This window comes from Stegastes partitus, unplaced genomic scaffold (genome assembly GCF_000690725.1).
Source record: "Stegastes partitus isolate 25-593 unplaced genomic scaffold, Stegastes_partitus-1.0.2 Scaffold172, whole genome shotgun sequence".
Classification (NCBI taxonomy): domain Eukaryota; kingdom Metazoa; phylum Chordata; class Actinopteri; family Pomacentridae; genus Stegastes; species Stegastes partitus.
The window spans coordinates 239,276-383,454 of record NW_007577903.1 but is presented as its reverse complement, the minus strand read 5'-3'; positions in this window follow the sequence as shown (position 1 = coordinate 383,454).

The window sequence follows — 144,179 nt, the reverse complement described above, 5'->3', positions numbered from 1 at the left end:
ACCAAAGAGATGCTCTGCCGCCCTTGCTGTCCTGTGTTGTCTGAATCCCCGAAGTCAGATCATCACACTGAGTGACTACGGATATCAATTCCCAAGTGGAACGACCATCAGCCACCTCCTCTACATGGATCAGTGAGTCAATGTCTTACTCATTTCTGGCATACAGCTTGATGTCACCAGGATCTACAGCAGTGACATTGGATTGCCATTCAGGCTGGACAGATGTGGTTGGATGATATCAAAGAGGGGTAAGATGATCACCACTGAGGGGTTGAACTTCCAGGGAACAACAAAGCAGAGGTTCAGGACAGCTACAAATACCTTAGGTAATACCTTAGAGGACAGCACAGGAAAATGGAAATCATGGAAAATGGGGTAACTTAGCTGGCAGCCAGATGGGAAAAGAGGGTGAGGGAATGCAGGTGGAGTAGGTGTGTGGTGTGGTCGGACTGGCATCTCGACAGCAGCAGGACCAGGTTGAATTTTCTGAGTCATGAATCCAGACAGAACCAGGTTGAATATGGCAAAGCTGGAGCTTGGCAGAAGATGGACGGAGCAGGCAGGCAGGTTGGCAGGAATGGTCACGGACTGAAGCAGATGAAAAAGCGAATTAGAACAAGAAAACCAAACAAGACTCAAAAAAGCTTAACAATGGCCAACAATGGAATTGACTAACTGGGTTTATACAACAGTCTGCATGCCACATGCACACACCTCACTGACACCCACCTGAGGGAAAAAATAAGAAGAAGGGAAAGGGAGGAAAACAGGGAAAAGCTGAGTTGGAGGTGTGAGGTGTAACAAAGTCATTATCCAGGGTAAAACAACAACAATCCAGGAATCCATCAGCAAGATGACCACCTGTGATTAACTTCTCTGTGAATAGTCAGGCAACGGAAACCAGATAATGAGAAGAAACAAGAGGAAGAAGGACCGTCATGGAAAGACAAGCCCTGCATGGCACGTAGCACCGTCAGAAAGTGGATGATATCAAAAAGACATACTGGTGGCCGGAAAATGCTGGTCTGAGAGACAGTTGGAGCCAGTGACCATGGCAGCACAAGAACAGGTGCTGAGCACAAGCTCAGTAGAGGCCCAGGGTCAACCACACCAGATGTAGACTACGCAAAGAGGTCCCTCAGACAGTACAGCAAATAACAGCAGGTTATAAGATGAAGGTGGGCACAGCATATATGGAGTGCCATAACCAAGTAGTTAGCATAGTGTACAGAAACATCTGCACCGGGTATGGGCTGGAAGACCCAATATCAAAAACGACATAGCCAAGATCCTGTTGGACTTTTAAATCCAGACTGATAAACTAGTGGTGGCCAATTAGGCCTGTGGTAGAAAGCCTGGGCTTGAAGGAGACAAGACAACATGTCATCAACAATGACCTCAGGCTGGTAATTATCTCAAAACATATGGTTTATCAAATAAAATGTGTATTAATTATTCTGGCTTGCAAGGGGACAGGGTTTTGACAATGATGAGAGTCAAGGATCAACGGTAAGAAAACCCACCATGCTGTTTGTTCGCTTGCTCGTCTGTATTGAGTGAGGGAAAAGTGTGCATTGACCCCCCACTGGAGCCCCAAGGTATTACTAGCAGTTCGATGCACATCTCAATCCTATAGGCAGTTCCTTGTATCTCTAGCGGCCATTATTTAAGACATTACCAGTGGATCGGTGTTAAATCAAACCATACATAAATGGATCTCCGTCACTATTTACCATCTGCCACACAATTACCCACTACAGTCTTTCCCCACAGACAACACTCTGCACAGAAAGAAAGACCCTCCAAATATATTGCTGTAGCAGGAGAAGGGAAAAAAATCTAATGTGAGTGATTACAATTAAATGACATGGTAGGACATTAAAATTCAAACTGTTACTACTCAGACACATCTTGTTTAGACATCCTGAGTTTCCAACTTCTGACCTTTTAAATGCAAAAGGTTATGACACAGAAAACTATAGTTTTAATGTTTTTGTGTTCGATTCGTCTATAAGCTTTTGAATGTCATGACACCTTTTCTCTTTCCTTTGCATCTCTCAGTGTGTTGGTGCTGGTGTTTGATCAAACAAAATAAAGTTAAAAACACTTTGATAATTTATGTCTGACATGATTCTTACAAAAATACAAAACAAAACAAAAAAATCACACCAAATAAACAACATCAATTATCTGGTAAGAAATCCTTAAATTCCATCCAATTACATTTACAGCTCTTTCCTTTATATAAAACAATTAATTAAGATGTGTCTCCATCTGTCAAAAGCGGACTTCAAACAAATACCTTGCAGACACTGCTCAGGGCAGGCTTTACAAACAGATCTGACTGCTTGCTGTATAACACATCAGGATGGTAACATACACTCCAGCTTCAGCAAGTAGCCTATGGCATAGGTCATGAAAAAGCACATAGCCACTTGCCTCCAAAGTTCCCACAATAATTTGTATATAGGGTTTATTGACTCAAGAGCACATATTTGATAACCGACAATGAATACTTCTTGAATATAAGTATCTGCAAAAATGAAAGTATCCCAAAATCTATTCAGTCTTAACTCGTCACGGGTTTTAATTCAACTGACAGCAAGTAAGGGGCTACGAGTCTGGACCAAAGATCTCTAATTGCATTTCTGTTAGAAATGGATAAAGCTCTCATTAGCTTTGTTAAAGCCTGTACAACCACTGATCAGTGTTTTTTTTATTTTTTATATGTGCATATGTGTATATAATTTGTTTGGCTTTGCCAGGGTTATACCAACAGGCAATGCTGCTGAGTTTATGGTCCAGTTTAAGGGCCGTCATTTAGAGGTTACTTGCAAAGGTTATGAGTGCGGGCCTTCAGCCAGCTGGGCTGTTTGACTGTAATCACTGTGGAATCCTCATAAATCTAAACACATTTAGGAACGACTGAGACCTCGTGGAGAACGGACATCAGCTAATGACAGATAGCAGGACAGAATGGAAGAAATAATAGGCTGAAGGTAGAGGAGATGTTTTTATCACTTTGTTTGTTTCACTTCTTCTTTGCATTACATCATATTAATCACAAATATTAACAGTGACATAAAATACTGACATTTACATGTCTGTTCAGCTTAATGTATTTGCATAATTCATAAATTGCTTTAATTCTTCAATCAAGCCTATCTATATATGAGCATATCTGTCTCGCACACATGCACTTTGTACCAACTGGCATGTGATGTAGCCTATTCCTCCCAGACTTCCTGTTAGTCTGTTACTAGCCAGTCAAGGCATCTGCCAATTGCTTGTTCAATCCGACCAACACTAGTGAGGGCCAGCATTGGAACAATGTTGGCTGGCTGATCAAAGTACTTCTGGGGAAATGCCACCAAGGCTAATTGGTATCGTCAGTGTCTAGGTCCCAGCTGGGATCAAACGGGGCAGACGGGAGAGGCCTGATAACCAAGATAAAGCAGCTAAGTACACTGTTGGTGTGTGAAACATAATGATATGGTATTTAGAGATTCAATTTCTCTATATTGGCATGAATGACAGCCGTGAAAAAGCGGTATGGACTAATCTATTGCTGATAATTTCCGATTTATATCTGGTGGGATATTACTGCCATGGTTGATTACTGTGGAATAGAGTGACTGACAACAACACACAGATCAAAGGATTTGTATGACTTGTGCAAAGGCTTAAGGTTTAACTGATGTTAAATTGCATATATTTTTTTCTGCCGCTGCATACACTAATTGCTTTGTAAACATGACCTGTGTTCTAAATCAGCACCTGAAAGAGAGAGATGGCTGTCCTGATTGCCTTTAGGTTGAAGACACTGACTAATGCACATTCTTTGGACACTCCTAATATTTTGTTTTCACCGTATTTCTAAAAAACAAGCCAAAAAAAAAGCACCAGTGTCACTGATGATTACACCAGACACTAGCTGGTGACAAACACAGAGAGCCACAGACTTTGACCAACAAGTGTTCAATGTTATTTATTTGTTTTACTGGGTCATAAAAAAAGACTTTTAATAATAATTACTGTACCAACACAATACATCTTTACTGGCTTTTATTTGTGCCCTTTTCATGCAGACTAGAATGCTGGAGCCTTAAGTCTGCAGTCTGAGAACAGTACATTCTCCCCCAGCACCAATGGGTTACTAATTATGATTTCGATGTGAGTTCATTTCTCCCAGGCTGTTTGTTTAACAAATATCAGAATGTGTCTCTATTATCCTGAAGCCACACCCTGCACTGCTTTCTTTGTTTGTTTCGGGTTTACATCTGACATTGAGACATGCCGTAATATCACTGCAAGCATCCATACAAAGCTTTTCAAACAGACTAAATCCTACCTCGACATGCCTTTGGCCCACATACAAATTCCCTTGAATGCCTTAGTCAGAGTGTGCACACTGGAAGGAACCTTTACATAAATCCATCATCTGGCTAGAACAGGGACCCAGACGTTCGTTTTTGTACAACGTCTCCCCAGAGGATATGACATCAACAAGCCCCTTTGTTTCAGTGACCTATGGCACAGATATCCCCCCACATCCAAGTGAGAATTTATAAGTTTACATAAAAATCACACGTTTTTTTAAACAAGCCTCTCCCTTCCACTGTCACAGCAATATATAATCTTCACCTAAACATTTGAACTTCTACTTCAGAGGGAAGAAACTGCGCCAGAGTGGCCCATTTTGTTTTATTAGTGTGTCAAAACATGTATTGATTGAGAGTATGATTGAAAGCACTGTATATAGCCTCAGAAAGCAAAAGATAAATTGAGGCAGACCGGGGGTGTGTGGGTATGCGTGTCTGTGTACAAAAGATTTAAAGCAAATCAGAACATTATGTTTTTTCCATAAGGCACTTGTGAATGCTTCCGAACATAGGTTCCAAAAATGTGTACCTCCAAAAAAAAAAGTTAAAAAAATATATAGCAAAACAAATCCTTTTGAAAAAAAATGTCTCCCCAAGAAAAACCCATACTCATTTATAGCCCAGAGGGACATTTTCACAACCTTGCCACCAACGATGAAATTTTCACTCCATATTTTGCCAAGAAACTGTTAGTTGTAGAGACAAGAAGGAGGTAGGAGCAGGGACAGAGAAGTGGATTGATTACTCTGAAGGTAACACAAACATCTGTAGCTTTCATAGAGGGTGCTGATTTTAATTCTTTTTTATTTCTATTTAATTTTCTTGTCTTCCCAGCACTCATCAGCAGGTGCTGGATTGGATCTTTGTCAGGGGAGTGCCCAAGGATGTCGACAGACGCTCATTACAGAAAAACAGAGCATACCTCCATGAGTCCACCTCACTGATCTCTGTGTTTCAGAAGTGCCGCGGCTGTGTTCCCGCCACAGGGCATGCCTCAGGTACAGGAGGAGGAAGCTTAGCTGCAGGTACAGCACAGCGCACACAGGCCTTTGTTGCATAATTTGCCAATCGTTCGGCCCCTCACAGCCTATCATCCCTGGTATTGCTCACAGTTCTGGGGCCACTCAGGCTAGGATAACTTAACATAAACGAGGTACATAAAGCGCGCACACACAGACACAAATTTAAAAGTTTTATAAAATCAAAAACAACATTACAAACTCCCAACAGGTTGTACACAAAGTTATCTCCTCACCCGGAAATAATGTGCCTGTGTGTGTGCAGAAACTCCCTCACACAACCTGCTGCACAAGTTAAAGGGTGACTTAGCAGATTGTTCACAAGGCTTTCTGTCTATGAAAGGTTATAATAGATACATGATAAAACACCATCATTTGTCTATAAATGTATTTACATCAGAATGTAAAGCCTGAAGTTGGCTTCTTCCTGTATTTAATAAAGCAGAAGGGTTGCATCATGACAGTTGGGTACAACAGTGACAAAAAAATGTTCTGCAGGCCCACACCATATCCCACATAGATCACCATTATAAAACAGATGGCTGGAAAAATGTTGACATGACACCTACAACTAGCAACAACAAGTTTTATCTTATCTTATCTGAGTTGGATTTGACTCCCTCATACAGAATTTTTTATTTCCCAGAGATTTTGTAAAATCTCCTCAGAGCCTAGAAACAGGAGTTTTATTTTCATGAGGTCATTACAATGCAAAGTGTAGAGCCTAATGTGTGGGTAGTGGGCTGTGCAACATGGAAACCAGACAACATTTTTGGCTGTTTGACAATTTTTATTCAAGGGAATAGGAGGTGTCTTTATGTCAGTAGTCCAGTTCTGCTAAAATACATCCATGGATTGAAGTCTTTGCTCACATGCTTCTTCAGTCCTGGTAACCAGCAGCTGGTTGGTAACCACACAGATAGATGTGCATGCATTAAAGTTACTCTAGAATCTCCTCTCCTTTTAACGATATTAAGGGTGCAACTTGGACTCCAAGTATTTTACTCTCATGTTTGCCTGTCTGCAGGTTAGTCAGGTCTATGTTGTGGTGGTCCTCCAATAAAGTACATCTAGCTAGTCAATTATTTAAAAAAAAAACATTTATAAACCAGTTCTGCTCGAAATTGAAAAGATTTTTCCTCACTGACCTCATGATACACAACATTAATTATAGCCAATTAAACTCTGTGAGTGACATTTTAATTGCGCCCCACACATTTGTTACACTCTTTTAGTCAAGCGGGTGGAAAATATTGCTCTTGTCTACCATCGCTACTGCAACTAATGCAATTTTAATTAAAGTTTTTCTTTCCACAGAACTGCTTTGTCCTTGAGGTAACAAGTTCAGGCATGTACTGTAGGTATCGCATTAAGCTGCCAAGACAGTAACAAATAACTCTGCGGTGATTGTGACTTGATGTGAAACTATTTCTGGTATCCAGTTAAGTGCAATTGCAAACAAGTAGCAAACCACAAAATAGGGTGATCACTTATGTTAGTCAGTTTATATTGCATGACACACCCAACGCTGCTTTTATTTTCTCCTTCTGATGTGCCGTGGAGAGGATTCAGTTGCATATCAGAGTAAAAAATGGTGTTTAAATTGTTAATTTATTGAAAAGGTTCCATGTGAAATCTGGATGGAGCACACTGAGGAAGGAATGTGTTTCCCTCAGCTCATAACTGCTTCGTCACAGCTATCACATCTCTATGTGAATACAGGATAGCTTTATCTCAGTGGATATAAGGTATCATGAAACAGATGTCATTCACTAAGCTTACTGTAAATCTCAGAATGTCCAAACATCAGGGCCTTCAGTGATTTAACAGTCCATTCCGTACCATCATGATTCATTTCACATGTGGGCCAGTACAGACCAGACAGCTCTCCAGTGGACAGCTGTATCACCCTAAATACAGAACATATTTTTGACCTTTTTTTTTTTCTTTTTTTTTTTAAAGGCTGGGCACAGTTTGGGGATGCTGTGTCCTATTGATCTATGACTAAATTACTCAAATAAAAATAAGCAGGAATGGGCACAGGTCACCAAACCATCTGAAAAGCAGAATGTGGAAGTATTTTGGGTTCTATACACCATAGATGGCAAAAGGGTGATGATAATGCTGTTTGTCAACTTTATAAAGAACAGCAGTCTTTATTTACAAGAGTGAAGTTTAATATATTTCCATGTGGAGCCACACTGTGGGGATACAGTTTTGGGTGCTGATTTGTCTTGTGTCTCGTCAACTGGTTTGTCACTTTAATTAGAAATCGATCCATTTTTTAATTGATAGTGGGCTACATGATAGCTAGTGTTTGCCTGTGCAATAGTTGAATTTATAAAGTTATCATAAGTGTGAGCAGTATGTCTAAATTAGCGACAGTTTTAAGTCAGTGCAGAGGCAGACTCTCAACAAAAAGCAGTCTGGTAGTTTTGTTGTCAAGTTGGCACAATTTTCAACACCAAAATTAAACTGATGTTTATGACATTAATCAACAAATCATCAATTTACAAAACCCATAATCTGTTCACTTGCCTTATTTGTGTAAAGACATTCAGTTATTTTTCCAAGATTTTTCTTTCAATGTTTGTGTCTACAGAAAGAAAACAAAAATCTGAATCAGTCCAATGACAACTTTACATGTAATCTGACCTCTCCCTCCATCCGTCGTTGTTTTTTTCTTTTTTTTTTTTAGTTCAGAGTCATGTTCACCTGTTTGCTTAGATTGTAGAGTGTTTATATAAGTATATAAGTTATTTTTTATTGCTGGTTTGGTTATCAGCTATGTCATACCCCATGGGCTCATCATTACCTGAACTAGGTGTTACGAGGGGGGGAAGTCTGAGAACCCAGGTGCAGACACAGACCAGGCAGGCAGGTGGAGTAAACAAAGTGATTTATTTAATAGGAGAAAACTGAAACCAACATGAAGTGCGGAAACTAACAGAAGGGGGGAAACGGGGTACTAAATTCAGGAAAGGGGCAAAACTACAAAAACCTAAGAAAAACTCAAAATTCACACCAGAAGGAAAAACAAGGGAAAACTAATGCGGATAAACTAACTAAACCAACAAAATGGGGATACTCACAGGACAGGGTACTAAAACATAAGGAGGGGGCAGACAGGCTCAGGGAATGGAGGCTGGAAACAGGTTGGGGTTGAGAGGCAGGAGAACGCTGGCTGGGGGAATGCAGGCTGGGGAGTGGAGTGGTACCGGCTCAGGAGAAGGCAGGAAGACAGGCAGGCAGGAGACAGAGTGGGGATTGGCAGAACATGGAGGATGAAGGTTTACGGTCTGGCAGGGTGTAGTAGAATGAATTAGTTTTTAAAAGGAGCTGAGGTGATTAGTTCAGGTGAGCTCATAGTAACAACTGTCTGTGGTTGTACTGATGAGTGTGACTTGAATACTGACAGACAGAGAGAGAGAGACAGAGGCAGGAGCTGAGGCTCAGGCTGGGTGAGAGGGAGAGAAAAAGGGAGCCAGACAGGGGCTGAAGCAGGGATTCTTACACTAGAAAGGTTAGTGAATAACAAAATCAAAGTTTTTGCAGGGACTGTATGCATTCATACATCTTATTAAGGTGCCTTTAAGTCTGAATGCTGCAGGGACACTGTGATGAGAAGTGAGGAGAAATAAGAAAACACAGGGCCTGGTAGTCACCCCTCTGACAGAACCAGGCTCAGGGAAGGTGGCCATCTGCCTTGACCGGTTGAGTGACAGTGGGGATGAGGCGGGTGGGGAAAACAGGATAGCAGATGGAGAGCAAGCAATAGAACTGAACAATAAATATGAATGTAAATATTTTGGTAGAACTGGAGTTCAAGGCAATGCCATCTAGAATAGCTATCAGGTTCAATAGTGTGTTTCTGAGGTGCGTAGGGCCAAATACAATAACCTCAGTTTTGTCTGAATTTAAATGAAGGAAATTCCAGGTCATCCAGGCCTTTATGTCCTTCAGACATGCCTGGAGTCTGACCAACTGATTGGTTTCATTTGGCTTCATAGATAAATATGGCTGGGTGTCATCTATCAACAGTGGAAATTTGTGCAGTGCTTTCTAATAATATTGCCTACGGGGTGCATGTACGAGGTAAATAATGTTGGTCCTAACACAGAGCCCTGTGGAACTCCATAACTAACTCTACTGTGGGTGGAAGAATCATCATTAGCATGAACAGACTGGAATCTGTCTGATATATGTGATTTAAACCAATTTAGTGCAGTTCCTTTAAGCCCAATTAAACATCCCCCTCTGTGTAATAAGATGCTGTGATCCACTGTATCAAATGTAGCACTGAGATCCAGTAGAACGAGTATAGATACTAGTCCACTGTCTGAAGCTATAAGAAGATCACTAGTGACCTTCATCAGTGCTGTGTAGACCTGTACTTTGATGAATTCTAAAACCTAATTGAAACACTTTGGACAAACCATTTCTATGCAGATAATCACATAATTGGCTTGCAGCAACTTTTTCAAGAATTTTAGAAATAAAAGGGAGGTTGGATATGGGCCTATAGTTTGTTAAAACGCCTTGATCTAGAGTAGGCTTTCTGAGGAGTGGTTTTATTATAACTACTTTAAAAGCCTGTGGTATGTGGCCTGTTAACATAGAGAAGTTGATAGTATTTAGTAATGCAGTATTACATAATAAGGTATGCTCACAGTCTCAGAACCAGAGCAGGTATTCCTAAAATACTTGCTCTTTAAGAACTGATCAAGGATCAGTGGCATAACCACAGAGGACAAACTTCACTACAAAATGAATTGGTCTCAGAGGAGCAGAAAATAACTCAGGTTATATTAAGTAATTCAACCTTTATTTGTGCAGAAAAGGCTTTGCTGAGTGAGCATATTTTTTTCGCTGTGAGGTAATGCTTCACATTTACCCACATAAATTTGCACCTGGGAGCTGCTTGATACAACTACAGCGTTCTAGGCTTTGACCGAGATAGGGAGTTGAAAGTTGCAACAAATGCAACCTTACTGAAAAAAATCTTCTAAAAAATTCCCAAATTGCTCTTAAAATCTTCCTCAATGGTTACGCCACATGTATCAGCTTTATTAAGTATGAATGCAGTAGAAGTATGAATAACCCCTAAATGATCAGAAAAACACTTTGTACCAAGATAAAAAAAAAAAAGGGCAGTTTAGGTTGCTGGTAATAAGCTGCAGAACATTGTTTAATCATTGTTCCGTCAAAACTGCTCTTGCATATATGAATGATGCTCAAGGACTATTCAGATGTTCTTGAAATTTTCAGTTTTATTCACTGCGGATTTAGTCATTTCATCTCCAGTGTGATTTTTGAACCTTTTTTGAGATTCCAGTGGACTTCCACCTACACATCACTAAAGTGATGGGAAATAGGTCCAGATCCTCATTCTAGCAAAGATCTGGGCAGCGAGGCAGCTTGTCCTCCAACAAAAGCAAGTGAGTATTTGACTTGTATTCACAATATGGACAGAAACTTTATTCCTAATAACTTGTGGATTCTGGCAATTATTCAAAACATATATTTGTGTTTCTTAAGGATTGTTATAAACCTGGTTCCTCGGCCTGAGGTTGGCTGCATGATTAACAAATGATACTCTTACATCTATAGCAGCGTTGGGGCACATGCAGGTTGTCCTGCTGGCTGTCAGTCGACCCTTTGAGGGTAATTGCCAGAATAAGTCCACATGTCAAAGTGTATAGATCAGACTTGGGCTTAGGGCCTAAGTAAAGTTTTCATAGTTTGATAACTGTTTGCTAATGAGTTTGCCATGTCAAATGAAAAGGTGATGTCATTACACAATGACACAGCTTGTTTGTTCTTCCTCGAAGTATCCCAAAAATAAGTAGAATAACCAAAATACTTTGGGAGGTGTCTAGAAATAGATTACTTTAAATTAGGGACGCACAATTTATTGGTGAACACATCGGTTTGAAGTGCAGCTGAAAGTATGATTTGCTTGAAAGCATTTACTAACGATGAACCAATATGGATGGATCAATAAAGTTTTATCTATCTATCTATCTATCTATCTATCTGTCCTTGCATTGAAGATTCAGTGTGTGTGTACCTTCTTCAACAAATCCAAATAACTACTAGGTGTTGTCATATCACTAGTTAACATGAACAAACCAGCACAAATCCACTTTGAAGGCATATTTCTTGTGAGGAGGCCAATTTAAAAAAAAAAAAAAAAGTGATTGCATTTTTGTAGCACATCACAATAATGATCATTGTACTTAAAGAAATCTTGCACTTCTTCCCTGTCCTTAAAGAAGCTCTCTTGTATCCCTGGATCAGGTTTAGGTAATTCTAAATCATTTCAGACCCCTTTCTAAGCTGTGAGTTTTGCTTTAAAATTGTTGAAGAGACATTCTCCATACAAGTGATTTCTTTTCTGAACAAAAAATAACACAAAGAGAATAAGATGGTAAAAATAAATCAGTAAGTAAATGATTAAATACCTCACCACTGGTCTGTAGTAAGTCTCCTTGGCCACAGACTTTGACACAGTGAACCACATCATCAGCCACATAAAAAACTACACTGGCATCAGTGGTGTGACTTTTATTTACTATTTACATGCTCCTCTGGGGGCAAATCATGCCGAGACATAATATTGATTTTCTTTTGTGTGTGGATCATACGTAATATGTGCCCACATGCCACACTTTACTTTTGCTGCTGCTCTTCATATAATATTCCATGTCAACATCCACCTTTAGGTCTTCATTCTACAAAGCTGTCAGCATTACCCCCTAGTCCCTGTTCCACAGTCACATAATCTATTCCATATGAGCCGAGTGAATGAAATCCTTTTGACCTGACGTATAAAGTTCAATCACTCAGGTTTAAACAATAAGTAAATTAAATTCAGTTAGCTGTGGATGAGATAAGATGGAGGGTGGTTTTCATTATTCAGGGTAATGTTACAGAGACCTATATTCATACTGAAATGCACAACCATACAGTTGGAGCTGCACACAAGCTCATACATGTGCACTAACTGAATCACAGGCAGGAGCTGTATCGTGTACAATCAGGCATCTGATTTCTAAAAAAAAAAAACTTTCAAAGACCAAGACAAGAGCTGTGAGAGGCCGCCTATGTGGAGGAAATCAAAGCCAGGTAATCCAACTTGCATAGTAACAGCTGAGGTGAAACGAGTTCTACTGATATGCTCTGATCCTATAAAGTGAAGGATATCTTGCCACCCACAGAGTCAATGGATTTAGAATGTCAGTCTTATTGCAAAAGGGATATCACTCTCTGTGAAAGCCTAACATCTCAAGGATTCTATATCAGACCATCCCTGTCGGAGTTTGGACAAACCCATTTGTGCTCATTTAAAGCTCAAAGCCCATGTTTTACACAAACAAATAAAGACCAGACCAACAACTACTTCAGCAGCAAAACCTCTTGCAACAGCCAATTGACTTTATGCATCCCCTTGCATGTGTCTGCTGTATTTCTGCCTGTTAAGATGGGATCGTTGCTGCTGGATACCGCTTTAAAGTTCTTAAAGCCAGAAACAGGCTTTCACATATTGGAGCACCACCACATCTACCACAGGCACTGTGTGAAGCCACAGGATCTTTAAGGCAAAGGTATACCAGCATTAAATACCTTTCAATTAGCTTAATTCACTTACTATGTATTGCAGCTGTACATTAGTCAGATGTTTATATGGCTCTAAAAAAAAGCACAAGAAAGCTCGGAACAATGATGCAAGTTATGCTTTATTCTAAGTTGCTGCTCACGACCACAGAACCTGCAATTCATCTTGTTATGTCTCAAAACTGATGTATGAATATGAATTAAAATGTAACTTTTTCAACCAACTTGGAAATATATAATACACATTTCTTTTGAAATATAATTTAAAATGAATATCTTATGAAACAGTAATAAACAGTAAACAGAAGAACTACAGCATTCAGTTCAATTCAATTTTATTTGTATAGCACAGTTTACAACATATGCTTAACAAGATATGAGTCATAGAAGTATGTATTATAGAATACAGGTTTCTGGTGTAAACTATGTTTTGGATCAAGACATATTGTAAGATCGTCAAGAGCTCCTGGAGCATAGAACAGGTAAACACAGTTGCACGGCACAACAATGTTCAGGCAGAAAGGCAGGTTTATTTCCAGGCAGAATTTGGTACAATTTTGGTCAATCAAGCAGAGGTATCCCAAGACGAGAGGCAAAAAGGCGAGGTCGAAGGCAGAAAATGAGATTGTACACAAAACAGACTATGACGTGACGATGTAAAGCTGGGATGAGGACCGTGATGTACAACGCACTGGCAACAAGACTGTTAGACACACAGGGTAAAGTACAAGAGGTAATGAGGGAAGATGGGAAACAGGTGAGGAGAGCAATCAGGGGGAAGGTGTGAGGAGGTGGGGTAAGGGCGTGAATAGAGACAACAGGTTAGTGATTACCAAAATAAAACAGGAAAAACAAGACATGCAATGTGCAAACATAAAACGGAAACTTGACACGTTAATGACCACTTTTATCCTGATATGATGTCATATTAATATAATATAGTGAAATACCAACATATAATATGTACTATGATTGGCAAAGTATATGAATCTCTAGAATTTGCAGCTAAAGACGAAAGATAAGAATAGAGTTAGATGGGATAACAATCAGATGCGAGTGGGAGCCCTGTTTTATTTAAAGTCTGGTCTACACAACACACTTGTGAAATTATTTCATGGCAGAAACAAAAGAGATTTGAGGACCTCAGAAAAATGTATTGTTCTGGTTGGAAAACCATCTCTAAAGAGTTTGGACTCCACCAATCCACAGTCACATTTGTCACAACTACATGGCGTGAAATGAAAAGCCAAAAGCAAAAAAATGGATTATGATAACAAACCAAGGAACACGCCGTTTAATGATACCAGGGAGAGGAGAAAGTCACAGCTCTCCAACAAGAACACCACTGTCTGTCTGCAGTTTGCTCGAGATCATGTGGACAACCTAGATGACTTGTAGGAAATGTTTAGTAGATGAATGAAATTAAAATTAAAAAAAATCTTGGTTTAAATGAGAAGAATTAGGTTTGGTTGAAGGCATCAGTGCATAAGGACCTTATCCTGTCTGTGAGACATGGTGGTGGTAGCATCATCGTCTGAGTCTGTTTTTCTGCATCTGGTCCTGGATAAAACAATGAATTCTAAATCTCAAAGAGAAAATTGACATGCAGCAAGACGGCGACCTTGTGCACGCAAATTGTTTTACTAAACAAAAAATGAAGAAGAAATGTAATTATTTGGAATGGCAAAATCAAAGTACTAGTTTAATCCAATAGAAATGTTGTGGAAGCAAGCAGTTCATGTGATGTCATCCCCGAGCTGAGGTTGTTCTGTAGATTTTAGTTCTCCTTTAGCTCCGTTTTTAATTGCCACTTACTCCTGAGGAAATATCTGTCTCTGCAAAATGCTTTAATATTTCTACCAGCAAGTCACTAACTGGGCCTGTCTGTCATTTGGTGCTAAGTAGGTCATGTTCATTGGCATTTTACAGCTTTTTTTTTTTTTACTGAAAATTGCTTCCTGCTTCAGCCAAAAATGACATGACACAGTAAACGTTAAAATAATATAAAAACAATAAAGTTGTGGCAAGCTAAGCAATGAGCTGAAACTCACTATTAATTACGTAAGGTTGAAGGAAGCTGAAGACTGCCTTAAGGAGGGGGTCATTTGCAGCTTTATTTACTAAAGTCTGGTAATGGAGAGACAGATGACATGAAGTCAGGGAGGACATGGATAACACATCTGAATGGGAGATAGGCACTTCACAGTGGCGTTTTAACCTCCAAATCACAGGATTGTTTGAAAATGAATAGGTTTCGTGTAAGCATCTGCAAAGCACATTTTAAATGCAACTGAAAAGTCACAAAGGCTAAGAATGCCCTTGCATTATTTTTTGATTGCAACAACAAGGGAATAGTTGGAGGACCTTGATCCATGCCCTTGTGATGGCATCCATGTGAACCTTCAGTTGTTTACTCAGTAGATATAACTGTGAACAAAAGCGTACATAGATTTGTGAAGAGCATGCATATCATGGCAGACGTGAGTTCCCAATGAACCTATAACTCTTCATTTTTAATGACAGAGTTATATGTGTACGCATGTGCAGACACACACACACACACACACATGCAAATAACAGTTTTGGTGATGTATACGTTGTGTTTATCAAATTTCTTTAGTAGCATGACCTCTTAACTTCTCATTAGACATTACGGTTGACTACAGCTGCTGACTTCTCTGAACCAATTGAAATAGAGCACATTTAATATATTTATCTGACTCTATCACAAACACTGCCATGGAAAAGGCTGAGGAGCTCAGCATGAATGTGAAAAAAGCAACAAGTAAACAAGTAAAGAACAAGTACAAAATGTCACTTGGAGGCATTTCAAAGCAGCTACAGATCCCAAAACCACCTGTCTAAAAAATTGTTTGTGAGTATGAAGTGCATGGCTTCGTGGTAGAATCACAAAAATGTAGGTCTGAAATAAATTAGAAGTTGCTGGAACACAGGTGTCAGTGTCCAAAGTCAAGCATGTTCTATCTCATTATGGGCTGAGAGGCTGCCAAGCAAGAATGAAGCCCTTCTGCTGTAGCACCTTTAGGCTCGGCTAAAGCTTGCTGCTGATCACATCAAAAGACCTTCTCGAGGAAAGAGCTGTGGTCAGATGAAACAAAAACGGAGCTATTTGTCCACAACGAGCAGAAATATGTTTTAAGGAGAGTAAATGATGCCGTAAATCCAAAAACACTACACAAATGGAACGCCGTACCAGTGGAACTGGTGCTTTAAAAAAATGACATGGGATAATGATAAAGAAGGATTACCTCCACATTCTTCAGGAAAGCCTCAAAGCATCAGCAAGATTTTGAGTATTGGACGCAGCTGGACAACAGGACAGTGATCCCAAACACACACAAAAAAAAGTGTAAAGAAATGGCTAAATCGGGGCAAAGTTAAGGTTTTAGATTGGCCTGTCCAAAGCCCTGAGTTCAATAAAAATCAAGAACCTCTGGACTGTGCTGAAGAAGCAAGTCTCTGTCAGAAAGCCCACAGATTTGGTTAGACTGTATCAATTCTGGCAAGAGCAGTGTTCAAGGATACAAGCGTGAAAGTTGCCAGAAGCTTGTGAATGGCTTTCAAAAGTACCCAGTTGAAGTAAAAAGGAGTATTAGCATTGCTCTATGTTTATTTTTGACTTAGCAGATTTTGTCATATTTCCAGAAAACTTATAATAAATCTATGAAAAAAACAAAAACAAATGCATGATTGTTTTTTGTGACAAAAGCGCATGTGTTTCAGTGATTCAATCATAGAAAATAAAGGGTTATAGGACTCACTGGAAACTCAGGACTGCCGGGATATACATGGGCTTGACAAGTGTATGTACATTTTTGTTCTGAACTGTATGTAAGAACGTTTAGGGGGCAGTGTCTTGTTAAAAAATGCTCTTATGCCAGTTAATATAGGTAGAGGTTAGTGTTACCGTCAGAAAACCAACTCCTCCTTCCACTAAGATCTTTCTCAGCTTCTCTAGACATTTAAAACCCTAAAGCTCTGGTCATATCTCATTTTCTACATCCCTCAGGCTCAAGTACCATTTACAACACCAGCAAAACCTATTCCTCTGCCCCATCTTATCATGTTAAAGTTTGTCCCAAACATTTAGCCAAAGTCATTGTCTGCATGCTGCCTTGGCAGGCTGCCTGGGACTCTCTTTTTATATTCTACAGTGGAGACACGTATACACATCCCTGTGACAATGTGAATAATGAGAACATGTACTTGGGAGGAGAGGAACAAATAGCGAACCAGTGAAGATAGAAAACAGGATAAAGTAAAGATGACCTCCTGATGGTTTAGAGGTTTCTCAGTACATACAGTTTGTTCTCACAGCATGTACACAAGGCAGAAGATATATATTTAGGTTTTCCTTGGACCATGTACCTTTCATCCACTCCCTGAGTCATTCTTCTCTAATACAGACTGACCATGAGAGAAATTACACTTACTGTTATAAAGGACATAGTATAGATTTTGTGTAGGTTGGAGGGTATTGTTTCTGCTTGTGTTAGTGTTATTTTAGCGATGTAAGTACAAGGTCTTTTCAGAATTCTCAACAAAAGGATTCCTCTGGCTGATTGACAGGCCCACACTGTCTCATTACCATTTAACACAGAGATAAGAACAGATAAAAACAACATCAAAAAGCCTGCATCAGGAGTAATTAATCAGACCGCACAAACACACACGCCTACACTGAGACAAACCTTGTTCAAACTCATTTTAAACAAGCCTTTTATGTTTTGCCCTAATTGGTCAGCACAACTGGTAATGTGAGCCACCCTTGGACACATGGGAAGACAGTGCCTTTCTTAGCTAGCGTGCCAGTGTGGATACAGGAATAGCTGTCCCCATAATCAGCAGGTCATGCTTTAAGGTATCACATAATAGAAGACCTTCTCTCAGTTGGCTGCAATCAGTGCTTATGTGAATGTTTATTTTTGTGGCAGGACAAAATATAATATTTCACCTACATCTCATCGACGACATCCCATCTACCGTCTCATTTCGAAGGGCTGATTGGGAGAATTTTCCCCTTGAAGGAACTGATCCATGAATTCGATATCCTTTTTGTGTCTTGGCAGTGTAAAGGCCAAGCACATGCAGATGCTACAACCAATCCCTCATGATGGCAGATAAGTGGGACTCATCCTTGAACACCGGATTGGCCTAAGAATAACTTATCGATTCCACAGTTTTTCTGGAGCATCGCAGGCCACCACATGCTTTGTGCTGAGTACACAGCAGTGGTTTTGCAGTGGCCACAACAGCAAGGCAATCTGCCATTGTGTTTGTCCTCTAAGCTTGTACTATTACTAGGGAGCAGAATGGCAAACAGCAGAGCTTCACAGCTCAGCTTCCACTGATAGGTGAGGGATAAGGGATTCAGAGTGAAAAGTGTCTCATTTCCCTGTTTAGCCCAACAAGCAGCAAATGCTCTGTAACAAGCACATGTTACATTGCCAGGACGCTTCACTGAGGGCTTCCTCAGTCTATAACAAGCCTTGTTAACATATTTTTGTTAAGTCTATGTGTTTTCAAATTAGTCTTTAAACAATTTGAGCTGGGCAACCTTGTCATCTTCATTGTCCACCCAACCCCAAACAAACATTTGACTGCTGTTAGCTGCAGGGGAAGCTTACAACACCCCCATATTCTGCCCAGTTACTATGTTTACATGGGTTGGGGAAGGGATGGAAATTGTGGCTCTCTGCTGTGTACTTAAGGGAATGCCACCCAAGCCAAACAGAAATGTTGATACCCCTGGTCACAGAAGGGTAAATACACGGAGGGAAATCTATTTGGAGTGATGGCGTAAAGATAACAAGGAAGGAGAAAACATGATTGGGCTGACTGCCGTATGCATAAACAGCTGGATAATCATTTAAACAGCTTATTTGATAAATGTGGAATATGTCATAAGAATAAAAAGAAGGGGATCGGAAGGAATAGATAAAACTGTCCTTGACAGTTGCTTAACAAGCAGTTGCAGCTGCGGCCTTTTTTGTTCTCACTCTCTTTTTATACCTTAATCTTCACTCTTACACCTCCACTCACACAAGTTGTATTTTTGCACATACAGTATCTCAATATTCTTCTCCGTCTTGACAGCAAAAGTGTTTTCCCAGTTAGCTTTTTTTTTTCTCTCACATACACTGTACTCACTCCTTTTTTATTTATCCACCTATCACCTTCTCTTTTGCAGTTTTCATGAGCTAAGAATGACACGGTTTTATGTTGCTCCAGTAGTAAACTGAAATGTCTTCATTTTTGTGGTTTTTGAATATTTTTTCTTTAATACTTTTATTCTTTCTTACTTGAGTTCCTACAAACACAAGCAAGCCTGATGAAAAAAAACATTCCGACCACTGACTTTGACTTTGTAAATGCATAGACTGATGTGGATCAGATGTTGGTATCCAGATACCACATTCAGATCGGGATCAGGTGTTAATACCAGATGCAAATGACGCGATTTCATATTTTTCCTTGATTAGGTTCAAAAAGGATCATGGCTTGGGTTAACATTGACCATTTTTCTGGGTTTTCCACATTACAATGTTCCATTTCATTCTTTTTCAATGTAGTAACTCCACTGGACATTTTACATGCATTTACAGTATTCCCATGACTACAAGAAGTCACTAATGTTATCAAGGATATGTTATGTTTAACAGTGATCAAAATGGATGGTAATAGGCTTACTGAGCCTACTACTGTAGAAGGTGGAGGAGGTTCCTAATGAATAAATGTGAGTGATATGCACTGAAAACAAACCATTTAATGGACTAATAATGTCTGACCTGAATGTGTACTTTGAATAATGAACAAAAGCCTGTCTTTAATCATGATCAGGTATTTCTGAATACCATAACAGGCTCTGAAAATGTATGGAATGCTACGCTAATGCTATACAAAAAATAAAGGAAGTAAAATCTGAATACAAACAGCCTAAGGTATAAAGGGTAAAGGAACTCTTTCATTCAATTCATTTAGAAGAGGAGTAAAGAACAGTTTACTAAGCTGGGATGCTAAATTGTCACTACTTTTCAAACAATAATGTAACATTTTAAAGCTTTGATATATTAAATAATATCCTATATTCAAGATGCCAATGCCTTCAGTGATTTTACAAATTAGTCACTGTAATTTCTTTCTCAGATGAATCATCACCTCGCCTCCACCTTAACCTTTTCCAACTCACTGTTCTTTCCCTTTTTAAAATGTCCAGCCATATTCTCCTTATCTAATTCTCTCTTAGTGCCATGTTAATTAGTCTAGACTGAAATATGAACTATAAGTTGCCAATCTGTATATTTGCGTGTGTGTGTGTTTGTGCGTATGTGTGTGTGTGTGTGTGTGTGCGTATGTGTGTGTCTTCATGTATTCTGTTTACTGTACGTTATATAGTTTACAGGGTTCATACATAGTTTACTGAATAAATGGATGGCATCACGACAGAGCTGCATTTAGTTCTTGCAAATGTCCTGACACTAAACTAAGGCAGTGAGCACGTAAACATTAACCCTGCAAAATGTTAGCATGTCAGCATTATCGCTGTGTGCATGTTGAGATGCTGACATTAGGAATTAGCTCATACTGGAGATCAGAAATAGAAAGAATAGAAATAGAAAGCGAAAGAAATGAGTTAGATTTTTTTTAGCAGCGGTTATGTGAGTGAGACCGAAGTTAGATTTAATGACCATCTACTCAGCTGACATCCTCTACTTAAGTGGAAGTACAGTACATACTCATTCATGTGTCAAACTATGTTGTTGACAGCAGCCAACAACAACAAGAGGCGTAATTGTGAAAAGGGCCTGTGTCGCGTTCTGTTTCTATTTGCATTTTTTTCCCCCTTTTCCTCCAAGCCTCAAAAGTCATCACGATTAATGCACAATAACCATTAAAGCGATCGAGCTGAGGTTGGGTGGGGGCGGGATTAACCATCATGTACATTTAAATCAAAGGTTGCCACTCAGCAATGCTATCAATTCACATAGTCATCCAGCCGACCTCATTCGGCTCTGTTCAGAGTCTAAGAGGAAACATACTGTGGGGGACAAAGGCAGCAAAACTTGTTTCTCGCTACCTCCGAGAGGAGCGGGAGTTAATTAAAGCGCGAGACACCTCGCTGAATATCTTTAGCACTGTTTCCAAGCAGGCTTTCCAACGCCCAAGAGTAAAAGAAGGGATGGAGAGAGACTTTGAGTAGGTGAAACAGAGAGAGAAATGAGTCGGAGGGCAGCAAACGCAGCACTATTTCAGCATGTAGATCTGACTAGACAGGCTGAAGCTGCAAATTGCTTTTAGCACTCAATTTCTCACCTTAATTAAAAGAGGGGAGAGCTCTAGTTACAGGCTACCTCACTCTGAGCATCTGCTTTCCATGACAAAAGTAGGACAGAGGTGGGGTGGATATGTTTTGTCTACTTTCTGCCAGCAGTCATTTGCCGATAAACCCCTGAGTGGTGTTGAGTCAGGTCAAACACTGATGCTTAACCTGTGGTGTGAAGCCTCAGTGGGTTGAATGGCAATTAATTGTGCTTTCACCAGCTCATCCTGTGAATAACACCATCCTGCACTTTTCAGTTTCTCACCTTTTTATTTGTTTACTAAAACCAACAGTCACATTAAAACAGCAGTCACCAGTTCTCACCTGGTTAATGAAACTGGTTTTGTCCTTTCAGGTCTGACTAAAAGTTTTTTTGTCCATACTGATTTCTTCTGGTTTCATATGATTGGTAATAATGAACACTATAGGAGGAGGTATTTCTATTCATACTTCTTTTTTTTTCTTTACCTAATCCCACTCTTTAGTTTGAATACATTTAACATGTCATTTTATCCAGTACTGAATGTTGCACTGACAGTGTTAGACGAATGAGTGTATTCATAATTCAGGTTGTTAGCGCCTTTGTGATTTGTTATCTTACAAGTTTTAAATGCTAAGACTGCAATGCATGTACAACAGATACGAGTCGAGCATTAAGAAGTTTGCATAGAGAAAGGCTTGTGTTTAGACGGGCCTCAACAGAGCTCATAAAAATTCTCGAGACCACTAAATTTGTCTGACTGTGTTTGGTAGATGGTTGCTTAGGTGAGAAAAAAGCCACTCCACGAAAAACTACAGGCTGAAAATGGACTCACATTGCTCTGTGACACACTGTGTCCGCGGTGCACGTGTGCATTACACAGTCTTATTTTATACACTCCTTTTCTCTGCCCTCTCAAGTACGTGCCACTGATAACCATCAATACCACCTCTTATCTTGTTTTCTCTTGTGTGTGAGAAAATAAATTAGAGTGGCATTTTTCATTTATGCCATTTGTGTGCCATTTTAAGAAATCAGTTTGAGAAATGAGATGAAGGTTAATATTTAAAGCAAAAAAATCTAACATTTCTTAATTAGTAGTTAACTTTTGACACCTGTTTTGTTACCTTCAGTGAAGTTCCTCTCCAGTCCTTGAAGACAACCCTAAAAGCTCATGAATATGTGTATCAAAATTACATTTTAAGAAGTTTAAAAAAAACATTCCTGCTTTATAATGATCCGACTGTAGCTCTACACTGTTGTTTTTTCTAGAATGAAGATCTATAACGTTCCTGCCTCTATCTCCACCTATCCTTCTTCTGCTCACTGACATTTCAGTGCATATACTCACTTATGAGTTTACTCAAACACTGCAAAACCAGTCTGCATTATGTCGAACTATGGCAGGCTGGTATATTGGATATGTGTGTTTAAACCAGAAACTGGTTCTGAAGAACAATAATTTTCCAAAAAGTTCCACACTGCAAGCTGTCAGATTGATTACTTAGGCTATGCATGAAACCCTGTACGTCTGAACCGAAGTTTTTCATATCGTAATTGGTACACTTCTGTTTAGAGATGGTCAGCCATGGCATTGACTCTTTATTTCTTTCATGATATGTCTTCTAGCATATAAAAAAAGTCATGTTGTCAAGGTCAAAAACTTCACCAGTGGTCTGTAAATGTGGAAATCCAGTTTGTGTCACAGGGAAACGGTGCTGCTTCTTAAATTGTTTGTTTTCAGCCATCGTCTCCCACATGGATAGTGATGTCCCCTCCAAAGCTTTCAGTTATTGCTGCTGGTTTTACTTTTTGCCCCTTGCATTATGTGGACACATTGCATTGATTTCTTAGGACGTGCAAACCAACAAAGAAATACATAACATGCAAGTAGTTAGAATGCAACTGCAAAGTTGAAACAAGGATATTATTAACACAGTTTGTCTTCATTTTGTCACCTAGGTATATTTAACTAAATCTGTTTTAGGCTGTCTGATCCTCTGTATTGTTGTGTGTCTTGCCTTATACGCTAAACCTTTGATGTTATTTCTGTCAGCATGTTACTTTTGTTAAAACTAAATGCTGTTGGATTGTGTATTAAAGAATCTGAACTTTACATTGAAGGTATGAGCTGTCTGTTGTGAGCTATGAGCTGGTCTCCATTCAGCCTTTGGTGGAATCCTCACATCTCGTAAAATACTTGAAGATGTTGCTCAGGTGTAACAGCATCTGAGGAAATGTTCAAATCACCATTACTGATAGAATCATGACCATAATCTCATAATTCCCTGATAGTTCGGACAATTTTTACTCTGCCCATAATCAGCACTCCTAATCAGACCAAGTCAGTGCCTGACCCTGTGCATGATGGGAGAAGAGGAACGTTTCCTGTCAGCAGTTGAGAAATGGCATAGATGAATGTCAAAGAAAAACATTCAAATATCTGAAATGAGTTTACATAAGTGATTGCCCTGTTGATGGAGAGGTAGTTGAGGGGGTTGGGGGTCCTGAGGCAAGACAAAGGGAGTTAGAAATGGTCAGCTGGAGTTCTGTTTTATTTGATGAGATTCATTTTGATGGGCCAAGTTGACATTTCCTCTTTGTAAAGACAGCTAAGGAGAGATCAACAAATTGCTCTTTGTTGGCTGAGGCTAGTATAGAATTCTGATTAGAGGAAATTGCACATCACATCTGCCCTCGTCTGGGGCAAAATGTGCGTAAAACCAAAATTTACCAGCTTAAAGGTTGCCTCAACAGTGTGTCTGTGACATGTGTCATGAAAAAAAAAGGGGGGAAAAAATTGGGAATGTGAATATATGCCTTTGTGAAGGAGCACTTACATTGAGTGTGTGCATGTACTGTACAATCTCCTGCCAGCTGTCACAGCCCCACTGGGTTCTGGGAAGAGGGGAAACATTCCACTCATGTTCTTAGCTAATCAAGCTGTTTGTTCTTGTCTCGTTTTTCCAAGTAAATTGGACAATCAAACTCTTTAAACCTTGACCTTAGGCTATTTTTTTGCTGGGTGGAGGAAGAGGGGAATTTGTAGTTCGCGGTCGGACTGACAGGTTGACATGTGTCCTACGTGGAGTCTGTTTGAAGGCTGCAGTTAAGCCGAGGGAGATGAGGGAGAAAGAGAAGGTTGAAGGGCAGTAGAGCTTTTGGCAGCTGGCTTGGCAAAAAGTCTACTGACGTTACAGTTTTTATAGTAAAGGTCTCGAGGCCCACTTTCTAGTTTAAGCTTGGTCAAAAAACCAAATACAGGGTTCTGTACTGTGCACACTTACTCTATGTGTAGCCATGCCTCTTAAGATTTGAAGCTTGAACTTGTTTCACTTCTGTAAATATGTAAAACATTAATGTATTCCTTTGACAGCTGCATACTACATGCTGTACATACTGTAAGTACGTCCCTGCATGCTCACACAGACACACAGAGGATACAGTACTGGATGGAGAGTCACCGTCCTTCAGCTCAATTATCATTTGAAAGAAAGGTTACACTACTGCTTGGAGTAATGCATCACTTTTAGTGGGAAGACAGGCTGCCATTGACCTCCTGACTGTAACTCGATTTTAATATGTAGCCCGGCATTAATGGTGCATGTCTGTATAGAAACACATGTTAGGTGTATCACTTCATCGATGCATCACAAAACACAATGAAAAACGTTCAGAGCACCGACAATTCCAGTATGGTCAACCAGGCAGGCGCTGCTTTAAAAACGTTTTTAATAAAGGAAAACCCATTGTTTTTTGGGTTCTTTAAATCTCAAAAACTCTCAATATACCTAAAATGTATATATTTGACAAATAAGCCTTATACAGTATATGCAAATCAGTATCGCATCAATATGCTGATGCTGTGCTATAGATTTAACTTGTTGTTTTTTTTTACTTCGTCATGGACTTTGTGTCTTTTTGAATTCTAATTTTCAGTCTTGGTTTGCTAGTTGTCCTTATTTGACATCTTGCTTTGATTGCAGAATTGTCAAAATGTAGAAATGTAGCCAGGACAAGTGAAGCACAGCAGACAAGAAGGAACAGATGAGAATAAAAGATGACTGTATAGATAGTGACATACAAAGCGGAAAAGCAGGGCTTTAAAATAAGGATACACGGAGGCAGAAGAGGCTGGAGAACAAGTCAGGCAGCCAGGTAGGTCAGGACAAACAGAACAGAGACAAAGAAAGTGGGGTGAATGGATGCTGCCATACAAACACACCAAAGGAAAAGGAGCCAAAATAGAGATGAGCAGGAGGAGAATAGACAGGGGGGGAAAAAATATTAATAAAAACATAAATATAAATAAATAAAATATAGTGGTACTTTAGGTCAATGGGTAAATTACGAAGTAAATAAAAGTTTTTGAAAAAGAGCTAGAAGTCATGGAGTAGGCAAATAACATCGCTGAAAAATTCAGAAAGTCATGCAAATACTGTAGAAAGCTGGAGCAGGGAATAAAAAAAAAGCAGTACACCTTATGTACAGCAGAATATTGAAAAGACATAAAGGAGCAGTTGGAACAAAAATGGTGGGAAAATCTTTTCTTTTCATTTCTTTTTTTTTGTCTTGCTCTTTTTTTTTTGGTTTGACCTAGCCAGGTGTAATTCTCCTGTTCACTAAACCCACAAACTCAGATTCTGTGCAGAAATATGTCGGTGTCCATTTGTGAAAATGGGTTTTGGGAAATGTAAATAATTTGCTGTGTATGACTTTTTATATCAGCTACTTTTCACCATAGCTCTTGCACTAATTCTTATCAGAATCTAAATTTGAAAGGTTTCATTGCCAAGTAGTTTTTCACATACAAGGAATTTAACACGGTGTTTTGGCGTAACAGTAAACAACACCATATAGATTTTCTAAAAAGTGTTGCAAGTCGGCAGCTACAAGTCAAATTAGCGTGTCAAGTGTGTTAGTGTATCAAGTGATTATGAGTCACAAAAAGTAATAGAAATACTTCCAGTGTGGAGAAATGTGTAAATTAATTCCCAGAGAATGTGTGAGGTTACATATAGTCTGCAATGTAAACAACTTGAAATGTACAAAAGAATCAAAACAATCCTGTTTAAAAGCTGTGTGTTAATGCAACGAACAGAGTCAAGACGTGTTGCGGTGAGAGATGGGCAGTGTCACTCCAGGTCTCTGAGGCCCACTTCTGTTAAAAAAAAAGAAAGAAAGAAAAAAAACCTTTTCCTGTGTTATGAGGATCTGGTTCTGATGAATCAAACCTCGTGCCAGAAGGGAGAGGCTCAAACTGTTTGTCCAGTTTAGGAGGGATCGGCAACTATCTTCCCAGCACTCTGTAGGGTTCTGAGGGGTCCTGGAGGGTCAGGAGATTACAGCTGATCATCATCAGCTCCAACTTCAACCGTTCTCACTAAAGCTGATGTAGGACGTCACAGCTTCTGTGTACTCATCCAGTCCTGAATATATCCGAGTCAGTACAGTCCTAACATGCCTGAAGATCCTCTATGGCCTCTCTAGTGCTCTGCTTTGATGTTTACACAACAGGTTTAGAGAGTGTTTATTTCTGTCTGTATGTGGGAATCAGATGAACCATGATGTGGTCAGAATGTCCCAGTGTAGTGCAAAGGACAGCGTGGTAGGCCCTGTACGAGGGATTCAAACTGTTCTTCTCTCTGGTGGGACATTTAATAAACTGTCTTTATTTACGGTGTTCAAAGGTGAGGTTACCTTTATTACAGTCACCAAAGACAATAACTAAAGAGTCTGGGTATGTCCAATCCATACACAGCATCGTGCATGTTGGCCTGAAATGGAATGTAAACACCATCCAGTATGAATGAAGCAAACTCACACAGGGAGTAGAAAGGTTTGCAGTTGTTTAAAAAAACTAAAAAATAAAAAAAGGATGAGTCCAGATTTTAAAAGCAGTCTTCCCTAATCATTGTCACATCATTACGGTCGACACTGTTGGTGTAAAAGCTGATTCTATGTCTTTGTGAAGCACAAAACAGACGTCGAAAGTCTCTGTTCTTACCAGTAGTAGTTAAAGTTTGCACATTTTTTTTGCACAGTGGACACACTTTGGAGAGAATCATCCAAACACTTAAGTGCACAGGCACATTCACCTCTTCCCAGATGTTTCACTGCCTTAGCAAAGGTGAGCACAGCTTTGACCAGAACATCTGCTGCAATGGCAAAAGTTGGAAATAAATACACTGGTGTTGTTTCCCTGAAGTTTAGCAGCTCTCTTCTTGTGAAAAAGCTTTGGGTACGATAACAAAACACAAAGCTACACAACAAAACAAGAGCGAACAGAGCACAGCGATACAGAGAGGCAGCCATCCACAGTGCCACCCTGGAAATATGGAGAATGCTTTGTTTGAAGGGGGGGATAAAGCATTACAATGTGTTTATGCTTCTCTTACTCTGTCTCAGCATAGATATGGTGATAGGATGCCTGTAAATATCACTAGTTATTAGAGCTAACATTATGGCTGTATCATTCAAGAGTAGCAGCCTTATGATCCTTTTACATGTGATCATGGTTATTAAGAGAATCCATAAAAATGGGCAGAAATAAAAACCTTATACTTCAGTGTATTTAAACTTTATTTGTCAATGTAAGTAACATGTCCAGTGATTCTGATGATTAGAGAGAGAGAGAGAGAGAAAAAAAGCCAAAAACAAAAAAAGCCAATTTCATAGTATTAGCTTTTAATCGAGACCAAGACCACGAGTGCACTCAGAATGGTTCAAGAACGATTTACTTCAGGTATCTTACTTTGGGGTAATTCGACTGCATTGGTAAGGGGTGTAAAGAGCCTCATCATGACAGTCATGGCAGGGTGGAAAGATTCTCCTATGTTTCATCCAACTCAGACTTCATTATCTAAAAAGAGTTTGAAAATTGAACATGCTGCTCCAGTGCAGAGTTACTTATCATTCTTAAGTGATTCATTTTCGCCTTGTGTTGCTCAACTGTCTCATTGTATGTTTTAAACAGTTGTTTCCTTTCTTTTCTAATTTTCTCCCATTTTCCTCGCTGTTCTTTATGGGTCATACTCTCCGTTCACACTCAGCGGCCTCCTGTCTCAGTTTCTTTCCTATAGTGACAGGATATTAGACCTGCTTGAGTCTGCTGTGGTCTGCTGGGAGCTAATAGATTGCCAGCTCTTTAGCCAAAGTCCCTGCAATGGTTTTGTCACTCTGCCCAGCCTGCAGCAGGGCTGGAGGGGTGGACGGGCACACAGGGTCCTGGGAGAGAATGGAGGTCTGGCTGGAGGGCACAGAGCAAAAAGGGGGAGGGAAGGTGAGGGTGGAGGTGGGGGCATTGGAACTGAAACATGAGTTTGGCTGGGCAGAGTGGACAGCAGCCAGAGTAGCAACCTGCATCAGAGGTGACCCTGCCTCCACCCGCTGCCACCGCCAGCTACAACCCCAAATCATCCACTGGAGGGACTGACGTGCTCCTCTGTGGCACTGGAGCATTCCACTGTTCATTCAGCTGGCATGGAAAATAGTGGCATGGAAGCTGCCAGAATCCTATTTTTGGATTTATTTCATTTCAACATTGGATGGCAATTGGTGGAGCTGGTAAAAAGAACATCTCGGCCTGTGTTTGTCGAGCAGCTCAAAGTCACCAGAAGGAATCACACTGAATGTTAACAACTAAAAACACTTAATTTGAGTGGTATTTGTGAAGTTTCCAAAACTGACTAACAGCAATGAGATGAACAGCAGCTGGGAAAGAAGTTGCCATTGCTGTCTAAATGCATTGAGAGTCACAGACATCATGTTGCTGGTTTTTTTTAGGTCTGTCTGTGCTGTTCAGTGGATATCCACGAAAACTGCACAGTCATGATTCCCAGAGGATAATAACACTTAACACTTCTCCCAAATCTGCATCTGGCTCTATTATGTGTAGCTTTAAAACAAAAAGTCATCACAGCTATTGGATAGACAATTTGGAGATTTGGCGTACAGATTCAGGGTTTTCTGTATCACATAATCATTTGGTTCAATTAAACTCGATCAAATCTGGTTAACCATCCTGACTCTGACAACGTCTTCTTGCATCGTCAACAAAATTAGAATTTGTTTTGGTTTATGATCAAAGCATACTTTAAAAAAATGATCTGCATGTTAGCAGGCTGACAATAGCATTTAGCCACTGTGTGTAAATACAGCCTCGAAGCTAGCCTGGCTGTAAATTGTGCGCTATATACCTCTTCCTCATTTAAGCAGTGCCTGTGTAGACGTTTGCTTAAATGAGGAAGAGATGTCCGCCCCATCCAATCATGTTATTTTAAAATTCCCCTTTTTGTGCTGCATGTTGAAACAGTGACATTGCAAACTCAGTTTCTGTCATCCAGTGTTGGGAAACCGTAAAAAAAAAATATATCAGTAACAAAGGGTGATTGATGAGATTTGCATGACGAGAGCTTCTTTTCCCATAACTACACTCTAAAGCACCCTCAAGACATGTACTCCTTTCCATTAATCTCATTGCAACTTAACATGGTTGCTTTATGTCTGGATGAGAACCCTGCTCACTTTTCAGTAAATAGTGTCGTTACTAGGTTAGGCCTTGTATCACTTTTAACAAACAACATGCCATCACTTTAATGGATAGACATGCACAAGTGACAGTGTTCTGAGTTGTGTGAAGGGATTTAGGGAATATTTTTTCTACATTTAATTCCATTCATTTAGCATCAATATTTGAGCAAAAACATCACAGAGAGCAAAACACACAGTTTGCTGGGAAAAAAAACAAACAAAACAAAACAAAAAACACATTTCTCATTCACTTTGGCCAAGAATTCCTGATGTGGAAATGTCCATAACAACTGGGATGAAGACAGAGTCTGTAGCAGGTCAGATAATGTGACTCACCAGGAATAAATATAATCCAGGTTTTGACAAAACAATAACAGAAGCAGGAAATCAGTTTGTTCCTTCCAGCTGTTGGTCGGAGTCTGTCTCCTGAGTTTATTACATTCAAGCAGTGTCACAGCAGGATCTTCATGAGTTTGTCTAAGTTCCATATATTTACCCAAGTGCAACAAAAGCATTAACATTGTTAATTGTAATGATACATTTTACCCGAGACATCCTAGAGACAGGATGGATGAGGATCTAACTTTAAATGACATTGTGCATTTTTCTTGACATCAGAGAGGTGAGCTGTCGCACACAGAATCACAGTTTATAATACACTATTAAATCATTTGTTATCTAGTGGCCATCCTCAGGTCCTAAATACTGAGCTCCATCACAGCTGTCAGAATATTTCTACTTGTATTTTGCTCTCAGTAAAGTGCTAGTTTGAAATAAATTATTGTTAGGAGGTACTTGGACAGTCTGTATGCTTTTAGTTTGTATTTAGTCTTTTGTTATTAACTGTATTATAATGTTTTATACATCACTTGATGTATTGCATGTATCTCACACACTGAGTGCACACTGTGGCTCTCTCTATGAGTATGATGGGTATGTCTGAATGAAGCTGTGAGGAACATCAACGTCAAACACTGCTGTTACTTTAACAGGCTGATGAAGCAACAGTGTTATGAATGACGTGTCTGAAAAGGGTGAAAAAGTCATGGGAAAATAAATGAGTATGGTCATTATCTCAAGAGCTGTACAAACATTCAACTCATGTCAAAACTTACCTTTAATAAGATTGTTCTCATCAACATAAATCTTTCCCATGGATAAATGGATAAAGTGGCTGTTATCAGTCAACCAGCAATAGCCGGCAATAACTAAGTGAATAAAAAGACTGTAATCTCTCAATTAAAAAAAAAAGTTTTCAGACCATTTGTTGTGGTGCTCTTGTTGGAGATATGCCGAGATATTTCAAATTATGGGAAACTGAACAGATTATATGTATTACTATGTAGACCTCTGGGATAAAATTGTGGCAAAGAATATAGTAGAACGAGGGTCAAAGATCATTTTAACAGCTTTGATTGTTCCCAGGAGCCCAGTGGCCTACATGATTTTAAAATGGAAGAAATTTGGAACCACCAGGAATCATTCTACAGCTGGGCATCAAGGCAAATTGAGTAACTAAGCAAGACTTTTTGGTCAGAGGGGGATAAATTGCTCAAATCCAGGGAGTCTTTGGAGGGCTACCCAAGAGGGCTTAAAGCTGTAATTGCTGCCAAAGGGCCTTCTGCACATTATTGAACTGAGAGACTGCATACTTAATAAAAAATAAATAAATTATAAAAAAGTTTTTGATTTGAAACAGTTTGTCCAAGTACATGTTTTCACTTTGTCATTATGAGTTGACTAAGCGGGGGTTGATGAGGAAATGCTAATTTTATTATTATTCATTTAAAATGTCATCTACAACATGGTGAAAAAGTGAAGGGGTGTGAATACTTTCTGAAGATATTATATCAACGGGGAACTGCATACATCCTTGTATGGAGGGCCAAACCTGTCATAAATAAAAATAAATAAATGAATCAATGAGGAAATAAATAATGAAATATATGTCTTTTTTTTTTTTTTACATGTTTCTGTCATTTATCCATTTATTCAGCAATTTTTTAACCTACTTTATTTTATCCCCACATTTATATTTATTTCCACAGTGATTTCTTATTTTTACACTTTTTTTTAAATTTTCACATTTATTTTTTTCATGTTCATTTATTTTATTTCCACATTTGTCTACTTATGCATTTATTTTTGCTTTTCCACTTTCCCTAATGTGCACATATTTATTTTCCCACTCTCACATTTTTTTACTTTTCTTCACCTATTTTTCCCTCAAGTGTATGCTAACGAGGTAGGCGTGTCTAACCTTGGCCTAAAGCATGATTGGTCAGCTATGAGAATCACTTTCAACCAATCAGCTCTCAGGCTCTGCCCTATGCCTGTGTCACAGAGTTAACTCCTCTCCCTCTGTCAGGAGCTCATCATGGAGTAATGGCTTTCCGTCTGGAGGTAACTAATGAGCTTATAGGCAAATTGCTGACTTAACTCAGAATCATGACCTAAAAGAGATCTGTTTGTGTAGAGTGTGCAACAATGAATTTTTAAAATATAAACTAAATAAATTGAAAACTGAATGCAACTTTTAATTAATAAATTTTTATTGAACTGTATTTGTTTGCTGCCTGTCTTATGACTTGAAAGGAAGCGTTCTGTGCCTGGCTGCCGTCGTGTCACGGTTGCCTAGAGACATATACCACACACAACACCTGCGCTTTTTAAAAATGTCCACTACTTCCGATACTAGACCACGCCCCCAAAAGTACTTGCAAAAGTACAGACGTGAGTGGGACGAGGCACATCCTTGGCTGGACAGCGTCAGTGGAGATGATTACAAGGCAAATTGTAAAATGTGTCGGCGAGTGTTTTCAGTGACGCACGGTGGGAGCAACACAAGAACGCAGAAGACCCAAGTGTTAGTTCTTCATTCCCCAATCATCTCCTGGGACTGATATGGTATAGCACATTATGTCATGATTGAGTCCTATCTGGTTGTGCTTTTGCCAGAAGATGTCAGTACATGGGCGTAGAAAAAATACATGTGGAAATAAAAAAATAAATATGAAAAAAAAGAGAGAAATAAGTGTGAAAATAGTAAATCATTGTGGAAATAAAAATAAAGTAGGTAAAAAAAAAATTCATGAATAAATGGATAAATGAAAGGACATTTTTTTAAAAATGACATATTTAATTATTTATTTCCTAATTTATTTATTTATTTATTTATTTTTTAATTATGACAGGTTTGGCTCTCCAAATCCCTGTATCCCAATTAGCGATACAGGAAATACAGGATCTCTTCTGCAATACCCGTTTAGTGCATATGTTCAAGTTTTGTATTTTTTATCAATCTTCAGGATGTGGAAAGGATGAGGAATGTGAAAGACATGTACTTGTGACAAACGCATGTCAGGTGCAAATTCCTACTTTGTTTTCGGCTTGAGGCCTTTGAGGCCCTATGCTGTGTCCTTTAACGTCAATGTGAGGGAAGATACTATCTTCCCACCTGCCCTTCTCATCAACCAAACAAGCCTGCTCACCGCTCAGAGCACTGCTGCAGCGACCCAGGTTACCTTAGAGGCTCACAACACTTAATGAAATAAATACCATCTGCCTCAGAGTGGCTACGACCTATGACCTGTCAAATAAGCAGGAGGATGGTGGTGTGTTGGATCTCGGTCTTTATGTGAACTCTCTGGGCGGCCACACTTCCTTATAATAAACAATCGGAATTCCACATTCTCACACAGCTGATAGCATCTCTGGGCTTTTATCTCAATCACATCTGTCTTTGTTCCTCTTGATGTTGAAACATGCAGGAGATAGCGGAGTGTCAGACACTAAATGTGTTCCTCATCTGTCATCAGGCCACAACATGCTCTGATGGTCTAACACCAGTGCTCTGCTCTGCACTGTTAACCGCCACATGTATATCACATGTACAGATAACGGAATTGTAACACTGTGTTTCCTTCCGCTCAATATGATTAGTGTGATGCTAAGTATTTGTAAAAAGTAAAAAAAAAAAAGAAAAAAAAACTAACAAAAAAACCCCAAAACAACACACACACACACACACACTACATCTCCCTCTGAAACCATGGGCATCAGTCCACTGCTGTGGCAGTCTCTACCCCTTGTTTTAGTTATTCAGCCAGATTTTTAAAATCCAAATGCAAGGATTTGCTCCGATTCAGCAACATGTGATTTTCACAGATTACAGCGTTGTGCAGCGGTTTAACAAAATGCAAAGGAATAGGTTTGGTGTCAGAAATCCTTTAAAGTCTTTCTCTGCTTCTGTTGTGTTGTAAAGTAGCAAAAACAGAAATTTTAGTCTACTGTTGACTTCGAAGGGCATTGTTTATACAAGGTAGCTAGAAATTAGTGAATGGGTCATCGCTATTTCCAAATAAAGAAAGAAAGAAACTAGTGTTTTTTTTATTTAATTCATTGGCAAAACCTATTATTAACACACTAGCCCAATTTATAATCCCCCTTCACTTTCATGTGTAGGTACCTGATACTTCATGGCCTATAAATATGGCATTAATGCCTATGCTAAAATGGGTTTTGCAACGTATGCTCCTTATCTTTTAGCTTGTCACAATACTATTCTGCTAACTAGGTTTGGACATTGAGAACCAGTTCCAATTTAGAGCCAGTTTCAAAATTTAAATTCCAGAGGAATTCTGCTTATTGAACACATGACATTCTCGCTAGTTTTAAGGATCCAGAGAACACAAAGGCGCCCTGGCATTTTGTGCTGTCTGAAACACCTATTGTATATCTACTGCTATTGATCTGCACCATCAGTCATGTGATGCACCATCAGTCATGTGATGTGAATGCCTGTGTATTTTAACAGACTGTCATTAGTAGAAAAAATTAATGCACTCAAATGTTTAACAGAAATAGTTTTTAATTGGATTTTTAAGTGATTTGGAGTGTTTTTTAACATCAATGCCAGAATCTTGTTTTCTTGACTGTTCTTGGGTGGCACGGTGGGGTGGTTTAACCTTCTTTCTGCGTGGAGTTTGCATGTTCTCCCCATGGAGCGTGGGTTCTGTCCAGGTTCTCCAGCTTTCTCCCACAGTCCGATAACATGTTGAGATTAATTGGTGATTCTAAATTGTCCGTAGGTGTGAATGTGAGTGCACTTGGTTGTCTGTCTCTAAGTGTAGCCCTGTAAAGGACTGGCTACATGTCCAGAATGTACCCTGTCTCCACCCTAAGTCAGCTGGGATAGGCTCCAGGCCCCTGAGGCCCTGCTGAAGATTAAGCGGTGTATAGATAATTGATACATGGAATGTTCTTCAAGCCCTTCAAACCCTTTTGTGACCATCAACAATGTATTTAGGTTTTGTGCTGCTCTGAGACGTGCCTTTGTTTTGCACATTGTGATGTGGAGCAACAGTGTCTGTCAATGCCACACTTAAAAATTCATATTGAGTCAGCATATTTTGTGTTTTGAGGATACTTTATGATCTACCTTTTTATTGTGAACATATAACATATTCAAACATTAAAAGCACAGTCTTGTCAACAATTTGATTGTATTCAGTTACCTTCACAGTCCCTTTCATTACAAATGAGAGGGTTCTTCCAGCTTGTGTAATTTGTCCACATACTTTTGCCCACGTAGTGTAATTTACTGTGTTTAAGCTAAACAGAAGCACACATCAAATTAATAAATCTCTAAATGCTAACTATGACAATCAGTCATACATCTAATATGAAATACCACAGACTGTTTGCTGGGCATTGGGATCCAGTATGCTGCTGCTGCTAAGTACGTCTCTAAATCTGATCAGTCTTCATGATGCTTTTTAGCTTCTATTGATGTCACCATAACAGCATCAGTGGGAGGGAGAAGCAATCAGCTCTTATTGTCTACTTAATTAAGCTTCATTTGACAGAGATGATGATTTGTAATCAACGCCTCAACCTGCGACAATGTGCCAAGCGAGGAGCTGCAATTACAAATCCCATTCTCTCCATTTTATCAAATGCCATAGCCATCTCTGAATCGTCCGACTGTTGATGTATGATGACGTTTACTTTTCTATCGTATGGTGTCGATTAATGCACCAGCATCACTTCAACTTTTCAACTTTTCCACCACATTTCAGAGGGAAATATTCTGCATTTTAGTCCACTACATTGATCTGATAGCTGAAGTTAGCAGTTTTCTAATTAATGTTTTACAAAATGTTTTTTAAAACATTGTTTCCCAACTCCAGCCCCCCTGCGACCCTAGTGAGGATTAAGCGGTGTACAGATAATGTATGGATGGATGTTTCCCAACCTTTTAGGCCGTCTTGTCACAATTCCAATTCCTAAGAGTCATTGTATTTGCATAACTGAGCCACCAAGTGGTAAAATAGATGGCAAAAAAAGAAGATTAAAAACAAGTTTTTAAAAATGAATATGACATTGTGTAGCAGAACGTCCTTCTTCTTTTCCCCTGCATCCCCTCAGATTTAACATGGGACTCTACGGAAGGCCACAGCCCCTAACTTATACAACCCCTTTCTTTTTCCTGTAAAGCAAAGAGGAAGACACAGAGTCCATAGTAGAGGAGGGGACGGTGTAAGTCCAACACAGGACTTTCACCAAGAACACTGGGGCTTGATGTCCTGTGCAGGACCCTCATTTCTGAACTTTAGTTTTCTATTTACTTGATGTTTGATTAAGTTTAAGCACCAAAATAACATAGTTTAAGAAAATAGCACGATGAACATGTGTGAAGCTTCTCCTCCTTTTTCCTTGTTACCAGGGTGATTAGTCCCACTAGTCAAATATATGATTGGTTGGCTTAAAATGCAGTGAATGGAACAGTTGAAATGGTTTACAATAAATGCCAAGGATACGTTGAATTATAACATATTTGTGATTAGTAAAAACAAAATAAAAAATGTAGTACTGAAAAAAACCTACTTGAGAGTGCAGTTTAGATATTTGGAAAGGCATTTTTGGAAACAGGGTTCCAGGCCTTCCAGGTCACTGCCCTGTCCAGGTCCACACTTCTTTAGTACTTTACTAACCTTAGGTTCCAAAACGCTTTAGAGTGTGTTTCTCATTCATCCATTCTCACACATTTGCACACCAATGGTGGCCGAGCTGCCATGCCAGACCCTAGCCTGCCACTGGGAGAAGCTTTGGGTTGTGTGTCCTGCCCTGGGACACTTCAGCATGTGGAAAGGCTGGAGACTGAATTAATTATTTTTTCTCCTATCACTCGAGATCGGAGCATTTACACAAATATTAGGAAGTCCACTGGCTTCAAACTAGCATGAAAGAGTGAGTTTTAGAATGGTTATTTTGTTATGTTTACATACATGTGGGTTATGTAGCAAACCACAGTTATATGGGGTAAACTACAATTTATTATTAAAATTGCATTGCCAAATATAATCTAGAAATTGATTAGAAAAAAATCAGGTTAATTAAATACTTGCATTGATCAGCCTTATAATCAAAACTCATGAACTCTGATTTCATTGACCTTTTGTTCCCAAACAAAGAATGGTAGAACCAATAATAATTTAAACCGTCATTAACTGCTACAAACAAACGATAAGACGGCAGTGATGTAACAAACAACAGATGATAAATGAATAAATACAGGTAAACAAACCAACTCATTAACAGTGACCACTGGAGGCAGTTGGTAAAGCGATGATCAAAAATCACTGGGGAACTGAGAAAGGCTCAGTGGAATTCACTTAACCTCCAGATGTTCTTCTCCTTCGTACGCTACAGTTACTGCAATTATATCAGTTGTTAAGTACTTACACACAGACGTATGAGATTCATCATGTAATAATGTCATGACAATATACTGATCAAATGGATGATTTCTCCTTACAATAATATTTTTACTTTTGATGCTTGAAGTACATTTTCAAGATGATGCTTATACCTACAGAGGACGTAGCGCCTAGACCTTTGCTACGATGGTAAATAATCTGAATACTTCCAGTGCTGTGGAGAGGTCAGTCTCTTGACTGTGTTCGCCCACTTTTTGGGCTGTTGACTGCTTTGTTCTGATACAATGACATCATGGTACACCACTCACTCAGTTACAAGCCAGTGAGCAAGAGTCATCTCTGAAAAAGGTTTGTTAGCAGAGTGGTTTTATACAGTCTCTGTTGCTTGTCTTGTCTTCTGGGAAATGACAGCAAAGGTCCGCACAAACCAGTCAGGGGTGCATCTGTGATGCTCTGTGGTCTGCACATCTGCGTCTGCCCCTTCACAGAATGGCCTACTTGACTGTGCATGGCGCCATATGGGAGCCCTGTTTGAAGCCACAAGCACAAAACCACACAATTAATTCTGAATTACGCCAGACAATCTGCTGCAGGACATCCCTAATGAAAATGACGTGGATGGGTTCTGGGTGCACAGGCAGGGCTGAGGCCTTTGGGCAGTGAAACATACACGTCATGGAATGAACACACTGATTCGCACAGGCATGCACAGACAGACACTCGGATGCCTGCACACAGTTCAGCAGCCATTCAGCCCGTGCTTTCAGAGAGCGTCTGCATGACTGCCCTAAATTTGCCTGATGTGGGCCTGAAATTGAATCTAATGTAGCGCTCCCTGGAGACACTGAGGAGCACACGAGTAAACTATTTAAAAAAGGAGCTTTGGACTGCATAATTCAACCCAAATAAAGGAGGAAGATGAGAACAGAATGGTAACCGAAGACAAGTGTCTGTTGACTCGTAGTGTAGCTCGTTTATCACAATCACAGCGTGTGGAAAGTCTAGTGGGAGTGTTGTGTGTCCACGTGTGTTTGTGTTTGTGAATATTCAGCCGGCTAAATCAGTGGGAGACGTAGCAGCTTTTTAAGAGAACAGGAGAGGTGTTGTGTTCGTTATTATTTTGAAGGTTATTTTTGACACCACTCTGCTGTAGAAAGACAAGTTTAAGCATATTTAATGGCAGCTTTTTATGCTGCCTGCACATGCAGTATACATCAGTTTACATAATCTGCATTCATTTCAAAAACCTTCAGCAAACACGGCCATTACAACTAATAAGCTCCTTACTTCCACTGCCCATACCGCGCTTGTTGAAACAGTTTGTGTGTGAGCTCACAGCTTCTGTCTCCCTGCGACATGGCTGTGCAGCAGTTCTTTGCAGTTAGATGGATCTGACAGGAATACACAGCAGCAGCCCTGTATATGGGAGCAGCTAGTGTACCATGCTTTAATTCCCCATCTCATTTCTCATGCACAAATCAGACAGGCTCCAGTGCTCTCGCAGCTTGTCTTCATCTGCAGCCTGTGACTTTGGTTATTGCAGCCTCCCTTCAGTACTCGGCCCTTGCAGACCTTCAATTATTTATAAAGGTTTTTTTTTTTTCTTTTTTTTTTTTTTTTTCTTTTTTGGAAAAGCTGAACATGGTGGCAAGAGAGCTAGAGGACGCTGCCATGCCTCTGCTCCTCCTTGTATATTTCCTGCCCTAATAAAGGCATTCTGCTGCAGGAGCAATTGCAAGTGACATTGAGAGGAAATAACTTTGCAGCATTAAAGGAGATATGTTTTCATTTTAGGGGAGATTAAATTAATCTACTGTTATTGAGTGCCTTAATACAGTCAGCGAGCAAAGTCCCTCAATGCAACCTAATTATATGAAGGGGGGTGGGGTGGGGGGGTGTTGGGTGGTGAATGAAGATGAATGAATGGTACTTTGACAAACTTAGGTTTGATGTGCTCTCATTTTGTCTCATCTGGATGTGATGGAGTTGCTTGATAAGAAAGGTCACAGTGGTGTGTCATTTTTATTAAAAGTTGGTTCAAAGGACACTTGTAATGATGATCCACTCCGTTCAGTGGATTACAATCTCTTTGATGAGTTAAATGCCTAACATATGTGCAGGCCCCTTACATGTGTTCCCACCAGCTGTGCTGCTATCGCATGCCTTGGTAGTTCACTGCTATGACCCTCTGTCTATTTCCCAGTGGGGCACACTGAGCAGAACTACCTCTGACACTCACTATAAACCCCTATAGAAGGTTTGATGCCATGACACACCTCTGTAGGGGGATATGGGGTACGATCACCACTGACTTGTTGCAGTCAAACAGAAAGATATCTCTTTGAGTTTAGGGCAAACATCTGCTAGACACCATAAAATTACATCTTTCAGAACCCACCAGGGTTGATTTATGTCCACCAGCCAGCATCAGGGTCAGAGTTGAGGCCAGGTAACAGCTGGCCACTGTGAAAAGATTGAGGATGGATCAAGGTTGCAAGAGGAGGTGATACAGTGATAACAGCACTGGCACTTAGGCAATACAACTTTGTGGATAATATTGAGTGCAGTGGACAGTCCTATTAGGAATAAGATATGTATTCTGAAATTATGAAATGATGCCAACATCCCTCTGTGAGATGGAGGATGATATAAAACACGTGCTGACACACTTAGTGTGGCTTGGAGGTAATCTGTTTAGAAATGGACTGTTACACATCATGGCTCATCATGTCACATCTGCCCAATAAGAGCCACTATGCTGGAAAACAGTGCATTTTTATTTTAAGTCTAACATCCATGATTTTCAGCTACAACACCAAATCAAACAAGTCCATAGACTGACAGTCTGTGCACTTTAACCATGGCAATCTCTCCCTGTCTCTGAGTGAGGACTTTCTTTTTCTTTGTAAGTGCAGAAACTAAGCTCCACCCCCTACCTAACATACAGTAGGTGATAATGGCCTAGTGAGCATAGCAGAAGGTGGAGAAGTTCTCTGCTGTCTCATATGTATAGGAATAAGCAATGGTAATAATAGTCTTGTAATGGATTAGCAAAATCTGACACAGGCTGATGACGTCCGACATAATGTCTTACATATGGAAAGTGATTGTAAAATTTGATTTTACTTTGGCTCTCTGTACGTGGAGGTAAAACTGAAACTAAGCACATCCATAATAGTGATTTTCCTTTGTTTTCTCTCAAATAAATTCGCTTTAAAGTTAAGTTGACAATCACTCCATCCAATCTGCAAAAGTTTCTGAAAGTTTTAATGACAATATTAATGTTATCTTTAAAGGGTAACTGCTCCAGTAAATCTACCCATAAGAGTTTGTTTATAGGTGTTGAAAAGTATTTCTGTGTGTGCAATAAAACATGTATGAACCCTTCTGTGCTAACAAACAAACAAAAACTTCAAGCGATGTTACTTGAGTCAGCATTGTTTGAGTCTGAAGACTCCAAGCTTGAAAATGATAAATAAACAAATAAAAGAAATAATAAAAAATAAACAAGTAGGGGTCCTCGGACCCTAATAAATCTAAGGTTGTAGGGTTAGAAAGCCGAGGTTATACCAACCTGATCCACTACTTAGTGTCTTTACTCAAGAAGTGTACCAAAGTACAATTTTGAGACACTTGAATGTGGGGAACAAAATCTACAGAATTTTGCATGACTATATTTAGTTATGTAGTAGATTCAGATTAGAAATGTAATCAACACATACATTCTGATGTATTATTACAGATTAAAGTATGCAACAATAAAAAAGTTATTCAATTTATCTCTACCTTTAACAGGCGCATGTACATTAACACATTCATAATCATCATTTTAACAAATAAAGTTTAAAATGTAGGAGTTTTTCGACTTCTGCTGTGGGTATTGCCAGCTTTACTTAAGTTAAATGTCTGTGCACTTCTTCCACAACTACCCTCATGAATGTCTGACAATGTTTTAGGAGTGCAGTACTGAACTGATAGAATTGTGGTGTATTGCCAAAAACCACCCTGTCCTTCCAGGAGAAGCTGGAAAACACTGCTGTGGAGAGGAACATTTGGAAAACCCTGCTTAGCCTGCTGCCACTGCAACCCAACCCTGGATAAGCAGGAAAAAAGGATCATCAAATCAAATTCAACTCGTCCATTCATTTGTAATTGCTCTAACTTTAGCACTCAGTTGTAATGGCAGAGAACATACTATAGTTATGTTCCTTATCTAAACGTATTCTGTAAAGGTATAAAATTAAATCAATTTCTTCTGGTAGTTGCTAAAATTTAATTGCTTTGTATGGTGTAACCTGTGTTTTTGCTGCAAAACCTTTCTGATAGTCTGAATTTATATGTGTCTTGCCCCCTAAAGTTTCTTTTTGCTGTGTTTTCAGAACTCCTAAATCACACTGGTAAGTTACTGTATGACAAAAACAATAGTGAAACCTACTAATATAACTGAAGACTTCAATTATGTTTTAACTGTACTGCTGAATATTGACGGCAGGTAATCACAGCTTTAGTTTTGTTCTTCATCTTCAAACTAATATATATATAGAGAGAAAGAGAGAGATTTTTTTTTTTTTTAAGTTAGTATCAGTTTTGACAGGAATGTACCAGTAAATCTATATTAGCACTACAAGAGAAAGAATAAATGCAACAGATGACTGACAGATGCAATCTGTGATGGTTATCGCTGCAAGTCAGTACTGAGAGAATCATTTCTTTGAATAATACCCAGTGGAAAGCAACACTAAATAGAACTATCAAGGGGCAGGAAATAATCCATCTGTGTCATCATCCAGGTCCCCATGCAGGACATAATCTAGGCTAAATGCAACTATAATCCAATTAATCTGTCATAGCACAGGCCTGCTGATCATATTGTTACTTTCTGCTGACACGTCCCATTTCCCTCTTGGCAAAATAATGAGGGAGGATAACTTAATTTGGACAACAGAGAGCAATAATGAAAGGCAGCAAAGATGGAGATGGGAGAAAGAGCGGAAAAGCGTGGAAGTCTATAGCTTTATAATGAGTTGCATTTACTTTCTCCGTCTGTTTACTTACTGTCATCTCAATGACAGGCAAGCATGGCTCACATGTCAAACACGGTCACACATCATTGTACAGATGTGGCTTTATGCTGGTAATGTCATTTACATCATGGCTGCCATACAGAAAGGTGATTGGGGAAGAGTTTTAACAGCAGCTCCTGACAGTATACAGTGCAGCTGATAATGACAGTGCTGATAAATTTCTGATGAATGTCATTGACTGCAATAGTTAACTCTGTTATGCACAAACATTAGATGCGTTTTTTAACCCGGATGGGAAGCTTCATAACTCATGATCAGTCTGACTGAGCGCTCATTTTTCTCTATGTTTCTGAATAAAATGTTGATATTTTGAAAGAAGAAAAAAATCTCTACCTTTACCTTTAACTAACTTCACACTCATTCTCACTTAATGATAAATATTGTGTATCTCATTGATGGTGTTAATAAAATGTTAATAAAAAATGTTTCGCTGTAGTTAAGGAGCAGGATCTCAAACACTCCACTTCCTGCAGTAGGCCTACAAATGCAGCCTCCCCTCCTCTTCTTCGGCCTCTCTTTTTCCTCTCGCCTCCTCTTGAGGATTTTCAACGAACCCCTCCCCACACCATAGCTGCTACCCCTACCTCTATCAACACTATACTTATTCTCACTTCATAAACAGCCATGCCCGTCATTGACGATGTGGTCCTTGCTAGTAAATAGATTCTGTGCTGTTCTGTCATTCTCGTATCTAGTAAGGTGTAACATACCTGTTGACAGCAGAAAAGGGACAGGCATCATCATCTGATCAAATATGAAGGGTGTTTTACATTCTCTTGTCTTCTTTTAGTGATTTTTTTTTCTGTCTGACATTTTTATGTTGGCAGAAATTAAATGGGGGAAAAAAACAAATGAAAAAAACTCTCCATGCTCTGTTCTTTTGAGAGAGAATGTCACATAACCAAAGCAAACTACAGAAAACTATGACTTTTTGTCTGCTTTCTCTGTGATTCCTCTTTTATCTCAGCTTGTTTAGCCAATGATACAACCTTATCACTAGACATCAATAACATGAAGGATTCTCCAATACCTGACATTACATTTAACGACAGATTTCTTTTTGCAAATGTTGCTTTCTCTAAATCTATGTGCATGTTTACTCTGGTAGGGTTAACGGTAAGGAAATACATCCTTGTAGACTGCTTAGACTATCACCCACATTTTGACAGTGTTTACAAGCTAAACTGAAATTGGTTTTGCAAAATGAAGCTCTGAGTAAATGTAATAACAACATGCAAACATATTCCTCAAATCACTAAGGAATGTGTTGATATACCTGCCATCAGCAGTTACACCACATGGACGTATTGTAAGGACACTGGAATGGAACCTTCCCAAACAGTGTCTTCACAACCTCGTATTTGCAGTGAAATGTCAGAGCTAATCAGGTGCCATGCTTTATAAAGTCAAATGTCAAAGCTGAGTCTGCATTGAACCCTCAGAGGCAAGTATAATATGCTAACATCAGCATGATTTAGAGAATTTCGTACCAGTTTGTGGGTCTTTATTGAACAACTTTGAATATAGGTAGCCACCATTTTAAATGGCTGACATTCAAGACTGATACGTAGCTTCAGTGATTCGGATGCTGGTATTGACTGTGATTACTGTCCTGGCCTCCACCTGTCAGGGCCTCCACCCTGGGCTCCACCTAGTGGCAGTACCTTCCCCCTCTTCCTCCTCTCTCTCTCTCCCTCCTCTCCTGCTCTCAGGTGCATGTTGACAAGGCGTGTGAACCAGGTGCGGGCAGATCAGAACTGATCTGCAATCATCTGATTCTCCCCAGCTGCAGCGGGAAATGGTTCATTCAGCCAGTATCAACTCCACTCCATAAAAGATGCCAGCAAACCACTAACCGCCTGATCGTAAACCTACATTATGTTAGTTGCCCTGGCTCAGTCTGCTTTATTGTTACCTCTGTTCCAACCCGATACTAACCTGTATTTTTGCTTTGTCGCAGCTCCACCACTCTCCGCCACGTTCTGCCACGCTCCGCCATGCTCCAATTCCTCATTCGCCGTCTGATTCTTCAGTTGGATTTCATCTCAAGCCCAACTCTACTGTTTCTACCTGGGTTTCTCCACCCTTTCCTCCCCGGCCACACCATGCTGCATCGGCCCCACCGGCTCCCTTTTCCCAAACCTTGTCTGAACCTGTTTGTAAGCTCCCAGTCTCTCGGTAGATCAGTCAGTAGTACTAATGGTGATGGTGGTGCACATAGATGCAGCGGCCCCTTCAGGAGACAACGAAAGTGAATGTTTTGAGTGTCTTGTCTATCCCAGATGTTCATTCCGCAAAACTTGTGGCCGGGAGACTTTGCTGGGCGTCAGGACAGTGAACGGAAATGCGGCGATCGGTTGTGATTTAGACATACTACACCAACACGGAGTCCGATCGGAGATTAGGCCGGCAGTTACCCAAGAGAGAAGGAAGCGCAAATGGTACAAACGTGCACAAAAGAAGGAAAGAGAGCCGGGATCTGTGCTAGGTTAAAGGTTAACCCCTCCAGACCAACAGACGAGCTATGTTTGCTGAGAGACACCGGCAGAGAGTGGAGGGACTGCTGTGTGTTTGCTTTAACAGAAACATGGCCATACAGCTGGAGGGGACGACATTATTCTGGGCAGACAGGCTGAGGAGCCCAGGCAGTTAGCTCTGGGCAGCATCTTCACCATCGTCACACCATCATGTGTGTCTTCGTGTCCTTGAAGATCTACCAGGACCTGAAGAGGTTCACCATGTTCAACGTGATGGCATGGACGCAGCGGCCCCTTCAGGAGACAGCGACAGTGAACATTTACTGTCTTGCCTATTTCCTACATGCGTTCCGCAAAGCTTACTAATTAAATGATCCTGAAGAAACGCTCTCTGATCTTGCCTGTGCTACTGTGTATGTACAGCAAAATGACAATAAACTTGATTTGATAATGCCAAATTTCTGTGCTTTGAATATCTTATGTAGTTTTGTTCATCTTATTGCTTTAGTATTACAAAAGTATAGTCTGTTCCCCACCTGTCTGTTAGAGGGCGCTCTAGCATACTCTTAATCTGAGTACTTCCGGTTTCTGTATTATTACATTTTTGTAAAATAACTAGATTTTTGATTGCATGCTTTGGTCTGCCATGTCTTTGTCCTCGACTGAGTCTCTGAACCTGATTCGTGACAATTATGGTATGGAACAAACTAATACAAAGCAGTCAAGTTATGTTAACAGCGAATATACTGTTATAGTTCAGGTTCTCCACAAAGTGCAATTACAAAAATGAACAAAATGAGGAGGATGCGAAAAGGATGGATAATTGGTTCCCTGGTTACCACAAATTTTGGCATAGAAACCATTAAAGCCATTCTCAGTTTGTTAGATGGTCATCAGAGCATTCAAAGCCTGCTTAGTGCAGGAGAGGAAAAGATGGATAAATTTGTCTTCTAAATGCAAATCCTCGCAATAGGCCAGACACTGCAAAAAAACAGAACTTGTAATGATGCAGATTTACACACATTAATGTAATTAATACTCAAAGGAGAGCACCTTTCGCTTCGTGCAGAGTGAGTTTTTTATGTATTTATTTTTTATGTCCTATCGTGCTGCAGCCTAACAAAGATGAGTTGGAATTGCAGCTTTGATGGGGATGAAGCTGCATTCCCCCACTACAGCACTGTATTTATTATGTATATGTAAGAGTGTAAACAACCAGTCCTTTGAGCTCACGTCATGTTGTGCTCGATTGTAAACTATTAATAAAACATGCCGCAGCCAACATCTGCATTCATGCCATGCAAAATAATCAGATTATCAATGTTCAAACATTTAAAGTGAGCTGCCCAAGCCTGTGCACCAACCACCTGTTTTCTTACCTTTTATATTGTTGTTTTCCATACGTGTTTCATCCTCTGTTAATTTTCAGGCTCACAGCATGTCCAATTGCTTTTTTCTTCTTCTTCTTCTTTTTCAAGTGGGCTGGATTCAATATTCCTTACTTGCCAGGGTTAATCATGGTTTTCCTCAGGACTTTTGAATTAGAAGTATTTTCAATTTTAGCCAAATTGCTTTCAATACTGTCCAACAGCTATTTCTACTTTGATTAGTCTTGAGGAGTTTACAGACCCCCCCGACATAAAACATTTTGATCCAGAAAGTCTTAGAAATGTATGAAATGCAGACACTAACATTAGAAAGAAGGGAAGTTGTTGGACTGTGTGTGGTGTGCTTGCAAAGAGTGCATCACAGTCATTCACATGCAATATGTGCGAACAATAACTGGAGTCCATGTGGCTGTCAACAGTGATGTGCACATTTTCTGTGCCCACTAGAAGGTACACATTTGAGTTTGAGCAAATAGAAAACATCACATTCTGTGTGAGTTGGTTCCAGCCTTCCTGTGGGAGCTCATCACTGGTGATAAGCGATGGGTTTGTGGTTTCAATTGAGAGAAGAAACAACAGTTCTGACAGTAGAAAAGCCTGCAGTTTCCAAAACTAGACAAGGTACATCAGGTTGGAAGTGCAACAGGAGTATGCTTGTTGTTTTCTTCACTAACAACATGGTTGTGAATTAATCTACAGCTTGGACTACGAGTTGGCCTGTCAAGACAGAGTTCTGCTGTAACATTCTAAAGTGTCAGCTCAAATGACCTGAACTATGGCATGATGGTATGTGGGTGTTCCTGTGTGTATATTTACCATCACTCCACACCCATCCAACTCACTGGATTGTGCTCCCTGTGACTTCCTCTTGTTTTTCAAAATTATATTCGAATTGAAGACACACTATTGTAACACAGTGGAGAAGATTCAGCACAGCAAAGCTGCAGACGCACTGGAAACGGTGTATAACTGCACGACAGGACAGCTTCAGTGGGAATGGTGGTCAGATTTAAATGAGGTGCAGTGTTTGATTTTTTAGCAAAACAATCTCAGAACTTTGATAACCCCTCATGTGTATTAAGACACCAACAGACCCCATTTATTTAAAATTTAAAAAATAAAAACAGCCACATAAATTGAGTTGGATTTTAGCTTTGCTACCCTGAACTTTTCTAACTCCTAACCATGAGGGAAATGAAAGATTTTATACATGGTCATAATAAATATAAAAACATCTTCAACACTTTCATTGTGCAGCTGAATAGATGCTGAAGCAGACTGCAACAGTGGAGGCAGTTCAAGATGTGGCCTCATCCTGAAATCCAAGTAAAGAGCAGCATTCAACAGGTCAAACAGTGAATGCAGAATGCGTGAAGACATTCTTAATGCTACAAGTGGATGTCAGTGCAAGGTGGCTCCAACGACTGTGACAAGATACAGGAGTAATTACCCTCAGTAGAACACCTTTTCACTACTGCACACTGTCATGGGAGGATATGCTGAAAAAAGAGCATCTCACACTTTTCTATGTTTTTTTTTTTTTTCATTGACAGCAAAATTAATTTGTTTTACTAAATATGTCACCATAAAAATATAATAATAATAAATTAATGTGATAGAAAAACTTCACACAGTGAGAATACACATGTGATCTAAAACACTCTCCGCAGTTCTGTGTTTAAAACCCAGGTACTGACGTGAGAAATCCATAAAAGAGTGATATATATTCCTGGGATGTTGTCATTTTAAAACCACAGGAAGCCCTTCAGCCCCAGCGTACATGTGTGAGTGGTCACAGGTCCATTCTAAGAATTTTCAGATAATTTGGACGTGGTCTGAAGTGGACATCTGGAATGTAAATCTCGGCCCTGTCTGATTTTTTTGTGGGGAGACAACATGTGTCTGACTGTGCAGCTGAGGGCAATTTTACTCTTAATCACTCTGAGTGGCTTTCTTGCTTGTTAATGTTTCATTACTGTGTGAACACACACACATACATGCTTGCAGCACAGGCGGACATACATTTACAAACACACACAAGTATGTAGTATTTACTGTAGAAAAGAAAACAGCCTCCGCATGTACACACAGAATCAGCCTCTCTACCCAAATTGCTGCTGTTCCTCCATGTCTGGCAAAAAAAATAATTTGGCCTGTCTCTGTCCAAAAAATCTCATAAGTGGTGGAGGGGTGCAGATTCTCAGGGGGAGGTGCAGATTTTGGGTGGAGGAAGCGCAATTACTCCACAGGGAGCTCTGGAAGCAATTATTCCACCATCCAAATGCCCCTGAAACAATTCACCAAACCGCCATCAAACACTCACAATTTGTTCTGCCAACCTATTGTACTGAGTCACCACATCATTGCTTGGAGAATCATATTAACCTCATTTGCCTTGCATACACCCATGCAAAGCAATTGAGCTAGAAAATAAACAGTTGGCCAGCTCAGATAATAACTGGTGAGACAGTATGTAGGAAAGGTGGAGGGTTGAGTTGAAAAGTGAAGCTGGGATGTATGACAGCAGTCTGCGGCTCCCTCTACCTCTCATTCACACCCCGCGGACGCATTTGTTTACACCCTGAAAAACACAGTCACACATGTTGTACAAGGGCACATGGGGTAAAAAAAAAAAGGATAAAGCTGTATGCACACATCTGGTGTAGACACACAGAATCGCACAAACCTTACAGTTACACAGGCGACATGCAAGCACCCACCTCACAAGAACACAGACACACACACATATTGAAAAGTGAAACTGATATGGTCTTTCCCCCCCATAATATAGCTACAAATATTATGATTATTTTTCAAGTCAAGTCAAATTGGGAAACTGCAGCCCTGACTGATGTCTGCCAAAGAAACGGGGAGCCTCCATAGCCTGCAATGGAACTGTGTGTTCAGCTCGGTTTGTGCAAAGTCTTTCTTCATGTCTTAATGTCTACATCTATCAGGGAGTCTGGGTGAAACGTAAGGCAGGAGAAAGTCATGGGCACGGGTCTCTCTGCTAACGTTTAGAAGTTTAGTAGTCTTACATAGCCAGACCATTCTCCATTTCACATTGATGTAGAAAACATTATAATTCTGCTAGAGAGGGAAAATGCTCTTGCACGCTTGTATTTCTTTAAAACAGTCTCAGACATACTGAGCAGTGCTAGGGTCGGGATGCTGCCAGTGTCCCCCTCAGAATAGTGACTGGAGTGTTGTTTTACTGGACCATCTGCCTGCAAAGAGGTGATTCTTAAAATGACTATTATTAAAATGATCGATTACAGAAAGAACCAAGCAGGTCTGCATGATTCGCACAATCTTTACTTTTGGCTAAACATGGAAGTTTTAGAGTGTAGATTGCTGTTGATGTTCCCCACAGTGAAAGAGAATTTGAAAACAGTCATAGGCAGGTAACGGATAGACAGTGAAATGCATGGAGGAGATGATAGACCTATGTGTGAAGATGGACAACATTTCACGACTTCTTACTGTGGTGCAAAAGTGAAGCCAAAACATTTTGGAAATGAACGCTGCCATCTTGCACTGGTGACGTTGATGCTGCTGCCATGTCTTCAGTCCTGTTCATGATGACGCAGGCTCTGGATGCAAAGCATATCACCAGTGCAAGATGGATGCATGCACAGCATATTTTGGCTTCATGTCTGGGGAGCTACCAATTCATCTATCTTTATGTTTGTCCCTCTGGATTCATTAGAGTCTGTATACAATTGTTACTTTTACTGTGCAATACTACAAACCCGTATGCTCTGATACTGATAAACTGTTTTAGTGCAATGAGGCCTTTCCAGAGACATTCCAGTTACTTTCACTGCCATTTTTTTTACATTTCTGACCAGGAGGCAACTATAGAGTAATCAGTGCTATTTGTGTGTCTGTCAGTGTGTCTGTTAACAGTCTGTAGCTGGAGTGCTAAGGTCTAACACGTTGATGTTTTACAGGTGAACTAGGAATGGGCTCTCCTCAAAATGATTCAATTTTGGGTGCAAAAATAGATTCACTAGAGGTCAAAGGTCACTTTTCCAAAATGTCATATCAAGGCTGGCAGGGGCATTATATCCTTCTAGTAAGGGCCCTCTAGTTTTTTTTATTCATTTATTTTTTACCTACAAAAGAGTAATTTGGACAATCAGCTAACATGTTGCTTGTCTGCAGGATGTCCTGTTTCATTCCCAGATTTATCCTTCCAACTAAACTGCATGTGTTCCTTTTGAGGCTGTTCAGGAAAAGGTTTGATTTTATATTTATTGACTTGGTCAAAGACACGTTTTTTTTTTAGGTTACATCTGCAAACAGTTCACTGTTATTTATCTGTTACTGGATGTTACTGTCCTTTTTCCATCAATAAATGATCCCACTTGTGATGAAGATAATTACCACTTTATATTTTTTAAGAACACATTCCAAGACATTTTACCAGACCATGTGTCTAGAGCTTGGCCCCTTTAAAAATATACATCAGCTGTATTGAAATCAAATCCGGCTTGCCTCGTTGTTTCATTTTCACCCTCTTTATCCATGCCACGTGAAGGCATACAGTGTGTGGTCAGTCTGTGGATTCAAAGTCGTGTTTCTGCATGTGTCTGTGTCTGTTGGTTGGTAGGAATTGAAATCAAATGAGTTTGTGTGATTCATCTTCCCCCGAAAGGCAGCATTTTTAAACTGTCCAATTATCCCGACGAGCTGCATTTCATGTCGTCATGGTGACACCCTCTTCTCCCCATCCACAGCCCCGCCGAAAAGGAAGCAATGCTGACACTGCACAGGATGTAAGTCACCAACATCTCACTGAGTAGAGTACTTCCACTGGTTGGAAAGGACATATGGAAGTGGTTTGGGCTTTTGGAAGGTGTCAAGGTGGTTACACAACACTGCTGGATGTTTGGAATGTACCTCCCCAATACCCCCCACCACTACCCTTACCGCTAAACGCTTCTGCTCAGTATGAGCCAAGAGATGTCTGGTGGGGTTTTTAAAAGTAGGGAAGAGAGACGTTAGATCAGATTAACTTGCTCCACATGCCTAATGAGCTGTTACATAGGTCTGATACACACCATTACCCGCCATTTACACCTCACAGGCGCAGAAGACAGAGACGGTACTTCCAGATTGCATGCATTTTTATGTGTGTGAGAGAAGAAGAGGTGGCAACACAGACAAAAAAGATGCAAAGATAAGGTGTGCATGTGTGTGTGTGTGGGAGAGAGTATCTGTGTGTGTGTGTGTGTGTAATTGCTCTTGATCTGGATGAGTGGGCGCGCTGAGGTAAAAAGCAGACTTTATTGGATAATTAAGAGGAACTGAGTTGCTTTCATTACTCTGCTGCTTCTCTCTCCCTTGTTGGTCTCAGATACTGACAGAGCAGAAAAAAAAAAACAAACAAAAAAAAAACAATCAAACAAAGACTCCACAAGAGGAAACGCCGTTCTGCCACAGTTTGTGTTCAGTCTGCCCATTCACTTCCTGAACTAAGACTCTCTTCCTCTTCGGATCATAACATTGTCCCACACTGTATCGCTGTTGAGCAGAGCTGTCCACAACAGGCCGTGGGCTTTACCCCCTGCAGCTCCCAATTCACTTTGCAGTTTCAGCACTTCTCTCTTTGGATGAAGTGCACGATGTGGCGTCGGCTGATTTAAGTGTGCAGCTGTGCAGCCGGAGAGGATCCCATGTGTACTGCGAAACTTTGCGGTAACCAGGAAAGACATACCAGAAAGCTTAAAGTATCTATGAGGCTATAAACAACAAATCCAACAGCAGTGAGGCTCACTTTGCATGGAGCATGTTGTGTGTATTTTTTTACAAAGAAACCATAACATAAAAGAAGAAGAAGAAGAAGAAAAAAAAGTAGAACAGAGCAGCAGAGACAGTGTCTGCATTACCTTGTAGGAGTGGAAGCTGGATTGTGTTAGTGAGTCAGAGCACATTATTGCTGAGACACAACACAAAACAGGCCTACTAAGCATTCCCCCTCCCTAGACATAGACAAACCAGAGTTTGTAGTGCCCTGCTGACTCTTACTGGTCCGTTGGAACAGACACGCCTGCGTTTTGTCAATCCATAAGGCCACCATATGGAGAGAGGAAAGGAATACTGTTGAATAGGGACACATATTAGAGCTAAAATGGTTCTTAAATCCTTGTAAATGGACAGAATAAAGGAGTTACTGATGGTTTAAGGAAATGAATACAGATAACTCAATAAGTAATCATAAGTTTTAAATTGTGATTTTAAAAAAAAGACATTGCAGAAACCCATCAGGGCAACAAACTAGAGCCTTCTGTTTGTAATGTGTTTTCAAAAAAAATATTATCTGTACCAGTTGATGTCTTCTCTCAGCACAGAAGCACATATCTGCAAGGCCAAAGATTTACAAGAGAGGGACATTTTAATTAAAAATCATGCACTTGGGAAAAGCTTGTCGAGGTGCATAGGACAAAACTGGTACAAGTGGGAAAAAAGTTGAACCTGGAATGACTTATTCATGTTCAACTTGATAGAATTTCAAGGACTTCTGGCTTTTTTGCTTTTAGACTATGATTTTCATAATTCATTCACACCATAACTTACTTTCACACAAAAGTTCAGATTGCACCTGTGAGTCAAGAACTTTTTGATCACTAGCTACAGCATGTGGCAGGAAACTAAAATGGCCTAAAAGTCCTGGGGACATGGTAAAAGGAGAAAAATTAAAGGAGAAATCGCTGGACCAGGTTCACATTAGCATTTTCATTATACAGTCAATTCAGGCATTGTGATCAAAAGCTTCATAACGATGTCACTTCACTCCCATCAGAGTTTTTCTTCTGTGACACTTAATAATAAATTTCCTCCCCAGTTTGGGGGTCATTTACCTCCCTGGCAGAAAGTGCTCGGACAATAGAGAGCAGCACAATGACTGCTGATTAAACGCTCTGGTTGATTATTCCTGCAGCACGGTGATTGTGAAACTGAATAGAATTGTGCTGCTTTGCACAATCATGGGTGAATATTTCGATTACAGGTTGCAGAGCCCTGTGTATTGTCCTGATCACAGGTTACACAATGAGTGCTTTCGAAGGTACTGGGTGGATAAAATGCAGCCAGCATAGAGGCTGCAACACCATATACATTTTATAGAAAAAGCAATTACGTCTTTTTGTGTGCCTTTTTCCAAATATAAAGCCAATAAAAGTGAGCTATTAAAATACATGGACACTAAATGCTGTCATTTAAAGGGTCACAGGTCCCTTTGTGGTCGGCTTATCTGTGGTCGACTGGTGAGGGAGGCCATTCGAGATGTCCTCCCTGGAGATGCTTTCCAGTTTCTCCTGAAGGATTCCAAGGCCTTCCCAGGCCAGATGAGATATGCCATTACTCCTCTGGGTTCTGGGTCTCTTCCCAGTTAGATGTGCCTGGAAAACTTTCAAAGAAGGTACCCAGGCACCATTCTAGTCATATGCTTGAATAACCTCAGCTGACTCCTTTTGACACAAAGCAGCAGCAACTCTATGCCAAGCTCACTCAGGATGTGTGAGCTCTTCACCTTATCGCTGAGCCCAGCCACCCTACAGAGGAAACACAGTTCAGCTGCTTGTTTGTGCAACCTCATTCTTTTGGTCACTACCCAGAGTTCATGGCCATAAGTGAGGGTTGGAACGTAGATCGACTGTTAAATCAAAAGCTATGCCTTCTGGTTCAGTTTTCACTCTTACTCTTTGCAACAAACGCAATGCATAGGCCATATAATATCCCAGTGTTGGTATGGTATAACCTCTGTGCATGAAGAGATTCATAGTATAGAGAGACGTGTAACACAGATTGTTTTTTCTAAGGCTGGCATTTACTGATTTTCTGTAAATGCCTAACATGCAATGACAGATGCAGCTCGGTTGCTGTGCACAGAGAAGCCTGTAGACCTATAGGCCCATTAATGCTCATTAGTATGAAAATAGTGAAACAAGATGTTCCAGTGTCAGATTTAGCTCTGGTGAAGCTGAATGGTTTTATATACCTGGGCGATCCGCCGCGAAGACACACACAGGCAGACCTGTTGAATGTCAGCAGGTCTGTCTGAAAATGTTCAGTTTTGGTGTGAACGAATAATAAGGTTGCATGTGGGACACCTGCCACTTGCCAAACTTAGAATGCTCATTTGTTTACACTTTCAGATTATGTGATATTGGAGATCTATCTATCTATCTATCTATCTATCTATCTATCTATCTATCTATCTATCTATCTATCTATCTATCTATACCATCCTGCAACTCTGAATACATTTCAGCAAACCTTGCCAAGAAATAGTCACTGAAGGAAAATGGACATCCAGCTTGCTGCTGGGTTAAGTCACTGAGCCAATTGTGGGGTTTGTGGGCATGGTCAGATAGTTTCAGTGTCCCTTTTGGCCCCTTCCCAGTACTCCCAAATAAGTTGTCATTTCAGCTGCCTTTCACAAGCAGCACCCTGATGCGTGTGTGATGCGGGTTATTGTTTGAATGCATGCGTCTATGCATGCATGAGTGTGTATACTCCGAAGCAGTTCTTAGACACTATAGGATGCCTAGTGTCTGTCAGTTCCCAGGCGATACTGTGAGCTTGATGAAGATATGTGGGAGAAAAAGGATAATGGTAATAAATGAATTTATGCTCCGGAGACAGCCGTCAACTTAATTGCCTGTTTGTAAAGGGAGACTTTGAAAGGACAAGGGAGAAAGAGTGTCTGAGTCAGGAGAGTGCCCACTCTAATATACAGGTTTGACTAAACACACTGTCGTACAGTTTTGCAAAACTTAGTAAAATCTAAGTTTGAAGTAGTAATTAAAGCTGCTTACATTTAAGATAAAAAATTATGGGAGAAAGTTTTTTATGCCATAAGTTTCTTTTTGGAACACTGTCATTTGGTATAACCTCTAATAGAGGCATTGATAATATGAAAAATGCATTTGCACTGTATGTGACAAAAGACATGCTAGATATCATTGTTTGTCACTCAAATCACGAGGCAGAACCAGGAACCAGGCTCATCCTAACGCACAGAAAACATGGAACAATTCTGATGACATTGAATTACAGGCTTTTCTGGGTTTGTTGGTGCTGGCTGGTATGTATCATTCCTCACTGGAGTCTCTTGAAGAGATGTGGTCACCAAAAACAGGAAGTGCAATTTTCATTGCTACAATGCCACTGAAAAGATTCAAAAATGATGCGCTTCATTCGCTTTGATAACAAGAGAGCTCAGCTCTCAAGCTTGCAGCCATCCGTGATATATGGGACATGTTTATAGCCCAGCTCAAGAACCCATGCATCCCTGGAACAGATATGACAATAGATGAGCAGCTAGTTCCATTCAGAGGAAAATGTCCCCTCAAACAGTACATGGCCTTTAAACCTGCAAAGTATGGTATCAAAGTGTGGTGGAACTGTGATGCCTCTACGTCCTATCTGTTGAATGGACAAGTGTACCTTGGCTTACATGCAGGTGAAGCTGGAGAAGTCAGTCAAGGTATGCCGGTTGTCAATGACATGGTAAAGCTATGGTATAGGTCTGGACGCAACGTTGTTGCAGATAACTTTTTCAACAGCATCCCTCTTACGGGAGAACTCCTGGTTGAAAACATGACACTGGTTGGAACCCTGAGAAAAAACAAACCTGAAATTCCAGCAGAGATGCAGCCGAGCAGAAATCATGCTACTGATTTGTCCATTTTTGCATTTCAGGAAAACTCGTACACACTGTTCTGACTAAAGAAACAATGTTTGTCAAGAACATTCTACCAGCAATGTGATTTGTGATAGTTATGTGTAGATAGGTTGTTTTCACCAGGTGGCAATCTTAATTATTTATAGTATTATGAACACTCCACTGTTTTGTTGCTACTGCAGAAGTATTGAGTTCATGGGGGTCCAGTGGACCCCATGGGTTATTGCCACCCTGTATGTCTGACATTTTCTTAGATCTCCCAAGAAACACTTATTTTTTAACGCTTGAGTAATTAAGTATGATTTGAAAAGTTTAAAGTAGATTTAAAGTTGATTTTTTTTTCCCCAAAAAAATGCCATTTAGATACAAAAAAATTTGACAATCAGCTCTTATTTGGCACTATAATATTCTGTGTAATTGGGAAATGTATGAAAACAAACCATAAAAGGTATAAAATGAACACCAACCAAAAATATGCTATCCAATGGACCCCAAAAGACCTTTAATGTAGCTACAGAGTAAAGACCTGAATATGGTTAAGGTGCCCATGTAAGTTCAGGATTAGCTGTCATTATAAGTACATTAATGACACTGTCCATTTTGTTAAAAAGAAAAAAAGTTGAACAAAAAGAGGTAGTCTTACATTGCAGCCAGTCAAACAGCATTGTATACAACAATCTATTGCTTTGAGTTTCTCTTTCTAACAAAGATTCAATAACTAATGAATTCCAATACTTCGGCATTTTGCACTGTTATTGTTGTTTAAAAGCTGTCAGTAAAACACAATGCTCTCTACAGTTTCCTCACATTAAAGGCCTCTTAGGAAATTGGGGAATTGTGTCATTTGAGGATCAGGCAGACTGCATTGCACTGATGGCAAATAATTTGTGACTGGAGGCTTTATTTCTTTTTGAGAACAGCATATCATAGCAGCAGCAGAGTGATAGGTATGACTTAATGCTATTGGGACATTACAAGTTACAGTAATATCCTAAGTGTATCAAGGCAGCAAACAAACTTGAGGAACTGAATAAAGATGAGGTCAGGAAAAAAAAAGAGACATTTTCCATGTCTTTGTTAAAAAATCTCAGAAAACAGGATAATGCAAATAAAGTAGAAGATGCATAGTAGAAATATATTTCAGCAACTGTATATGAAAGATTGTCTGGAATTTGCCCCCCATCAAGAAGCAGGTGTGTGAAAATGAGTGAAGACATTAGAAAAGAGAAGTTTTATCTGTCCTCCTGATGTCTTTACTTTGCAGTGTATAAAGATGTAACAAGCTCCAGTTCCAATCACAAGTTCACAATCAATTTAGATCAAAGTGCTTGAGGAGATATAGTTGTAAACAAAAATTTACATTCACTTTAAAGACCATGTATATCATGACAGTCTTGAGTTTCCAATGACTCTTATAACTATCTATTTTCTATGATGAAATCATCTAAACATGTGTATCTTCATCACAAAATGCACTTTGGTTCTTTCATAGATTTGTAATATTTCTTGTGGAAATATGATAATCTAATAAAATCAGGTCAAGCATATACATATATCAATTTGCATGATCAATATTGGTGCTGTGTGAATCTTTTTTTTTTTTTTTTTTTTTTTCTAATGGCATGACCTTAAATTCTTGTGAGTGATTGCATTTTGACTACAGCTGACTTCTCTGAGACAGTTTAGTTCGGGCCATTTAATATAGTCATTAGACTCAGCCACAAACACCACAATGATAATATATAAGGAGCTCAGCAAAGAACTTAGGATGCAATTCATTGACTTGTGCAAGTTAGGGAAGACACTTGGAGCCATTTCAAAGCAGCTACAGATCCCAAAGTCATCTTAGCAAACAGCAGTTTGTAAGTATTAAGTGCATGGTACAGTTGTGCCACTGAAGTGATCAGGAAGAAAACACAAACTATCACCTGCTACTAAGAGACAATTGGTCAGGAAGGCCAAGAGGTAACCAAGATTCACCAAAAAGAAGGTCTGCAATGAATTAGAAGCTGTTGGAACACAGGTCAAGTGTGTTTTACATCATTATGGACTGAGAGGTTGCCATGCAAGACGGAAACCCTTTCTCCAGAAATGGCACCTTAAGGCTCAGCTGAAGTTTGGTGCTTATCATATTGACAAAGAAAAGACCTTCTGGAGGAAAGCTTTGAGGTCAGATACAACAAAATGTGGCTATTTTGTCACAATGACCAGATATACGTTTGGAGGAAGGACGGTGACACCTTAAACCCAAAGAACACCAAACCTACGGTCAAGCATAGCACCAGTACTATTATGTTGTGGAGTTATTTTGCTGTAGACTCCACTGGGAACTAATAGTACATTACAACCACAGTCAAGAATTTGAAAATTGATACATTAGATCATTTTCAATTTTTGTTAAAAATTCATTCTGAGGCCAAAATATGAAGAAATTAAAATTATTATTGAAAATTGATTGTGTAAATTGTACAAAGAATGACAAAATGTTACACAGGTCTTGAGATGCATCAGATATTCCAAATCGCTGTTTATTTACCCATATTTCCAACTGTTAAATACTGGATCTCTCAAGCAAACTATGAGCTTGGACAAAATACAGAATCAAATTCATTGCTATGCAGTAGTCTGAAATATTTGCATTGGCTCCATTGAATGGTTGTAAAAGAAGAGGCTTTTGGCATGTGTGAGCATTGCTACCGGCTCCGAGCTTGTCACCCAGTAATTTTCAGCCCAGCTTCCCATCAGTGACCATCATCTACCCATCTGTCACTGTTGATTTTCTACCATATTGTGGCCTGTATGCAGCAGATTTTTTCATTTTTTTTTAAATTTCATACTCCCCAGTGATTCCACTATCTTTTTACATTAAAGTCATCAAAACTTTTGAACATTCTTCATTTTAAAGTAAAAGGATAAGTGGTGTAATTAAGAGAATTGTTTTGTAGGTGTAGATGAGTTGATTGAAAATAGTGGCACTGTCACACTTCTGAGCAAAAATCGAGCACAAACTCTGAAACACTGCATGTGGATACAAGTTGTCTGGAGAATGCATTCCTTGGTCATTTTACTTTCTTGTTTTTGTCCTTCTGTAATTCATTCAGTTGCTATTTTTGATTACTTTTTGATAGAAACTTTTGCTTTACCTTCATGAAAATATTTTGCATTTATTGTAATACTAAGTATGCATTTGTTTTTGGAACCCATGTCTGGGACTACGATACAACTAGGTAAAATTATGATATTTGAGTGATACCAAAATCTTCATATTTTCCTTAAATCTTTTACATTTTTTGACAGGTGACAGATACAATTGTAACTGTGTTTTGATTGGTTGAAGATATTTGTTAGTTTATCTAATAAGACCTAGTCAGATGGTGGATGCCAAGGAACTTGCTGTCAGGATTGTTTGCAACTTCTGGTGGAGACTGTAATCGATAATTCACTGCTTCTCTTTGTGAACCTGAATGAAATGAAACCAGGGACAAGCTTAGTGTATGGACAAGCTGACTTAACCATTGGCAAGGTCGAGCATTTGACAGAGCGATGTTGGGTATAAGTAGGACCAGCAACATTTTCCTTTTCTCAAATAGCAAACAGTATGTTGTTACTACTTGCTAGTAGAGCCACAAGGCTTAATCATTGAATGTTATGTCCGTAGACAAACACAAGCTTCAAAACAACAATCATGAGAGTGTGTGCGCAGATCTTCTCCACATGTGCACACGTATAATAACGTATATATATATATAAACAAAAAAACATAAAAGCATGTCAACATCCAGTACACAAGAAGAAGAGCTCCTTTATTGCATTTGTCGGACCAACATGAAGAAAAGACCAAGAAATATATGTGTACATCTGCTTTACAACAACATGACAAAGAGCAGAAAACAAGCAAAAAGTTTAATTTTCTTGTGCATGCATTATTGGTGACCTAGCAGTGTGGATAGTCTTTTCTCACATTTTGGGCTCCACACAAAAACTTATGGAGTTAGATGAATTATTTCATGCTGCCAAGTGGATGACTAGACCTTATAACAACTGAATCCTCTAAATTTAATAACAGTGTGACTTGTATGTGACAGTAGGTCTCATTTCTACCATGGTCTGGGTAACACTACCAGCAAACTACGGTAGCCTAGATACCTTTGTTCTATCATTATGTTGTCCATCTTTTCTTTAGTGTAATCGAGTCTTCCTTGGGTCTCCTCCCAGTTGGACAAACCCTGAGGACCTTCACAGAAATGTTCTGTGATCACGTGTCTGAATCTGTTTGGCTGGCTACTGTCAGTGTTTCTACACAAAGCTTCCACTAGATGTCTAATTTCGCCTGTTGCCATCCTGCATGGAAAACTGATTTTGCATGTTGTATTTGAAAAATTTTGATCACGTGTCAGAGCTGGTGACCACAGGTAAGGTTGGAACATAAATCTACAATCACCAAAAGTCAGAGACCCAAATGCAGACAGGGAAAACACAGCACAACAGTAAAAATAAAGTTAGTTCATTTGTATAAACAATCATTCATGAGCAGGAAGGATTAGTAATGGCAAGGGGAACTGATGTAATGAGGGTGAATCCAAACTAAGATCTTAAAACAACAGCGACAACTTGGGAAACAATTGTGGAAATACACTGACGGAATAGAAGCATGGTTTACTAAACTATAGAAGACAATGCAGATTTATTCTTTCAAATTTAGCAAATATATCGAATTAAAAAAATTTAATATATATCATTTATCCCAAGTGATTTAGGGTGAAGGCAGGGGACACCCTGGACAGGTCATCAGTCTATCACAGGGCTACACTTAGAGACAGTCACACTCACATTCACACCTACGGACAATTCAGTTAACCTCAGCATGTCTTTGGACTGTGGGAGAAAGCCAGAGCGCCTGGTGAGAACAAGCAGATGCCACACAGAAAGACCCCAGGACAGGAATCAAGCCCAGGATTGTCAAACTGTCAGATGACAATGCTATACACCATGCCAACCCTTACAAATACAATGCCAATTTAAACACCATTAAGCTCACAAGTTACAGGTTAGGCTTTCAGCATAAAACACTATAAAATGAACTAAAATTGACCATCATCTAGCATAAAAGTACACTTTCCTAGACATTTTACTCAAAGTGGAATCAAACATAGTCAGACCTCCTCCTCATCAGTCTCACAAAGGTCTTTCAAAACCTTGATGAAAGTAGAGACTATCAAGGTCCCCAGGCAGCTATATGTAGCCTTTGGTAAAGCATAGCGTTTGTAAAGCTTGTCTTTTACTCTTTGAACCTGACTTCTGCAATTATGTCTTCTTTTGAATTAAAACATTAGAGCATGAACTGGCCAAAAATGCATCCAGCATGCACTATCTTAGCCTCTGAATCCATTGAGTGTAGGATAATTAACCTTTCCTTGTTGAGAGAACTGTGGCCTGTGAGCCTTGGCTTATCACTGAGAATGAGGTACTCAATACACGTCTAGCCATTAAGGTTTCTACTGTTCTTAAGTCTGTTCCTGGGCTGGTCCGCACCTTGCCTATGTCTGATGTGACTGTTGTCTCATTCAGAATCAGCTCTTTGGTGTCTGACTGTTCAAATTTCCAGCTTTCTGTCTGCCCTGGATCCTGCATTGAACTCCATCTCTCTGCTCGCCACCTGTTGAACCCCAGGAGGGCTCTCACCTTTACTGCTGTCTGGGTTATGAGGGGTCTGCACCTTCTTTGCTGGCCTCTTGTCCCTACCATTTGTCCTTTCTTCCTGGGTCCTGTTGAAAGGGTTAGAAGGGTTGAACAAAAAGGCATGTCTTCATTTTAACAATTTGTGTTAAAATTTGTTTATTTATCTCAAGGACTTGGTACAGAATGTTAAACTGGTGAAGACGATGTAGAGGCAGCAAACCATGAAGACAAAAGCCTTTTTACCAATAAATGTCATGCCCTCCACCTGCACCTTTGCTGAGTTGCCAGCTCTCTCTCCTTTCCCCTTCCCTTCATGTGTACGCAAATGAGGTGCATGTGTGTATATGTGTGTGTGTGTGTGTGTGTTTGTGTGTGTGCTGTGCTTCAATTGGTTATTCAGCTGAGGGAGGACGTACAGCAGGGAGTTGTCCTCTGTCCCTGTTTCATTCCTGGTTTTTCTGGTACTTGGTTCTGGTTAGGGGCTGAACAGTGGGTTGGTGATTAAAACTGTTGCATCGTAGCTAGAAGATCCCTGTTTCGCATCCCGGTTAGGCTGCCTGGGATCTTTCTAAGTGGAGTTTGCATGTTCTCCCTATGCAGCATGGGTTCTCTGGTTCCTCCCACAGTCCAAAAAAATGCTGAGGTTAATTGGTGATTCTAAATTATCCGTAGATGTGAGTGTGAGTGTGCTTGGTTGTCTGTATGTGTAGTCTAGTCCTGTGAAGGACTGGTGACCTATCCACCCCCCAGCGACCCTACTGAGGATTAAGCGGTGTATATAATATAGATAATTTTTGTAAGTTTTGTTTTAGAGACAGATTTTAGTTTTCTTCTTACTCCTTGATCGGCTCAAAATGTATCTGAAACGTTTATGGTGACAAATACTTACAATATGACTGACATACTGTTCAGCCTCAGCTGTTAAGTTGTGTTAAGTGGTAATTAGCAAAAGTTAACACAACGCGGTAGCACAGAGTCACTAGGAATTACTCTTTTCACTCTGGAGGTACCTGTCCTCGTACCATGCTCCATCTTTTAGGACAGTGTACTCCACCACCAGGTTTTGAAGACTGCTAAGCGTGGCACAATCAGTAAAGAGGCCGCCTGGTACTACTGTGATTAAAAGGCATGAAGCATTGTTGCATTTCTTGGGGGTTTTTCTTCTGTTGCATTACTTTCAGTAGAATTGCAATTAAGAATTTTTAGACTGTCATTGTCACTGAAAGATTGTTATAAGGCTGTTATTTGTTCTGTAATTTACAGTTTCGATGATGTAGAACTCTGAAATCTGTAGAGTCTGGGGTTGTTTATGTGGGCCTTATAGTTGTGGAGCAGTTACTGACTGATTCGATGATTTCATTGTAAATACAAAAGTGATCATCAAGAACTTCTCAAAAAGTCATTACAGACAAACAAATGTCTCTAAATTATCATTACATCTGTGCTACGGATGAGTGTAAGCATGGCAGTGTCCTTTAAAGCAGTTTGCTTTGCTCTGTCTGTCAAGCAGAAGAGGAATCTCCCATGACTTTTATAATAAATGTAATTAAGCCCTACTTCGGACTTTCACAAGTTAAACAAAAGACACAAAAAAAACGTGCTTCTCCAGCACTTGGATTTACTTTGACGGCCCAACACGACGCCGGTGGACTGATTTTGATGGATTTCAATGGATAAATTGAAGTGCTTATGCTGTTACTGATGATTGAGTTTCTTGCTGCTTTTTGCAGACATTGTTCCGTGCTGAGCTGGCTTTTAGACTTGGATACACACGCACACACACATACATGCACACACCTTGATATTTCACAGCTTTCAGAATACTGCTTCAAATCTAATTTCTGCAGATGTAGTGACCCATGAAATGATGCCAAGTCGCTCTCTTCTCCTCAGTGCTATGTAAAAGCGGAAGATTGCTTCATTCAGCCTCCAGTATTAACCCTTTGGCCACATCTTAGTGCCTCAGCGTCCCTGCCACAATATCCTGGCTGAGCTGAAAACACACCTTTTCCACAGTTGGGCTATGTGTATGCAGGCTGATGTTTATTCGTCACTTTGAAGTTTGCAGCCAGGTGTGTGTGTGTCTCAGTGTTTGTGTGTGTGCACTAGAGAGAGAGAGAGAGAAAGAGAGAGAGAGAGAGAGAGAGAGAGAGAGAGAAAAAAAGAAAATCAGGTGGTCCATTCGAGTGTGTGGTAAAATGGGTTTAGTTCAAAGATAAATACTGCATTGAGAAAGACATAATCCTCTCGAGTATGTTCCATGGAATTCTTACTCCACCAACAAAGGGGAAATTTTTGTTAATGGTATTTCTAAAGCAAAAGAAATAACAACAGACAACTCTGCAAATTTTCTTGTCTTTCTTTTTCTCACCAGTCAATCTATTAAGTATTATCTCCTCGATACTTGAAGAGATGTGGGTTGTATAAATATGGATTTTAGCGTCATTATTGGCGTATTTTTCACAGCCGTGCCAAGCAGTAATTCTAAGTGAGGTTATATCAAGAACTGCCCAAAAGATTAATCCAGCGTCTTTAAAAATCATGTATTGTTTCACATAATCCATTATATGAAAGGCATCAGGCAGGTAACACATGTGACAGCCCATGAACTTCCTGTTTGGGCTGTCTTGGTTGGCTGGAGTTCAGTTTCCCTTAGAGAAGAACAGGAAGTCCATCAGCTGATGGCTGACACCTGTGCTGGTTGTTCATCAGCTTTATAAGTTTTCTACATTTTTACTCATTAGCTGCCACTCATACACACACACACACACACACACACACACACACACTATATTACTGATAGTACTGACCCAGATATTTAGTTTGATTTGTTAAATTATGTTTGGTTAAAATAAATGTACGTTTCTCTGATCACGTGTGGTCCTTTCCTCTTTGTCCTTCCTACAGCCGGGTTGTGACACACAGGATGTCAGCTGCACTGACTCCTGGCTAGAGCCATTAGATCCTCCATCTTGTTAGCCAGTGACCTCATGTTGCCCATGGTAACGGAGGGGAGACACAGCTTATATCTCCTCTTCACCATAAGCCTGACTTCTTTCCTCCGCTGCTTATTTCCTCCCCTGCAACCTCGGCGAGTCCTTCTACAGATCTCTTTGGGATCTCTTCAAAGCGATCAGCTGATCCCTCGTGTAAACAATGCAGCCATGCAGCTGTTGAGGATGGCAGAATGAAGGCAGTATTTTTAGAGCAAGAAAAAAGACCAAAACTCTCTCCACCAGCATGCTTGGAGATGGGANGCCATGCAGCTGTTGAGGATGGCAGAATGAAGGCAGTATTTTTAGAGCAAGAAAAAAGACCAAAACTCTCTCCACCAGCATGCTTGGAGATGGGAGTGCTTAAATAACTAACGACAAAATAGTAAACAAATATGCTAAATAAGAAGTTAAAAATAGGAGAAAATAGGAAAACGAGCGGGAGCGACCCCAACAGGCTGCATGCACCGTGGCACATGCACACATCTATAAACTAAAGGTTAGAGCAACAACAACAACAACAAAATAAAAGACTAAAAGAAAATTAATTTAAATAATATGATTACTTGTGATGACAAAGTGCTCTCTCTGCGGTTATGCACAATTACCTGCATGCATTAAAATAAGTGCTGATAAGCCGTATGGGGAGACAAATTGACCTGAGCTGAACATATCAATGCTTCTTCTCACTTATCATTTCAACAACAGGCGGAAAATTCAAACAACAATACAATTCAAAGCTGCCACAGCAAATACACAATCTACAATGTTTAGGTTATTCATGAAAATGAACGAGATGAGGTAATGCTGTAAAATTCCCAGAGAAGCTGTTGGTTGGTTGGACACTCATATGCCCTACTCGCAAAGCACACTGAACTTTTACATCGCACTGTCTGCACACTGCGTGTAGACACTTCATGCACGTTTTTACTGTTTTGTTTTTTGTGCACTTTTGTTTAAATACATAATTTTTCCTCAAACATAAAGTCTGTGCGATGTGCTCATTGTGCAGCAGTTTGAAAAGCTCCAGGATGAACACTTGGTGTGCTGTATTTCTGTCTCTACAGCTCTGCTACAGGACCCATGCATTCAATGCTGCCGCATCCAGTATGTTGTAGACTCCATCTTCTGGGGTTGCCCATGGTAGAGTATTCCCTCATCATTTTGTCCAGCAGATCAATCAATCGCCCCATTATAGTAATGCACAATATTTGGCTATAGAAATGATTATGAACCTTCATGGATGAGTGAATGGTGCTAAGAATGCAAGCTTTCTTCTTTCCTTTTGCTTGGTAGATTGGTAGCACTTTGTCATTTTGGCTTGCACTTTGCAGTACTTCTGTGTCCTGCAGGCCACCTTTCTTGTGTGCAGATGGAGGCAGTGAGCAATAACTGTTGGTTGTTGTACCCATGCTGCAAGGTGGCGCAGTTGGTAGCACTGTTGCCTCGCAGCAAAAAGGTCGCTGGTTCGCCGTTTTTTCTTTCTGCGTGGAGTTTGCATGTTCTCCCCGTGCAGCGTGGGTTCTCTCCAGGTTCTCCGGCTTCCTCCCACAAGGTCCAAAAACATGCTGAGGTTAATTGGTGATTCTAAATTGTGTGAATGTGAGTGTGCTTGGTTGTCTGTCTCTAAGTGTGGCCCTGTGATAGACTGGCGACCTGTCCAGGGTGTCCCCTGCCTTCACCTTAAGTCAGCTGGGATAGACCCCAGTCTCCCGCAACCCTAATGAGGATAAAGCGGTGTATATGGATGGATGTTGTGCCCACCAGGATGGTGTTTTTCGCAGTCAAAAAATGCAGTCAGTTGTGACATGTCTCCCCTTACTCAGTAAAGACTCCATCAATTTCAGAACCACTCTCTCTTCTAATGTCTGTGTTTTGGGGTGACATAGATCCGTCTCTAGATAGAGATATGCATTGAGCATGTACTTTGTCTCCAAATCAACAGCGAGTCAAAAGCTGATTCCCAATCTGCCAGGTTTATTGAGTATGTATTGGGTTTGTCACGGACCAGATGCAGAGGCTCAGGTGCACACAAAGGACTCAGCAAATCAGGCGTTTCAAACAAAGTCATTTACAAAAGACTATGTACAGGATTAAATTCAAAAAATGTGCAGAATATATTTACAAGTGACAAATAATACCGATGCAAAACTTGCAAAAGCACAAGACTAAATATGTACAATGTCTACACCGACAAATGGAAGCAGGGTCAAAGGTAATTGGGTATAGCCGCTCACTAGAGACGCCAGCAGGCAAAGAAGACTAAATACATTACAATACAGAACGGGACACTGGAAACGGAATTAACTGCAAACCCGAACTTAGTATTAGATTGAAGCAGGAATGAAACTAACATGACAAAAAGTGAAACACTAACACTACAGACACTTTAACACAGGACACACTGGGAGACTTGGGTTCACTGACAGAATGGCGTGTGATGTGACTGGTTGAGAGGCAGATGGTAGGTGAACAGGTGAAGCGGTATGGCGGAGAATAAACCAGGAGCTTCTTCCACAACCGAGGCAGGTTGTAATGGTGAGAAACACGAAGGCACAAATCAGTAACGGATGATGCAGGGTTGGTCTGAACTGAAGCGCAAGACACACGAATTAGCAAACAGGCAAGCAAAACACAGAATTGTAGATCAGACGCTGGGTGAACTGACTAGTTTACAGTCCGGAGTAGTGTCATGGTCTGAAGCCAGAGAGAGAATGAGATGATCAGGGTGGACCACGCCCCGCCACAGGTGCAGGCACTTCAGGTAACTATCAGACTAGCTACATTTCTGCAGTTCGACAATTTCATTTAGCAGACACTTTTATCCAAAGCGACGTGCCTCTGAGAGCAGATACAACACAAGCAAGGATCTAGCCAGGAGAAAACAATCTAGATAAGGGCCATAGAACAAATTCAAGTGTGATAGGGTGTTGATGCCAACAGCAGGCTGTGTAGGAGGTAATAGGATTTTTCAAATTTTAAAAAAAGTTTTTTGTTTGTTTGTTTTCGGGCTGTCAAATGCAAAGGTGTTCAGTGAGGAGCTGGGTCTTTAGTCTTTTCTTAAAGACTGAGAGGGAGTCAGCAGATTGAACAGAGTTTGGTAACTCGTTCCACCACCGGGGACCACAGAGGAGAAGAGTCTAGCTATCAACCTCGGGCCGTGTTGCGGTGGTTGTATCAGGCGGTTTTTGTTGGTCGAGCGTAGTGAGCAGGAGGGAGTGTAGATCTGAATGAGACAGTTCAGGTAGGAGGGAGCTGGTCTCATTGTAGTTTTGTAAGCAAGCGTCAGGGTTTTAAATTTGATGTGGGCAGCAACTGGAAGCCAGTGAAGCGATCTGAACAGCGGGGTGACATTTGCTGTTGTTGGCTGGTTGAAAACCAGACTTGTTGGTGCATTCTGGATCATCTGCAGACCGTGGATGCGGGGAGGCCTGCCAGTAAGGAGCTGCAGTAGTCAATGTAGCTGCACCTGTCCACGCCTCACACACCAGACACGGACATCCACCTAGGAAAGGAAAGGAGGGATGGGGAGGAGGAGGAGAAGGGAAAAGGGGAAAGGGATTGCCACTCGGTCAACGCAGAGGTGGAGGATGTGACAGGATGAAAGTACAACGTGACTATGCGGGGTATACCTGTTCATGTTTAGTGTTTCGGGCCTTGGTTTATAGCAAGCAGTGCTGTTTTAAATGAAACTTTCTCACACTTCCTTACAAGCAAAAATTTATCTGGTGCACCGTGTGTCTTTTCTGTCAAACTGGATGTAGCGCATCATTGGTCTGTACTGGTTCCTTGACAGGGCGGCTGTGGCTCAGGTGGTAGAGCGATTGTCCTCTGATCGTAAGGCTGGGTGTTCGATTCCTGGCCCTTCCACGGTCGAAGTGTCCTTGGGCAAGACACTGAACCCAAAGTTGCTCGCAATCGGTGTATAAATGTGTGTGTGAAAGGGTGAATGAGAAGGTAGAAAAGCGTGATGTAAGTGCAGACCATTTGACATGGTGGTGCTAAAGAAGGTGAGACCCCATTCTTTTGAGCGCAAGTCCTCCATGTCAGTGTTCCTATCATTGTGCACTCCCCTGGCTACAAAGAGTGAGCCTTCAGCTTAGCCAGGCTTAACTTCCAGTCTTCCGTTTTACACCAACGTGATCCGACCACTGTACAGTCATTTATTTAATGTAGCATCACACGATCAATGAGACACATAAACAGGCTAATAGGCTCATCGATGTTGTGTTGTGCATCTTCAGTTTGGCCGGCTCCTTCTCTCAAGATGCTCAAGTCCTGCCTGTACAGCTTTCCAAACAGTTTGATCCAGATTTTCCTGGGCCTGTATTTGCATGTAAGCTCTTTGTTCTAAGATTAAGATTTCTTGCCAAGTAAAAATTACCCTCAATCACGTCCTTTCTATCACATTCAGAAGTTCTTGGCTATTCTTTTTTTTTTTTTTTCTATCCAGTTTATAGTCCCTATAATCCCCTCCATGATTAATAAACACAATTCATATGATAAGTCAAAGTCAGATCTTAATGCATATTATTTTAGCTACCAGCGGCCGTGTCATTTACACTGTCACACATTCTCAGTTTTGGCTCCAGCCAACAAACACCTGTGAATTCCCATGATCAAATGTTTTCCAGTAGTTTGTGGCAGTTCTTAAGAGAAACACAAGTCATAAAGCATGTACATGGGGCATGTGTAAAGTTCCTGCAGCTTTTCAAAACACCTTAGTTTTACATCAGTCACTTTAAATAAGTTTTGTGCTGAAAGAAATGCAGAAATCAATTGCCTGGAATAAGCATTTTGCCAATCTGATCTAATCATCTGCATATGCTGTCATTTTAGAAAGCTACAGTAAGCTTGTGTCTGTGACTCTCTAAGTCACTGGATATAAACTATATGTATAAATTTGCCATTTCTTCTGTGACATTCTCCCCCACTTCCTCAAGTTAGGTGTTACCATTTTCCTAAGCCCCTTCACTAAAGGAAACAACAACCTCCAAACAGCAACCAAGTCAATCAAGTTTTGATAAGATTTGGATTGTGCAATAAACCAGGACTGCTTGATAAATTAGCGATTTAAGTGAATTAGCTACTTTAATGATAGAGCTTACCTCTCTACGTGGGAATGTTCAACCAAAGCAGTTCTCGCTGACATTATTTTGCAGGCGCATCAGCGCTGCATGCACGGCTTAGAAAAAAAAAAACTGTGATTGGTTTAAAGAAATACAGAAAAGCCAGAGCATGTTTCCCAGTGACAGAATGTTAATAGGTACAGCCAGACCATTATTCAGTGCAGACACAGCACCGTGGAGATAGATCTAGCTGTGCAAGACCATTGGGGTCCGACTATGTTTGTGTGACTCTTCGGATGAAAGTGGAGAGCACAAATTTTGCATGACCACAACAGCCACATTAATGGCAAATACACCAGGTTGAACTAAACCAGAATGATCCTTTAGCAATTATTCTTCAGTGTTGTGGGGAAGGCACCAGTTAGGATTAAAATTCCTGTCATTATTTAAAATTTTCAAGAAAAAATAACACACAAGTGTGAATGTAAAAATGTATATTTCTTAGGCAGTGACAAAACCACCAAAAGTTGAATAAATTCTGTGATCTCATTCATTCTGGTGGGGCATGTAAAGGGGCTTTCAGACAAACATGGTAATGGCAAACCAGTTTTCCCAGTGGTGGGCTTGTTGTTGTGTTGAGCAAAGTTGTCAAAGTTTTAATGATTTGGACTTTGACTGGAGGCAAAGCTAATGTGGTGTGTGTCAGAACTTCCTGAATTATACAACACTCATGTGCTTTTGTAATGACGCAGCGAGAAAAAATCCCAATCATGCAAACAGGTTTCCTTCCAGTTCAGCATGTCAGGTGGATTTTAATTGTCACGTATCTCATTTTAGGTAGTTAATACATGTAGACATAGCTTAGGTTTGTTAAGTGTCCCTCCAGAATAGCTACATACATATTGAAGTTTGAGAATATTTTATAGAATTAGATAGAACAGTTCAAAGTATTGATAATTTCACCTAATTTGCTCTGTCCTCTGCAGGTCCCCCATGACAGCACACCAGTAAGCCCAGTGGTTGTTACTTTATATCTGTAGTGTTTAGAAAGCAATAATAATGCTGCTGTGATAACTTTACAAAACTGCACAATTGTGAGTCAGAGTACTGTTAACCACTGTGCAGTGTTTTTACATGTGAGACATCTTCAGCTTCAGCAATTTGTTACTAAAACTGGACTTCCCAGATTGTGTTTGATGTCTTACCTATGTCTGAAGCATTGTTTAATGCCCACTTAAACAATGCAAGAGGGCAGAAGTAGGAAAATCCTCAAATACCCGCGGCTAAGGTGTTGTTGTTAGGGGTGCTGGGGGACGTGAAACCAAATGTTTGACTCAACTTCCCTTTACACTTTGCTCCAGATTTTTTATACATTCCCAAAGGTGATACATCACTGTGATTTTTTTTAAACTTGCTTTACAAAGATTTTGGAGCGTATGACTCATTCTGTGTCTATACACTGGAGTTCTGTACTACAGCTGATGCTGTATCCAATATCTTATGTCTATCTTATGTTCTCACTTACATCTTACTCATCTATATTTCAATATTAGCACTGGAACTAGCTTCACAAAGTTTATGAAGGAAACTGTGAAAATGATTCTTTACTGTGATAGTGATAGTTGGTATCCAACAGGTAGGGGTATTAAATGAACCCCCACAGGGTTATAACATCCAAAAGCAAAAGTTGGATTTTTTTATTTTTTTTTGTGACTGAAAACAGACACCATGTACAACGACACACACACAACAAAGGACCTGTGAGGGTCATAGACTGTTTACTGTGTTTCTGGGTCTTTTCCTGTTTGTTCTTTGTGTTTGGTGGGCGTGTGGTTTTCCTGCAAGCTGGGCAGGGCTGATCGGAGGAAGAAGCTCTCACGCTGGTGCATCTGCGGCTCATCTGCTCATCAGCAGAGAGCCTAAAAGCCATGTGTTCACAAGACTCCAGCGCCAGATGATTGTGATACCTCGCTAGTGGTATAGTCAGCCCGCTTAGCCGCTACACTAACCTCGAGTTTTCTGCTAAGCTCATGTTTCGAGTTTCGAGAAATTGTGTTCTATCTATGTGTCATCTCCAGCGTCCCTCCGTCGGCTCCAGCACCCAGTTCTCCACCTAACACGCCAGCCTCTTTGTTCACGAAGCCACACATTGGGAATCCACAAGGCACGAGCACCTTCACCAGAGAGATCGCTTCATGAGCACCTTCACCTGGAAACCTCCACGGGGAAATCTACACACAAGCACCGTTCCCTGAGCACCGTTCCCTGAGCACCATCACCATTCCCTGAGCACCGTCACTGGGATATTCCCCCACTGACTCCTTCACCAGCACAGCTACGACGGGAACCCTCACACGGACTCCAGCACCAACGACCTCCCTCCGCATTCCCCCCACGACCGGCACCCCTTCACCGGATTCTTCCTCTGCCTCCTGGTGTCCATCACTCCCCCACCTTCCCTAATAAAACCTGTTCCTTTAACCCTTCTCCCCGTCTCCCTTTTCGTTTGGGTCTGCCCGCACAGCCACAGAGCACGAGCCGTCACAGGACCCCTTCAAATGGACAACGGAAGCTGACGGAGGTTTGCCTTCTTCAGTCTGTTAGTGTGTTTGGATGTCTGAGGAGATAAGTGCTTCATAAGGAAACTTCCTAAATATTGCTGAAATAGAGAAAAAAAAAGAAAAAAAAAACTGCAGCAGAACAAGAATGAGCCAAATATAAACTCAATCAGCGAACCAAGCCTCAGAGTGCATCTACTGCCTGTATGTATTTTGCATTCATGGGTTTTCGATCAGCTGAAGTGCTTTCATGGCCTCCAGCTTTAATTTTAATCATGTTTCAATTACTTCAGACTCCCTGCATACAAAGTTTGTTCCATAAAACAAGACTGAAATATGACTGGACAACCAAAGCTTAATGTATACCATAAATAATACATCATTAGCACCCTTTCACTAATGTGATTATTGCTTTGGGGGATTATTCCTTGGCTCACCCTCTTTGAAGAAGGTCAATGGCGCAAAGTGAGGCTGCAAAACATCCAATAAAGTGGTGCGCTAATAGTCAAAAAATCACTAATTAAAATAAACTAAATTTAATGCAAGGATGGCTAAATGATCCATTGTTATCATCTGATGAAGTTAGGTAATAACAGGAGATGAAGGAAGGATCTGTGTGACAGACAGTGGTAGAGGCTGAGAGAAAAGTAAGCTAAAAAGGAAAACAAATACAGCAAACAAAGGCAGATGGAGGCAAGAAGGTGGGATGATGGAGGAATGGAGAGAACAGATGCTGATCAATGCTTGAGCCCCTGTGGATTATGGAGTCTTGGTTTACTGCTTCCTGCCTCTAGTTGCAACAATGCTGGAGCAGCACTTTTCCTCAGAACACCAGTAGAACAGAAACAATGTGTGGCCCAAACTGTCTGTCTGAATAGTGCAACAACATAACAGTGTCCATTTGTCAAAAGTGTTGTTCTTCTGTCATAAGCAATGCTGTCTCAGCAGTGAGCCTTTTGGGCAGTGTTGTAATAGTTTTAATATTTGAAATTTGCATCCGATGATGACACTTGGATGTAAAATACACCATTTTTCAAAACATTAGATTTGTTGTGAAAAATTCACTTTCACCTCCAATCCCCTATTGAACCCTGTACTATGAAGCAAGTTCAGAATACCCCGGACACGTCTTTATTATCTAGCTTCACTAACCCTAATCGCGATCACATGAAAGGGGGGGTTGTTGTCACCATATGACCAGCCGCAAACATGGTTCATTCTAGAGCCGCCTATTTCCACAGAGAAGAACAAGCTATAATCATGAATAAATAGGAGTAATTTTAAATAAAAGCAACACAGCTGCTGCAGCTAGTGCAGGAAGGAAAGCTGGCACAGATCTACTGACTGTGTAAAAGCACAACTTAATGACCTTATCACTATCACAACCCTAAGAGTAGATCTGACTATACACAAACGCGTATATGATTAAATTACTGTGTTGCCCTGATGCATGTTTTTGGCATGTAGAAAAGGTTTTAGCCTTATTCTTTCAGCTGCAACCCTGGAGTGTGACTGTCTTGAAACCAAGTAAAGAACAAATACACAATTTAAAATAGTAAGTGGGCTTTAATAAATTCCTACAAGGTCAACTAGTACTAGACTTTAGTTTTTTAGTCACACAGTTTTAGGATTAGTTTGCTATACAATACTTATAAAAACTTGCAATTGAAATAAAACTTCTTGATGTCAGCTTGAAAAAATACTAAATAAAGGAAAGAAGGAAGAATGGTGTTCCTCCCACTTAGAATCTATATATGTTTCATATTTATGGTTGCCAAAGAAAGAAAAGGGTTTAAATGGAGTCTAAAAACTCTTATTCTCCTACAAGACCCTTCTCACTTTCTGTGGACCATAATCCACAGGATCTTCCATTACTGTTGATGCCATTTTCCAAGAAAATTGATTGGTCAGAAGGAGATGTTTTTATATGTGTTGATCCATTATCTCAAACATAACCTGCTGTGTAGTAGGTTAGCAGTTACCATGGTGATTTACCCTGGTGAGAAGTCCAGCGTTGTATTGTAGAAGCACCACTGCTTAGCTCAATTCACTGCTGTTAAAGCAAGTATATGTTCTAAAAGTTAATAAATTGGATTTTAATGTGTGCTCATTTTAAAAAATATGAGGTGTGTAAGAAAAGTTCCAGGACTGGTGTCACAAAAGATATATTTCAAACCCAAACTACAAACTGCGGGTTTTCCCCTTCAGACGATCAACCAGCATGTCTACCATTTTCCTTGATAATACACACTTTGAGTATTGTCCATTAGCTGTAGCACCTAGTTCAGCCACCAGGTGCAGTCAGGAGAGGGGCAGATGAGGAGGTGGAGTTGAGATGGAGTTGCCATGGATGTAGCAGCCCCTTCAGGAGACAGCCAGAGAGAAAGTTTTGAGTGTCTTGTCTATCCCAGACGTTCATTCCACAAAACTCACAGCCGAGAGACTTCAGAACATCAGGGCAATGAGCGTTGCTAAAACTGTGGCGGTCGGTTGTGATGTGGACATACTACACCAACACGGAGTCCGATCAGAGACTATGCCGGCAGTTCCCCGAGAGAGGCTGAAGGCTAACCCCTCCAGACCAGCAGCACCGGCGCTCTTACTCTCCGATGTTCGCTCCCTCCACAACAAGCTGGATGAGCTACATTTGCTAGGAGAAGCCCACAGATAGTGGAGGGACTGCTGTGTGTTTGCTTTAACAGGAACATGGCTCCATGACAACATCCTAGCTGGAGGGGACGACATCGTTCCGGGCAGACAGACAGGCAGCTAGTTCTGAACATTTCCAGAGCCGCTGCAGGAGCAGAACACTGAACATTGTCAGGGACTCCTCACACCCAGGCACGAAAAATGGTTACATGACCACCTGCACGGGAAATCACCCTCCTGCACCACCGCTACACCAGCGCACCCACTCCGGATTCCTCAACTGCCTCCTGGTGATCCACACTCACCGGATTCCCTTAATAAACCTATTTTTTCCCTTTAACCCCCGTCTCCTCTTTCCATTGGGTTTCACCACATGCTGAGCGGCTCTCGGCCGTCACATGGTCAAGTTACATCAAGCTGGGATCAACAAGGCAAGTTTTATTTTATCCCATTAGTTCATATNTTGTATTGTAGAAGCACCACTGCTTAGCTCAATTCACTGCTGTTAAAGCGAGTATATGTACTAAAAGTTAATAAATTGGAGTTTAATGTGTGTTCATTTTAAATTATATGAGGTGTGTAAGAAAAATTCCAGGACTGGTGTCACAAAAGATAGATTTCAAAGTACAAACTACAGACTATGAGTTTTCGCCTTCAGACGATCAACCAGCATGTCAACATTGTCCGTGATAATACACACTTTGAGTATTGTCCATTAGCTTCAGCACCTAGTTCAGCCACCAGGTGCAGTCTGGAGTGGGGCAGATGAGGAGGTGGGCAGTAGAGAGCATGTTGGGGTTTAGCTTGTAAAGCCATAGTTTACATAGAGATGGATTTGCCATGGATGCAGCAGCCCCGTCAGGAGACAGCCAGAGTGAAAGTTTTGAGTGTCTTGTCTATTCCACAAAACTTACAGCCGAGAGACTTCGGAACATCAGGGCAATGAACGTTGTTAAAACTGTGGCGTTCATGATTTGGACATACTACACCAACACGGAGTCCGATCAGAGACTATGCCGGCAGTTCCCCGAGAGAGAAGGAAGCGGAAGAGAACTGGGATCCATGCTGAGCTAAAGGCTAACCCCTCCAGACCAGCAGGACCGTCGCTCCTACTCTCCAATGTTCGCTCCCTCCCCAACAAGTTGGATGAGCTACATTTGCTAGGAGAAGCCCACAGAGAGTGGAGGGACTGCTGTGTGTTTGCTTTAACAGGAACATGGCTCCATGACAACATCCCAGCTGGAGGGGACGACATCGTTCTGGATGGACAGACAGACAGCTGGTTCTGAACGTTTCCAGAGCCGCTGCAGGAGCAGGACACTGAACTTTTTGTCAGGGACTCCTCACACCCTCTCCATAAACTGTTTGAACTGCTGCCATCAGGAAAACATTTCTGGAGCATTAAAGGAAGAACCTCCAGACTGATCAACAGCTTCATTCCACAACCTGTCAGAATGCTGAACTGCTGGTCCAGATATGCAAACACTTCTTTATTTGATTGCTTTTAGTTTTTGGATCCTGAAGAAACGCTCCTCATCTTATTTGTACCACTGTTGTATGTACAGCAAAATGACAATAAATTTGATTTGATTTTGATTTTGATAAAGAGGCCCCATGAAAAAGTTGTCGGTGAAACTTAATGACCACTGGTCTGTGAGGGTTATGGACATGTTTTACAGTGTGTTTGGATCCTGCTGTGGTCGGCTGGCTGTGCGTTTCATTTTCAGGTTGGGCGGGGCCGGACGAAGGAGGACGCTCCCTCGCTGGCACAGCTGCAGCTCATTACCTCATCAGTGGACAGGTTAAAGCCACTGCTCACCTGGACTCTTGTGCCAGACGATTGTGAACACCACGAGTGGTACATTCAGGCCGTCTAGCCACAGTCTCTAGCATGTGTGCGTTTTTGCTAAGCTGTCTCGAGTGACCATTGTTGTCCTGTTTTTGTTCTCCAGCCGGTCTCAGCGTCCAGCTGTCCGCCCCTCATGCCAGCCTTATCCACCTCGAGAGCATGAGCTGGATTTTCCCCCCTCACGAGCACCTACACAAGAGAACCCTACACGACCACCTGCCTCCTGGTGATCCACACTCCCCAGATTCCCTTAATAAACCTTTTTTTTCCCCCTTAACCCCCGTCTCCTCTTTCCATTGGGTCCCACCGCATGCTGAGCGGCTCTCGGCCGCCACGTGGTCAAGTTACATCAAGCTGGGATCAACAAGGCAAGTTTTATTTTATCCCATTAGTTCATATCACAGTTACTGGGGCAAGTATCTTTTGTCCTTGGCTTAAAACAGCAATAGCAGCACAGGACAAATGTCCAGTGTGCTAATTTTGGATTGTAGAATAATGGAATAATGATTGGAGAGGCTGCATTTATTTAAAAAAAAAAAAATGTGTGTATATATATATTGCATTTAGGAGACCTGTGTAACAGCAAGTGTAAACAAAGAAGCAGGCTTTAGTTAGTTCTGACTGGCCTCTCGATAACCTAAGTGTAAACCCCTTTGCCATTCATTATTAACAGAGATATACTTTTAAGAATTTCTAAATTATGAACTCCTGCTCAACACAGCTGTTATGGTTTACTACTTGCCATTATGGATCATGCTTATAAATGTTATGTCTGGAATCCCTTTCTGAGATCATCATTAGTGCTATCAAACAGTTTTTAGTGAAAAAGGAAGTGCATCATTTGATAAAAGTTTACAGCACTTAGTGAAGACTGTAGCAAAGTCTTCTTAGCTCTTTAAGACTCAAACATTCCTTTACTGACACTTTTTGTGCTCAGTCTTGTTATTTTTCTCTCGTTTGCAGCTACACCAAATAAATTCTGTACATATGGATCACTGCATAGCACATATCTGATAGTGAAAACAAATTCTTAAGCACATGCTTCAGCCAGAACTAAAAAGGGCATTTTATTTGACTTCTGCTCAAAGCCACCAGTCGAACACACTTCAATAAACGCTGAATAAATCACTGTGAGGTTCTTTGTTGCACATGTCTCCTGATTAGAGAATCCAGCCTGGGGTTGAGAATCCTTTTTGTTGGAACCAGACTGCTTAATTGGTCACAGCGTGATTATTATTATTTATTTTATTTGATCTTGGGGGGAGGGGGGAAGAGCTGGAAATCTGTGAAAATTCATGCTAAGAACAGTAAGTAGGTGTTAATTAAAGCATGGGTTGCCATGCTTTAATTAAATTGTTGTTCTATCTGGGAAAAATTCACTTGACAGCAAGCCTGTGATGTGCTGCCGACTGGTCTAGCATGTTTCCCAGGTTTCCTCCTCATGTCAGCTGGGATGACATCAACCCCCTATGTGCCTTGAAAGATGATATAGTAGGAAGAAAAAAAAAAGAAACAGAATCCCCATAATCTTTATTCAAAATGGTTTAGAAGTTTTTATTTTCAGCTTAAAAATTTCCTCTCGAGCTCTGGAAGCAAGTGATTTTAAGAACTCGTGGATACATGCAGTCCTGAGTAAATTAAAATATTAAGAAAAATCTGAAAAATTTGAGTTGTTTGATTTCAAGTGGTGAAAAAAGAAAACAGCCTAGGGGATTTGACGTGGCATTTTCACTTCAAAGGTCACTTTGTAGAGTGGACTTTTTAACTAATGCAATAGCGTTATCTTGTCTGTTCTCCCATATCTCCACTCTGCTCTTTCATTTGACCCAAGGAAAGAGTAGAAACATCACAATTACAGCCATATAACTTCCACCGGTAAAGATAAGGTGTTATTGAGGGCAAATTGTTTTAACTGTATAACAGCAACTCCAAGAGAGAAAATACAATTACAAGTTAAAGAGGATTGAATGCAGCTGCATCTTTCAGGTAATTTAGTCTGATTTGATCAATGTCTTTCTTTACTTGGATTTGGACAGTGGGGATGTGAACAAATGCAAAACATTTCTCGGTCTGAGTGGTTAATGCACTTAACTTACATATAAGCGACATACACATTTTTACAGCAGTATTCATGCATACAATGCACACCCCAGAATCAGCAAATTCACTCTCCAAAGAGATTCTCAGTGAGAGGACGCATCCATCATCAGCAGACTGAGAATGAGATCTTCTCTTCTAAACAGATAATCCAGGAGACATACAGTCATACACTTCAGTAAGTAAACCTGTCAGATCTAAAGCAGCCTAATACAACTATTCAGCCACAAATGTGTTTATTATGAAGATGGTATTGGTTTTAACTGACACCTATCAGAGACACATGACAATTTGTTTGGTGTTGAATTGGATTTAGGGGTTTATGATGTTTTTGCCTGCCCCCATTTATAAACATGAGGTGGCAGAATATTAAAAAGACCACCACTACCAGCAACCTCACAATACCTTTCTGACATAACTGATAAAATCTTCCTAAATATAGGTTATTTGGCAGATCGTTGCTTGCATTCAGTTGTACTGGTGTAAGAAAGTAGCGAAGTGGTCAGGTAGTTATATATACATTATTTTAAATGTATATACAGTGGGGAAAATAAGTATTGCCAATTTTTCAAGTTTTCCTACTTACAAAGAATGGAGAGTTCTGTATTTTTTTGTTGTACTTACACTTGAACTGTGAGAGACAAAACCTAAAAAATCATTTTAAAAAAGCAAAAAAACACATGACTTTTAAATAATTAATTTGCATTTTATTGCATGATATAAGTATTTGATACAATAGAAAAACGGAACTTAATATTTGGTACAGAAACCTTTGTTTACAATTACAGACATCAGACGTTTCCTGTAGTTCTTGACCAGGTTTGCACACACTGCAGCAGGGATTTTGGCCCACTCTTCCATACAGATCTTCTTCAGATCTTTCAGATTTCGGGGCTGTTGCCGGTGCAGTCATCCTGTACCCTTTGCAGAAAAGTACCCCCAAAGTATGATGTTTCCACCCTCATGCTTCACAGTTGGGATGGTGCTCTTGGGGTTGTACTCATCCTTCTTCTTCCTGCAAACATGGCTTAGGAGTTTGAACCAAAAAGCTCTATTTGGGTCTCATCTGACCACATGACCTTCTCCCATGTCTCCTCATCCAGATGGTCACTGTCAAACTTCAGACGGGCCTGGATATACGCTGGCTTGAGCAGGGGGGTCTTACATGCGCTTCAGAATTTTAATCCATGACGGCGTAGTTGATACCCATTGATACCCTACGAGGCGAGATCTTGCATGGATCCCCAGACCGAGGAAGATTGACCGTCATCTTGAGTTTCTTCCATTTTCTAATAATTGCACCAACAGTTGTTGCCTTCTCACCAAGCTGTGTGCCTGTTGTCCTTTAGCCTATCCCAGCCTTGTACAGATCTACAATTTTGTCCCTGTTGTCCTTAGACAGCTCTTTGGTCTTGCCCATGTTGGAGAGGTTGGAGTCTGATTGATTGACTGTGTGGACAGGTGTCTTTTATAGAGGTAACAAGTTGAAACAGGTGCAATTAATACAGGCAGTGAGTGGATAATAGGAGGACTTCTTAAGAAAAAACAAACTGGCAGGTCTGTTGCCCCTTTTACACCAAGAAGAACCAGGTTCTAGTTCTGTGCTGGTGCTAGTGCCAGTGCTTTGTTGGCTCAAATCTGATACCTCTTAAGAACATGTTTGCTTTTCCATCGGCAAGGAGCCAAGTTAGAGCCACACCATACGTCACTGCATACGTAGCGGTTTACCGTACGAGGCTTGTGCCACAAAGAAGTCCACACAGGACTCCAGGTGAACTTTTTTCCCGGTGCGACCAACTTTCTCATTTGCTCGCACTTCCTAACTTGTCACAGGCAAAACATATGACTTGCTGAACATTTTCTTATCAATAGACTCTACAATTTACCGATGTTCCCTGAACGTCCCACAGAGTAAGCTGTGCAAGCTGCTGTGGCGGTGGTGTGTTCAGACAGTTGTGCAACCAAAAATGACTTTAAAAAGAGTAAACTAGGGTGTTCTAATTTCAGATTTGTCCAAGATAAAACCAAGTGATTTTTTCTTGTGTGGTCTTTTTCTATGTGGGAAATAAACAGCACATGCAGATGCGTTCCATTTTTTATGAGAAAACCGCACTTCTAAGCATAAATACGGCTGTACACCGTACAACGAAGTTATTAAAGTACTGTTTTCCACCACTGTGGTGCTACTGGTGGAACACAGTTGTAGTGGACAGTTTGTGCAGAACTTCCGTGTGTAGTACATTTCCGATCAGACAAGGGATGTCCTGACGAAAATCGACACAAATCACCGCTTCTGTGTCCCATTCATCAGTCTCAGTGGTCACGATAACCCCGCCCCCAGCCCCTGACATACTCAGTTCTTAGCTCTGGCCCAGAAAAGAGTTGGTGCTTGCTAAGCACCAGTTTTGAGGACCTGGAGCCGGTACTTAGCCAGAGGAAACACAAAGAAGTGGCACTGGCACCGAACAACCACTGGAATTAGTTTTGGGGGAAAGGGATGCATGAGAGCCAGAATTCTTGCTTGTTGGTAGGTGATCAAATACTTATTTCATGCAAGAAAATGCAAATCAATTATTGAAAAATCATATAATTTGATTTTCTAAGTTCTCAGATTTCCTCCCACAGTGAAAAAACATGTTGAGGTTAACTGGTGACTCTAAATTGTCCGTAGGTGTGAATGTGAGTGTTCTTGGTTGTCTCTCTGTGTAACCCTGTGACAGACTGGTGACCTGTCCAGGGTGTCCCCTGCCTTCACCTTGAATCGGCTGGGATAGACTCCAGCCCCCCAGCGACTCTATTGAAGATTAAGTGGTGTGTAAATAATGGATGGATGGATGGATGTGTAAAAATTAAACCACAATAAACAAATAAAGGCTTGGAACCTTAATACATATGAACATGAAATGCTAGCAGCCAAAGCTGGTTAGAGGACATGTAGAGATTTCAGTTTCATCAAGGTTCATCCTCATTAATATTTCACAACTCTTGTTGTGCAGCGCAGGATAAAGCTTTACAGGTGGTTACTAAACTGAAGTCTAGCACCATTTGCAATGCTACAGGAACCTACTGAGCTGTTATTGACTGTCTCTAAAGTGTATACAACATTAATTAAAAAAAAATATTTTATTTTCATCTGTACCTCACATTTCCTACACCGCCTTAGGGTGTTTTAATCATGCAGTATGTCCAAAGGAGCTATTATTAAATTCAATTCCAATTTATTTTTATAGGACTAATTCACAACATGTTTCATTTCAAGGCACCTCACATAGCAAAGTAAAGATCCTACAGCATTCTGCTGGTAAGAGGAGTTCATTAAATCCAAAGATTCCCTCTAAGTAACTCTTTGGTGATAGTAAGGAGAAAAAAAAAGAAAAGAAAAAGAAACACTGGCAGAACCAGACTTAGGGAAGGCAGTCATCTGCCTTGACTGGTTAGGGTGAGGGTCAAAGGGAGAAAGATAACGGAAGTGCAGATCAGAAATGGACAAATAGAGAGAACAATGACTATGGGGGGAGGTAGGTGAGGCCAGTAACTGCAGATCAGAGATATGCATTTCCAGAGCCTGGAATACCTGCAGAGAGAACAAAACACAAACTGCAGGAGACAGAAGACAAAGGTAGTGACATGCAACAGTGGTGTACAAGAGTATGAAGACTGAAAGAGAGGAGAGTAGAGAAGAGGTGTTCAGTGCAGCATCGACCTTCAGCTGTTACGGGCAGAGCGGAGACTCAAGTGCAGAGCTGCAGAGACACAGTAGACCAAAACAGTTTAACAATTATACAATAAAGAGAATCTAAAAACAATGCAATATCAAAATGCTTAACCAACACCAGGTACAAACTGGCTAGGAAGAAACTTAGGTATAATAACAGTAACTCAAAGAGCTCAACTAAGTGCTGAGAAGAACTGTCTGACTGATGAATAGTGAGACCAGAAGGAGCTCAGAAAACAATACTGAGTATGCAAAGAGATCTGAAAACTAAACATGAACTAAAGGAGCTCAGACTAAGTGCCGAGAGGAAACTAACAAACCAACCAACAAAAGGAGCTCAGACTGAACACTGAGAACACGGACCGACTAATAGAACAAGTAAAATAGGTACTCACAGACTGACTGGAATTAACAAACTAAATAACGAGCGTACAGGCAAACAGGAAAAATCAACTAATTTACAACAAACTAATTTACAAGCTAAATTACAGTAAATGCACAAAATGACAGACAGAGCGGTGACGGCTGAACTGGCTCAATACGAGGAGGGCGTGGGGAGCAACAGCTGGCGGCAGAGTGAACCGGAGAATGGCTGAACCAGGAACCAGGGCAGACAGGTGTAGTGCAGAGTCCGGTGGTAGATAGACGGCAGAAGGTGGAAGGTGGTCCGTGAAGGGTGGATTGGTGGTGGTGGTGATCGGCAGCAGATCCGGCTGGATAAGCGAAAAAGTCAGGAGTTAGAGCCAGTAGAACAAACTGACGGCAAGACAAATGTAAAAGTGCTACTGACTGCATGGTACGACGGTCTGGCCTCTGAGCATGGTCTGGCTGCTTGCTCAAATCCAGGTCGGCTGACAGGTTGCGGCAGAAATGGACCAATCCCATGGCGCCAATCAGCTGATTAGAGATGTGAAACACCTGTCTGCATGCTCCGCCATCAGCTGTGCCTGAGAGAGAGAGAGAGAGAGAGAGAGAGAGAGAGAGAGAGAAAGCCAAAGAAAGAGGAAAAACAGGATCCAGCAGCCACTAGCCGGCGCCAGAAGTCGAGGGCATGACATCAGCACCATAACTAAGGCATGGTCCAGGGTACCTGGGCCAGCTGTAACTATAAGATTTATGAAAAAGGAAGGGTTTATGCCAAATTTTCAAAGAAGAGAAGGTTTCTGTCTCCTGAATCGAAACTGGGAGCTGATTTCACAACAGAGGAGCCTGAGAACTGAAGGCTCTGACACCCACTGAACATTTGAAAACTCTGGGAACCCCAAGTAGAGCTGAGTCCTGAAAGGGAATTGTTTTCTTGGAATAATACAAAGGGGTCTCATGTGAAGGTTTTTCAGAAAGTTATTCAGACATTTTTTAAATTATGAATTACATTAGCCAAGCCTCGATGATACTAATGCATGGACTAGTTTTTCAGTATCATACTGAGACAAAATGATCCTAATTTTGACAATGGTGGTGAAAGAAGGTCTTCCTAACCATAATACCTCTTCAGTACGGCTGCAAACCACCGATACAATCATGAAAACAATTTTAGACCACCCTTGTTTTCTTCAATTTCTTTTTTATTTTAATTATAATTTTAATGCCTGGTACCACTAAAGGTATATTACCTGAAGAACACAATGAACATGACAAAACGTACTGCTGATTACATAATACTTTATGTCCTATATGACATGCTTAAGTTTAATTGTATTCCCATGCCTCAAGTGGTTTCCTGCTTATATTCAAGCCACAGCACAACTCAGAAGCTGTCAGCTCTCACATAATGCCGAAAACAAAAGAATTATATGAAGCCACAAAGGCAGCCATCTTGGCACTGCTGGAAAATGGCATGAGAGAAAGACAGGTAGTGAAAAAACTGTAGATCTCCAAGACAGCCGTTCATTACACCAAGAAAAAACGAGCCCAACATGGTGTTACCAAATCGCTAGCTGGTCACGGCAGGAAACGTCTTTCTAGCCCGCGAGATGATCGTACACTCATCCATTCCTGGATCAGGAATCATTGTCAGACCTCCAGGGACTTTAAAAATGAGTGGATGCTGTCGAGAAATGTGACTTGTTTGGCAAGGACAGTTCAAAACCGACTTCTTGAAGTTGGTCTGAAGTCACACAGGGCATGGAAGAAGCCCCTCATCAACAAAAGGCAGAGGAAAGCCTGATTACTCTTTGCTGGGATCACAAGGGTTAGACTGTTGATGATTGGGCTAAGGTTCTCTTCAGTGATGAATCCAATTTTCAGTTGATGCCCACTCCAGCCAACTNTCAGCACCATAACTAAGGCATGGTCCAGGGTACCTGGGCCAGCTGTAACTATAAGATTTATGAAAAAGGAAGGGTTTATGCCAAATTTTCAAAGAAGAGAAGGTTTCTGTCTCCTGAATCGAAACTGGGAGCTGATTTCACAACAGAGGAGCCTGAGAACTGAAGGCTCTGACACCCACTGAACATTTGAAAACTCTGGGAACCCCAAGTAGAGCTGAGTCCTGAAAGGGAATTGTTTTCTTGGAATAATACAAAGGGGTCTCATGTGAAGGTTTTTCAGAAAGTTATTCAGACATTTTTTAAATTATGAATTACATTAGCCAAGCCTCGATGATACTAATGCATGGACTAGTTTTTCAGTATCATACTGAGACAAAATGATCCTAATTTTGACAATGGTGGTGAAAGAAGGTCGTCCTAACCATAATACCTCTTCAGTACTGCTGCAAACCACCGATACAATCATGACATTTTTTTTAGACCACCCTTGTTTTCTTCAATTTCTTTTTTATTTTAATTATAATTTTAATGCCTGGTACCACCAAAGGTACATTACCTGAAGAACACAATGAACATGACAAAACATACAGCTGATTACATCATACTTTATGTCCTATTTGACATGCTTAAGCTTAATTGTATTCCCAAAGGCCTAGAGTGGTTTCCTGCTTACATTCAAGCCGTAGCACAACTCAGAAGTTGTCAGCTCTCACATAATGCCTAAAACAAAAGAATTATGTGAAGCCACAAAGGCAGCCATCTTGGCACTGCTGGAAATTGGCATGAGTGAGAGACAGGTAGTGAAAAAACTGAAGATCTCCAAGACAGCCGTTCATTATACCAAGAAAAAACAAGCCCAACATGATACTACCAAATCGCTAGCTGGTCACGGCAGGAAACGTCTTTCAACCCCACGAGATGATCGTGCACTCATCCATTCCTGTGTCAGGAATTGTTGTCAGACCTCCAGGGACCTTAAAAATGAGTGGGCACTGTGGAGAAATGTGACTTGTTCGGCAAGGACAGTTCAAAACCGACTTCTTGAAGTTGGTCTGAAGTCACACACGGCATGGAAGAAGCCCTTCATCAACAAAAGGCGAGGAAAGCCTGGTTAGTCTTTGCTGGGATCACAAGGATTGGACCGTTGATGATTGGGCTAAGGTGCTCTTCAGTGACGAATCCAATTTTCAGTTGATGCCCACTCCAGCCAACTTACTGGTTAGGATGAGGCCTGGAGAAGCCTACAAACCAGACTGTCTTGCCCCCACAGTAAAACATGGGGGTGGATCAGTGACCATCTGGGCTTGTTTCAGTTTGGGTGGACCAGAGCAAATGCAATTGTATGAGGGCGAATGAACCAGGTAATTTACAGGGCTACTCTTGGAAACAGTCTTCTTCCGTCACCTGGAAAACTCTTTCCTGCCTCCAATGACTGGATTTTCCAACAACACAATCCCCCTTACCACAGGGCAAGGTCGGTTAGAGCCTGGATGGAGAACCAGAACATTGGAACCATGTCTTGGCCTGCTCAATCACCAGATCTAAATCCAATTGAAAACCTGTGAAAAATCATCAAACGCAAAATGGAAAACCACAAGCCCCAAAAACAAAACAAATTAGTTTGAATTTGTGCAACAGGAACAAACTGCTGTGACAGCAGATCAATGTCAGAAGCTGGTAGAGAACATGCCAAGACTCAGTCATCAATAAAAAATGCTATAGGTTTAGACTGCCGGGGGATTCCCATGATGCACTGGGCTTCTCTCCTCTCCTCTCCTCTTTATATATATACATATGTATATGTTTATATAGTTGCCTATCACCATTACATATGACTAACTGTGTGACTCCCCCCGAGGTTCTCCTGTGCCTGCTCTCTCTGTGGATGTCTCTGGATCTGGAGCTCCTGAACTACAGCCGCTGGCCTCACCTTCTGTATCCTGCTGCCCCACCATGATGCCTCCTGTTACAAAAGGACAATAAATTCTAATAACTTGTTTAACTGTAAACTAAATTGTATAATTCATCCCACTCTCACCCAACCGGTTGAGGCAGATGGCCGTCCCTCCCTGAGCCTGGTTCTGTCGGAGGTTTTTTTTCCCCTGTGGGGGTTTTCGGTTCCTTCCCACTGTTGTGGACTGCTTGCGGACTGCTGAAGCTTGTAGGGAATCCAGATGTTTTGGATTGTTGGGTGTTTCTGTTTCTGCCTTTGTGAAGCGCTATGAGATGACTGTTGTTGTAAATATGCGCTATACAAATAAAATTGAATTGAATTGAATCAATAACAATGGTTATGCAATCAAGTATTAACTCCTGTGTGTATCATGTGACTAAAACAAACAGGAAAGAAAACATGGAATGTTTAAAAGTATTGTTTTTGGCAGTACAATGCCATAGCTACTGATGTAAGAACTTAAGTGATTTTTGTTATTATTAAGAAAACTATGGAAAATGAATTATCTTACGAACTATTTTTGTTGTTATTTTTTTATTGTCCAAACAAATGTACATTTAGTTGTACCAGGCATTGAAATGAACAAGAAATTGAAGAAAATAAGGGTGGTCTAAATTCTATGTGTTTGTGTATATATATATATACATACATACATACTTAGATACACACTTATCAGAAAACTATAAGACAAGTCACTGCCACTTGCCTGTATGAAATGAGGCATCTGGTGTCCTATGATCAAACCAAAACAAGAGAAGTTATAGACAACACCTCACCCTCCCTACACACCACCACCAACCCACTCCAACTTCCTCCTTACTTTATAAGCTTGCCACACCGGCAAGGTGAGTGACTCACTGTCAGTGCAGAGATGAGAATTTGGCTTCAGCAATCCAGGGCATGCTGCCTCCAAGTGTCTCCAGGGTTCATCAACCCCTCCTCCCCCCTCCCCCCTCTCAATTAGGAGTCCTTCCCCTTGTTAGGGCCATCTGCACTGGAGATAATTAAAGAGAGACACACTCTAATGCAAGAGAGCCCTCTTGAATCGCTCCATTGATCTTATGTCCTGGATATTTCCACGGGCTAAAATTCTACCTCCACACCAATATCCAACTGTATATGCATAATGTGTAATGGCTTGATGTTGATTAGGAAGCTATTGGCATTTTTAATGGGCGCTGCTGGAGGGAATCGCTCAGACCAGCTTGGGCACCGTCACACAGAGTAATGATTAGCAGCCCTGAGAGGGTGTGACTTTGGGTAACAGTGTGTGTTTATGTAGTTTGTGTGTGTGTTGTATATGTGTTTTTGACTGGTGCATTAGTCTCACAGGAGATAGGCTTTGCCTGTGTGAGTGCTGACTGACAAGTATTGGCAGAATTGGGCCTGACCTTATTGTGTCCACAGGATTTGGCCGTGACCGCTGGAAAACTTGTGTTCACTGTGCCTCACCATTGATCCACAGTCAGAGTGTGATGCTCGCAATCAATGTCTTACTCTTAGCCACATCAAACTGCCATAAGGTTGTGGAGGAAGGGCAGTCAATACCTCACAAAGCTCCTCCAATGCCTAAACAAAGTTTGTTTACACCGGGGGACTTTTCTCCTTAATCACTGGTTCTTTACAAGGCATGCTGCCATCATTAAGTGAATTAACGGTGAAACACGGAGGTGAAGGGCTGGTGCAGTGGAGTTGCAGGGAGAGAGAAGGAGACGGGAGGACGTGGCAGAGTAGAAATTACCGTCTGCCTGTGCGAATATGACCGGCTTCTTATGAGGCAACATTAGAACTGATGGCAGAAGACACAGATGGTGGTGGACATTAGAGGGATGAGGGATGATGTGTATGCGTGTGCTACTCATGCACAGGCTTGTTTCTGCTGTGATGAGCTGAGCACAGGCCAGATGGGATACAGGTGATGGAAACGGGCTGAGTCCATGTTCTGAAGCACAACACAGTGCAGGTTAAAGATGGGCAAAATTACTGTTTTTTGGGGATGCAATTCATCTGAATCACTTCACCTAAGATAGTCCTTCTGATGACTTGACCAACTTGCTCAGTGGCACTTTGTCTTTAAATGACGTAGAACTAAAAAAATGGGACCTGATATGTCAAAAGTAGTTGCCTGTTTTTTAGACTAAATCGTGTGAAGCTAAATGCCAGTGATGAGTCATGTAAGAAAATAATGCTTGTTCTCTAATTATAGTCTTGGCAGCATTGTTCTTTGGCTGTTCATATTTGTTAAAACCACAAACTTAAGAGCTCATCACAACAAACCCTGGTTAAAATAGTTTAACCCTCTAAATCCCAAAATCTGCTGGTGGGTTTGAATGATTTATTTATTTATTTGTTTGTTTGTTTGTTTAAATTACAAAATGACAGCATTTATCAGCCTGAAACTATGAAAACAGGAAGATTTGTAGGATTTCAAACTTCTGCTGGTCCTGCAACTCATTATTCTGACTTTTAGTTTTGTCTGGAAACACACCAAAGCCTAATTTTATAATTATTATTATTCTACTAGTCAATTAAAAGTTTGGTACAAATAAACCATTTCCACTAACCTGTAAAAAAAAAATTTAAAAAATGAATAAATAAATAAGAGCTTCTCAGAGAAGCTATGACCAATAACTTTTTGGTCAAACTGCAGGCTTTGTTTATACAGAGCAGATCACCGGCAAGCATGGAAACAACTTAAAATGTAAGTAGCAAAATATCTATAGCATGTAGGGCCACGTGTTTTGTTTTTTTTTTTTTCCAGTATTGGTAGCACTTGTGGTTGCTTGGGAAAAAAATGTATATGTGAATTTCAGTTTTTGCAATTTTCATCTTTTTTTCTTTCTTCATGATGTGTGACATTATAACTGCACACAAGATATTTTTGAGTTTCCTCTACTTCTAGCCATGGTTGTTCTGTTTCTTTAGAGATGAAAGACTTTATATTGCAGTGAAAAATTAGCTCATTATGAGTAAACATGTAACAAGAGGGGGGAGAAAAAAAAAACCCGCAGGAAACCTGCTGGGAGATCAGAGGGTCAAAGTGCTGAATCTCTATAATCCCACTTCTGTTCCAATTGCAGCATAGGGGAAGTCATTGCACATGAAAGCTATGCTGTGCCAGTGTATAGTGTATTTCAGTCATGACAAAAAAACAGGCCTCTTGTTCTGTCATGACCAAGAGGCAGCCTACCTGAGTCTTTCGCCCACTCACTGACCACTACCTTTTGCTCTGGTGAGTTTCAACTCCCAGGTCAGACTGATTTTGGGGTGTGAAGGTGGATTCATGCTAAACAACAGCCCAGACTCTCTAGATTGTGGCCATAGTCAAGGAAACAAGCAACTTAAAAGTCATATGTCTAATGAAGACAAGTGAAAATCAAGTGAAATCAAGTGAAAGAACAAAAAGAAAAACAATCTGTGCAGGGAAGTGCCTGTGAATGTGTAGTTCTCTGGCGGCCTTGTTCCGTGCAAACACGTCACACCATGAGTGCAGGTGGGAGCTGTTACCAGACGAAGGAGGGGAAAGGAAGAAGAAAAAAAAAATGCTGAGGTCAACACATTGGGAGTCTCCATGGAGCTGGCGGAAGTGACAGGTATATTATGACCTGCTTTAGGAGCAAGGACTCGCCGTATGGTAGGGACTTATGCTCCAGGGATGCAAAGAAACTGTGAGGCTGTGGAGTTTATACATGAGTCAGCATGACAATGTGAGGAGAGCAGAATATATCTGTTGTGGTGTAGGACACGCTGGTAACTACTAGGACGAGCCAGTTCTGTTGTGTGTATGTTCACGTGTCTGTATATAGGAAGGACTTGCTGGCGGCTGGGGGGGGGGGGGGAGTTTTTTTCTCTGTGGTTTTTGTGAGAGGGGAAAAAAAAAGAGAGAATTACAACATACTAAAAGTCCCTACATGTGGCTGAGAGAGGGGAAAAAAGTGATGGAAGGAGTTTATTAATGATGCTCAGGGTCTGTGGGCTGAATAATATCCCTCTCTTAAGAACGGCTGACTTAATCTTTGACTTTTATTAACTGTGTGAAGGCTAATGATTTTCTCCCACCATTGACATTGTGATACTGTCTTTGGAAAAGAAAGAGACATCATTAACTTCTATGGTAATGCTCCTTCTTCCTGGTGATGCAAACACACACATACACACACAAATCCAGCACCACTCCAAAGGGGACCTTATTATAGATCATGAGGGCCCGCTTGACACAGCATATGCAGCCGTTCATTTTTCCTGGCGGGGCCCAGGTGACACAGTAAAGGTGTGCAGAGGGGCGCCAGAGACCTTGGGCTGTGGAAACTAATTACCCTCAGTGGTAATTATGAGAGCACAGTTCAGGTCTGACCTTGGAGAGGTGATTTAGTGGCATGCATGGGGGAGTGGGGGGGGTAGAGGGGTACATCACATGTTGCCTTAAATGATAAGGGGGAGTGGAATGGAGTAGATACAGCAATGGGGAGTGAACATGTTTGACTGGATGGTGACTATGAAATGACATAACGCTGTGATGCAATGTGGTTTCTTCAGATGGGACCTCACATCTAATTAGCATAATAGATTAACCAGAGAGTGCACACAGTGGCAAAGCGCATGCAGATAAATCATTAGGGTAATACGTGGAACTTTTGCTGCATTTGCGCTATGGCAGAAACTTATCTAATTTAGATATTTTACCCTGATGTGATGCATGTAAAATTAATATTAAAGGCAAAACTCTGTATTCAGTCAACTTTGCAGTCCCCACCTTTCCACAAGGGCACAGAACTGGTGCCTAAGGCATTTGACCACATACAATTTGGATGTGAATGCTAATTGGCTGGTTGAACTTTGATTTTAAAAAAGTCTAATATTAAATGGAGAATTTTTACCCCCCTGTTGGTGCTACATTTGGCTGTGACACAGACAAAAAAAATCCATTTTATTTTTATAGCAGAGTTCATGCCAACTGTCACTTAAGGAGGAAAGAATGACTAAACAAAGGGTTGATTTTCAACACAGCTTTTACATTGGCAGCGTTGTCAGGCTGTATTAGGTACAGATAAATGATAAAGCCAGCTAGCATGTTGACAAAAACAATGTTAGCATGCCATTGTTTAAGTATATTGCTCTTTGCCATGTTAAGTTACCATGTTGGCATATTACCGTGTACTAATACACACCAGAAAAAAGACTGTCTGTGGCTCATGGGATGTCATTAGCTCTGCAGATATTTGGTCTTAAACCAAATTATTGAACACATTAAAATTTTGTCCTGATGCTAATCCTCTGAAATGTCATAGGACTAAATTAGTTGTCAGGATTCATTGTCTGCACATCATGCATGTCTGCACAACATTTCCAACAAATAGCAGGTTCAGTGAAAGCTTAGGTTTGCACTTGGTACTATACTGTGGAAAAATCCTCTGGAAATTTGTACGTACTTTTAACGTTTTAACGACATTTTCACAGCAGTTTTTCAAATAGCTGTTGAGATAATTCCATCTTAACTAAAGTGGTGGTGGTCAAGAACTGACCAACCAGGAGATGAACCAATAACAGCGTCCACAGAGCCACCTCACTAGAATAGCTACAAACCAGACAACGACCCGACCATTGTCCTTACCATGGCCTCCACCTCTGACCTAGTGGCAGCCTCTCTCCTTTCTCTCTCCTTTTCCTTTCCCTAGGTGGGCGTCTGCATGAGTGAGGTGTGGACAGGTGCAGAACATCAGCTGATTACCTGAGTGCCTCCATCTATGGCAGGCTGTGGTCATCTGCAAATTACTCACCTCCTCTCCCCATAAAAGCTTCAGACCACAACTTGATGCCAGATCGTAAACTACTCACAGTTAGTGGATTCAGGCTCTGCTCTGCTTTGTGCCTGTAAACCTGTATTAATCCGTTCTCTTGTGCCTCAGCTTGGGACCCACTCTGTCGCCCTGAATTTCTGGTCTGTGCCTCCGTCATCCACCACTGCACCAGTGAAGAAAACCTCCCGAACCATATCCACGTTTTTGCTGCACCTGTCCACCTCCGTGACCAGCTCATCCCAGCCACTGATCCTATTCCCTCCTTCTTTGCTGTCCGTAAGCCTGCTACGTCCTGTCGGGTCCTGTTTAGCTTCATAGTATCATAGCTTTCAGTATTGTTGTTAATTTACATCCTGTAGCTTCTAGAATTTCCCCGTTGCACATGCTGCTACGTTCCTGACTTGGTCCCAGTCCTCCATTGGACAAGAAAGTTCTAAAGCGCTGCTGTTCTGTTGAGAAGCTCATATGGAAACATGGATATTCTTGCTGCTGTCTGATTCTGCAGGTGTGTCATAAACTCAGAGGAAAGACTTCTACATACAGCTGGAAGCAGCAAACTGAACATCAACTTTGTTAAGCAGTTAATCACAGTTTTGAGAAACTGTTAACTGGTAAAACAAAGGATTGACCTAAAAGATTGAACCTGTGTAGAAACCCAACAATTCAGGAAATGCAGGAAGCACATTTTACTTATTAGCTTATTTTCACTTTCCAAAATAAACTCATTTTAAGTGAGTACTTGTCAGTATGATCTAGAAACAAATACTGTAAAGCTTTGCTATATTAGAAAGTCAAAAGCCATCACTTTTGGTGGATCCAATAATCCAGAAGGTGATTTGCTGGCTAAGTGTTGTGACCTCGAATCTCTATGTTGTTCTGTTTTCTCTTAAAACTCATCTGTACATTTCAATTGAACAGGATCTGGATACAGCCGAGCAACACATAAATATACACTTGGTGGCTTTTTAAATCTTGATAGATATTTAAGTGAACACAGTATCCAATAAATAAGGATGATTTAGATGCAAGACGTCAAATACAGTAGACATGCAGGATGTACAAAGATATTCACATCTGCAGGAGACACTATCACTTCACTTCTTCATAGTGAGGAATGATGGATTAATTATTACATAGACTAAGGTACAAATTCTTTTGAACTGTGTGAATATATTATCCAAGATTTTTCTACTTAACATTTTTTGAGTATCTGGTTTGGAATAAGAGGTCACAGCCGGAGACAAGCTGTGACATCTGGCAGGCAAGTTCTATTAATTTCTTCAAAGGAAACAGAAACTGCATCAGTCTTTTGAAGAGTTATAAGTTTCCTTCAACACAGGAAGAGGAAGCTCAGCATTATAAACAATTTACTACAGAGTTGTTTATTTCAGCCATGAATACAGGCTTGATAATCACACAGAATACATTTTTTTTGTAGAGGCTATTATTTGGTGTTGTTTTACCTAATCCAATCTGTAATAAGTGGAATGATAGTTAAGCCAGTGTCATTCCATTCCAGATGCTGTAGTTAAAACCAAAAGCAGACAGAATCATTAGCTGATTTGATGACATTAATCCTCATTTTATAGTCCATAAGAGCAACGATTAAATTTGTGAAGGAAAACTGCTCATTTGTATCTGCAGGATTTTTATGTGTTGCTGACTGACACATGATTGGTTGATTGAATAATTCAAAGAATATTGCAGGAATTCCAAAGCTCAATGTATTCTATGGATGACACACATGTAGTTTGAAGAGGATTTAGATGTTTACATATAGTGAAGTACACTGATTTAACACATAAAGACTCATAACTGTGTATCATCATTACATTTTTCTTGTGGGTCCTTGAGTCATTTAAATGACATTTTCTGCACCCATCCTGCCTGCTGATTGCGTTATTCTTTAACATAAATGTCTCCCTTGCTACCTGCTCCTGTCCCTCAGAGTCATTTTCATCAGAGGGGCTGTGATCAGAGTTTTCCTTCATATTGTCTCGCTGCTCTGATACATCCTCCTAAAGATCAGTTTGTGCTTCCTCATCTTGGAGGATCAGATCAATGGCCCCAGTAGTTACCATAACCTCAGTAACTAAAATGACCCAAACAACTTCTTTTTTTAACCCCTGACCTCTATATGGCTTCTGTTCCTTAGGTGCAACATATATGATCATTCCTACACAGTTTTACTCTTTCTCTGTTTTGAGATTCCTCCATGACTCTTCAAAAACCAGCAGGAGTCTGTCCCAGCACATATGGGCACATGTGTAGAAACACAAGCAGGTCTTGTGGCAAGTGTCAAGGTCCCTGTTGAACTCTCTCTATACTGCCTCATGAAAAATACACACATGCATGGCATGTACAGTTTCACAATTTCAAGATTCCCTAAAACCCCCATTTTCCTTGATTGGATCTACATTGGAAGAACTAAAATCCATTTCAGTTTGATCTGGAACATCCTCAATGTACAAAAAATTGTAGCACATGTACAAAAGTATTAAAATTTTAAAATATTTTCCATTTGTGTACTTTGGGTCACTTTATGAAAAGTCATCAAATTTTAGGCTGGAACAATGACATTTGGGTTGTTTTTTTGTTTGTTTGTTTGTTTGTTTTTTAAAATCAAAATTATAGTAGAACTTGATGGAGGTTAAATCAAAGACACTGTTCAAAGACATGATCTCAGTAGTTTTTTATGTTTATATTTCCAAGCACGATAGACTGACAGTGTTCTTTCTGCTGTACTTCTCTTAAGAGTAGGCTGCAGATAAGATTACCTGAAAAAAATACTTCTAATAATTAGTATCAGTCAAGGGTTTATGTTGCACTCACTTCAGACTAACTGCATAAACATCATACTCGATCTTTGTTAGTCCACAAAAAAGTCCATAAAAAAAATCAAAATTATGTACTCAATTGGCATATTTTCTCAATTACTAAAGGATTAAACACTGCACTGTTTGACTAAGTACTTCAAACATCCTTTGTTTGAACAGACTCTTAAGATTTACTTTGCAGTTGACTCAGGACAGTTTAGCAATACAGATAATAGCAGCTGACCCCAAACAGTGTTGCACCGTATAGAGTCTAGTCATCACAATCTAGCATGTGATGACTGGACAGATGCACTGGAGAGCTTCACCATCTGCCCTATGACTATCACTCTGATACATATGCATACACCAGCATCAATACAATGGAAACACACACTCATACACTGATACACCCACATAGGATACATGCGCGCGCACACCTACACACACACACACACACACACACACACACACACACACAGATGTAAGGTAAGACCAGGTAACTTTAAAGAAGCTTAACAAAACATTTGATGAAACCACAGATTTTGCAAAAGACATCATTACTTAAAACTTTCTTCTCACTCTGCCAAACTGTCAACTTCCAAGCACACATATATTCACAAGTACCCACATACACTTCTCTAAACTCAGTATTTTCTCTCCAGCCTTTGTCTCTCATGCCCATGCTAGTGCCAGATGGGGGAAGGATGAGGTGAATCACATTTGCCTCATTAACATTCTAGTCACATGGCTGAAGTCTACAGTTGGCATTCGGTGTGTCTCAACCTCCCAGCCTCTCGTCTGTGCTGAAAGGTAACCCAGCATCCTGACTTTAAAGTGCTGAATAATGACAGTGAGGATCAGCAACCTCTCAGCCTGTACAACTTTGTACAGCTCTCATAGGATTTCACAAGCTTCTTTGATTTCTCCATGCATAATGCAGTATGACTTTACATTCCAGTTTTTCCTATCAAATCTCATCTAGTTTGGTTATGTCTTTACCATTCTCCCACCCAAGTGATACAATTAGCTGTTTTGAAATTAAGCTGTATTCTCCAGAAATTGTTCCATATAAATATAATAAATGGAGAACCCTTTGTGCTATCCACTGGTTTATTCTCTGTAAAGTGTTTTTTTCTCCCTTTCTCTGTTGTTAGCAATGACTTCTCTGCCCAATTATAGTATTTTGTGTCTGTTACAAGCAGTGTTTCCTCAAAGAAGAAGGAAGAACCTTTACAATGTTACATCACACGTGTGTAGGGAGAAAAAAGAAAAAGATATAACTAAAACAGGGTTTGAATTTAATTGTCTGAGGGGTGTACTACGAAGCAAGTTAGACATAGCCAGGCTTTCTTTGTGTAAGCCGGCTCGACAAAAACGAAAGCCCCAGCCAGAGCTCACGGGTATCACTTAGGTGGTTTTCAACTTTCTTTGTCAACTCAGACTTTCTGCTTCAGACTCTGTGTGCGTTCACACAAAGAGGGGCGTTTAACGCGTCACGTGACTCTTCTTCTGCACTAAATGAAACAATCGTTTGCAGCTGCTGCAGTCAACACATTGTTTTAATGGAGAACAATGAGGAATATAAAAAAACATGACGGTAAAAGCACCGCTACTGCGCATAGTGCTGGTAGAAAACTGTTAAACGTGTTCATATATAATATTTTACTGATGCAGACGTTTATTTCCAACTGACAGCTTCATGTTAAAGTTAAACTTTAAACTTCATATATTTAAATATGATCTTGTATTGAAGTGCATGGAAGGTTTCTATATTTGCTTTTATGTAGTGGTCCAGTGATACTCCCCAATTCTCCAACACCTGTGCTTTGATGTGTAAAACTCTGTATAGTTTCTCTTTATTCACGCCATTCAGGTATTCTAATCACAAAAACATCATACAATGAAGCACAGTATGTTGACCTGTAATATAACTGTACATTTTCAGTGTATAGTTGCAGGAATGTTTTGATGAGTGATGAAACCCTATGGTGTGTGAGCAGACAGCAATCATCATCCAGTTGTGCTTTCTGAACAATACCACCCTCTGCATTACCACACAAAGTATTTAGAGGTCAAGCACACACACACACACATTCACGTGCTGCTGTAGACATGGAGGTCACAGTCATTCTCAGGCTCTCTGCTCATTGAGGCTGGGGTTACACATAAACATCAACTCACACACTCCACATACTGCAGCAAGCTCCCGGGTCACAACAATTCATATATGCACCTTTTTCTAGGGTCAGGGTTACACTCACGCACACACATAGACCTTCCCATGTGAGAATGCAGCTCCACCAATAAGGCCTGAGGTCTGCAGCAACAGCAAACTCCTCCATAGAGACCAAAGCCAATTTATTTCAGTCAGGCTGCTGGTGACAGAAACGGAAGCTTTAACAGAGGTCAAGCTGACCAACCTGTCCACTGGGAAATACCAGCCAGCCCATATACCTCATTTATATACTGGAGAACTGAGGCGTTTACTCTTTTTTTATAACAGCAAAGCTAGTTTTACAGTACGTCGTAATAGAGAGAATTAGGCCAGTATATGGCAGCTCGCCCACACAGCTTCTTGAATGGTCACTTCCTCCTGAGAGTGTTTAAAGGGTTAGAAAAAAAAAAAGTATTACGTGATGAGTAATAGCTGCAAAAGATTTATTTTTTATTGTTTTTGTCTCCCATATACAAACAGTGAGTTCAATGGTTTCAGGGATAACACACATGTCTTTCAAGAATGGACACTTGATATGGAGGTTATAGAAACACAAGACATAAACCTCTCAAACTTATTTGATGATATTTGCTTGCATGATTGTTCCTCCCACATGGGATTCCACAAAATCCTCTGAAATGCACATCACATCCATTGTTTTTTTCCTTTGACGCCCATAAAATGTGATCATTGACAGAATTGACACCTCACCTCAATGGCTGTATAAAGCAATCTTTTTAAGTCTATTTGTGGGAAAGATGAATCCACAGAACAGTCTGGCAGGGGTAAAACAGAGGTTGGAAGTCCTACTGATGGAAATCAGCAGATGGAAATGTTATAAACTAAGCAATGCCAGCAGGCTGTTAGGAGAGCTAACAAAAATAAAAAAAAAAAACAAACACTCAAACCCCATTTTTCCAACTGAAAATGTAAAGTTAGTTTAACGGTTTGGCGCTGTAGTCTAAGCAAACTTTTCCACAGCAGGAGGAAACACTGCGTTTACTGGAGACTATTCTAAGTTTGGAATAAAACATCTTGTGTTCTAGTGACTATTTACAGCAGCAGGACAGGGAAGTTGGATGAATCAAAACATGTGTGTTCAATGCTTTTTAGGAGACAACCGAGCTCAGAGAAAGAAGACAACCAGCTTTGGTTACACAGAACTGCTGTCACTGGGATCAGTTGTTTGTTGATTTGGGTTTTAACATGAGATTTTTTTTTTTTGCTAAGAAAGATGTAGCATGTTGCAGATCCATATTACATAGAAGAGACCAACCCAGTCTCACGGCAGGTCGCAAAATAGTCACAAAACTTAATCTATTGATTCGTGTGCAGGGACATGTATTGCCCAAACATTTAGTGTCCCACACTACGAATTTTAAACTAATACATTTCAGTTGGACTTATCTTTCATGTCTGGGCCACGTTTTTTTTCTCCTTTTTTTTCTTTTTTTCCTTATTATACAGCACATATGCTGTGATGACCTGTCCAGGGTGTCCCCTGCTTTCGCCCTGAATCGGCTGGGATAGACTCCAGCCTCCCCACAACCCAAGTGAGGATTAAGTGGTGTATTGATAATGGATGGATGGATGGATGGATGGATGGATGGATGGATGGATGGATGGACGGATGGATGGATGGATGGATGATGGATGGATAGATATCCTGTTATGTTTTTGTTCTTTTCTTCCAACAGTCAGGCATTAACCAGTTTTACTGTAATGGTCCATCCACACTATTAACTATAATGATAACTACAAAGATGTGTGCGGCCACACTGAGCAACGTTAACATTCTGTAAACACCGGCGCTGAGCAGGTGTGGTGTGCTCCAGCTGCATATAAGCTCCGTATCCATTCAATTGTAGAGACTGAAAATATTAGTGTCCATGTATCATTCCCTATGACACAAGATTCCATCCTATTTTCCAAAGAGTAAAAACACTGCCCTTTACTAATTAGCTACTTTAAACTTTTTAAACAATGAATCATTTTAATTTTTCCCACAGTGCTGTCAGGAACTAGCTGCTATAGCAAATGCTTCTTGCGCACATAGGTGGTTCAGTGGTTAGCAACATCGCCTCACACCTAGAAGATCCCTGGTTCGTGTCTCAGACTGGGCCTGGGATTTTTCTGTGTGGAGTTTTCATGTTATCCCTTTGCAGTGTGGTTTTTCTCTGAGTTCTCCGGCTTCCTCCCACAGTCCAAAAACATGTTGAGGTTAATTGGTGATTTTAAATTGTCTGTAGGTGTGAATGTGAGTGTGCTTGGTTGTCTGTCTCTAAGTGTAGCCCTGTGATAGACTGGTGACCTGTCCAGGGTGTCCCCTGCCTTCACCCTAAGTCAGCTGGGATAGGCTCCAGCCTCCACCCGACCCTTGTGAGGATTAAGCGGTGAATAGATAATAGATGGATGTTTTAAATGGGGCTCAGGGAAGAGTCCGGAGACTAGGGAAACATTCAGATTCTGATTCAGAAAACTTTATTTGGCCCCAGGGGGCAATTAAAAAGGCATGAAGAGCAGGCAGTGCAACAATGACATCAGAAATTAAGAAAATAAATAAATAAATAAATAAATGAGGAACATAAATGAAACAAATAGGGACATATAGGGATATATATATATATACAGACATAAAGAATAAATTAGAAGGAATGAGAGAGAGTCAGTCATAGTTTATTTAATTGATTAATTAATTTATTTTTGCTTCCGGGGGTTCAGTGATGTGGCGACGAAACCGCCTGTCTTACCAGCACTTGTCAGGATAATAAATCAAACTGGAGGTCAGTACTTGTTTACCAAAACTCCTCCTACACCATCACTGCACCACTGGGAAGTGATGAGGGGTTCACAAGAGTTAGTGGAAGAAGAGGAGTGAGGACATTAAAGACAAGATAGAAAACAAAATAAATGGAGCATGTTCCCCATCACACCTCAGTAAGTTGCAAAGAAGGCTGCTGCTCGTAATTGCAGGGAACAGGAAGTGCTGACTCAGAGTCAGTTCTCTGCAGAGGATAGCCTTCTTAAAAGGGAAATACCATGGAAGTTAGGAATTTGCCATAGTTAAGGTATAGTATAGCAAACTGAGAATCTCTTGACATTATTGTGCGTAGTGACACAGGTTTCAAATTGTGCTGTGCCTTGGTTTAGTTGCAATAAATGAATTGCATATCAAGTCAAGCCTGAAAGTCAACAGCAGAAGTTGATGACCCTTTTACTCCAGTAGGAAACAACAGACTTGACATCCAGAACCTCAGACAATGTTAGGATAACAAAAGTACTGAGATTAACATTGTTGGTTGTAGCTATTTAAAAAAACAAAAAACAAAAAAAACCTCAATTTGTAGAGGAAAACAAAACTTACTTTTCTGGTTTTGTACAATAAAACAATTTACACTAAGATTATACTAAATTTTGCATTTCTTTCAGATCAGATTTAGCTAACTTCCAAAAAACAATAGGTTACTTGCGTGTTCTCAGAGTAACATGAGTGAGATGTCTCACTATGGATACGCCCCTACGTATACCTCAGAAGCATTTATCTCTCAATCCTAATTGGCTGGTGATCATGATGCCTGCATCAGGTGGAACCACCTTCCCTTAAGTAGTCTGCGCTACCACGCAGCATCACTCAAAATAAGCACCTCCTCTCGCTTCGCCCAGCAAGTCTGGCTGTCTGGACAGACATCTCACTCATGCTGCTCTGAGAACCAGGGTTACACAAGTAACCTATAGTCCTCATTCCTAGCATTTGTTTTGATGGCTCACTATGGGATATGGAACCCCCCCTTATTGCCATACATGCTTATCTCAAATCAACCACCAGCACTCAAGGAATGGCCCTCTACCCTAAGTGGGCCCAGCACTCAGTGCTGCAAGAGCCAGGCTCAGAGCAGAGACGTCCGTCTTATGAAAGCAGACAAAAGTGAGATGTGAAGACAAGCTTGCTGCTGCATAGATCTCCTGAATTCAGACCCCTTTACACAGGGCCCAAGATGCAGCCAGGCCACGTGTAGACTGAGCCCGCAGGCCCTGAGACATGTAGGCCAGGGCAATTGCTTCAAAAGAAGAAAATGGTGGTGAAGAAAATGCTGTAAGAACAATGGGAGAGCATGAACCAACCACCTTGGGAACGAAAGCAAGGTGGAGCTTCAGTGACACTCTGGCATTTCCAGGAGCAAACTGAGTGTGTGTTGGAAGCTGAGTTTCTCTGTTCTGGGTTTGGCCAGATGGTCAAACCATGCTTGCGTGTTAGGACAGGTTAGTGTATTTTAGTGCATGCAACTCCCTTCCTTTGAAACTGTTGGCCCTTCTCATGCTATTTTTTGAGTCTATTCTGGGATAAGAAAAAAAGATTTTGACTACAGCATACCATTGTCATTCTCTTTTAATTTGACATTTAATTTGAACTTGTTGCTAAACACGTATTTCAGCATCGAGCAGTTTTGGAAGAACACAATCATTCATTTGGTGTCATGTTTGCAGCCACAGTATCAGCCAAATATTCACGTTCCTTTACCTCTGAATTTAGTCTCCACTGTGGTCTCAGTTAAAGTTTTCCTAAGTACACGAGTCCAAACTTGACGCATTCTGGACTAAGAAATGCCTGGAGTTTTGTGTTTGAACAGGAGTTGGTAGATGTGTCTTTATCCTCCTCGAACTGCAGGAAGGATGATAAATCGTTTTTATAGCCCCTTCAGAAATGCCCCCATAAACATTTTTTATTGTAGCCGTGCCAAACAAATCTAATGTCTCTCATCACTTTTTAGACAGTCCACTGTTTCCCTATCGAGCTTTTGCTGCTGCTCCCTACATCTTCATCCTCCATGGATTCCTGCTGGTGCAGAACAGGAGGTCAGACGAAGGTATGACCACACAGTTGTTCCAGTCACTTCTCTCACTCTCACTCCTACCTTCCACCCCCCTCACCTTGGAGTCTGCAGTCTTTATTGCCATGATTTGTGGAACCTCACTCCCTTTAACTCCCTTTGCCTCTTCAGTGCATCAGCTCTGTCGCTGTGGAAACATCTCATCCTCAACTCCTGAAGGGTGATTTCGTCCCCCAGAGGAGCTCCAGAGACCTTTTTTTAGTTTGTTTGTTTTTTTCTGTTCAAAGAAATGTACAATTTTCAGCATCCTCAGACAAATACCATTTCTTTTTGTGTCTTTAAGCGACTGTTCATTTTACTGTATCTTCCATAGTCTACCATGTCAGAACACCCTATGCTCTTGCTTTCTGTGTGACTAAAAGGTCTCAGCAGGTCTCTCTTTCTCAAAAAGCAGCTTGCAAAGTGATCAAAAGCACAGAGCATTGTAGCTCCCACTCTTTGATGCACTTACAGACAACATCCATATCCCACATTGCAACATACACATCAAGCGGTAGCAGTAACTCTCTCCAGCTCTATCATCGCCTTTCTTCCTCACACCTGGACTGCTCCATCAAACCAAAGCCTGAGGCCAGCCAGCATCTTGCATCAAAGTTTGACCCCTGACCCCCTCCACTGCTCTTTCTTTCCCGTGACCTCTCCTCACTCTGACCCCAGATCTAGCACCTTGAACTCATTTCACTACTGCCATAAAGCACAGACTCGCTGACACTTTGGCGTCCCGTGTTACTTCTCTCCTTCCAGGAAAGAATAGAGGCAGTGAGACGAGACTCCTCAGGAGGCTAAGTGCTTTCCTGTTCTCTGAATAGAGACAGCTATCACTGCCAGTCTCTCTGGGGACAAGCAGGACTTTTCCATAGCAAACGTACCCACAGGCTGGTGCATCTCATGTGGGCCTTTCAACATGGTGTGATTTATAATACTTAAAAAGCATATCTGTGTGGGGCCATTTTTATTACAGATAAAAACAAAATGATGTACCATCTTACTACTCATTTCATGAGGGGGGAAAATAACAAACAAAACTGCACCATCAGAAGGGGACATTTCTTAAAATTGTTGCTCATCAATCCTCTGTAATTGAAAATGCAATTATCTAATGCAAAATACTTTATGAAGCTACTCCTTCCTCATGAAACAGTGTGTGGCACATTTGTAGCTTGTGAGGTAACCGTTAACATGCTAGCCAATTAGAAACATTGATAAGAATCAAAACCTTTAGCTAAGGAGCACATTTTATCGTCCTTATCTCAGTTTGATTAATTTAACAAGATGTCCACTGGTTGAATGTCATGGTTTGGCAGAAAACGTAAGTCAAGCTCTTTGATAACAGAGATTACATTTAGAATGTGAAATGAAAATTTACTTTGGGAGTCAGCATTGAGGAGTTTTATGGCTTTGGACAAGATCAACAGATGATGCTGTACCTAAAGTTATTTTTTGTGGAAGCTGTGGTTTTGTTTTGTTTGGCTTCACAGTAGTCATTTTTCGCCCTCTTTTTGGTTTTGTGTTTCCTGTAGCAACTGTTATAATAGATGCGGATTTTCTCAGCAAATAAAAGGTAAAATCTAAGGACACACTTGACTTTTTCAGAAAAATAATGAAAGACATAGAACACAAGAAATAAGCTTGAATTAACGATGCTACCTAGTCTACTTGAAAGCTAGTCAGTACTGTTACATTATTTTGTTTGTTTGTTTTTTTTACTCAATCAAAAGTTAAACTGGTTACTTAGGGTTAATAAAACTTTGCTCAAATAAAAGTAAAACGAAGGTAGATAAATGTGACTAAATGTCACAACATTATATTTTTGAAGGGGCCAACATATTTTTTTAAGGGTAAAGGGATGAGTAAAGGGCTGCAAGGTGCGCAGTTGTTAGCACTGTTGCCTCGCAGCAAGAAGGTCGCCGGTTTGTGTCCTGGTGGGGGCACCGGAATCTTTCTGCGGGGAGTTTGCATGTTCTCCCCGTGTAGCGTGGGTTCTCTCTGGGTTCTCCGGCTTCCTCCCACAAGGTCCAAAAACATGCTGAGGTTAATTGGTGATTCTAAATTGTCCGTAGGTGTGAATGTGAGTGTGCTTGGTTGTCTGTCTCTAAGTGTAGCCCTGTGATAGACTGGTGACCTGTCCAGGGTGTCCCCTGCCTTCGCCCTGAGTCAGCTGAGATAGACTCCAGCCCCCCCACGACCCTAACGAGGATTAATCGGAGTATAGATAATGGATAGATGGGAATGAGTAAACCAAATTGGAAAAAAAAAAAAAAACAAACAACAAAAAAGAAGTTTGATAGTGATAATGGCTTATGATACACTTTCAGTCAAAAAAAAGTGCCACAACATGGCTTGTGTCCGAAACAACTGCAACTATTTTCTCTGTAGCAATTTGCTGTGTGTAAAAAAAATGATTATCAAATATGAATATATAACCATCTTCCTCTGAGCCTTACAAGAGTTAACGAGAAAAAGGATAAAACCACCACCATGTGGCTTTATGTAGTAGCTGACACTTTTATATCATTAACAGCTGAATTAGCAGACATAAATAAAGCAAGACAACACAGATAAGCAGCTCAGAAACCAACATTTTAAAGCAGAGACCTGAACAAGTTTCCACAAATGCAGTGTACTTCATTGCTCGGCTACTTTGAGTTTTTTCAGTTTCTCTGTATAATGAATAACATCAGTGAGCTTGTTGTTTTAAAACACCATTCTCAGAAGACCTCCTGAATTGGCTCCGAAGGCTCAGTTCCACTTACTAATAAACATAGCAAGCCAGTATTGAAAAGGAAAAATTAGGTATTTAAGTGTAGATTTCCCAGTTACTCCTACACAACACAACCTCTATTAGGTCTAAGTTTAAATAAATGTAGCAACAACCAAATTGCGATGCCAATTACCAATTTTTTTTTTTAAAACGACCCTGTTGCACTCTGATTTCTCCCTAGTCTCCTGATTTAACACTATCAGCGAGGTGTGACAGAAGGCCAGCAGTCCTCTGCTGCTTTGTATATCTATTATGCCACCCCCATATTCCGCTTTGAAATTCACAATATTACAGAAATATTGACATTCAGAAAAGTATGTGAAAGAATCCAGAAGACACAAGATAGAGGCTAGATGAAAAAGGTCTATATATTCTGCACCCCTGATTTTCAATCAGTGGCTTTCTCAGATGATCAGTTGCGTGTGTTTATATGTGGCAGAAGTGGGGGCAATGCAGGCTGTGCAGCAGTGGGTGTCTGTAAACTCTGTGGGAAAAGGATGCACCACAGTGATAAATAAGATAACAGGGCACTGTGCCATTCTGTGGGGAGGTTACCAGGAGATGACAGTCTACTCTGCCTTTGATCAAGCTTGAAAAGAGTAAAATAGTACAGTTTATTTATACTGCCTTGATTTACACTGGTCTCTGGAGGGGTCACATTTTATGTATTTGCATTTCACAGCAGACAGCAGCTTGTCGTACATTGTGCTCGTAGTGTATGTCTTCCCTTTGAATACTGATATGAGAGGAATGCTGCAGAAATAGAACTGTTTACATAGCCAGTATTCAGATGACTGCACATGCAGAGGATGAATGTGTTAGCAAGTGGAACTGCATATAGATCAGTAGGCCTGAGATGAACTCCCCTTGCTTTGTTGAGCATCATTAGTATGAGCTATTGAAAGCCTTCTAGAAGTTTTTATTTTATCTGGAAATTAATTTGGTGTTAGGTCCTGCCCTCATTATACATTATTTGTATTTCCACTGCAGTTCTTGTTTTCTCCATTTCCCAGAGTGGGATTTACCTGCCTGCCGGTAATGGACCCAGACAAGCCACAGGACTTAAGTACTGGCATTGACATCAGCAGCATAAGTAACAAGAAAGTTTGCATTGGATCACTCAGCATGGCTCATTACCATTTTAATACTTAAAAATATAGGTAATTAGGGTGTAACTACCACACTGCAAATCCAGGGTTTTAATTCTGCCATGGAAGAAGTGTACACACAAAGAATGGGAGGGATGTGGAGTTACCTCAGCCCCAACAGCTTGTTTTTGCCTTTGGGCAACTATGGTAGTGCATTATTGTGTAGAGAGATGTGCTAAAACAGAACATTCATTCACAGATGACCCAAATAACAATGATTATCTCAGAACAATGGCACATCACAATTTGTGATATGGTAAATGAACAGTCACTGTCAATGTGTTGAATGTAGGGATCGTTTTTCCCAATTTACCTCACTTACTTGTCAAATAATAAATGAATGATAAACAAAAAAACTATAAACCTCAAGAGAAATGATGAGAACAGAGTCGTCAGTTCACTGCAGATGTATTGCTTCAGTCAGACACAATACACAGAGTTGCATGAGATCAACTGATGATATAAATCATGTGCAATCCTTAGTACAGCTAAAAGTGCAGGTATTTGCCTGCTATCTACATTCCCATAATTAGTCATTTTTTATAAGTCCTAACTGTCTTAACCGTCTTTTTACAGAAGGATTCCAAAAATACTGAAAAAGACAATAATTTGGTTTCCTTGACCTTTGATATACAAATATTTTGTTGGTGGATGTACAATGTAGGAGTGTAACATTCTGTTCTACATTACAATCCTGAGTCACATTGCGCTGACCCACTCTTTTTCAACTGCCCCTTAATAAATGTAAGTGTCAGCTGAAGGATGTAATAAAGTCCAGCTAATGGCTTTGACAAAGGTGGGATGATTTTTAAGGACATGCAAAACAGAAGCAAAATATTTAAGTGCAATTCTTAGGGATACACCTGTTGACTCTTACAGACATGAGCGACTTTGACCTGGTGCTAGTGCCAGTGCTTAGTTGGTTCAAATCTGGCACCTTCTAAGAACCGTTTAGTCACACTTCCCACCTTGTCACAGGCAAAACAGCTAATCATTTTCTTATCAATAGACTGCAATTTACAATGTTCCCTGAACGCCCCACATTGCAGGTTGTGGTAGCTGCTGCTTGGTGGCTGCAGTGTGCTCTGATAGGTGTGCGACCAAAGATGACTTTAAAAAGAGTTAACAAAGGCGTTCTAATGTCAGATTTGTCCAAGATGAAACTGAGTGATTTTTTTCTCTTGCGGTCTTTTCTATGAGGGGAATAAACAGCGCATGTAGGTGTGCTTCGTTTTTCATGAGAAGACCTCATTTCTTTGCGTAAATACCGCAGTGGACTGAAGTTATAAAAGTACTGTTTTCCACTACTGTGGTGCTGCTGGTGGGACATAATTGTTCTGTATTTCAGCGCACAACAGTTTGTGTCCGTGTTTCGTGTGTGTCATTCCTCTTTCTCTTCGATTTGCGCTTGGATGTGCTGTTTCCTGGTGACACACATCACCACTTGTGTGTTGTGTTTTTTTTTTGTTTGTGTTTCTTTGGTTGCGCTGAGCCCGTGCCGTGCTCCTTTCTTAGTTCTTGGCCTGTCAAGGGTTTTGTGTTTGTTAGGCCCCGTTTTTGGGACCTTGGGGCTGTTGTTTGGTTGTTGGAACCCAAAGGACTTGTTGTTAGTTCGGGTTTTGGTTTGGACTTGGCTTTTGGACCCGGTTTGTTGGGTAGGGGTCAGCATCGGTTGTGGTTTTTTTGTGGTTCGCGTTGGTGGTTCTTCTTCCTGTCCTCTTCTTCTTCTAAGTTTCAGCTTTGCCATTTCGTCCTCGTCCTCATCTTCTTCCTCTCTTCTTCTCTTTTTTTTTTTCTACCAGCTCTACAGACTCCCAAGCAAAATCTTTTTTTGTTTTTCTAATGACTTATGGGTTCTTCAATAAATCCTTGCCTCCATGATTCCACTCATTGCCTCACGAAAGCTCTCCAAACAACAAGCACTACAGCTGAGGTGAAGGTCTGTTGCTGCTTCCTCTATCCTCTCACAGAGAGACTCCACCATACAAGTTTTACAAGATCTCAGAATGTACTTGCTTTGCTTCAGCTGTCTCTTTTTGTATTCAAAAGCCTCTTGAAACTACATGAATGCGATCTGTGATTAGAATTTATGACATAGTTTTCGTCCTTTTAACTACCATCAGCCCCTTGGTGACACCTTAATGTTGACAGGCAGGCTGTTGCATGTCATTGAGCCATTTGAAGTTGCTGGAGGTCATTTCAATGGGTTGGCTGGTTGCAGGTTGGTATTTGCTGGGCACTCGTGGTGACAGAGTAATATGGAATCTCAGTGTGTGGGTGGGAGTGAGTGATTTATGGCCTCCATGTTTGTCTGTGGAATTACTGTTTGATTGCTTCATTCCTTCCAGAGCCATTGAATCCATGCTAATAGGTAAAGTGCTTATCTATCAGAGCATTAGGGGGCAAATCCAATTGAGCTTGTTGAAAAAAAGCCAAGGGATGCACAGAAGCACAGTTTCAGCAAGTCTGCGTGATTCCTTAAAAAATGATGGTACATTTTGTATTTGGAGTTAGCTTGTTAGATGTTTACTTACCTGCCTTGATGTACAATATTGCGTGTGAACATTTGCAATGACTTGACCTGCTGATAGATTTTAGTGACACTATTTGAGCAAGCTGTTCTCACTGCACCACAGGTAGAATTTGTTAGATCAACAGAGAAGATGAGGAGAGGAAGTTAGTGCAGAAAGAGAGAGACGAGGCAGAGGAGAAAGTGAAAGAGCCACATGGAGGACATGCATTTTACTCTCAGTTTTTTTGTTTGTTTTTTTCTTAAAAAGCTGTTTTATCGTTTGAAAGGAGCAGAACCCTTTAGGTACATTTAATCTGGTCAGCAGGTCTTCAACTTCTAACTGCAGATCATGGCGAGCCGCACAGATGAGTGTGTGACTGATGAATGGCCCTATTGTTCAGATTCACATTCCTTTTATGAAATAGGAGGAATCAATATATCTTGATGTTGTTTCCTATATTAAACAGATTTAAAACATCTCTTAATTCATTATAACATTTTTAATCTTTCACATGGACTGTTGTCGGTGCTTATTTCCTTCATTGTACTTTCATATTTTCAAGTCTCTGGCAGAATTACCTGCACACCCTTTGAAAATCAAAGCACAACAGAGCCTCTCACAATATTGCGGGCCAAGCCATAAATCTTTTTTAATAAGGGAGAACTAGCTGTAATTACAACCACTTGTTTAAAACATGTCTTTAGGAGAGCCATGCCAAGATCACTCCACCAGCCCCATCATTGCCATGTGCTGACTGTCAGTGTTCCTTGGGCAAATCGCTTTTCCACATTGGATGGTGTCCAGAAATCAAGAAACCCAGCAATGCAACAACAGAAAGAAGTACAAGGGAAGGGAACTTGGATGGAAATTTCCGACAGGGATATCAAGACTTTCTTTAAGAGCATTCTCCTGTTTCACTGACACCCTCCTCAGACCCAGCTGTCAGTCAGCATTAGCAGCTGTGTGGCTGACAGGTAGTGCTGTATGAGTGTGGCTCTGTGCTCATATTCACCCAGACGGCTTGCTGAATGTCAGCTTTGGGTCTTCCACATTCTTGTTAATTGCCATTGACTTGTCACTGTTAACCATTTAAGTACACTGGAAAATCTTTGGTTTGGATGTGGATATTATTGTGCTCACTGTGCTCTCCATAACCACCACCATCATCATCATCATCACAATCAGCAAATAAATACATAAATATTTCACATTATATAGTGCAATATATTACACTAGACATTGAGAAGTAGTAGAAGAGTGTTTCTTCCCTCCAGCAGAGTTCCAGAGACTTGAACTTGATAGAGAATGCAAAGGTGCATTCAAGCTGTGCTGATGGCACACTGGAGCCCAGCACCTCAACCAGGACACTTCATGCTGACTTTTCCCGACATTTCTCACCTGTATGTGTATTTTGATGACTCTGGTGCTGTGATGAGACGACTCCCTTTAGGATAGAAATGTCTCATCACAGGATAAAGGTGATCAGTCAGCACAATCTTGTATTTATTTGTTTCCATCCTTCCCATTAAGGAGAAAAGTGGACCCATACCATGCCAGCACAGTGCTTCCAAGAGCATAACAAAACTGCCTTACTGTGGGGTTCAAGGTTTCAGGTTTTTCCTCTAATTTGTCATTCGTTACAGGTCATACAGTGAACAAAACAGCTTCTTTATATGGCACGCAAGGACAATATACGTGAGGTCTCAGTCTTGGAATTTGAGTCTGGAAATTGCGTGACAGCCAAGGAAAGATAAGGGAGAAAACGATTAACCTGGTCTGTATGGCTGTAGCATTTATCAGCAAGGCTAATCGCTGTCATTAAACCTCAACATTTGATCGCTGTGGAAGGGAAATGGACCACAATTTCAGCCAAGCTATTAAGAACGCATGTGTGCTCAGGAGGGAGGAGTGCAGTTGCTATCTTGGTTTTCACACTGAATTTTTAATTTCCTGATCAACTCCTGCCTCTGGGGTGGACTTTCAACTAAACTGGTAACCTGCTCTGCAATCTGAGAGCCCAGCAAAGAGCTGTGTTTCCATATGGCTGTATTAACTTAGATTCTGACACAGACAGCTGCGGCAGATGTTTCCATCCATGGCTGAGCAGCTCAGATAAATCATATGCTGACAATGCATTAGACCGTTGTGTGAGAGAGGTCTACCACAATTCCAGCGTGTGAAGAAATTAATCCTTTTAGTATTTGTTACAGTGGTGTGGTTGCACTGGTGGTAACACCCCAAAAAATTAGATTTATTTCCAGAGCTCAGACTACCGCAACTTACAGGTCATATTGCATACTTATTTCAAGATTTTCCGTTGTTAAATTAACGTCACATTTTCATGAAATATGATGTTGCATCTTGCTTCTGCTGTATACTATTACCATTTTTTGTACTAATGCTTTTATTGTGCTGGATGCTATATAGTTTTAGTGTCTTTCAGCCCATTTTTTTGGTTTTCTGACCCACAACTCTACTGTTTTGGTCAGTTCCACTTTTCTCAGGCTGAAACTGAAGCTGAAATGAGATGAAAGATGAAAAATGGTTGGACATAGCGATGTTTGAGAACAATGTGTTTTTTATTAGCACTCTGTGTACTCTAACATTTTTGTGGTTATTTTTATTGATCTAGCCTATTAAAAAAACATATCCCTGTTTGCCAGCAGTGGCATCTTTACCTTTTCTGGTTCATTGTTACGTCACATATATGCGATTGCCCCCAGCTGTTCAAAGGTCAAAGAAAACAAAACCAGTCACTAAGAATGTCAGTCATGACTTGTGTTTGTCTTCTATAGCTAGATCTGTCTTTACAATGTTGGTCTGGGTACACATTGTTATTATTCTGCTATGGCATGGGATGTTTTGTATTTCTTTAATCCAATAATGGTCATTTTGGGTGGTGGTAAGCCCAGGATGTAGCGACGGTGCCCCTGCCAAATACTGACAAGGGAAATTTTTGTTGGAACATGTGCACTCAATCAATGACAAACTTTGCCATTTTCAGCAGGTAGCTGCTCAAAGGTTGTTGCTGGATTTTTAGAAACAGCAACAGGGGAAGAGGAGGAAAAAACCTGCAGTCTACATCTGGGGAGTCAGACTTGTGCCTTGTAGTCCTTTTGTGTATCCAAAGAAAACAACAACAAAAAAAAAAACAGGGACACACACTAAAATAGTTTCTCATTGAGGTAAATTGTGGTCCAAAACGAGAACTCCTTTTGCTTTAGAGTTTACAGTCTTTGCAGTATTTAACCACAGCTTTTCAGTAACCTTAACCAAATTCCAGAGTCTGTTGTGACAGTTGTGCACTTGACGTGCCTGTATGCTTTATCACAATTGCATGTCAGATGGTCAAATAACTCCAGAAACCTTCTCTCCCCAAACCTTCCTAATGTCTGTCTGGAGTAAGGCTGTGTCTGACAATATCTGTGACTTTTCATTACTGACAAGCTGACATCCACACATACATCATGCCAAGACTGTTTAGCTATGGTGGGGAGCCCAAGTTTGAACTTCTCTCACAAGCTCTGTCTTTTTGTATTTTAACAAATATTTCTGTCACTTTTCATGCAACCAAAAGAGTGTAACATTATGAATGTTTGCCACGTGGTTTAAATAATTATTGCTGCCAGTTTTTCTCTCTGCTTTCCAGTGTGACCACTCCGAATAACTTTTCATTCCCGTAAATGGTCGGACAATATGTTGAACAAACCACTTCTTATCTAGTACAAACCAGCCTCACTACATCCAAGAGCTCCTTGTGCAAGTACTTGACACTCCCTGGACTGAACAGGATTCATGCTGCGCTTACAGTTCCATGCAAATGTTTTTACAATTTAGTAGTGTACTGTAGGGATTTGAACAAGTTCGTCTTCACAAATTAATCGTTTCATTCATGCCAGTCCTTTGTTTGCAGTTTCTTGTGGTACCAAATGGTTGAAAAAGAAATGAATTATACCTGTTAACTGTTTTTTAATCTTACCCATTTAAGTGGACCAATTTGCTACGTATATACAGTGCTGTGAAAAAGTGTTTTCCCTCTTCCGGATGTCTTCTATTTTTTTTATTTCTTGTGCTTAAAGGTTCCAGATCATCAAACTAACATTTATATTTATTTAATTTTAGACAGACAACCCACAAAACACAAAAATGAATGAAGATTTATTGAAGATTTATTGAAAACCTGTGTCCTCCCTGTGCAAAAAATAAATGCTCCCCTAATACCTAATGACTGGTTGGGCCACCCTTGGCATCACATTGGCATGGAGGAGTTTTGGCCCACTCTTCTCTGCAGAATAGTTTTCATTTGGTCACATGTGATGGTTTTTGATCATGGTGGGTGGATATTCTCCAGGAGGATTTTCTGATAGCAAGCAGAATTCATGGCTCCATCAAGTTGTCCAGGTCCTGTGGAAGCAACGCAGCCCCAAACCATCACACGACCACCACCACCATGCTTCACTGCCGGTATGATGTTCTTCTTGTGGAATGCAGTATTAGTTTTACATCACATGTAACGGGACCCAAGTCTTCCAGTTTCACCTTTGACTCATCCGTCCACAGGATGAATGAATGGATGGATCTTTTTAGAATGTGGCATCATGTGTTGCTTTTTGAGACCCTTTAGCTACTTCACAATGTCAGACAGGTTCTGTTTAAGTGATGGTTACATTCAACAAGCCTGACAATAATCATACATGGGTGTGGCTGGTGATCTTGACCCCAACTGCCAAATAAATTTGGTTATTTGGTAGATTGGTAGCGAAGGAGGCAATTACTTTTTTGTATAGGGCAAGGTGGGGCTTGCCAGCATAAACTGCATTTTGCATTTTCTTGGGTTATCTTTGTCTCATGCTAAAATTAACTTGATGATCGGAAACATTTAAGTGTGACAAATATGCAAAAAATAGAAGATATCTGTCAGGGTGGGTCAGTACTTTTTTTTTTTTTACAGTACTGTATGTCATATAGGATGTATACATCCACCAACCACCTTATTAGAAACACCTGTACACCTGCTTATTGGTACAACTATTCAATCATGCGGCAAAAATTTGATGCATAAAATATGAAGCTATATGCCATTATCTTCAGTTAATGCTCATATCAAACATCAGAATGGAGAGAGAATGTGATCTTAGTGACTGGGCGGCTGTGACTCAGGCAGTAGAGCAGGTTGTCCACTTAGTGCAAGGATGGCAGTCTGATCCATGGTCCCTCTGTATGCCAAAGTGTCCTTGGGCAGAACAGGCTGAACCATAAGTTGCTCTGTATGTCAGCAACCTTGCCTGGTAGCTCTGTCACGATTGGTGCATGAATGTGCGTTTGAATGGGTGAAGAAGAAACACATTATAAAGTGCTTTGAGTACCACTAAGGCACTTTATAAGTGCAAACCGTTTACCATTGCTGTCACTGTGACTGTAATTGCTGGTGGCAGATAGGTTAGTCTGAATATTTCAGGACTTGTTGATCTCTTGGATTTTTTAACGCAACACCCTCTGGAGTTCCCTCAGAATTGTTCTTCAAATAAAGTCCTTGTTGAGGAGACAGGGCAGAGGTGAATGGTCAGTCTGACCTGCCCAAAAAGCTATGGTAACTCAGGTAACCACTACTGCTGAGCGAAAAAAGTATTACAGACTTATAACAGGTCCAACCTTACGTTGCATGGGCTACAACAGCAGAGGACCATGTTGGGTTTCACTCACTGACTGTATAAAAGAATGTATAAAACAATTATGTGTATCACGTGCCCTTTGCTCGGCACAGCTGTATACTGTTTGTTGTGCAGCACAAGCCATTGAAATTAATGGGATTTAGAGTGCAGCAGTGCAGCTGCCACGCCCTGTGTGAAAGCTCCTTTATGCAATGGTTTTCTTTGTGACGTAAAAATGACCCTTGGCAGTTTGAGGAGGAAAAGTCAGGAACTCAGAGATGTAGGAGTTTTACTTTGACAGAAGTACCTGGATATGAAAATGTCAAGGGGGTAAAATTTACCCATTGGCGGTTCCAGTGTTAATATTTTTTCTTGTATCAGTTAAACAGGTCCTACAAAGTTAAAGGCTATTTGCACAAGCAGGCCATTCTAGACAGTTCTATAATCTATTTACACTGAGTTCTATTACTTCTCTCACATTATGATTTCTCCAAAGGAGCAGGTAAACCTTCATCCTTTTATGCATGTCATGTGGGGGATGAGTACGTACGTTCTTACTATCAGATCTACTGCAATTTAATGGTCCAAACTTGGCCTGTTATCCTATTGCTGAATTCTCTATGGATTTATGCCCCAGTGCATGTTTTGATTGTCTCTGTGACTATGAAGTTTCCTTTTTGCTTGGAAACCTCTTTAGATTGAAAAGGCATAGCAGGCAGACAGGAGGGGATATCCAACAGGTGGAAGTGAGATGGAACGGGAAAAAGAGAGCCCGCAGAGACAGCCTGAGGCTCACCGACATTCCTCAACACTAAAGGCTCCGATCTGGAGGTTTTGTGGAGGAGCTGGCAGAGAATGGAAACAGGGAATCAACTTTGAAATTATTCAGTTTGACTGTCTGCTTCTCTCGCTGCCTTTACAATAAGTTGCTGTAAGAGATCTTGTAATTTTTCTTCCATATCTGGGGAATTTAAGGAAATGTCATTCATAAGGACTAATGCAATGTGACCCAATGGTTTTGCTGAATAGACTCATGATGTTCTGCTTTGCAGGTTTAGAAACACTGCAGAAGAGGAATTTCATCAGCTCTGTTAGCATGGCTAAGACAATGAATTTAACAGCAAAGAAATCAGTGTGTTTGCTTCTGACAGCTGATACAAAACATAAATGATCACGTTTGAGATTTTCTTTCACTGTAATACTTATTGTATTAAAAATAAGTGATGCTACATTGCAGAGAATTCTGGTCCAAGTGCTGCTTCCTTTATCCTGAGCTTTAACTTTCAAATGCCATTTTAGCAAAGGCATTTCCCAGACAATTCAAATCCTCTCATAATTCAGACTCCCCGGTGTATCACCCCTAATGTAACCATTGCCCAGACAATGCGTTTGCCTATCTATCACCAGTAATGACAAACCAAAATGCAAAATGGTGATACAAAATGAACATAAAAAAATGAAACTACGTGATTGATGTCGAATCCACAGCAAGCTGGCACACCGGGGAGCAGAATAAATGAACGTCAAAGATTCCCTTCTGGGCAAGAAGCACAGAGGGAAGAAATCTAAAGCACTTTAATGTCTCCGTCTCCATTTTTCACTAACATCTAGATATGCACACACACAATGTCCTCTGCCTTATCCCAAACACTCGTGCTCCCTCTCCTGCTCCCTGTAAAGACTTTAATGTCTGTGCTGTCATTTGATTTGCAATTCATTCTGCTCCCTTACAATCCAGTAATGCTGTTGGCAGACATCTGGAAATGTTTTGGCCCTTTCCTGGAGGTCACTGTCTGGACCAATACAGACCACACCTCAACCTTCGCAATGTGACAAGACTTCATATATCTCCCTGACCCTGTGCACTGTATGGAAACACCCCCACCAACAGACCCGGTTCCATTTACTCACCACAGCCCTTCCCTGTCTTTCCTCATTGCTCAGTCCCCCCTCCTGCTTTATCCCCTGCTTCTTCTCCTCCCTCTGTCTCACAGTAGAAAACATGCAGCCAGTATTTCTATTGACTGTCTCTCTTCGCCTAAACCCAGCTTTTCCAGCCATGGAGAAGGAGCAATGAACAACACTACGATCCACTCAGACCAGTGTTACCCAGTCAAAGTCAGGACCAACATCAAAGGAAGACAAGGTCATTCTAATCATACCTTTCAGAATTAGTAATGCATGAAGGATGAGAACAGATCTGTCACTTTGTTGTTGCTGTGCAACAATACAAACCAGACAATATTAAATCAACCTTGATGTGGTGATTGGATATGTGTGTTTATTCTGTGTATCCTTCTGAATCACTGGTGACCTGTCGAGGGTCTACTTCGCTTCCAGCCCCTCCTGGAAAAAGGAACAAGGAATTAAACTAGCCATACATTATTTTGTCTCTGAATATTTAATTTTCTTTTCTAACCCAGCTGGGCATTGTTATTTTCAATGAGTGTTACTCCATCAGGAGGAAATAATGCATTTGCTGGACACTATTTTCAGCTGTGGACTAGTGCTAATGATTTAGGGGGAAAAAGCTAACTGTGATCTTTTTGACCGACTGCAATTTGCATTAATTTATTTATTTTAAAGTACAGTTACTTAAAAAGTCCATATTCACTGTGTAATATATTTAAAACGTGATGGAGCATTACCATGTGAGATACTATAACATAGTGTGTGTGTGTTACAGGGAGGACAGCATACATTTTTAAACCTGTTGGCATGACAGAGTCAACCCTGAGTCAGATGTGTTGGACAACATATACACTAAATTGCAGCCTTTGAGATTTGCTAATTTGTTTCAAATTGATATTGTAATTTGAAATCAATTAGTTGTTTAGCCCTACTGCAGAAAAAAAAAATCCATTTATAATGCTCCTGTTGCTACTTCCAGCAGCAGGACAAAGTATGTAGTTCTGAGTCAAAATATTCAAAATAGACAACAGTGCACGTGTTCATGATAATAAAGGACCATGTCATCTGGTGCAACAGCTGAAGTAACTAATGCGTTTTCTGCTTTTTGGATGACAATGGAGCTCTGGAGGGTCATTTAATGTTTTTTGGTTTTTGTGTGTGTGTGTGTGTGTGTGTGTGTGTGTGTGTGTGTGTGTGTGTGTATTTATTTGTTGACAGGGTTTGTTCCAAAAAAAATAAAAATAAAAATACAATAAAATAAAATATTTCTAGACTTTAATCTTCTCCTTAAAGTTGGAAGTTTAGTCTGTGGTTAGACAGTATGATAGGTATATTGCATGTACCTGGTCCCAGCAGTTTTACTATTGAAAATTATTAGTAGTAATTAAAAAAAAAAAAACGAAAAAAAAAAAGGCAAACAACTTGGACATTTCAGATATCCATAAAAGTTGATGAAGTTAAGGTAGGTCTTTTTTCCCCCATATAGTCTGACTTCCTCTCTAGTGGTATGTAGTCTTTTTATAATACCTCCACAGCCTGTATTTAACCAGATGAACGTAAGTATACATTAAATATAGATGGTATGTATTACCAGCCTAGAAGTGCATCAGTTAATGAGAATCTCAAAATGTTCAGTATTCGAAAAGTCTGCTGTCAAGAAAACCGTAGTAAACAGGCTTAGAAAGACAGAATCAGGTAACCCATGAACCAACATCTTCCTCCTTTTACTCCTCCTTAATGCACAGCTTTGAAATTAAAGACCAGATCTTAAAAAAAAAAAAGACTGTGAACACCAAAAAGAAGAAGACGGATATCATAATGTTCATGTTCTCATATGCACAATTTTATCTTATCTTCACCTAATTAGAGTGCATGGTGTTGTTTTCATTCAGTTTACTATGCTGTTCATGTTTCAACAAGCTCTTAGTACAGTTTAATTTTGAAACACTAGACCCCGGGTAAAACATTTTCTTGAAGTCTCGTTTTCTTATAATACGTGTCTTTTACCTGAAAAAAAACAAAACAAAACAAAAAAGGCTTGTGCATGGAGTGTGCCCCAAACTCTCTTAACATTGTAAATTTGCACAAAAAAAGAAAAAGCAAAAAAGTTGTAGCCTGATGTTTACTGCCTGTTTATTGGCAAATTTAATTTGCAAAAATGTCAAATGTAAAAATGACATTTAGTATTGGTCTTAAGCTGGACTGATTCAGGTCAGTTTACTCCTGTTTCACTTCTCCTTACAATCTGAAGAAAAATCTGACCTGGGATCTTGGTCTGATCAGATGTTTGGCCCAGATTATTTGGAAATGTGTGAAGTTTACAGATCCCATGTGATAACTGCTCTGAGAATCGTCTGGACCGCCCAAATAATATCAAATGAGCTAAAATTGGGATGGATATGACTATCACACCAGTGCCCGGAGCAGCAGATACTGTTGCCAAGCAATGCAAAACAATTTAACCCTTGAGGCTAACATGAGTTGCAGATGTTCAAGATGATATGATGAAGAATAAACAACCACTGCTGAAGGCATCATTCAGACTTGTATAGCCTTACTCTGTTTTTCTTCGAACTGCAAAGTTTTCTTTGCATCTTAGTCTCCATTTTTTCTCCATTTGCTTCCCTATCATGTGAGGTGCTGCACTGCCCCCTCTGCCACAATAATTTTAATAATATGCTGTAATGAGTGATGTGCCTTTATTTTCAAATCTTGCAGTGTGTGCTTGTCTGATATCAGAATGAAGAATATCTGTAAAGTTTCTCTTTATGTGGGTGATGCAACCCAATTTGTTGAAGTTAGATGCTAAATGAGTGTTAATCTAAGCGGTTCTTGCATGAAGCCTGTGATCTTTATATCATTATATCTTGGCATGTGCTGTAAGGATCTACTTTGTCCTTGAAGTTTGCGATGAATTTAAAATTCTTCTCTCCGTTGTCTTTGTCCATCGCAACCCTCTCCATCATCTCCCACCATGTCCAATCCCCCTCCCCGTCTTCCCCTTCACTGAAAGCATGGCAATGTCATATTTTAAGAGGCTGTTAACATTAAGCTATTTATCTGCACACCCTTGGAGGAGCTAGGCAGGTTGGCATCGGAGATTAGCAGGCAGAGGTAGCTAGACGTATTTATTTGGCTGTAACAGCATGTGGGAAGCATGTCTGTTGGCTGCAACACTGTTTGTCTAAAACAGTGACCTTGTGCGAAAGAAATTGTGTTCTTTGTGTCAAGTATCAGATATTAGCCTTAAGTACTGATGTCAGCTTAAGCTGTGTGTGTGTGTGTGTGTGTGTATGCATTCAGTAATGTATTTGTGTAGGCGTGTTATTTTTCACTTTCAGTGCAAAGGGAATGACAAAATATCTCTGTTCCATGTAGAGAGAAAGATAGAATGAGCAATAGAGAGGATGTGAGGGACCTCCAAAGTATTTCCCTTAGCTGTTGGTGTAACAGACATATTTTTCAGGATGTAGCAGCATGTGGGCCCAGACTCTGTTTGTTCAGGATGACACCCTTCACATTCATTCATCAACGTCCAGTCAGACCTCCACTGACCTTGGGTCTCTGTCTGTGTGGGTGAGGAAAAAAAAACTGAAGGGAAGACAGCTTGGAAACGAGTGATGGAATGTCGTCAGTTGTGTGTTCTTGGGTGCTATTTTAATTTGTGTCTCGGTGGGATGGCAGCCCTTCTAACTACACACACACACACACACACACACACACACACACACACACACACATAAATAACACTTGGTGGCAGGATTCAGGCCAAAGAGCCCAGGCCGATCAAAGGTGATGTGGACCTCCCACTTAACTGATGTGTCTTTATCTACTCATTTAGTCAAGATTTAGTCAAGGTGGGAAAGTAGTAGCAATGAAAAAAATATTCATCACTCTGAAAGCGGGGTGAACTGGACCTAGTCTGTGTGATGGAGAGTCAAACATAACTAGACATTTGTTATTTTAACATCTTAATGACTTCACCTTTTAAGCTGCACAAGACTGCAGTCCCTGCAGGTGCTCAGGTGACAGATGGCGGGCCCAGGCAGGGGTCCCTCCTTCTGCAATTTAAGGATGGACACTGTGTCTGACACATACACACACATACACACACACACACAAGGTGAAAAAAGCAGTTAGGACCAGAATAGAAAAAAAAAAAAAAAAAGCTTGATGAAGATAGAGTTTTACATTCCACGCCTTGTGTCCTCAACACTTTCCTGCACAAAGGGACAAGCTCTGTTTTTTTCCAAGGGCAAACACAAGGAAGACAAATTAGACTGACTGGTGCATATTACCAGAAATTAGACCATTTAGAGGTATTCATTGGAGGCATTTATTCTTTGTGCATGTTGTGTAGGTCACAGGAACACATGGTTTAAATTTATGGATTGACTGTACGTCAAGTGGTCATAAGAGGAAACCATAAACACATTATTCCACAAGAAAAGCAGCTGCTTATGAGATACTGGAGAGAAAATGCTTTTGACACATGATCATGTAAGTCTGCTGGAGAACACGCCAGCAGAGACATCAGGGTGTTCAGTGATCCTGGAAACAAGCTGACATTTTGCTGTATCTCTGCTGTAGCAGCATCAAATGCATTTTGCTACACTGATTTATTTTTGATTCATTTGTTCATTTTGTGTCTTACATTGTTGTCTTTCTAAGTTATTTGCATATCAGCATCGTGGCATTCAACTGGTCAATCAAAGGGTATGAGCAAATATGTAGTTTAGATATGCCAAATGTATTTTGGAGAATGTATGTAATTGCTGCACAGGTTGTGTTCTGTTGCAATGTTTCTTCCAATAAATGTTGAATAAATCATGAATGCAATTTCATTTTTTTTCCCATTAATTTTGACAGGAATGAATACAAATAATTCGTTCCCTGATCTTAACTAAGCATTTCAGTGCTTAAACATAACTCAAAGATGACATTTACACATGCCTTAGTTGCTATAAGTGGATATGTGATTGCAAGACAGATACTGTAGAAACAACCCATCAACAAATATGTGGTGAATGTTTGCCACATGTCACCTAGCAAGGTTTTCCAGTTCCTCCCCGGGGAATCCTGTCATGTTCCCAAGCCTGAAGAGTTGTTTCTGGCAATGGCAAGAATGCCCCCAGGCAGCATCTACCTCCACTGGCTCCTTTTACATAAAGAAGTGACAGCGATACACCAAGCCCCTTGTGGAGTTCCTTATGTGCCCCCACGGCTGAGCCCAGCAACCCATTTGATGAAATTTATTTCCGACACTTATGTCCGCAATCTCATCATTTCAGGCGCTGCCTAAAGCTGACGACCATAGGTTAGGGCTGGAAGATAGACTCAGCTCATCTCTCTTTTCACCACAGCAGTCTGGTGCAATGCCTGCTGCTGACACTGCACCCATCTGTCCATCTCATGCTGGAGCACATTTCACAAGATGCTACTCTTTCACTCAGTCCTTACTCACAACGAGTAGTAGAGTAGTTTTTCCAGCAGAAAATGTACCCAGACTTGGATGTGCTGATTGTTTCTGATTTGGGTCTAAATCAACCCAGTAGGTGCTGAAGATCAAGGTCTGATGACACAAACAAAAGCATGTCATCTGCATAGTGATTTTAAAAATGAGTAGGACATAAACAAAAGTTCTTCAGGCAGGGTTGAGCCTTTGTTTTTAAGGGTCGATGTATTGTTAAGAAAAATAAGAGACTTGATTTAAAAATGACAATTCATGTAAGCTTGCGTTGTCCAAGCAAATTAAACATCCTTATTACCAAATGCTCTGAGGCAGTTTGAGAAGTCAAATTTCTCTTGAAGTGGCTCTCTTGGAGGATTTCATCAATGTGCTGTATTGTCAATGGGGGTCCCCTCATCCTCTTGCCTGTCTAATCTGTCTTTGTGTTTCAGTGTTGGGTTGAAAGCAGCTCAGATAACGACAAACGCATTAGTCTCTGAGTCTGACTGATTATAATTCCAATCCACAAACAAATTAGAAGAGTTCTATTTAGTCAATCTGGATCCTGGATTCTCTGTCAGTGTTTGTAGTTTAGCGCCAAAACAAATTCTTATCTTTCAAAAACCCAACCTGTCCGTGTGAAATATCTATGTTTTCATTTCAGAAATCAATCCATAGTTTCATAAAATCAAAAACAGTCCACTTTCTCAGGATCAAGTTCAACAAAAAAAAGTTCACTTTGCAGGGAAAAGCTCCATGTGAGTGAGAAAAGGAGGGGAATGAAATGCTTTGATGAAGTTTTTAGCCTCCTGGGGGTGTAAATCATGCTAGTGCTGACCTGTATATTAGCTCTTTATGTCGTGTTTACGACCGTAGACAAATCAGTTAGCCCACAGGATATTTACACCAGGTCCCAGACAGCCTTTCTCAGCTTCAGTGGTGCTTAAGCTCACTGCAGCACTGCATGATGGTTAACCCTCCTACACCCACCCCAACTCACCCCCGCAACACACACATACACATTTTCCCTGGGTCTAGTTATTTATGGTATGAGTGTACAGCCACCTTCCATCCAATTAAAGCTGAGTGCTGGCTTTGTGCAGTCTCCTGTTCATCATTTCCTTCACAGGGGCTGTTAGCGGTGGGGGAACTGTACTCTCGCTTTCCATCTGACCCACTGGCTGGGGTCAGGAGAGTCTGTGTTTAAGGGAAATGCCACTGGGTTTCATCCTTCAACCATATTATATCCATGCTGCTGGACACTTTAATTTGTACAGTCGAAAGCTAAGGGAAAAATTAGCCCAATTCATTATTGGCCTATGCATTTCAACCACTTAGTGACTGTTAGCTTTAACAGTTCAAAGTCCAGAAACATGGGCTAATACAACAGACAGTGATACCCACATCATATGCTAAATATAAGGCGCACATTTGATATTGTTATATCCACATTTGCTCTGTGAATTTATGTCAATAAGTAAACCAACATTTGTGTTGTTCAAAGGTTTGAGCTTCAATAAAAAGCATGGGAATAAGACACCAAGTCACGTTGTGTATTATCAGAATACATTTTTTGCATTTGATGTTTCATTGCACATCATGTTGTAGCGACAAAAGACTTCCTTCCCCCCGTCAGTAACACTAAACCCGACAGTTGATAGTAAGGTTAGCTCATCTCCAAATATTTTCTGATTCATACCCTGTCTGGGACAGTCAGCTTATAGCGTACAAAGCCCATGCGTAGGTAGATCGCGCAGCCTCTTAACAAAAAGACCCCAAGCTAGTGGATCAGTTTTCGTGACCTAAAACACTGGGCAATGTTGGGTGCTAGATGTAGCCCAAATTTCTTACAATTCTTCCACAGAATCATATGAATGTTGGCCTGTATATTGACCGATGTATTGACCTGGCCACTTCATTATCTGGCTCCAGTGTTCTTACATTTGTATCACAGCTGATTTACAGATTCAAACCCAGAACCGTCTTGCTTTAAGGCCACAGTGCTGACCACTGCTCCACCGTACCTCCAGGTACCTGTTTGTGGGTGACACATTTTCAAAATGGCTCCATTAGGGCCTTTGTAAATGCTCTTAAGCATCAGCAGATTCAAATTTTGGCCACAGATTTTACATGCTGTTCTATTGTTGTGGTGTTATTTAAAAATATTGAACCCGTTTCGCATCCCGGTTAGGATGCCCAGGACCTTTCTGCGTGGAGTTTGCATGTTCTCCCCGTGCAGTGTGGGTTCTCTCCGGGTTCTCCGGCTTCCTCCCACAGTCCAAAAACATGTTGAGGTTAATTGGTGATTCTAAATTGTCCGTAGGTGTGAATGTGAGTGTGAGTGCCCCCTGCCTCCGCCTTAAGTCGGCTGGGATAGGCTCCAGACCCCCACAACCCTACTGAGGATTAAGCAGTGTACAGATAGTGGATGGATGTGTACAGGTAACATTTGATATTTTTAAAGTTCCTTCTACATCAGAAAAAGTATCCAACAAAATCAGGTGAAAACATAACAAGGAACTGTGAAAAATGAATTAAACATTTCTTTACTGAGAGTTGTAGGGGGTGAAGAGTTACATGTGAGAGTCAAGGCGATAGGGTTTTATAAGGAATTAGATTTTTGAGAAGCTGTCAAAAGCACCTATTCAAGGTCAGAGGAGCATATAAAATTTGCAGGAGGAAGTGGTGGGCTCTGCACTGAAACCTTAATATTCATTGTATCTCATTCCTGCTTTGCTTTCTTTACCATGCACCATGCTCTTCTGATTTCACCATCCACAGTCTTGCTCTTTCTCTGTCTGTCTCTTTCACTGCCTGGAGAACAATCTGCCTTTTGTTTTGAGCACACAGGCATTTTAGAGGTGAACACAACCACTCAAGACTCAGATCATTAAAATCAGCATGCAGTCTGGTTTCTGCTTTAGCGACCGGAAATCCACATAAACAATACAAGGTCTAGCTCACCCTGAAGGCCTGTAATATACAGGAAAACTGTCTAAGCTGACAAAACGTATGACCTGTAATAAATACAGAGCATAGAGTAAATGCAACAAAGAAAGTTCTGGCATGATGATGATGCATACCAGAGCCTGTCTGAGTCTGGAGGGTCAGATGCTGGCAGGCAACACTTGACTCTTCAGATCAAAATTTTAATGACAATTAATGGTCACAAAAGGCTTGTCGAACTTGCTTTCTCTCAGCAGTGAGGTGAGAGGTCGTTTCTGATCAAGGAGTGAGGGGGGTAGGCAGAGCTAAGGCTCATTTCCTTACCACCTGCATATATATTATAGTGACATCCTAGACCAGTGCTGTAGAGCCTGTGGAGGGCCTGACCCACCCCAGGAGGACACATCAGAGCACTGAGCATGTCAGCACCATAACCTGCACTCTGGAGGCTTTAGAAGTATCGGTATTTTCCCTCTCCTTGGACTCCGTGGCCCCCTCATTTCTCTGCTTCACTCTTAGCCTGAAGGCAGGCTTCATTTCAGAATTTGATTTCTCATTCCTTCACTGTTTTTTTTTTTCTTTCTTTTTTTTCTATGCCACATAAACAAAAGGGAGGTTTAAAATGGATAGATATGCATAGTGTCTGCGTCAAAATAAAATATAATAACAAAAAAGTGATTAGAAGATCTTTAAAAAAAAAACAAAAAATATGTATATATATTAGGGGTGGGACTTTAATGCGTAAAATAACGTCCCACCTTTAATATACTTTAAAGCGTTAATTATGATTAATTAATTACAACAAAAATAACGCATAAAAAAATTAACGCATTTAATCACAGTTTGCGTGCAGGCAACACGGAACGTTTGTCAGTGCCCAATTTCATGGTCCACTGATCACATGATGCACAAGATGTGTCAGCGCTACGCTAACAACAACAAACATGGAGGAATCCCATGAGAGTGCACTGCTTTAACTGATAGAGGGTAAGTTTCATTTTAAAAAACTGCCTGATGGAAACTTTGACAAGAACGTGGTTTTGTGCAACTTGTGCAAAAAAAAAAAAAAAATTGCAGCAATTTGAAGCACATCAAGCTTATGGTACCACCTGAATGCAAATGTTAGCACTCGCAGTACTGGATAGCGCCACATTTTTTTTAATGCATTATTTTTGTTGTAATTAATTAATTGTAATTAACGCATTAAAGTCCCACCCCTAATATACAAACACACACAAAAAATGGGATGGTATATTAAAAACATTAATCTATTTATCAGAAGAAGAAAAAAAAAGATTCCGGACACCCTGAACATCTGATAATGGCAGCATCAGGAGTAAACCATCATATATACATATGGAAACAAGATGAGAAATAGAGAATTATTTTAAAAGTTTTGCTCACTTAGGGGTGCCACAGTATGGCTTTGCAGCAAAGCTAGACAATATGAAAAATATGTACCCCAGAATTCAAAAGGAATGTCAAAAGTATTAAGCAGCTCACCCAGTGGAGTCTGCCCTGGAGAGTCACTATAAAACCTCAATACACAGAGTCACTACAAATACGGCTGCAAGTCAAAGTCCTCATTTAGCTTATTTGGAGCCAGTGTTTCCGAGGTGTAGACCCAAAATACTTCCATTTTGATTACAAATAAATAAGTCTAGCTTCATGCTGCATGAGTGTAGAATGTGACTTAAGGTTGTTGAACTCTTGAGTCGTGACCCAAAGTACTGAGCAGATGAATGCTAGATGAGTTCAGGGGATAGCCAGATTTCTTACAATTGTTATGTTATATTCTTACATGAATGCTGGCGTGTAAATGGCCCATTCATCATCTCACTCCAGTTGTAATACATTTGGATCACAGCTGACCAGTGGTTTTAAGCCCAGAACCTTTTTTTCTTGTGAGGCAGCAGTGCTGACCACTGCAGCACTGTGACACCAGGCCTGTTTCTGGGGGATACGTTTTCAGAATGGCTCCATAAGAGTCTCTACTGTCTTTAATGTTGTCTCATTGTCTTCATTTAAATCTTTAGGCACATATTTTGTTACACTGCCATTCTATTGCTGGGGTGTTGTTTACTGTTAACTACTTTTGCTTTTCTTTCTTTTCTTTGTTTTTTTTCCCTTTTCTTTACTTTTTTTTTTTACAGTAGTGGAGGCACCTCTAAATGAGTTCAGTGAAATAATTCTGTTTTTCATCATGGTATCACATGTATTTACACCTGATACTGCAATTATGTGATGTTCAAGGCGCTCAGATTCAGCTCTTGGCACTGTTTAAAGTCTTTCTTTTGATTGACTTGATGTTTAATATCCCAGAGCTTTGTATATATTTTTTTTGTATTTTATTGTATGGCTGCAAGCATAGGCCTGTTGAGATCAGTTGTGGTGTGAAGCATCCTAGATTATATTGGTAGGCAGCGTGTGTGCATGTTCCCTTGTCTGAAGAACAACATTTATGCTTTAAACATAAGGTTGTAATGTAATTAATGTTATCGGAGCATCTATATTACTGTAACAACTTAAGTTTTCCAGATGATAACTTCCGTACATTTTTCAGCAGCACCTCGAATAATTTTTCTGTTATTTAAAAGAGATGGATCACCGTCTGAAGCTGTTTCCTCTGAAGCCATGTTCTCTGTTTGCTTTCTCACAAATATGGTTGGACAGTTTTGTATATCAGGATATAGAATAAATATTCAGAATATTAGCATTCCCCCATGTCACAGATACCCGCACTCATAAATAGGGCTTCACATAAAGAAAATACACAGAGTCTGCTCAGCCCACTGTTTGTCAAACAATCCCCCGGTAATCTCCCCAAGTCCCAAAGAAGGCAGCAAACATTTCTCTTCCTCCAGGGGTGAGTTAAAAATTTTGTGGTCTCGGATGTCAGAGTTGGAGAAGTCATTACTTTGGGAGTGAGATGAGCCACAGGCCTTCACGGTCCTCCTGTGGAGACGCCACATATGACTGAGATTTAAAAATGAAAGAATAACCCATCTTATTTATTTGTGAATAAATACAGTCACTCAGGGATAAGGATCAGAGTTCGGCTGCTGTTCTGAGGGAAATATTTCACCTTAAAATAAATAAATAATTGTTTTACATGTAACTGTAATATGTGGACTTTAAAAGTTTCACAGACTGCATTCAGACACAAGTGTGTTTTTATTTGGTAATCTGAAATGTTTCAGTTCAAATGCAAATCATGTCATGTAAAAATGATTGTTTTACAACCTGTTCCCAAGACCACTTGGCATTTCCACTTTGTTTAAACCTGAAAAAGTTACATTAGGAACTCTACAGCTATTTCACTTCACATATAAAATAATGTTTTTGACATGTGCCATGTGATTATTAAGTCAACAACTGTCTTCAAAGTCAAGAAAGAGGAGGATGGAGGCATTAACAAAACTGGTCTTTTTCTTGGCAGTGTTGTGATTTGGAGCAACTTTGAAGGGAACAGCCAACACATTTGGATCATTGACAGCAGCCTAACTGTGACCGAAAAGGCAGCAAAGCTGAAGCAGCTGATGCTGAGTGAGTGAGTATCCCATCACTTCTGTTAGTCAGGCCCTTAGAGCCGCTTAGGACAGAGAAATCATATTATCGTAATCAATACTGGGTTTCTGTATTTGAGGACTTAATCATTAAAAAAATTATAGAATTATTATCAATTAGTCAGTCAGTTGACATTGATGTAGCAAATGAAAATACTGGTAATGTAAAGGAGCAATTCAAACATCAGCAAGATTGTTAAACCAATATCTGACTCTTCTGATACACTTTTTTTCTATACACTTTTTGCCTCAGCTGCTTTCCATACGTGTGTGTGTGTGTGTGTGTGTGTGTGTGTGTGTGTGTGTGTGTGTGTGTGTGCGTGTGCGTGTCCAGGAAAGGCTATCTGACGCCTCCCTGGGACACACACACATTATCCATCAATCATATCTGGGAAATGAAACGTCTCTCTTTACCTCTGTGGTTTAATTTGACACAGTGAGTAAACACACAAACACACGCGCGCACACACACACCCACACACACACGCACACACACACACTTGACCTTAGTTTCATCATGCATCTCCTCTCTCACCCTTCGTCTCACCAGCAGTCAGTGTCCAACAATCATTCCTCCCATTATCTCTCTCCCTCCCTGGCTGAGAACATTCTCTTCGTTCGAGGTCTTTCTCTCCCTTTCACATGTCTTATGCATTCTCTTTCTTTCACTCATTGCTTCTATACCTCACGATGCTAGTTTGTTCTTCCTTTACTCTTACCTACCTGTTCTGGTCCACTTCTCCTTCCTCTCTCCTCTATTTTACCTCTCCTCTTTTTACTTTACATCTCCTCCATTCCTTTTTTCGTCTCTCATTTCTCCTTTCATCTGCCCTGCTCCTTCTACTTGTGTCAGTTCTCAGTTCATCCCCTCCACTCTCCTCCTCAGTCTCCTGCTCTTCTTTTCTCCTCTACTTTTTTCATCCTTCCTTCTCTCCTTTTTTCTTCTTCTCATCTACTTCACCTTCCACACTCCCTTCTCCTTGTTTTTACTCATTTCATACGCACATCTTCTCTCTTTTTTTTTCTATTCCATCTTCTTGTCTTCTATATTCCTCCAGTCTTCTCATCTCTTCTGCTCTCCCTTTTTCATTCCTCTCATCATCTTTATTCTTCTTCTCATTACCTCCTCTCCTAAGTTTTTTTCCCCTCTTTTCCTCATTATTCCTCCTCTCTTCTCCATTCCCTCTCTTATCGACTCCCCCCCTCCTCTCTTCTCCTGTCCTCCTGTTCAGTGAAATAAGCTGTCAAAACCAGAGATGATTGACGAGTCATGGTGGACCGGACCCTTTGCACTATTTAGCTGTCACTCAGAGTGTGTGTTTGTGTTCCTCTGTGTGTGTTGCCTTTCAGCGATGTGGTAGGTAATAGCACTGACACAGCACTCTGAGTATGAGAGGGGAATATTGCCTCAGTGACAGCTGATGATTAGATTGCCTAGACTCAATCAAAAAGCGGATGTTGTCCTCAGCAGTTGAGGAAATGATTCTGCCCCTTGTGTATCTCCAAAAGAAACTCGTTGGAACGAGAATATAAAAGAGAGTGAGCCAATAATTAATTGAGGAAGTAGAGATAGAGGGGAGGGGGGTGATGGGAAGGAGGAGGTTTCGTACCAAATGTCACTGACAATTAATTTTCCATTGAACAAAGGCAGAAAATGAAGAGAGGCATAATCTGTTCAAGTCAATCAGATCCTAAATCCCTGTGACAAGCGCGATCTATGATTAAGTAGCTGCTTCGTCGCTGAGATACCTTAATTAATCTATTTTACCTTGTCATCAGTTTTGCTTCCTGGAAGTCCTTAGGAGGGTGCCTTTAATAGAATAATGAGCTGCTGTTTAGGAGATCTGGGCCTTTCATTGCCATAAATTTCAGTTGCTTATAGAGGAAAAAAAAGTGGCCTCAATCAATTTATGTGCTGCAGTTGGAAAAATTTACAGTAACTCATCTTTCACTTAATGTCACATCACTTTGTCGTGGTGCTTCATTGTGACTTTTATAAAAGATGTATCTTTAGTCTCTTGGAAGTGTCATTTTTTCTAAAAACTATTCCTCACCGGTAAGCTATGTGGTGCTTGATGCAAGGTGTTTGTCCCAGATAAGTCATCACGCACCTATTGTTCCCCCAGAAAGTTCCAAGCCAGCGGTGATAAATAGTCCATTGTGTGTCATATTATACATGACGTGCAAACCCACAAGCAGGGATGCCTTTAAAAGGTACACTCACCCAACGCCTCACTGCACAAACAGTTGCAATTTAAAGCATATTTTACAACTTTATATATGACTAAGCTCACACACTAAGTGTTCTTTTTTTTGAGTAACGGGGCAAAAAAGGTGATTCAGTGATGCTTCCTTAACTCAGGCCATCTGGAGGCATTTAAACAGTAAAACTGTTGAGCAGCTATGTGAGGGAATGTTTTCCACTTAGAGTTCAGCTTTATTTACTCTGCTTATCTCCCCTCTGGAATCAACACAGCCAGGCCCAGAGCAGCACTGTTTATTCAAACGGAGCAAAGAATAATAGTGCTCCAGCCATCAAATCCAGAAGCCTGAAGTCATTTGTGTGTGCACTGGGTGTTTCTAATGGCTGTACAATCCAAAACCACATGCTTGACTTTTGTCCAAACTCTCACCTACCAAAATTAAGTGAAACTAATTGCTTCTTCTCCCTGGTGGAGCTCTCTCCTTTCTCTCCATCTCTTCCATTCACTCTCTGTCTATAGGGATATTTGGGACTGCTTTCTTCTTGGGTGTTTATTGTTGTGAAGAACTAATTATATTTCTGAAAATATAAATCTCTTTGTTTTACAGCTGGTATTGTCTATTAAATAGTATCCAATGTTAGTACAAGTTGCACACTTGTTTGTAAAAGCTGGTTTAATGGAGGCAAGTGCTTCCATGGTGACATTAACATTGGCGGTCTGATGAATTAACATATTGGCTACTTAGGTATCTAATGATGCAAATACGCTCATTAAGTGAATGACATGAGTCTTACTGTGGAATAAAGAGCAGGATCAAGGAGGGCATTTTCACAGTGAAACAAATGTACTGTATTATGCTTGAGATGCTTCCAAATAACGATGAATCCATTATATTATGTCTATATATGCACATTTATATGCTCTTGGCGTGAATGAGGACAGATTTAAATTGGCTGACCTGAGGCTCAGACTGGGTTTATCCATACTGTCAGACAGATTCCCTTGTATTGTTGCAGATCTCAGGTCTCTGTGTTAGTGTGTTCCTATTTACATACTTAAGTACATCCAAGCTGCATCTGATCGGTTGCGATCTCAGGTCAAGAAACAGATCTATTTTTCATGTGTTTGTAACAGGGTCAGTGATGCAGCAGTGGTTGTGGGTCAAATATATATGCATTATTGTATGTGTAATACATAATATTCCATATACACGGAAGAAAAACATAAACGCAACACTTTTGTTTTGCTCCCATTTTTCATGAGCTGAACTCAAAGATCTGAGACTTTTTCTATGTACACAAAAGGCCTGATTTCTCTCAAATACTGTTCATAAATTTGTCTAAAGCTGTGTTAGTAAGTACTTCTCCTTTGCTGAGACAATCCATCCACCTCACAGGTGTGGCATATCAAGACGCTGATGAGACAGCATGATTATTGCACAGGTGTGCCTTAGGCTGCCCACAATAAAAGGCCACTCTAAAGGGAATGTCCACCAGAGCTGTTGCCCATGAATTAAATGTTCATTTCTCTACCATAAGCCATCTCCAAAGGTGTTTCAGAGAATATGACAATACATCCAGCATCTTCACCTCCAAGATCATGTGAGACCAGTCACCCAGACAGCTGCTGCAACAATCGGTTTGCACAATCAAAAAAATTCTGCACAGACTGTCAGAAACCGTTTTAGGGAAGCTCATCTGCATGCTGGTCATCCTCATCGGGGTCTCGACCTGACTGCAGTTCGTCATTGTAACTGACTTGAGTGGGAAAATGCTCACATTCTATGGCGTCTTTGGAGACGTTTCCTCTTCATGGATAAATCCTGGTTTGCACTGTAGAGTGCAGATGGCAGACAACGTACATGGTGTTGTGTGTGTGAGCGGTTTGCTGATGTCAACATTGTGAATTGAGTGCACCATAGTGGTGGTGGGGTTATGGTATGAGCAGGCGTATGTTATGGGCAACGGACACAAGTGCATTTTATTGATGGCATTTTGAATGCACAGAGATATCATGACGAGATCCTGAGGCCCATTGCTGTGCCGTTCATCCACGACCATCACCTCATGTTGCAGCATGATAATGCACGGCCCCATTTTGCAAGCATCTGTACACAATTCCTGGCAGCTGAAAACATCCCAGTTCTTGCATGGCCAGCATACTCACCAGACATGTCACCCATTGAGCATATTTGGGATGCTCTGGATCGGCATGTACGGCAGCGTGTTCCACTTCCTGCCAATATCCAGCAACTTTGCACAGCCATTAAAGAGTAGTGGACCAACATTCCACAGTCAACAACCTGATCAACTCTATGAGCTGTTGGAAGATTTTGTATGTTTTTTTATCGGTTGTCAAAGTCTGTAATAAACGGAGATCGCCTCCAAAAGAAAGTCTACGTCTCAGCTCTGAATACACAATGCAGAGAACTGAATCCACTGGTCACATTTTCACATCTGGGATCCTTTAGCCTCTTATACACTGTGACATGGAACAGTTATGATTCTGCTACAGTTGATGCACCATTCATTTGGGCTCAGGTCAACATATGCTGCGATTTTTAAAGATTCCACTGCAATAGCATCACACGACTACCACGCTGCTCTACATAACCGAGTCTTTCATAGAGACACTCAAGCTTAACACAAATTGTTGACAACAGTAGTATTTTATTTTTTTTGCAAGATCTTGGTCAGTGAGTCTGTTACAATGTTATGGTTTAAACTGATAAGGCTTTCAGAGGAAGTCCCGCCCACCATCAGATGGCCAGAGAGGAAACAGGGGGTCAGCCCACTGCGACTGACAAACTACAGCCCTCTGCAGATAACTCTGGTCTCCAAAACTGTCTGCCATTGTGGCAAACACTCCCCCTCATCAGGTCCAATCATAACAGAAAGTCAGACGGAATAGAGGACATAGTAGAGAGGGAGTGAGAGAGGGGGAGATGCAAAAAGACGAATGGAAGGACAGAGGAAAGCAAAAAAAAAGTCAGAAATATCCAGTAACATTACTAACAGCACTTCCCACAGATAAACTAGACTAATGTTACCATGACAAAGAACCCTCTCTGTCTCTAAAATAATCATTCATAATCTCTGACTGACATTTGTTTGTCAAAAGCTTAAGGTGAGCCTGTGAGCATCCAGCACTGTACTTTGTCAAAAAGTAGTTCTGTGACGTATTGCCTCACTGCGCACAGTTTGCAGGGCGATACAGTGCGGTATAAAAAGCAGGGGGTGCATCAGTCAGTCAAACACAGAATTCACAGAGAGAGTGCAGAGATTAAGTCAATCAAACACTTGTTTCTTCAAGATTTCTCAGTAGAGTTCTATCAGTTTACATTGTCAGTCAGCCTGAACGTTTTCTCAATCATGCTTATGTATGATGTTTCACTGACTGACTCAACGCATGGTTGGCTAGTGTAGTCTACAAGTTCAATCTAGTTGCTTAGTTACAGCCACTAATGTCTCTTCTGATGGAATATCTGTAGCTTGTAGTTAGTGGAGCTGTACTTTGCACTTCAGGTCACACTTCATGGTCGAGCATTTATTGTCAAGCAGCTGTAATGAATGTACTAATGTTTGTCACCATGATCTCTATGCTTTGTTAGCAGTGCTACTATTTAACATACGATGTATGTGATGAGACACACAGGGTGGGAATCTTCTGAAGGTTTGTGTGAGCAGATGGCAAAACAAAATAGTGTAAATAATACAAAGCAGACGAGACTATTGTGAAGTGGAACATACATGTAAGTGGTTTTAGGGCAGTATGTAAACTTCATTTTAAAAAGTAGAGTGTGCAGAACATCTTCAAAAATAAAAATGATCTTGGCTTGCTAAACTATTTTGTTTGTCATTTGTTTAAAGAGTATCAGATCGTGAGAGCTGGCATAAGCTCAATAATTAGAACATATACTTTAATTAGCCAGAGTTCTAAGAGTTCTTCTGTGCTGACGATTATGTGAAATATGCCAAAAGAAAAAATAAAACAATCCTTTTGTATCCAATAAAATATCGTACCTTACGATGACATTTGGAAACGAATGGCCCTGTGATAGACTGGTGACCTGTCCAGGGTGTCCTCTGCCTTCACCCTGAGTCAGCTGGGGTAGGCTCCAGCTCCCCCGTGAGCCTCGTGAGGATTAAGTGGTGTCTAGATAATGGATGGATGGAAGTTGGTGTTGGAAAGGATCAGCTTCCTAAGTCTTGACAACAAGAGCCTTTGTCAGATAATCAGAAACCCAGGTCATTTTAGGGAAACAGACAGCAGTGGAGGTTTGATGAATGTCCAGAAAAAAAAACAAAAAACCTCATACATCAGCTGCATAAAAAATGCTAGTTTGCAGCATCAGTGCTATCAGTGCAATTCCTGAATTAGCTTATCCCAGTCACTCTCGCTTGACCCCAGTTTGGACATGAAATGATGCACCACCCTATGACTCAAATATTGTAAGCTGCATGTGAAACTGGCTTATTATTGAAACTGACCATGCTGCTGGCTTGATAATACAATTAAATATACTGCGCAATAACACACTTTAAAAAACAAACAAACAAACAAACAAAAAAACTGGCTTATCAGAAGGTTATTGTTGCATGGTTTAATCTCATCACTGGCCTCTGGTTGTTATCAGACAAACTTATAAACAACATTCAGTTAAATGTATTCTTTCCAGTGTCATAGCTGTACAGTATTTTAAGGCTCACAATGTCTCTAGAGTTAACTGACCCAGCAAAAAAAAACACAAAAACAAGCTGAGTGATGGTAAATTAAGGTGTCACATTAATTTTGTGTCCCTCAAAACATGTTTTGGAAGGCAGTTTTGTTGTATAGGAATGTCATATGGGGGAGAAAAATACACCTAACTTACCAGATATTATGAAATGCAATTTTAATGAAACACTGGGATCTATAAAAGCTCCACAATGCTAACCAGCTAGTCTCTAACTCTCTCTCTCTCTCTCTCTCTCTGTGTGTGTGTGTGTGTGTGTGTGTGTGTGTGTGTGTTTCACACATATATGTGATTGTATGTAAGAGATTCATAGGGTGCCACTCTCCATCAGTAGGACAGTCTAGATAAAGGATTAAGTCTCACTGACCACCACCTCTCTCTTTTTTCAATCAGGTTATATAAAAAGACAAAACAAAAAAAAACAACCACAACAAAAAAAACATAACTCTTCCTGTTTTTACAGTTTTAGGCTTTGATAAACAGTGTAATTCTTGTGATTTTTAAAAACTAGCATGCCTGTTAAACAAGCCATCAAAGCCCTGGGGCTCCCAGGGCTTTGATGCTGTTGTGAAGATGTAAACCACAATATCCACAATATGCTGGTGGAACTGAGGACATTAGACCTTAGAGAATTAAAGTTCTTGGACATTTTGGTGGAAAATTACAAAGTTATTTTTTTTAAGAGGCAGGAAGAAGAGAGGAGTGACATGCTGCGAAGGGCCGAGGTCAGATTCAAACCCAGGCGCCCGCAGTAAGGTCTCAGCCTCAATACATGACACACACTCTACCTGGTGAGCCCCCAGAGCACAGTGTGTTGTGTGAACATATAGTAAGCAAAAATAAATAACACCTCTCTTTCAATATGAACACTCAACCTGAAACACAAGGCTTTACACAGTACCACAACACACAAAAGAGGAAGTTAAGGAAGATTGAATAATTTAATGACAGTGTAACATAAAATGTGGATTTGTACCTGTGGCAGCGTTACTTGTGTTTTGCAGCAATTACAGAGATTTAAAAATTTGGGGAAGTTGTTTCCCTTAATATCAAATTACTTAATTATTTTTTTCACAGGCAAACAATAAATTATGAGTAAAACAATGTGATTAAGATATAACTGAATCATAAGTGGATCATAAATCGTGCAGTCATTTTGAATCCTACACAGCCTTTCAGTAAGCAAGTACCATGGCAGTCTGGGTTTAGCTTTATGCTACATGTAAACATTAGTATAAATAAACCTCAGAAGTTTCCACATGGTTGACCCCCAATTTTATTGATATGTTGATACAGTCAAAGTTAAAAAAACATCAAGTTTTGCATGTGTTGGGGCGAATATCTGACTGATTGAAATGATTAGAAAATATGAACACTCGAAAACAAATAAACATAGAACTGAGTAATTAAAATTAATGCAATAATGAATTTTGAGGTTCCCAACACTCACATTTAGCAGAGACTCTGTCAGTTAAACGTAGGACATTTCCAGGTAAATACTGTTTTGATCAGCAGTTTATTTAAGTTTATTTCTAAACTTTCTAATCTATCCTGTTCTGTCTGTCATTGAAGCAATGCAAACAAAGAAAGAGCTCAGTTATGAGCTTTTGCTCACTTAAATAAAAATACACACCTCATTCTATATTTAACTGGCAGACATGACTATCTGCAGAGGCACAGAAAATAGCACAAATAGCAAGAGGTGCATAAGAATAACAACAGGATGAACACTGCAAGAAAGATCCTAAGCTGTGTGAAGAAATTCAAAATGATCATTGATGGAGACAAAAAGCAACAAATAAAAACAAAAACGGGCGCCGCTATAGCTCACCTGGTTGAGCTGGTGTCCCAGGTGCAGGGGCTATAGTACCTGACACGGAGGTCATGAGTTCGAATCCTGCTCATGGCCCTTTCCAAAGGTCCTTCCTCCATTCTTCTCCCCTACTTTCCTGTCTGTCTCTCAACTGCATTATCAAATAATCAAATAAAGGCAAAAAGGCCAAAAAAACACTTAAAAAAAAAAAAAGAAGAAGAAGCACAGTTACCACAGAGAGACACAGAGGTATACAAACATGCCCACAGAGACACAAGGTGACAACAAAAGGACACAAAACAACTAATAATATTAGAAAGACAGGGAAGAGACGAAATAATCACCGAGATACCTTAAATGAACAAAAACAATAACAAAATCAACTCATTCAACAGACAAAGACAAATAATAAATGTGCATAAATGAGGACAAGGACATGCAAAACAAACAACGAGAGGCAGAACGACCACAAAAAAGAGACCAAAAAGAAACAAAAAAATTAAAGAAAGATTTGTGCTGTGACAACAAGACATCAAACGTTTTCATAAAGTGATGCAAAACACCCACAAAAAGACAAAAAAAATGCCCACACATTTTGCCCCCATCCCAACTTGAGGGTTTCTAATCTCACCCCTCCTCCCAACATTGTTTATTTCCTCATCCCTCAATGTACTCGTCATTCTCATTTGAAAGTAAACCCCTAAAATAGCTGCTCCATGAACATTGGTTATCTCTCAGGTCTGTGTGAAGGAGATAGTGATAGATTGAAGTTGTCATTCTCTGAGAGGAGCCCAGGCTTTGCATATCCCTATCACTGTAATGAAAACACCGGAGACATACCTGGGTTGCAATTGATATCCAACCCAGAGTGCTGTTATATCTTTATCAATCTTGCAGCCTCCTTTAACGTGGCTATAAATGTGTCTCATGTGGCTGCACATAGCACTGCATCCCAGGCCATTCCCTGTACATATGATAGAAATATGCTAAACAAAACCCCCATTGTCCTTCCAAGGAATATACCTTTGAGTTTAAGTGGTGAAATATGACCTAAATACTAGCGACAACTAACCAGGCAGTTTATGGTCAAGGACGTTGGTATAGGAAGTGGACTGCAGTGATGTTATGTAGCTATCATCTGTAAATTAGCTCCAACTCAAGGTGGCGATAAACGCGCTAAAGGTTATCAATTCATTCCACAAATGGACAAAACTGACTGTGGATGAAAATATGTTCTAAATTTGAGCATTAATTAGGAAATTTGCCTCTGGGTAAATATTAATTTGTTGTTGGTCAACTGTTAATGAATATTAGGCTGCAGGGAATTTTCTCTGTCATGCCAAATGGCTTTTGTAGCAAATCAAAAGTGTAGAAGGCTACCTCAGGATAGCAATTAGTGTCTAATTCAGCCTGCAAAGTCCCAACTGTTGTATGTCCAATCTCAGCTTGTGACAGTCATTTAAAAAAACTTTCCTGGAATGTCTTTTTTTTTCAGCCTCAGGCAAAGTGAGTATGCTTCTTCTCTCTCTCTCTCCATATCTTTGTCTTCCCATTTTTCCATCCTAACAATGAAACTCTAGAGCTTTATAGAGCCAAGGCCAAAGTGTTTTGCCATCTTGCTGCATGTTCTTTTACTGACATGGTAAATGCTCACGCTGTTACAATATTCTGCACTCATACACTCCGAGAGTCATTTTATTGCATGATCTCAGAATATCACCTTCACCAAGGTTAACCATCTCACTAGTCTGTATTCTATAAAGCACCTTTTTTGGTGTAAGCTGTAGTTTCAGATTTTATACCTTAACTGTAATATCATTGAGGCTTAAATATCTACCTTTAAAAAAAAGCCTTGTCTTCAATTCCACTAATTTCTAAATAAGAAATCATGAATCTGTGACAGCAAAATTGTCGTCACTACTTCATTTACTGAGCTTCTTTTGTCATTGCTGTATGTGTGAAATACTCGCGCTTTTTTTCTCTCTCTATTTTATTCTTTTTTGTCACACAAGGTCAAGTGCCAACTTCATGTCTCTTCTGTGATTTATTTTTTATTTTTTTAATTCTCCCTCACACACGTTGCAGTCCTTTGATTTGATTGCATTTGCCTCTTCTCGTTGAACTCCTCATTCTTTTTTGCCTCTTCCCTTAAAGAATGACTTCTTTGGTTATTGTATTTCTATGGGTTATGCTAATTTTAAATTCTCCAAAAGTTATATAAATTGTTTTCTTACCATCTGTTTGATTAGAAGTAAAGGCAAATTTTGGCTGCTGGAACATTGCTAACCACATTAAGGATCTTCCTCAGAGGAAATGTCATCTATTCCCCTACATATTCATTCACACATGCCAGTTTGTTTTCATGTTTGATGCTGACTCTGGAAACTCAACAGCTAAATGCAATGGCAGATTACCCCATGGACCATTATGAGCCTCCCATGGGATCACAAATCATTCTATTTTGATGGTTGGCCAAATTTATTAAAACACGAAAAGCAAACAAAAAGCAAACAAACAAGAATTAAACAAATACACACAAAATATTAAAATGATTCATGTAAAAATCAAGTCATTTTGGGAAGCCACAGAAAGCTTGTGCTTGTTACTCTAATATATACTTTTTTGTGCATCTCCTTGTTTCCCTGAATCCCCACAATGAAAGATGAACCAGAGAGTCACAATAGACATGTTAATGGAAAGCATGCCAAGCTGAAATAAACCAGAATTATCCTTTAAGCCTTAAAAAGAAGTCTTGAAAACATCAACACCATGTTACTCGCACAGCTCACATACACTGATGTATGAACCATGAACTAGCCCTATAGTTAGTTCGGGGAGAACAATAACACAGACCAGGATTACAAAACCAGAAAAGGTAACTAATCAACCGCGAAATAAAGAAGACAAAACCCAAAACGTATACCCAGAAAGGAACCACGATTTTATCCAAGAACACAAACCAAAACCAACTGAAAAAAACAGAAACTAAAACCCGTTTGGGCAGAACAATGACACGGACCAGGATTACAAAACCAGAAAAGGTAACTAATCAACCACGAAAAAAACAAGACAAAATCCAACACGTGTACCCAGAAAAGGGACCATGACCAACCGGAAAAAAACAGAAACTAAAACCCGTTCGGGCAGAACAATATGACACCAGCCAGGACAACATAATAACAATTGATTAATCAAACTACTGTGGAAAACAAAGACCAAAACCAGACCAACTCTGAAGGTGAACGCCCAGTTTTTTGAGACAGACTTTCATAAAACCCAACTCTATACCCAAACCCCTAACCCTTGGACCAGAGAGTGTTACCAAGATGGCGATGGCCTCTCGCCTGGACATCCTCTCTTGTACTTTCGTACTCCAGCCAAGACCAGGGAATGCAACCAGGGGAACAATGGCCTCTTGCCTTTCAAGTCTTCCCTTCACCAATTCCAAAACCTAACCCTAACCAAAAAAACACGTCAGAAATCTAACATCCAAGTGGTTTACAAGATGACACTAACCTACAACAAGGTGAACGGAGAGCAATGAAAACGTGCGACGGCCAGTGCATTGCCTTTACTTCCTATCCCAAACTGCTTTGTCGTCGGGCACGGCAGGGGAAGTTTTCGAGACAGATTTGAAAAACCTATACCTTTCCACAAGGCTTGCTTGTGCACCCTTTATTGATTTAGCTGTTCATAGCAAATCCAAAATATTCCAACAGCCAAAGTAGAGGTCCCAAGTTTTAAGCCATAGTCCCTGAGCAGATTTCTCTAAATGTTCAAATTGACCATTCCATACACTGCTGTCACGTCTCAAAGGTGAAAACTACGGCACTTCTTGCAGTTGTGAGTAAACAAAAAACACAACAACTGTATTGTTCAAATTAAACATCAGCCTACAGCCCTCATCTGGGTTTATTCAGAAACACTTTCAAAAACTGTTTTTATTATAAAATATTTATATATATTTCTATATTTAGAATTATATATTCATAGATTGTGAAAAAATAGCCAAAAAGTGTTGAACAGTTAGAAGATCACACAGAATTACACAAGAGCCTAACAGCACAAATGTTGCTGGAGTTGATCAATCATGTACGTTAACTTTGTAATGCTCACAGTTTGTAATCAATCAATCAATCAAGTTAAAATTGGGGGTTGTCCACCACTTTACACACAGTATAAAACTTAAGGATCAGTCCAGGCTTGAGAAAAAGAATTGTTGATGCTTACAAAGTAGGAGAAGGGTATACAAAGTTATCACAGCGTTTGCATGTGTCCCCACAGTTAAACACGGTGGTGGCAGTATTATGCTGTGGGGAGGCTTCAGTGCGTCTGGAACTGGGAATCTTGGCGAGGTTGAAGGAATCATGAAAAAAAAAGGATATATGAAGATTTCGAAACAAAACCTCAAGCAGTCAGCTGCAAAACTGGGTCTGAGTCGTCACTTTGTCTTCCAACATGACAGCGACCCAAAACATACGTCACTCCTGGTGAATAAATATCTCCAGAAGACCAAAGTGAACGTTACTGACTAGCCTGCCCAAAGCCCTGACTTGGATCCCATTGAAAATCTGTGGGGTCAACTGAAGACCAGGGTCCATGCCAGAAGACCATCAAATCTGGAGGAGCTTGAGAGATTTGTCAAAGAAGAATGGGCTGGGATTCCTCAGGAGACGTGCCAGAGACTTGTTACAAACGACAGCAAACGACTTCAAGCTGTTATCCTCCTTCACTGAATGACTTTATTAATTTTAGATCGAGTACAGGCAGAGTAACCAGGGGGCAGTGAGGGAGGAAGGCAAAAACTGTGTTTGGCCAGGCCGTCTTTTCATTTAGAGCGTCCCAACAGTGGAATACAGCGCCTGAAGTGAAAAGAGAGTCTCCATCATTGTTTTCATTCATAAAGAACGCCAAAAGGTGGCTGCTAGAGACACAGACCGGTGAGCACTAATTGTCACAGGAAATGTAAATATATTGGTTGCATGGTTTTTTTTGTTTTTTTTTGTTTGTTTTTGTTTTTTTCCCACTGCATTTTTATTGTATGTGTAAACTGTTAAGTGATGTTACTTTAAAAAAAATTTTTTTAGGCTGGCTTTGACAACTGCCAAAGTGCAAAGGGACTACCGATAAAAACTAGCTTAATTTAGCTAACTCGGGCACATTTACATTGTACGATGTTGATTAATGTGCATTGTCCCTTGTCAAATTAATCAATCAATCAATCCATCCATCCATCCATCCATCCATCCATCCATCCATCCAGCAAAAGTATTAGCAACAAGGGCAATAATAATTTTGACCCTGGTAGTTTTTGCTCGTTGTTAGATAATTTTGTAAAATACTGTAAGCATCCAAAATAAAACTAGGATGTTTGGAAAAGCTGTGTTAAAAAGTCCTTGATCTACAAAAATATCATAGGGGGGCTAATAATTTTGTCTTCAACTCTATACATTTGCTTTGACAGATCGATAAAAGACAGATGGAGCAGATTGATGCTGTTTTAAATGTTTTGTAGCTCTTTCCTTCTGTTCAGCTCACAGCTCACTCCTCAGCACTTTACAGTATTCAGCCAGTTGGCAATAACCTTTGACATTAGTTCCTCTGCCAAATGAAATTGTAGAATTGTAGAATTGTTCAGACACTTTTATCCAAAGCGACGTACATCTGAGAGCAGATACAACTCAAGCGAGGATCTAGAGAAAAGAATCTACATAAGTGCCATAGAACAAATTCAAGTGTGATAGGGCATTAATGCCAACAGCAGGCTGTGTGGGAGGTAATAGGATTATTATTTTTTGTTTGTTAGTTTGTTTGTTTTCGGGCTGTCAAGTGCAAAGGTGTTCAGTGAGGAGCTGGGTCTTTAGTCTTTTGTTAAAGACTGAGAGGGAGTCAGCAGATTGAACAGAGTTTGGTAACTCATTCCATCACTGGAAACCACAGAGGAGAAGAGTCTAGCTATTGACCTCTGGCCCTGTTGTGGTGGTTGTATCAGGCAGTTTTTGTTGGTTGAGCGTAGTGAGCAGAGGGAGTGTAGATCTGAATGAGACAGTTCAGGTAGGAGGGAGCTGGTCTTGTGGTTTTGTAAGCAAGCATCAGGGTTTTGAATTTGATGCTGGAAGCTACTGGAAGCCAGTGAAACGATCTGAACAGCGGGGTGACATGTACTGTTTTTGGCTGGTTGAAAACCAGAGGTGCTGCTGCATTCTGGATCATCTGCAGAGGTTTGACCGTGGATGTGGGGAGGCCTGCCAGTAAGGAGTTGCAGTTGTCAATGCGTGATATTATTAGAGCTTGTACCAAGTGAAAGTAAAAAGCATGTTGCATTAAAATTGCTCTGACAAGTACAAGCTAGTCAAAAAGTTACTTTGTGATATGTCTTTAATGGTAAATAACCACAAAGAAACTTAATATAAGCAAGAACTGATGCAAAATAACCTGAAACAAAGTAACCAGAAAAGACATGAAATGACAGCTAAGAGACACCAAACAGCGAATAAGAGATTGAACTTTAAACAAAACTACTGCAAAGAGACAAATGTGACTCAAGAGATCATAGACAAAAAGCCATTGCCTCACGTTCATAGTTTTGTTTGTCTTTTTAATTGCAAAAAATGAAATCCTAATTGGTCGAAATTGGTAGAAATGTTTAGTACGAAAAATAATTTGTAAACCATTTATCTTAAAATGATTAGCTAA